Raw genomic sequence first — 143,760 nt, 5'->3', positions numbered from 1 at the left:
AGGACAATTAATTCAGAGCTTTTGGGGCCCCTGTCATAGCTTGGGGCCCCCTTAAATCGTAACCCACTTTCAGGCCACTTATAGAGCCGGCGGTGCCAACGCGAAGTCAAAGCGAAATGATTAATGACGTTATTAAACAGTTTAGAGAGGTTGTGTGTTCTTCTGGCTGGAGCCAATTTAGAGTGATTTGTGAGGTGAAACAATGTAGTGGAATGAAGTGGAGCGTGTGTGTGTGTATGTGTGTGTGGGTGGGTGGATGGGTGGGTGAAAAAGTGGAGTGTCTGAGTGTGTTTTGTTGCTGCATTGTGCTCGGTGAGTGTGCGGCAGTGTGCGTATAGGCAAGAGAGTGTGTGTGAGTTGTGTCTTGAGTGGCGGGGGAAAGATGACTTGAGTGTACCGTATGACTCTGTATGTGTGTGTGTGTGTGTGTGTGTGTGTGTGTATGTAGGTGGGTGGCTAGGTGTGTGTGAGAGAGAGAGAGACATGCAAAGGTCAAACTGGGGACAGGTGGAAATAAGCCAATAAGCCAGAATCTCATTTCCTGTGAACTGAAGGGGAGAAAGAGTGAGTGATGGAGGGAAAAAAAGAGGGAGGGGAAGTAAGAGGGAGAAAAGAAGAATGTCATTGATCGAATTTGGGATGGAGGAAGCAGGAAGGAGAGTAGAAAAGATGGACAAAAAGGCACGTCGAAAGACAGAAAATGTCTAAAATGGATTGGAAGGGGAGAGGAGAGGAAGGAGGAGTGAAGATGAAAGGAGAAGAGAGGGGGGAAGATGCTGTGAGAAAGAGGAAAGATAGGGAAAATAGAGAAGAGGAGACACAAGGAAATGAGACAAAGGGAGAGGAGAGGGCAAACAGTGAGAAAAGAGGAGAGAAAAGGACGTGCGATGACATGAAAAGAGAGAGTAGAGGAGAGAAAGGAGATGAGACTAAAAGAGGAGAAAGTAAACAAGTGAAGAAGAGGAAAGATTACAGTGGAGAGATCATTTGAACCTCTTCATTGCCATTTCTCCTGAAAGATGATCTCTGAAAAGAAAGAAAAAGAGAGAGGAGAGAAGAGGAGAGGAGAAGAGAGGAGAGGAGAGGAGAGGGAAAATGAGGAGACAAGATGAGAGGAGAGAATATGTCTAAATGGATTGGAAAGGGAAAGTAAAGGGAGAGGAGTAAAGATGAAAGGAAAGGAGGGGGAAGGAGATGTAAGAAAGAGAAGAGAAATAGGGAAAGGAGAGGAGATGAGACACAAGGAATTGAGAGAAAAAGGAGAGGAGAGGGGAAAGCAAACAAGGGAGAGGGGAGGACAGAAAAGGACATGCGATGAAATGGAAACAGGAGAGGGGAAACAAGGAGATGGGCGTACACTGAAAGAGACAAAAGGGGAGCAAAGGAGAAAGTAAACAAGTGAAAAAGAGGGAAGATTTCAATGGAGAGATTAATTTGAACCTCTCTATTGTCATTTCTGCTCAAAGATGATCTCTGAAGAGAACAAAAACAGGGATGAGAGGAGAGGAGAGGGGAAACAAGGAAAAGAGAGAAAACATGGAGAGGAGATGAAATCAGAGGAGACAAAAAGAGAGGAGAAAGGAGGAAAGGAAAGGGGAGAAGAGACAAAGGAAGAGAAGAAATGATGAGATGAAAAGAGGAGGGAGGAGGAGATGATACAGAAGGGAGACAATAGAATGGTAGAAACAAGGAGAGGCGGTGAAAGGAGACAAAAAGAGAGGAGAGCAAAATGTGAAAGTGAGAGGCTACTGGGACGGATCGACAGCTGCTCCTGAGATCCTATTAGGGCTCAGCCGGGGGAGAGACTTTCACACACTCTCACACACACACACCTACACATATAAACATCTCCCATAGTTGTTTGTGCACGGTTCAGAAATTCACCTTCACATATGCACAAACCTGCCTCATTGCTCTTGAGCTGTGTGCACGCATAGGCACACACACATTCACACACAGAGAAAGATGATGCTATACACACATTGATATCATGCATGCAAAGATTCAGCTTGAACAGTGAAACCTGACAGGTGAGCTAGAAGAAACTGTGCTCTGTTATCCATTATAGCCATTCAGATACAACCATCACCCACCACCCAAAACCCCTACCCACGCCTCCCGCTGTGGCTCCTCTCACACTCCCAATTCAAAATAGCACCAGCCATGTTCTCTGAGAGGAATAATGGAAATGTATGATTTCCATTCTGGGTGTAATGTGCAGGGAGTGGCTCTCTGTGTTCATCCTCTGCTGCCTGCTCGCTGTCCTCTGTGGGTGTCCGCTGGACTGTGCCAGGCCGACACTGCCCCCTGCTGGGCCACAAGGAAACAACAGCTACAATCTAACATGGAAAACACTGTTTCCAAGTTGCACCAATCTGGCATTTGTGAGCTTCTCCAGGGGTCGGTTTTAAAAGTTTTCCCATCGCATGTTGGCTTAAGGTTTGTTCTGTGGGGGCTGATATTTAACAGAGCCAAGATGATTAACATTCATTTAGCTTTGCTTTGTGTGAGCTACAGCCTTGGGTGTGGGGTCTTGAAAAAAAGTGGGGATTTAGGATGCAGGAAGGATCTAATGAAGATGCAGTTGCATCATAGTATCGAGCATTTTTTGGCAATTAAAAGTACTAGAGACTAAAAGTCAGGATATTTCTTGCTGTTGCTGCATCGATTTTGACCATTCTCTGGCTTTTGTGTGCGCAACAGTTGCATGGAAGTGCGAAACTAAATAACTGCTGTACTTCTAGAGCTTAATAATCTTTGCTGTAATTTGCTTTCCTTTACTTCATTACTGCATCTTCTCCTATGCAATCAATGCAGATTTTGCAAAGGAAATCAATCATAGATAATAATGTTTAGTTGAACGTTATTTTGTGAGCGTCTCCCAGCAGCATGCAGGAAAATTAGGTGCCTCTCAGCTCAAGGACAGCAAACTTCAGAGGGAGAAGAAAGAACTGGAACACACTGATCGATGAACAGCCTCAACAGTGCAAATAGACGTTCCAAAACTACTGTGTCATTCGAGTCAAAAGGCCTAGGCACACCAAACCGACATCAAAGAACTAGTGGCAATGAAGCCAACTGTTGCATCCCTTCACGTCACCTGTGTCTTGGCCAAAAAGTTGCACCTGAACACCATGCGAAGACTACAGCCAATAGCAAACCAGCACATACGTTTCGCACCTGCATGAAAGGAAATAACTCTTCATACCAGCAGGCGATCGTAGTCTGTATTCAGCATTCAAAAAGGGAAACTGGAAGACCAACAGGACAGATTCAAGATGCTAGTTAGCTAGTTAGCACATGTACAACACAACATGATGCTGAAAGATCAAAGGATATTTACCATGCGCTAGAGAACGTACTGTATTTGCGAAAGAGCTAAACGGCTAAAAAAAAAACCCCAAAACCCTGACCTTATTTAAAAAGTTTGTTTCCATCTCACTCTCGCCTCATCAGGTTAGGGGTTCAACATGTTGAATCAGCTGAAAAAAGTCATTATGGGTTACCAGTGCAGGACACAGCCAAAAACTAGGGTAACAGACGTTATCCGATGGCCCGACATCGATCAACGGCCAACCAGTGGCTGTATGTGTCAGGGCCCAAAGAGAGCAAAGGCAAATAGCCAAACACATATGGAGCCAACCTACAACAGGTGAGTACTCCTTATTGGATAATTGGTTGAACAGGATTTCATTAGTATTGGATAGTGAATCCAGAAGTGGGAGTTGCCATCATCGATGCTGCAACCCATGTACCACAATCACACCAGGCACAAAAAGGACTCAGATATCTCTTAAAGTTACAGACATAAAAAATACAAAATATGATGGAAGATAATGAGGTTTCTCTGGATGTAACAAAGTACTAGTTTCAGAACAACATTAAGTGTCCATCATATAGCAGGTCAAATAGTGTGTGTGTAAAATGTTGCAAGAATCACATTGATTTTGATTGATTTCTGAAAAAAAGGTTGTTTTCTGCTCACATCAAGCTTATAATTACCTATGTATAACTGAATTATTAATATCCAGGGACTTGTCCTTTATTGCAGAATATTAGATTCAGATGGATTCAGAGTCAGATGCTGGTGACTTGATGTGAGCTCGTTTCCATCAGAGTAACAGCATCAGATCACCGATATTACATCCAGCCCAGAATCAGGACTGCAGGCTTGTTGCTGCAGAGCACAGATGACAGATAGAGGAAAAAATGACCCCTGTGATTGTGTGTGTGTGTGTGTGTGTGTGTGTGTGTGTGTGTGTGTGTGTGTGTGTGTGTCAGGAAGCTGCAGAATGAGTATGGACAGTTAGTTTTCAGCCCTCTGCTTTCATCTCGCTGTGACCTCTCTCTTTCCCTGCATCAAGGCAAGGTAGAAACGCCTTCATGTATAACTGGTGTGTGTCCTGTATCTGTAACCCATCACATACAACACACACACACACACACACACACACACACACCTCCACTCTCTCTGCCTCAGTTTCAAATGAACAGAAGCAGCTTTTTGCCCTCTCTCTGTCTCAGTCCATGCATCATCAGGGGAAAGAAAGTGCCGGCTGTTATTACAGGACGGAGCTCCGAGGGGTGTCTCACAGCCCCCCCAACTCTTAAAAAAAAGAGAGTGAAATGTTGCTATGGAAACAGTTCGGACAAATGTAATTGTCTCCCTCCACCTTTGCAGGTCAAGGCAGCGGGCATTTCAGCTCCATAATCTCTCTGTCTCCTCGATATCTACCCACTGGTCTATGAGTGTGTAATAGGTTTCCTGGAGTCGTGAGCTGCAATGTGCTGCATGATATATAGGCTGATTTCATAACCTGCGTGTGTCTGTGTGTATGCTCATGCTCACATCTCACTTTGCTTTAAAATGAGATACTGCATCTTTACAACTCTGGAGGAAAATAACAGCCAGACTTAACAACTCAAGGAAAAATATTCTTATTTTAAGCCTCCTTCCTGGGGTTTTGAAATGAAAACCTTTATATTTCACTTTTGTCATTCATCAACAGCAGCACAATGCAAAATACACTCAAGACCCCCTTAACATTTTTCACATTGTGTTAGGAGAAACAAAAAATTAACCCCAAAGCGTTGTTGTACTTGTTTCATTTAAGTGCCTCTTAGTGTCTCTAAGTACTCCAAATATGTAAGTGTTTATATGTATTTTTCAGGATAACCACAGGTGGGTGGGCTGCTTGAAAACCTTTAATGTGAATAACTGCCTTTGAGGTTTATGTTGGATTATACACAGGTAGAATTTAGGTTTGCCAAGTATAAGAGCTCATTACAGAACAGTAATCAAACTGATAAATCAGTGAAATCGTGAAAGTTTTGACGAAACTGACAAACACTATGAGCTAAGAACAGCTTCATAACCAGTAAAAAGTGCGACAAAAAACATTCCCTCAAAGTAACTTTAAACACAGGTTTCACTCAAGTCAAACTATGGCGCAATGCTATTCTCCACTCTAAAGCCTTTAACCCTCACAGACTTAGTTGGTGTCACCTGCTGAGTGCCTGAGTACAAAGACTCCAAGTGGTATAAATAGGAATGAGACAGCACTTTGCAGCAACATATCACGTTATCTTAACGACACCAGAACACGTTACATACAGTTATGGGTTTGGGACTTTTTATTAGGGTCCAGGCAGCTAAGCTGCCAGGACACAATTGTAATCCTGGGTATTCTTCTTCTTCTTCTTCTTCTTCTTCTTCTTCTTCTTCTTCTTCTTCTTCTTCAGAGGAAATCATACTTCCCATGGGTGAAAACTCACCAAACTTTGCACAAAGGTCCAGTCTCATGCCAGATATCCTCAGCTGTAAACTCAAGCCTATAGTCCTGATGGTGGCGCTACAACAAGCATCTAAAGTTCAAAACTTTCATAACAAATCAACCATACGTGCTACAACTTCACAACTTTCATCAAACTGTAGCCCCAGTACTTAAGAAACATTTGTACATTTAAACCTATTAAAATTATGAAGATCATCATTCTGGGTTTTTTTCAGAAACTGTAAAACTTCTTAAACCTATCTCCTCCCACAATTTTTACTCAATTGACACCACACTTGCTACAGAGCATCTTCAGACTGTCCTACAAAAACTATGTTTCTCAGGGCGTCGTTGGCTTAGTGGTAGAGCAGGCGCCCCATGTACAAGGCTGTTGCCGCAGCGGCCAGGGTTCGAGTCCAGCCTGTGGCCCTTTGCTGATTAACTGTCCTGTCCATTAAAGGCAAAAAATATCTTAAAAAAAAAACTATGTTTCTCAGATTTCTGATTTATCAAAAATTGAGCCTACAGTGCATCAAATGACTGTAAACGGTACTGTAAAAATATACATGCAAATTCTTGCTAAATAAATCTTCAATGTTCATGAAAAAAATGACAAAATTTTGGAGTCATGGTAGATGATGTGTGGCAAATTTCAGAATTTTGTCTCAAAAACTGAATTTTTGACAGCATTTTGAATTTTGCTCTAATGTGAACAATTGGAGTCAATGTAACAATGGCAATTTTAAACATCAGTTTTTCACTTGTGGAGCAAATCAATCATAGTTACAAATAAATTACCAACATCTCCATGCTGTCTAGATGCAATATGTGTATTTTCAGATTTTTGTTTTCGATAACTGAATTTTTTACAGTGGTTTGTGGTGAGTTCAAGCCTCAGCTGATACAAAAGGCAGATTGTGTTGCTAAATTCTTAAATGCCTTCCAATTCTTCTGCGTGTTTGGTGTCTGCTTTGGTGTGAGTTCCCGAGTGTTGGAAACATTGCCTTCTCTTGAGTATAATGGAACTAGAGGGCTCTCATAGTTATGTCCTTCTGTTGTTGGTCATTTTTATGATTGTTTTCTCGCTTGTTTTCGCTTAATTTATTTTATCTTTTATTATTACAATTCGACTGATCATCAGTCACTTGCACTGTTACCTACCATTACAGCATCTGACAGCTGTCAGCAAGCTGCCAAGCTGTCTTTTGTCTGTGGTTCAGTCAGTGTGACGTATCTTCTGCTGAGAGTCAGAATAGCCAGAAAAACATGCAGGCTTGCACACTGTAAAATCAGACTGGATGTGGTAAAACATTGTGGTATTTTTGGCATACTGCATTTGGCATATGTATTGGGACATATTAAAACTTTTCTGGCATGCTAAATAGTATGGTAGCATCCTACTCAATGAAACTTTAAGGTTAGGTAGCTCAGTGGTGATAGGTGAGCTAGCAGTAGATGGACACTTGCTTCTGGATGGTGATACAGTTGACGCGTGTAGTTTGGCAGAAAGAAAATAGTTCCTACATGAAACTGCTCACAACAAGCTCTGTGAATTATCTTAAGTAACCGGGTCATGATTTCTGGAAAGAGACACTGCTGTTGAGTTTTTCAAATATATATTTTTGGCTCGTTGAGCTCAACAAGCCGAGTGCCATCTAGTTCCATTATATTTTAGAGAAGGCAGACATCTCTACGGCCGATATCTCTAGCACTCTGCAACTCACACCAAAACAATGTAGACTGATAAATAGCACCACAGGTAAGAGGAAAAATTATGTGTTTTTTATTTTCTGGCAAACTGTCCCTTTAATGTAGTGTTTCTATGTAAATTTAGGAAAACCAGGGCACCCAATATGCCAGGCTGAACACCCTTGTGCCAGTCCTTATTGTTTATGGTTTGTTTTGGGGTTGTTGTTTTTTTTAACACTGGTAACCTGCCATTTAACATCAAAACACTATGAATTGTGGGTTATTCCCACATATTTGACCTTTATAATGAAGATAACACAGCCCATATAGTAGTCTAAATTAGCTTATTAATATTACTCATACTTATTTATATGTTTTTGGCTCCTCTGCAGTGTGCTATTTATGATTATTCGGTACTTTAACTTTGCAGCGATGGTAGTGAAAGCAAATGAATCAGTACACATGCTGTAACATTTCTATTCAGTGTATAGGCTACACATTTTTACCACTGGAGAATGGGATCATTTCTTTAGGCCTACAACAATGATAAATGACAATTTAAAAAAAAAAAAAGACTGTTATTCATTTCCATGTAATTTTTTGTCAAAGTCCCATGAAGCCACTGGAGAGGGGGTAAAGAGCCGTACCTCTGGCTCCAGATGTGCAGGTTGCCCACCCTGACACTAACCTGTCTGACTTAACAGGAGTCAAGGGTCAATACCTCAAATAGTGACAGGTAATTCAATGAAATCCTGTTAGCCTCTTCACCATTAAGGACAATGGGACATGCAGTAACCTGTATTTTACGTACACGTACAGAACACGTACAGAAGTAACAACCAAGCATCATTTTTCTCAGAAGCATCACAGCTATCGACGGGTTGACTGATTACAAGATACACCAATCGGTGTGTGTGCAAGCCTCACTTACATAGAAATGCTGTAAGCAGTAATTCTGTGAAGAAATGCAACTTCATGCATGGAGACCCCAGATAAGACAAATCCATTATGAGGTTAAAAAAAAAGAGAGAGAGAGAGATGGGAGATAATGTGTTTCAATTATGAGGATGTTCTTTTTGCTTGTTGACTCACTCTGCTCTGATCATTTCAAAGAAAACAACAGTGAAAATAATAACTAGATAAATCTCCTCTCTGTCTGGTGGGAAGGTTTTTTTGTTTTGTTTTAAACATGACACAAAGGGACCGGAGGAAAACAAAATGGAAATTTCTAATATCAATGTTTCATCAATGCCGACTTTAGCCAGATGCGTTGAAAGAATCTATAATAAATTAAATGTGTTTTAGATCGCAGCCTCTTTGGATGCAACAGACAAAAGCAGAGCTGTGAAGATAAAAGAGACAGACAATGCAAAGATACATTTTCTGATTATTCTTTATTTCCTCCCTGATATCTTTGATGCTGATGGCATCTCAGAGAATTATGACTATTGGTTTTAATTCTGTACAACCTCGCAAAACCAACAAAGTGTTTCTGCATTTCAATGTGATAATTAAAGTGAAGGCAGTGTGTGTGGAAAAAAAAAAAAAAAAAGAGTCCCGTGAACTCCTGCTTCAGAGCTCAGAGAGAAACTGACTGATGAAAACAAAATCCCTTTGATTAACTCCATTTCTGAACTCATCACTTTGAGTGCTTTCACCTTAGAGTCTTGTGTTTAGGGATTTTAACAGTAAACAGAATAATTAACACAGTGTAAAAATGGCACCGCTCGAGTGTTCTGTACGACAAGCAGATGGCACAAACAAAATACTGAAACAATGAGGCGACCACAACAGTGTAATGATCAAAAGTATTCACCACAAACTTGATTTAATCTGTCAAAGCCTTGAAAGACATTACAAGGAAGCTGTTTGTCTTTGAGGCAATGCAAATGGAAACTATTACAGATCTGCAAAGAGCTGTTTGTGACGTGGTTACCAATATGCAAGGCTAATTTATAAAATGTCAGATAATGGCCACTTATGTGTTCGATTTAGGAACAGTCTCTTAAAGGTCAGTTTGGAAAAATTACCATTACAATTATCCACAGCCAGAGGTGCCGTCTTCAAATCGCCTGTTTGTCCAACATGCAGCCCAGAACCCAACAATATGAAGCTTATGTTGATATGAAAAGAGAAAAGCAGCACATTTTCCAAACTATGAAGTTATAATCTGCATATTTGGGGCTGCATGTTTACTTAATAAATGATTAATCACTTAATCACTCAAAATAGCTTCCAATTATTCTCCTGCAGATTGGTTCATCTATTATTTGACTAATGGTTGCAGCTGCCCTGTCAACTTCATGTTGGTCTCAAGGGAAAACTGTGCATCTGCATTGCCTCAAAAATGTGAGAAGGGTCTAGTGGTGGACAGGCCACATCTCTTTTTAAACCAGAATTAATCTAGGGTTGGCCTGACTTTGACTTTCGCTGGCAAGCTTGTTAACAGATGGTAATTGACAATCCTGCACAGTATACCTTTGACCAATAGCTCTGTGGCTATGCAGTGTATGGCTGTATTATAAGAACAGTGCTGTTGTGGCTCGTTAATGTTTGCTGCCCCACCTTACTCTGCCTCTGATTGGCTTCCCCCTGACATTCTTACCTTTACACTCCTCTTGCCTAAACCTAATCAATGCAACCAACAAAGGCAACAAGTACTAGCCAATCAGAGGGAGAGTAGGGCCGGTCACGTGTTAGATAATGTTGGTTGAAATGGTAGCAGAGATGTGGTATGTTAACCTGAAGTTCACAGTGGCTAGCTAACGTTAGCTGAGATGCTAGCTAGGATAAGCTGGGGGAGGGCTGTGAGTTGTGGCGGGGTCGCCACCAGATATGCTTGGAAAACGTTGACAGGATCAGAATTTTAAGGTGGAAACAGCTGTGAGACACGCTGAATAAGTTTACACTTCTTTGTATGCCACTTTGTCTCCATTTTAACTATCACACAGGTTTTATGCTCCTTTTTCACGGCCGATTCTTCCCCTTCGCCAATTAAAGAGTGTCTCTCCCTCTTAGCGGCTGCACGTTTCAGCACATCTGTAACTGCAGTCTGGTAAAGAGGATCTTTACAACTGTTTGGCACGCCACATGAAAGCAAAAAACAGGTGCGCAATGAGGAGTGCTAACACAGCAACACGACACTGAACGACGAGGAGTGATGCGGTGAAGATGGCACATTTCTTTGAGTGAAGCTTGGAAGACATAAACAGGAGACAAACAGGTATATCAACACTTACATCTTCACTGGCAGATGAAACATAAAAACAGAATACAACTGACTGCAGATCAACAGAAAAAACTGAAAACCCAACTTTTTTTTTTTTTTTTTTTTTACAACTGCTCAACAGGACCAAACAGGTCCTTCAGGTCTGTATTATAGCATTAAGCTAGTATGTTAAGTCCTATATAACTGATTTTGTGTAACTGCTCTGAGGTGCTCACATTCTCAAAAAGTGGGGGTTATTTGTCAAAACCTTAAACTGTCAATAAAGTTATCTTAAGTTGAACTGTAGCCTTTTGACAAGTAACACATTTATTAAGACTATTAAACACAAATTTATGCATCTCACAGAATACTTTTTTTTTTTAATTTTGGGATTTTAAAATGAATATACTGAATTGAAAACCAGATATAAGACGTTTTCTTCTTAACCTTCTGCTTGTTTTGTGACATAATCTTGACAACCAGGGACTGAGAAAATCTGATCCAGCTGTGCTGTGAGTAAAAGTTAAAATATACATCTTTTTTAAACTTTTTTCTTATTTTATTGCTTAGGAATCAAGTTCTATACATTTTCTCTCTCTTTCCCCTCAACTCAAAAACTGCAGGTCTGTCATAGTGGTATGATCAAAGTAAAAATGGGGAGATGCCTTTTTAAACACCAACCCAGAAAAACTATACTTTTGACACTACCATTATCTGAATAGCTTCAAGTCAGAAGTATTATAGAGGTTATAAAAGTGGTGCAGAAGCTCAACTGCTCATAAATGCTGTTTTAAAGACACTGTTTCTGTCTGGGTGAGCCAACCGAAGAAAGAATTTTGAATTAAATAATAGAAAAGGTGCTTTAGAGGAGAATTTGGAGACCTATACTTTGATTTTATTCCAACTCAAACAGCACCTGAGCAATGATATGTGTATATTACTGTTCAGCAGTGGAGAACAGTTTGGTCAGGACAAAAGTGTCCACTTTGGCCCAAGAGTTCAGTAGTGTGAAGAGACTGCTGAAGATGAAGAATGATCCGTAGAGAAAACCTTAAAATCATCTGCGACATCAAGTCTTAACCCAGCAGTCAGAGACGAAGATTTTCTGAATCTGTTTATCCCGTTACATCAGCGGATGATATTTTATGACATTTCACTGGTAATGAGCCCTCCCAAAGCAGCAATGGCCGCACTGTCAGCCTGCACTCAGACGTCTTATAACAGTCCCACTGCACACATTCCCCCCAAAAAATCCAGCAGCTGCTACTACTGAAGTGCCTTGAAATATTTGATTATCCTCCCTCAAGCACCTCTCATCAACAGCTACAATGGAAGTCTGCTGACACATTTGCAGGCATTTAATTGTCTTGAAACATCACACGCCCACTCCCAGACAGCTGCTGCCACCCAGGAAAGCTGCACTGAGATATTTCATCGAGTTTTATTATCACACAGGTGGGAAACACCAGCCCGGCCCTGTTTTCTTTTGGGAGGAAGGGTGGTGAAGCTCCTTGGCCATGCAGACCACATAATGTCTACTGAAGGTCCTATTCTGTCCTGGCCAAGTTGCTGAAATAGTGAAGGTGGCTGCAGCAAGACATCTAAGAGTGTTTAATCGCCCTGTATAGACTCTTGCTGTGGCAGCCTGATCTAAAACATTTCATTAATCTTCCTGAATGCTGCCTGCCCCCTGGTCAGCGACAGCCACAGTGGGAGTGTACTCAGCAACATTTCATCATGTTTTCCCGCCCTGACCGCACCTCTCCAGGCAGTCAAAGTCATAATGAAATCCAACCTGAGACATTTCATTACAATTTTGCCTCCTTCTCCAAAACCTGAGTGCTGAAACTGAGCAGGAAAGGGGGTTTATGAAGCAGCTGTGTGACTGTTGGGTCACAAATCTTTAAACTTGAGCAGATCAGGATGTAAATATTAAAGGAAGCTCTTGTCCTGCCCTCGTCAGCTGTTTTTGAGGTGAGAAAAAAAAGCACTGCATGCTTGAGTGGAGCTACTCAGTGGCCATTAGAAGAGAAGTAGCATCTTCAATGAAAAGTCTGTTGATTCCCACAAGTGTGCCTAAGGGAAATAAACATTTAAGGGGAAAATGTGGCAACTTGAAAGTCTAAACTGGAGCATTTCACTTCATCTCAACAAGCTTGGTTTCTCTCATATCAGCGACATCCGCAGTGGAAGTCTGCGTTGGGGTCCTTCAGGAGCTTTTTGCGGTCGATGTGCAGACAGTCTATGTGGTACCAGGCGTCGCACACATCGCACTGGATCCACTGCACCGTGTCCTGTTGGGGCAGTCGGCAACGTGGCGCTGCGCATGGCTCCACCGCCCCGCCAGTCGCCTCCTCTTCCTCCTCCTCTTCGTCATCATCTTCATCCTCAGAGGAGGAAGAGGAGGAGCCAGAAGAAGAAGAGGCAGAGGAGGTGGAAGAGGAAGATGAGGAGGATGGAGAAGGCAGAGAGGGCCGGGGAGGAAGGGGGTGTTTTCTGGGGCGGCCTCGTCGCTTACTGCGAGGAGAGGAAGAGGAGAGAAGGATGAAGCAGTGAGATCAGGGAGAAAAACTTTAGGACAAGCTACTGCTTTAAGGGATAATTTGCTGGTTTCCTACGAGCTCTGTAAAATAATAATATGGGTAGTATGTGTAAATGAACTGTGGTAACCTTCATCTTGCCAGTGCTGAGAACTCCCTGCTCATTTACCAGCAAAAATGTGGCGGATGACACAAAATGGATTTTCATTGGCTCTCGGGCTCTTGCTCACACTACAGATTATACTTCATTTTTTATGCCTACCGCCACGGACACAAAGACTGCAGAAGCAGGTTGCGAGACAGGGCCACCCCTCTCTCTCAGATCTAACTGTAAAACTTGGCTTTGCTGATCAAACATAAACCCAGATTTAGTTACTGCTTTGCCTATTTCTTTCCTAAAATGTCTTCAAAAAAATATTTTAGTGCACTGTTTGGCTGTAAGACGAGAGTTTGTGAACAGGAAGTGGGCGCCACACTGTTATGTGTATTGTTGTAAATGGAGGCTGAAAAACAATTAGATCAAATGACAGAACTGAGCAGTGCTGATCAAATATTGCCAAGATTCTGCGACTGCCTTCTGTTATTTCTCATTCTTTTTCTCATTCATTTCAATTCTACAGATAAACAGAGGGGTTGGTCAGTTGCATGGAGACAAACTCCTTCCCTTAACTTCTTACCTTGCTGGATGGTGAAATCTGTTGAACTGCATCCTGCCTCTCTCCTCTGTTCGAATCCTCACTGATGGCGAGGCCAGGCTGTAGTTCTCCCCTCCCACCACCAGAGGGGAGAAGACCGGGGAGCTGTTAGCCCTCCGCCTGCCTCTTTGCGCTATCGGAGAACTGTGGGCCGGTTTCTGTTGGCGGAAACCTGCGAGGTTGCCGTGCATCACCGTCTGGACCCGGTGCATCGTCTGCATTTCCTGTTTATGAACGGCAGGGTTGGTGAATTGTGCCTGGATGAGATGGTGGTTGAGTCTGCTGTTTGTCATGGCACCGTGGAAACTGCCGATGGTCCTGATGCCGACGGGAAAGGGCTTAGCCTCTAGTGGCCGCCGGACGTCGTCGTGGCTCTTGGGCTGCACCGGCAGAGGAGGAGGAGAGCTGAAACTCTCAGACTCAGACTTGTAGAGTCGCCGCCGCTTCTTCCCCCTCGATCTCTGTCCGTCCTCCACAACTCCTGCTGGAGCTAAACCACACAAAATGAGAATATTTCAATAGAAGCAGCAATCAAAGCTATCCATCTCCATTTTCCTCTTCTACATATGCCTTCTTTAACTGACCTGGCTTCAGTAATAAAAATATGTTTAAAAGCTGCCAAAAAACTGCCAAAAAAAAGCTTATAAAAAAAACTGCAGCCTCCAATATTTGCAGAAAGGTCAGTACGTCCACAGCGGTTTTTATTTGAACATTATGTTAAGTCTCACCTCCTCGACTTCTGGGCTCGTCTGAGCTGTCGTCCTCAAGGAGGACTGTGTGAGCAGACTTCCTCCTGCTCCTTGAGGTTGGCTGGAGGGACTTTGCAGAAGGCACTGATGCTGCAGAGGAGAATGACGGAGGCGTGGAGGGCGGGAGCAGAGAGGATAAACCCACAGCCAGGGGAGGCGAGGAGGAGGAGCCGGGGTCCGAGGCAGTTCCCTCGTGGCTGTGGCTCCTCTTAAAGGTCCAGGCGCTGCCCTTCATCTTGCTCAGACTGCCGATGGAGTTGAGGATGACGGTGGCCCGGTTGATGGACAGCTTGGACAGGTCCAGGTTGGTGGCCACCTTGCGGTCGAGGTTAGTTCTGATCCGATTCTGTATGTCGGAGGAGAAGGTGCCCGCCTGGGAGATAAGATATATAAATTAGAAAATTATCTAGTAAAGGTCAAATGTAAATATCCATCTGCGTTGCAGATTTACTTTTGAAAGACAGATGGCGAAGTTTAAGATAAAAACATTTGCGTCACTAATATATTTTTGTCCATTTGTGTTTAGTTTCTACACTTCATGAGTGTGCAAGTTTCTAATTAAAGTAAAAATCAGAGAGCCCCTGATTCTATCTTAAAAATGGCACAGAAAGAATTTTGTCCATGATATTTTAAATGTTCACATGCTGCCTGGTGGACACCTTAACCAAAGTGCCTCATAGTCACACTGCCTGCACACTATGGTGATGCATGAGTGGGAGGGAATCTAAGACTGTAGAAGGATGGTATCATTCTACATTATTATCTTCATCACCATTAAATCTCATTAAAACACCAAAACCAACAATGTGTTGGTGCATTTCTGAATTCTTTACCACTTACTACCCAAGCACATGGCCAGTCCATTGGTTTCTGCAGAAGACATAGATCTCTAACTCTGTATATTTTAGGTTACCAACTGATTTACGTCAGGACTACTAAGTACCGATTCATTTTAAATCAAGCGATGCCAAATTGGGTGGCATCTGGGTGCACCATGTTCTGGTTGCAAGGTGGCTACCAGAGGTGCTCTCAGCCACTCCAGGACAGAACAGAACCAGGTCATAGCCAGAATGTGGGGCAGTGGTGCCAGGTGGAAAAACATCCATGCTTGGACCGTAAGCATAGGTCTCTGAGGGCTTTTCACTTGCAAGTCTCAAGCCATGTTCACACTGGGTGCTGAAACGCCCTGATATGTCAATGGTCGTGCAGCCGTCCGTCGACAGTTGCCTGGATGTTTACACCGGAGGCATATTGCTTTGCGCTAGTCAGCAAACTTTCTGCTCCTCTGCTCTTCTCTAATCCCATTTAGAGCTCCATCTCTGTTTGCTCTGTGTGTTTTGTCTGTCTGCTTGTCTCTCTGGCTCTGTTTCAGCAGAAGTGACAAATATGTGTAAGTATGAGGTGCATATTTTAATTATTTATCATAATCAAATTACTTAAATCATATCTAATGTATTCTTTATATCATTCATAATAGATGATCAGTGTGTTTTCCAGCCAGATTTGCTTGCAGCTCGCACAAAAAATAGACCACATGCCGAAACTAACGCTGTAGATCACAAGCTGGCTGGGGAGCACAGGGCCAGAGCGTGTCTTGTATAAACAGCCCAACTGGTTACCATGGGCACCGAATGGCCGTGCGCGGTGCTCCGTGGAAAATCGATGCCCTTCATGGTGCTTCCACCTCCAGTGTGAACCTGGCGTCGTCACGTAACAGATATGCTCTGATTTTTATCGATGCAGCTGTCTGCACCAGCTTTGTGCCAGCTTGCGTCTCAGCTGCATCTCATGGCTTTGAGCGTTTAAGTTGGTTTTATTTTCAACAAAAAGGTGCGTATGCATGGTTGGTGCCCAATAAAAAAGGCACTAAAATCTACATTATGCAGCCAAGGCAGAGCAGAGTGTGCTGTCCCTGGGCAAAGCCGGAGACCAGCATACTCTGGTCAAGAGATTCTCTGTCACTTCTGCCCAGCAGCCAGAGGTTTGGATTTTATATTAGAGTACCAAAAAAAGTACCAGTGAGTCCTGGTGCAGAAGTGCAGGTACCGGTATCATTTTAAATGTCAAATGGCTGTGTTAAAAAAAAAAAAAGAATATCACCAGGGTTGTCTTTTTCCCTATGAGATGTGCCATCACTTAAAGAGTTACTAAAGACTGAACAAAACTCAATTGCACATCATCACCTTGCCAAGAATCTAAGTTTGCCTTGAGGGAAAACATGCCTGCTATTTTCAATATGCATCGAAAGTCATTATCCCAGCTCTTCATACAGCCACTACAGTACAGGCCAAAAGTTTGGACACACCTTCTCATTCAATGCATTTTCTTTATTTTCATGACTATTTACATTGTAGATTCTCACTGAAGGCATCAAAACTATGAATGAACACATGTGGAGTTATGTACTTAACAAAAAAAGGTGAAATAACTGAAAACATGTTTTATATTCTAGTTTCTTCAAAATAGCCACCCTTTGCTCTGATTACTGCTTTGCACACTCTTGGCATTCTCTCCATGAGCTTCAAGAGGTAGTCACCTGAAATGGTTTTCCAACAGTCTTGAAGGAGTTCCCAGAGGTGTTTAGCACTTGTTGGCCCCTTTGCCTTCACTCTGCGGTCCAGCTCACCCCAAACCATCTTGATTGGGTTCAGGTCCGGTGACTGTGGAGGCCAGGTCATCTGCCGCAGCACTCCATCACTCTCCTTCTTGGTCAAATAGCCCTTACACAGCCTGGAGGTGTGTTTGGGGTCATTGTCCTGTTGAAAAATAAATGATCGTCCAACTAAACGCAAACCGGATGGGATGGCATGTCGCTGCAGGATGCTGTGGTAGCCATGCTGGTTCAGTGTGCCTTCAATTTTGAATAAATCCCCAACAGTGTCACCAGCAAAACACCCCCACACCATCACACCTCCTCCTCCATGCTTCACAGTGGGAACCAGGCATGTGGAATCCATCCGTTCACCTTTTCTGCGTCTCACAAAGACACGGCGGTTGGAACCAAAGATCTCAAATTTGGACTCATCAGACCAAAGCACAGATTTCCACTGGTCTAATGTCCATTCCTTGTGTTTCTTGGCCCAAACAAATCTCTTCTGCTTGTTGCCTCTCCTTAGCAGTGGTTTCCTAGCAGCTATTTGACCATGAAGGCCTGATTCGCGCACTCTCCTCTTAACAGTTGTTCTAGAGATGGGTCTGCTGCTAGAACTCTGTGTGGCATTCATCTGGTCTCTGATCTGAGCTGCTGTTAACTTGCGATTTCTGAGGCTGGTGACTCGGATGAACTTATCCTCAGAAGCAGAGATGACTCTTGGTCTTCCTTTCCTGGGTCGGTCCTCATGTGTGCCAGTTTCGTTGTAGCGCTTGATGGTTTTTGCGACTCCACTTGGGGACACATTTAAAGTTTTTGCAATTTTCCGGACTGACTGACCTTCATTTCTTAAAGTAATGATGGCCACTCCTTTTTCTTTAGTTAGCTGATTGGTTCTTGCCATAATATGAATTTTAACAGTTGTCCAATAGGGCTGTCGGCTGTGTATTAACCTGACTTCCGCACAACACAACTGATGGTCCCAACCCCATTGATAAAGCAAGAAATTCCACTAATTAACCCTGATAAGGCACACCTGTGAAGTGGAAACCATTTCAGGTGACTACCTCTTGAAGCTCATGGAGAGAATGCCAAGAGTGTGCAAAGCAGTAATCAGAGCAAAGGGTGGCTATTTTGAAGAAACTAGAATGTAAAACATGTTTTCAGTTATTTCACCTTTTTTTGTTAAGTACATAACTCCACATGTGTTCATTCATAGTTTTGATGCCTTCAGTGAGAATCTACAATGTAAATAGTCATGAAAATAAAAATAAAGAAAACGCATTGAATGAGAAGGTGTGTCCAAACTTTTGGCCTGTACTGTATATTACAATGTATGATCTTAGGCAGACTATGTGACATTGTGGTCATATTGGAAAAACTTACACTGATGAACCTTACTGGCAATAACTTTCAGAAAGCATAGAGAAAAAGCCCAGACTTGTCGTTTAACCTCAAACTTTGTGAGATACACAGGCCCCCAACAGCTTTGTGGAAAAGTGCAATCTATGACTAAATCTGTGCAGTATATGAAGCATCCTTATAAATCTGTACAGTGCACTGAAGGTGCACAGAATATGGACAACAAAGAGATGAGTATCTCTGCTGAATAGGTGCTTAATAATAAAAACAAAAATTACCTTTGGAATTGTGATGGCATCGAAGTCAAGCGGGCGAACTTTAACCTTCTGGAAGAGGAAATAGAATTCGGGGCTCCCTGGAGCGGACTGGCCACCGAAGGTCAGCGTGTCGCCATCTGAGAGCTCCCAGTGGACACCTGGCTGGAGGCGGACCTCATTGACCCAGGTGCCTAGCAACGTGAGAGCAAGAGGAGGTGAGGATTTTATTTTCTAATTGAAAGATATTGCTGACACTGAATCTCGCTCCTTAGAGACTCATCCGGCCACACTGACATAGAAGTGGTGGGACACAAACAAACACAAACAAGCTACAGTTTTGCAGTTGAGGGCAATGTTACCTGGGGCCAGATCATCACACAACTTTTTTTTTAATATATGAACGTCTGACAACCGAGAAAGAATAAATCAAGAGCCTCCAAATAAAGTCATTTGTTGACTATCAATGTGTTTACAGCTTCCAGAGTTGAGGGGAAATGTAAAACTGTCTGTGAAATGGACCTAGAATTGAGGAGCTGGAAGGCTACAAGGCAATCAAATGGCCACGACAGCATGGCACAAAATGAGAAATGCGCAGTGAATACTAAGATGTAATTTTAATAGCAGAAATGAAAAATGTGTGAAACAGACTGTGAAATTACTTGAAAAATTAGGGAGTAAGAGCGCAGTTTAGATTCAGAGCCTGTCAGACACAGTCCAGTGGCCTTAAGCGAAGACCCAGCCTTCACTCTCAGTCTCCTACTTCCTCACCTTGTACTACTTCCTGTGCTCTTCAGGTTTCACTTAAGACCATAAGCAAACTGAGGTAGAAAGACGCAGCGTCTCTGACGTCCCTGTATATATGATGAAAGGCTGTTTCCCTCTTGTGTCAGACACCTATATACTGACATCATATCAGCTGTTAGTGCTCCTTGATCTAGAATTGAACAAGTTGCGCCTCATTACTCCTATTGTTCATTTGCTCCTCTTTAATCCCTCTCGGCACTCACTGAGTACAGATCCATTTTATGCTCTCAGTTGTCAACGACCACTTTAGACTGAATGAACAAGACTTGGCTGATTTTCTTAATACCTACACATTTCAAAGTTACTATATGTCACATGTGTAATTATGTCTTCATCCAAAGCTAAATAAAAACTGTCTTAACTCATGTATCTGCACCATCTGTCTTTTTGTAGATTTTATGGTTTATCGTGTCATCTTTATTCATTTCAAGTGAGGCTGCAATGAACAGTTTTTCTCATTATTAAATAATCTGCGATTATTTTCTGAATAAATCAATCAAGTTGTTTGTTTTGTGTGACCAACAGTCCAAAATTCAAAGAGATTTAAAGGATAACTTTGGTATTTTTCAACCTGGCCCCTATTTTCCAGTGTTTTTTTGTCTAAGTGATTAATGGGAACAACAGTTCTATGAGCACTGAAGCCACTTAATAGGGTGCAATGTAGCCACTCAGGGCATTTGTGCACCGTCAATGTACGTCCACTAAAAGTGCTTGATTTTGGCACTGAGAGGCTCAGATTATTATTCTAAGTGTCTGACAACATTATTGAAAGGATTCCTACAAAGATGGACCTTTTTGGTAAAGAGTAAAATCCCTTTTGTTTAACCAGAAACAGCCCAAAACTCACTATAGGCAAACCCACCAGACTACTTAAATAAACAGTAATTTTAGCATGTATATAGCCAGCATATTTTCACTTCTAACTGGGTGAATTAAAGGATGGAAAGGGTGGATTTAGGGGGATATGTTGGCAGAAATGTAATGTAATATAATATGTACGTGTTCCTTCGTGTATAATCACCAGAAAATAAGACCCATCGTGTTTTACCTTACCTTCAAATGAGCTGTTTATTTCTACATAAGGTGCGGGTCCTTATCTGCAGAGATCGCCATGTTGCCCTGCCATGTTTCTACAGCAGCCCAGGACTGACAAACCAAACTCTGGCTCTAGATGGGGCCATTCGCATTTTTTTTGTTTTGTTTTGTTTTGTTTATATGTGTCATAGTTAGCATCTCATTAAGTACTGGACCAATTTCAAAAAAAATTTCATCCCATTCATCACTTAGACACAAAAAAGGGTTAAAAATGCAGAGTTACGTTTTAATGTACAACTACACCAGTGACACCACTGAACAAAGAAAAGCAGTAAATCTCTGTTGATAAGGCCATTGAACTAGAAAATATTTGAGTGACAAAAATGACTGAAACTTTTTTTTCTAAATAGCTGTAAATTCATTTTCTGTAAATCAGCGAGGGAATTTATCAACAATTGTTTCAGCTCTACTTTTAGGCATCAAGTTTCTTTGATATAGCTGCTGTCCAACTGGTTTTTGAACAATTTAGCCTACTACTCAGTCTCTCACCCTTATGGTTAGGACACTATTTTAATATTAATATTCTATTTATTTTTTCAACATGTTAATAACAAATACAATCATTTTGATCACAAGCATCCTGACAATAACGTAAAGGAAAAAACTAAATGAATGGACCAATGCAGATGCATCAAACAGGATACAAGACTTCACTAAACAGTTAGACAAATACGAAAACAGTGTGAATCATATGCTACAGCCTTCACAGTCACCTGACCTGAAGCTAACTGAATACCAGTGGGAGATTTTGGACAGATGTATGCTCTCAAAAACCATAATCAAAACACCAAATGAGGGAATATGTTTTGGTAGAATGCCGTCTCTATGCCATGGGGCATTGAACCAGCTCTAGAAGCTGGCTGTGGTCCAAAACCTCTCTAATACACTTTGTTGTTTTTTTCAGTTCAGAAAAAACATAAATCAGAGTCAAAGATCAGGAAAAGCTGAGGCTCTTGAGGGTTCAACGCTAATGTTTTTTTTTTTTTTTTTTTTTTACACGTACCCAATTTTTACTTGCAATGATACAAATTGTTTTATTTACTAGCAGTTATAAATAACAACAAATCTAAAGTTAATTTTCGTGTTTACTCTTAACTAAAGTAAAAACTTAAGTTCCAACTGAACTCCTGGTCGCTTGCTCTTCAGCTCATAAACTCTGTTTTTACTAACACCATCTTTCTGCAATTGCCTAATTGGTACTGCGCATGTGCAACTTTCAGCAGAGGTGAAAAGGTAGCAAGATAGCTCAGTGGGTTGCTAGATTTACCAGTCTGACATGGCATATTACTTGCCCCAGGCAGTCAGGTAATCCTCATTGTTGAGCCCTGCTCTTTAATCACTTTATCACAATCAAACTCCAATTTAAGTGATTTTTGTGTAATGAATCAAACTGGGAGGATCAAATGTTTCTCAGTAGGCTGCAGCTCTAAACCACTTCGAGAAAATAAAAGTGCTGGCAGGAGAGATAATTGAAAAGTTTTTAAAATTGAGGTTTCTGAGAAGCATTTAGCTCCTAATGTGTTTGTGTGCATCTGAGGCTTCACCTCATGTGTATGTGTTCAGCTGTGTTTGGGCAGTTAATAGCTGTGTATGTATTGAGGCTCAGCTGCTGTCAGGCTGCAGGTGTTAGTAATTCAGTCGAAAACAGTGTGTGTGTGTTTTTAGAGTCTATTATATTTAGTATCTGTATTCCTGTCAATCCAAATGTGTGTGTGTGGGTCCAGTTTTCTATTAAACCTGCAATTTTATTCCTCTTGCACAAGCAGTGTGTGTGTGTGTGTGTGTGTGTGTGTGTGTGTGTGTGTGTGTGTGTGTACTCTCCATGAATAAACAATAAAAGGAAGTGTATGGTGTCTGTGAAAGTGTGTTTTCCTGTAGAAGCACTGATACTTCTTGTAAGTGGGTGTGTATCTTCGCCTCTTTCTCTCTTCCACAATGACTGTAGAGTGTGTGAGTTTGAGTGTGTGTGTCTCAATCCTTCTCTCACCATGACTGCTTCTGTCCTTGATGTGGACAATCCAGCCCTCCTCCTGCGGCACTGTGTCACCTTCACCCGCCTCCCTCTCTGCGTGCAGCTCAGCGTGGATTCGTGACACCGACGTCGAGTCCAGCGTGACGTCACACAGCTCCGCTGCCCGCCCCAGTCGGAACACAGAGTGGCTCAGCGCCGGCCTGAATGTGTACAGGTCCCGTGCCGAGTCGCCAGCCGACGAACCGATCCGAAGCAACTGGAAGCATGGCTGCACCCCGGAGAGCATGACTGAAGGGTTTGATTGTCTGCCACCTCTAAGCCCTCACCTGCCCCCACCCAGAGGCCACACCCTATCTGTGACAGGCCCTGAGTTACAGAACGCTGCGATCCATTGTGGGATACAACTCGTCACTAGTGGAAAGAAGTTAAATTGAAGGCATTTGACCAAAGAGTGCTGACTGTAAACATGAAGCTAAACTGCAAGATAAAATATTCTAAACAGAGGCTTGAAAGCACTGAGTGTGAAGGTTACAAGCAGGTGCAGCAACAGGTGTTTGCATTAGTATGGAGAGCTGATGACTTGTTGTGACATGTGTGAATACATGAATAAATAATGAGGATATGGAGCACTGTATAAGCTGTTGAAGGGTGGAAATGAGCCTCTGCACTCTGCTATGAGCTCAAACTCAAACAGACTAAATCCCCCGTGGAGTGGAGGCTATAAGAAGATGGATTTGAGAAGAAAGACTTTCAGTAATGTGGACAGCCTGTGTGTTACTGTGCTGCTAAATCGAAAGGTGCGGTAAACATTAAAACTGTGAAAAGGTAAACCTGCCAAAAAACCTGACAGCCGTGACTTTTAGCTGGAGCTCTGATGTTTAATATTTTCAGGTTTGAACAGCTGTCGCCCGAGCCTGTGTGTGTGTGTGTGTGTGTGTGTGTGTGTGTGTGTGTGTGAGAGAGAGAGAAAGAGATTAAAATCCAAGGCTCCTGACATCAACTGACATCAGCAGTCTCACAGGTGGGGAGCCTGACAGGGTGTAACGGCTGAGGTCTGTCTGATCTGCAAGAAAACAAAAAGAAAAATCTTTGAAATTAAAAAAAATCTTAATTGCTGTATTTAGTGTCTGAAAAACAGCTTTATAAATATACTTTACTTGACACTTCAGACAACATGAAGGCACAATGCACGTTTCATCACAAGCTCCCGTTATAAATTAAACTAATGTCACACTGAAGCAGCAACATACAGATGCTACATTTACAACAGAACATTAAAACTGTCATCTTCACTTGATGAGCTTTAGCTAGCTGCAGTGTGCACCGCATGCCGTGCATCAGCTGCACGTAGACAAATCATGGGATCACCACACAAAGCAAGAAACAATAACCAACAGAAATTAGCGGCTTGTCAGGTCAAACCTCGTTTTAAGAACCAAAACTGCATCTACCCTTGTGTAATATATATATTTACTGAAACATGCGTTGGTTAACGTTAAAATAAGAGCAATAATGCTATACTGCAGTCATGGTGTTAAGCCTATCAGTCAGACAGGATTGAGCTAGCTGACGTTAGTTCCTTGTAGGACAGACTGAAAGTCAAAGCTGCCACTTACAACAATGTCACACCGACTTTATGTGAATATATCCTCAACCCGCCGGCGACAGAACGCCGTCGACTGCTCCGCCCGCTTATTAAGCTCCGAAACTTGAAATAATTTGTATTGTTTCTGCAGGGTTTTATCGCCGTATTCGCCAGGTTTCCGTGCGGCTTTTCGCCTTCTTTCCTCCCAGGAGGAAGTCCTTTGAAATTTGGCGCGCCAGTCCCTGGGCTTCCTTGCGCGAGAACTCGCGTCATGTCCTGCTCCGCCCCGATTGGCTGACGGCCAGGGCGCCTTCAGCGGGAGCAGGACGGGCCTCTGTGAGGGAGAAGTGGGACACAAAGGCAAAGGGTGTCACTGGGACTGAATAGTCTAATGCAGGCTAGGAATCATCTTCCTGAATGGAGTTTATGTCGCAGGCTGGTTCACTGAGAGCAGTGTCACATTAATAGTTAAGGTTTAACCTTTTGAAACCTGAGCAAATTGGCTGAATTTACTTTAAAAACATGGGGAGACAGCAATGAGCAATGAAAGAAGAAATGACCCAAAAGAAATGCAAGAAATTTGTAAAATGAGAAAATTATTGGAAAAAAAGAGAGCTCAAAACAAACAAAGGAACTGACCTTAAAGTAGTGCTTAAAACGATATAATAATTCTGCAACATAAAATTTAAATGTAAAATAATAATGATAGTAATAATAATAAACATATTTTTTCACTAGCTTTCTTTCCCCCTATTTTAAAAAAAAAAAATTCTAAATATCTTTTTTTGCAATTTGTGGGACATTTCTTACCAAGTTGCTTATTGCCTTTTCTCCTGTGTTTTTGAAAGAAATCACACCAATTTGCTCAGGGTTCAAAGGTTTAAAGGAGTTTTAAGACAGATTTATTTACTTATTTATCTATTTGATATGGTTATTTTCTATAGTTATGGTTTAACTGATAGGGACAGGAAATATTTGTGATGTCGGGACTATTGTAACAGCACCACTTTCCCCAAGGAGGGATGATCTATGAGTCATGTAATGCATTCACTGTATGACCCCTTCCTTACTTTATGAAAGTGTTACAACTAACCCCAATGACAACAAAACACATTTTCTCTATGTTGTTCCTTTTCTCAGCATGCCATTAGACTTGGTGAAAAAAACCCATAAACATAGGGGTGTAGTTGAGGCAGGGACAAACAGTAAGGTCAGTCCCCAAAGAATACTCTGTCTGCAATGTGACATTTAGAAGATACTGCAATAAATAAATAAATAAATCCAAATAATCAGACAAAGAGGATCAACACAGCTGCCCTATGTGGGCAATCACCGCAGTCAGAAAGTATTCAGTGCAGAGCAAAAGGATGTCTTGACTGGTTATTTAACTGAGGCAGCAGACTTGTATTTTGGACTATCTCCATGTGAGATACTAAGCATCTGACACATACAGGCTAGCACGTTAGACCTTATTAGGAATTGGTTACCATTGTATGTATCAGTTTTTCCTATGTGTAATTTTTTGTAATTGCGTTATTTTTCTTTTTTTTTTATCCTTATTGTTACAACTCACCTCAGGTTGTGGGGCAGGTTTTAACAGTGGAACTTCTTGCATTTGACATTAAATCATGAATCCTGTGCTATAGTTGGAGAGAATTGCTATTTGTAGTTGAGAAATAAGGGTACTTTGGGCCAAACGTTTGAAAATTCCATCAGTTGTAGGTGCTGAGACAAAAAGTGTTACAATTATTTCCCCCTACAGTAGGGTCAAGTCACACAATATGAGACACCTTTTTTAGATTAACAGGAAAACCACCTAAGTAATACTTTTAAAATTTGTTATGGGTCTTTGCTTCATTTCTACAAAGAAAATATTTTGCCAGATAAAATACTTTAAAAACGTTGGACCTCCAAACACATCAAGAACCCCAACCTCACTCCAATGACACGTTCAGATAGATTGGGACAGCTGGGAAGGTAAAGTGGGACAGCTGTGTTTGTTTGTTTTTTAAAATACATTAAATACATTTATCAGTTCAGTCATTAGCCTAATTTATTTAATCATTAATGTAACCTAAATATTCATTCCAACCTTTCTGCCATCCTTTTCCCGTTCTTTTGCTGCCTGTCTCCTTGGTGCCATGTTGTCTACTTTGGGCATGTGTGTGTGTGCTTGCATGTGTGTAACAATGATGGCTAATTCTGGACTATTGTGGCTGACATGGACTCACTATTTTTTCTTTGCTCTGCCCATCAGTTTTCTCAGACCAGTCAAAATGATTGTTTCATGTATAGTGCAGTAGCAACAGTGCAATAACATGTTTGGTGGTTGTCTGCCAATATTTTAAGAAGCCCAGATGTAAAACATCATTTGTCCCATTTTACCTGATGTCTCAATTTCCTCACTTCACCCTATGCATAGACAAACTGAAAACAGCCGTCTGAGGTATCACAGCGTTTATAGCGAATGCTAATTTGCAGCACCCATCCCTAGAAGGCCTTTTATGAAACTAAGAGATTAGAAAAATGAAGTAAAAATAAGTTAAACTGATCACAGCATGGTACAGTAAAGCATGCATTAAAAACATTACATTCATTTACAAATTAACAAGGATTTAGTAGCTTTCTTAAAGGTGGTAAAGTTTGCAGCATATTTTTGAAGGGATCACATAGTAAGCTCCAGGACTTTGCTCCTTTCACAGACAAAGTTGTCTGAGCAAAAGATGTTTTGCAGAATGGAACCTTGCCAGCTGCTGTGGTTGATCTGCTAAAGCTCTATAATCTCTTGATGTAGGCTATTTGCAGAAATGCTGAGGAGCAAATCAACTTAAATATTTAAACACAAGCTAAACACTATGACAATCAATTAAGTTTGCAAAACGTAAAATCATGCATTTACTTAAAATGTGACAGTATGTACACGTGTGCAGTATATAAAATTACTCTGATTCATAATAATAGTTTGTGTTTTGTGTAGTTTAAAATTTCTTAAAATTGCATCAAGGCCTACTATACAAAAAATCCAGAATCCATGAATATGCAAAAGCTTAACTGCTGGTCACAAGATGTGTCCAGGATTGGTGGTTATATCCTGTTACCCCCTGCCCACATGCCAAGGGCAAGACCCTGACTTTCCCGTTCCCGATGGACAGATGAGCATCTTGCATGGTAGCTCAGTCACCATCAGAATTATATGCATTAGTTTGAAAACAGCCTTCTATGGTCAATAATATTCAGAGTCCTTGAAAAGTATTTTTTAAGCATGCAAGTGCATGCCAACCTAAACTAAATTCTCCAAGTCTTTGAATACTATGCATTTTATTTTCTGCTTCACTTTGCTTTTAAAAGTTATTGTATTTTAAATATATCAGACATTGTTTTTTGGACAGTGAATTATGTGCAGAACTAATTACAAAAACAGTAATGGTAACTTGGTATTGGTGTATTTGAGAAGAGAGTCAGGGGGGCATTTATTAGGCTATAATTTCATTGTTTATTGTTAGTTTGAGAGGGAAACCATATATTGATGTTTTTCTGAAAATATGCAGTTTGATAATTGTTCCTATTGGTGTCAGTTTGCCTTCTGTTCATCATTAACTGACAGAGGTGCCCCTTTTTGGGCAAAACATTTGAAAACACCCTCTTCACTTTGCCACCAACTGTCTTATACACTAAAGTAAAATCACTAAGAAAATGTTATGTAAGTAAGCTGCAGCCCTGTGGCTGCAACGCCCACTCTGCCCACAGGCAGAGGGAGTTTACACTGTACAAATCTATTCTCTACTCATCACATCTTCTACCAGTTACTACCTCTGGCTATATTAACGTTGAAGAACTGAAATGTGTCTGAAAAATGGTTGAAAACTATTACGATATTCTCTAGACTCCTCATTTAAAGAAGGTTTTCCTGGCACACTCGCTAATCCACTACTGAAATTCAAATGGAAAATACTATGAATGAAATGTAAAGAAAACCAAAAGCAGACACAAAAATTCAATCTCTGTTGAAAATGTATTTAATTGGAATTATTCATTCATTACAGAAAAAAAGAGAAGCTTTATAAAAGGCTGTGCAGGATGCCAAAAGGTCTTTTATAGTACTGATATATAAATAGTCACTGATTTATTCTTCAAGCAAACAAGGGGGCGTGGCCGCTTGTTCATGGCAGTGCAGTGAAGTATCGTTACAGTCAATGATTACCCAGCTTTGGAAAAACACCAAATGAGATCTGAACTCTTAGATATGAATAATTCAAGTGACTTCTTTCAAAGTGAAAGTGACAAGAAGTAACAGCATGCGGACAAACAGGTGAAGAGAATTTCTAGTATCAAAAGCATACAGGTATAACATGACGTAATATCTCCTTGCAACTTGTCTTTGTTTAACAACCCTTAACTTGCACCATATTGAGGAATACACACTTCAATGTTTTCTTGTATAGTGTAATGTAATAAGACACAGAAGACTTGTTAGTTATGTTGGGCTGAAAAATCAAACACAAAAATGACACATGACCAGACAAGCATGGAAACAAAACCAGACAATCCTAGATGAAGTGTTTCTGTGTCAGCGTCATACATCAGAATGCATTCTACATTTTTTTAACAAAGACATGAAGAGTTTGCTATAGCATCTCTAAACAATGACCTTAAGATCGAATGAAAAGGAAACATGATTTTTCTCATTTACACTTTTTTTTTTTTTTAATTTCAGAAGCAACAGCAGTAATATTGACAGTGACAATACTTCTCCTGCCTGAGCTATGGGCTAAAACAACTAATAAGATGTAGTTTAGCCTCAAGAGCCATCCTGACTTTAGTTTCCCAAAACCATTTTACAGCTGTGAGAGCGTATGTTCTGTGGAGAGAGATTGTGTGAATTGCAAACTGCAATGCAAACTTTAATGCCCCATAGAATGATGAATTGAAACTTTAAAATAAACGTCAGCTTCAAGGTTAAGAATTGGAATTGAAGTATATAATATCTGACGTGATGTTAAAGGAGAGTACCAGTGTCACTTTTTTAATGCATGCTATTTGATTTGATACAGTAAAGGTTAGTTTGTTCAGGCAAAGATGCCTTTGATAAAAACATGAATGACGCAACCATTATTCCTCCTGAAATTAGTGTGCAACATGAAACAGTCAGCTATCAGAGGTGTCAACTTGAGTCACATGACTTGGACTCTTCAAGATTCAAGTCACAAAATTGATGACTTTGGACTTGACTAGAAAAAGTCAAAAAAAGACTTGCAGCTCGACTTGGACTTCAACACGAATGACTTGTCTTTTGACTTGAAAATACTCGATACCTTCCACCAAGGCCAAATACTAAAAAGTATGTTTTTTACAAAGTGTAAACCCATCAAGTAATTTCCCTTCATTTCCTGAAACAACTAACTTCAGTACTTCATTCCCAGCAAGTCGACACTTAATTCCCTAGATCTACTTTGCTTGAACCAGTCCGACAGCATCCGTCAAGTTGCAGGAGAGAACCATGAAGAACTAACATTACATTTCTGAGTGGCAGTTGGAAAAGACTATACAAAAGATAATTCAATTTGCATACAAAAACTACACAGTGATGAACAAAAAATTGAAGTGTGCAAAATGTGCGCATCAAAAATTACGAAGATGCAAAAACTTCCAACAAACCTGTTTTAACACATAAATACACATTTTGAAAAGCATGAATGATTTTGGGAAATTTTGTATTTCATTACTCTGTTGTGAAAATGGCATTATATTTGGTGAGGAGCGCATTATGATTTGTTTGGGACTCGAAACTAAAAGTGTAGGACTTGGGACTTCACTCAGGACTTGTCAGTCTTGACTTAAGACTACAAATTCTGAAGCATAGATGCTTCACACATATCTTCAACCTGGCAGCACAGAAGATCTATACAGTCAGCACAGTTTCAAGATAGACACCCAAGATTGAATTCTTGAGTTGGGGCCAAAAACATGCTTTTGAGGTCACAGTGACCTTGACCCTTGACCACCAAATTTGAATCAGTTCATTCTGAAGTCCAAGTGAACGTTTGTGCTAAATTTGAGGAAATTTCCTCAAGGCCTTCTTGATATATCACGTTCATGAGAATGAGATGGAGGCAAGGTCACAGTATCCTTGACCTTTGATCACCAAAATCTGATCAGGTCATCGTTAAGTCCAAGTGTGTGTTTGAGCCAAAATGGAGGAAATTTCCTCAAGGAATTATTGAGACATCATGTTCTCAAGAATGAAACAAACGTAAGTAACAGTGACCTGGAACTTCAACCACCAAAATCTAATGAGTTCATTGCTGAGTCCAAATGGACATTTTTGCCAAATCTGAAAAAAAGAAGAGTTTTCTTAAACTGTGGTGGCACCATCAGAGATAAGAAACACTGTATGATTGACAGCAACCTTTAAAAGAAAACACAGTATTCTCCTTTAACTATCAGTCTCTGCTGAATGCCTGCAATGAATATTAAGAGTCACAAGATGATGGGAAACCAGAACCAGACCTCAGCGACAAGATCAGGATGGACTCAGGAGGTACACTGTACAGAAAAGTGCAATTCATAGTATTACTATATCATTATTAGCTATCAGCATCACAACTGCTGTCCCACAAGCAATCAACAGGTCAGCATGCTGCAGTTACACTAACTCTTAGGTATACACTGGGACAGCAGATATAGGCTATAATATCAGAGTATGGACAAATAGTAAGCACATTAGTTGCAAGAGTCGTCTTTTTGGTGCTAAATGTGATGCTACAAAAAGTTCTGACAATGACATGTATTCAAGCATTTTCATTCATTCAAAAGAGGTGCGATTTGTTCAGTGTTTGGGATGAAGTTTGTTTGTCCTGAAGTAAACACACTGATTATATGAAAATTATTTTTTAGGAATTTCATTTTTTTGTATAAAAAACATTCTCAGGTGCTGGGAGTATCACGGTGGGGACAGACCTGTGACTACAAAACAATATTCAAGCAGACCGAGTACAACGCATTTCTGAATAATTCTCAATGTAGCCCAGACTATGAGTGCTGCTGATCTGAGATCAGTTTGTCCAATTGTGCGTTCCTTACTGTGTATCAGCTTAGAGTAACAAATCCCAGTGGTTTTTATTTATTTCTCCAATTATCTGTCATGAATCAAAGATAAGACTAAATTCAATCACAGTAAGAGCCACTGAGTTGCAGTGGAGTGAATTAAAATTAATTGATCTCAGGGTCAGAAACTGCTGTTGACAGTTCTTCTGATATCTTGTGCTAAACCAAATTTCTATTATGATCAGAGGTACTAACAAACTGCAACATTGCAGACATCATTTCATGGTTTTTCATTACATTCTTTAGAATTACAGAGAATAGTAGATTAACAGAAGATTGAATCTACCAGAACTGAAAGAATATTTTATTAAATTTCACTCTACCCACACACGGATCAGCACTTCTGTTCTGACAGGCTTTGTGAATAGCGGCTCTGATGTGTAATGAAACAGAAAACATCAGACGGGGTTGAATGACGGGAAGTGAAATCCTTTCATAAAGCCTCCATCAGCTGTGATTGCCTGAACTTTAGTATTATTATTCCATCAGGCGCATGCTGAAATCCAAAAGAGAGGCTCACCTTGCAGAACACTTAAGTGCCCTCTGACAGAGGCTTTGTAATGTTTGTGAAGAATTAAACATTTCATCTTCATCCAAAACAGCTCGATATAATCACAAGAGATCTTGTACAAGCCATCCTACCACCTCCTAAAATGTAGTGTCAGTGTATTCAAATGTGAAAACTTTACTTTTCACTGAAATCATCTTTTCTAAGCAGGTTAAATCCACTGCCCTGTCGCTAAAAGAAAATATCCGTATTGTATGTTTCTGCAAACCACAAATATGTTACATTTGTACATTTAATATATATCAAATCAACGATGCTAAAGTGACATAGTAAATTAGCTGACTTTGTCATTGGGAGATGGAGGGGATGGTGGATGGCGTGACAACTAAGCTAGATGCTTGCCAAGCTGCAGACCACTGTTCAAGCCCAACAAACAACAAACTATTTAATACGCTTATTTGAATATCTGTTTCTTTTTTTCCATACACAGTTTGAGACTTTGAACAGGGTTCGGCGTGACATTCAGGGTGACAGCAATGTTAATGTAATATACTAAACAAGTTAGCCCTCCTGGCTAATATGCACTAAGTAAGCTAATGACAGTTTTGAGATATGCAACATTTTTTTACCAAAACTAGATAATCAAACAAAAGCATCAGACTAACTCAGAAACTAAAGTGACTTTAAGCTGTAATTTCATAAGCAAAAGTCAGAAGACAATGCTACCTAGGAGTCTGACCAGGCAAAACCTTTCTTTCTGCCTCCGTCTGCAGCTGCCTCCATCACCCTAGGTCTGCCTTTACCAGACAGCAAGTGTGTAAACGAGGAGCGCTCACTCTAAATCTGGAGACCGAGACATTCCCAGACATACAACACACCCTGCCTGACCGACCAAAATAAATAAATAAATAAAACAAAAAAAGACTGCTTGACTTAAAGAATCTCAGCCGACTGAGGGGTTTCCGACTGATGATTCGAATAAACCATTAAAGGAAAATGAAATGTGACATATCAGTGGTTTGCAGAAACGTATGATGGCAACATGTCTTTTTCTGGCGACTGGGTTGTAAATTCAACATTGTATTGTTTGCAAATCTTATCTGAATTCTGGGTGATATCTGGTCCTCTACGAAGGCCTGAATTTATTGAATTTCCTGGTTGGTCCATGTATCTCAATGACTTTAACCCACTGCGCTGAAATGGAGGTAGAAAGGAAGGAATTCTGGGTTATATGCAGTTTTTCTTCCTTATACTGCATTTAAGCGATGTTGGGAGAATGGGAAGAATAGGAAAACCTCCTGTTATTCCACCTCAACAAACTCTGACATCATTGTACAACAGGTCGGTTTTCTGCACTTTTCTCTGTCCTTGTCCTACTTTGAGTCTAAACAAGACAATCTGGTTAAATACAACAACAACACTGTTGCCGTGTCAAACAGTGCACCCCTGAGGCGACTACAGATACTCCAACACTGCTGACGCATATGTCGATGAAAGGATTTCACACAGCGTCACTGTGGCCCCAACATGTAGACATGACATGAGACTGGAGAGTCTTCCCAGCTGAAGGCGTCTCCAGCACTACGTGTTAGTTTTCTACCTGCTGTGGACATGTAGTTAAAGGATAAATGCAGCGTTTTGATAGTATAAAATCTTGCATAAGCCTTGCAGTAAGAAACATAGTAGTATTTTCACACTATACACATGCAGATCACATATCTCTTTATATTTACAACAGTGGAAAAAAAGATGATAAAGAGTGATGCTGAGATGTTGAACTGGATGTTTTGAGATGTCTCAGTGCCATTATCATGTGTATTGCTTTAGATTTAATTGTAAGTCAGTCAATCCTTTGACCATCAGTTTGTCATTAGTCCACCTAACCCTCTAATCAGAGCTTATTTGAATCAATCTGATATTTACATCAAACACAAAGTTTTGGGAGCCTTACTGTTGCCTCATTGTGTTAATATGTACCTGATCAAGTCAAAAAGTCCCTGCACGAGCAAATGTGCTGCCCTTCAAAACAGCCATTCAGAATCAGTAATTCCATATGAAGTAGAGTATACAAGTCATTTTACACACTCATGATTCATATATTTACCATTTTACCTCTGCAGCAAATAAAGACTACATTTTTCCTGAATAAGAAGGGAACTAGTTTCTCATTTTTTGCAAATCCATATAATGTATTTACAATAGCTGCTACTTTTTTTTACCCTCTTTAATTACAATGTGAACCTCTTCCTTGTCTCAAAAGGATCACCTGTTTAATTTTGTGCTTCTCTTGTCCAGACACCAAACACCTGTGTCTGTCTGACTGCTATTAGTATACCTCAGGCGTATACGGTCATAATCTTGCAGACTTTCCTGGTTGACATCGATTCCGTTACAGCATGAGGTAGCCATACTGCAAACAGCTGTCAATGGGAACAATAACAGGAGCATCTAAATGGGATCCTTGGGATAGTGCTGCCCTGTGATAATGAAGCTCACTGTGTTTTGATGTTTTTCAGTCGGTTAAGTGTGTGACTGATGCTGCTATGGATACTGCTTTGATTCCCAAAGGTATAAAAGCGCTGCACTCTTAGTGTGCCGGGGCTCTATGCAAGTATCACAGACTGTTTGGCCCTGTGGAGGGCAGGACATGCTTGGACAGAGTAGCGTGAGATGTCTCGCTCTCATTCTGTGAAACGTCTTTGGTGTAAATCAGTTTCCTGTGACCTGAATTAGCCCACAGGCTTCTTCTACAGCAAAGAAAGGGAACTAATTAGTCAAAAGCAATCGTTATGGCTGCGAGAGCTCAATTTAATTGACACTGTTTGAGCTTCTCTTTAAATATGTTTGAACTTGTGCCACTGTTTCCACTTGCTTGTCTATATTTCTGTGCTCCATTGCTTCTGTCTTTTATTTCTCAATTCTCCCACAAAATGTGTTATTATTGTTAAGTGTGTAATTAAAGTCAAAAAAGCAGATTTTTATCCATGGATGTCATTAAGAAGCTAGTACGAACTATCGGTTATTAGGAATTGAATGCCCTTGACTCAATAAAATGCGTGACCTGGCCACAGAGTAGCTGAGTACATTAAAACTAGAGTGGTTGTAAACATTTGACCTTTCTGCACTATAAATACTACAAACTATTACTGGTACAGGCATTAGTCAGTCCAGTCGCCGGAAGAAAATGCTGGCATTGTATGTTTCTGCAAACCAAGAATACATTTTCCAACCTACCATGTCAACATTTCTAGTGTGATGTGATATGTATGGATATGTATGTCACCAGACGTGGGTGTTTTTCACTGACACATTACAGCGTTTCCTAACAGCATTTGTGACACAGAGCCTGGGTGTTTTAAGTGGCACATTGCAGCTTTTCCCAGCAGTGTTTGATTTTGATTTAGGGAGTCACTGCTGTGTTTCAAGCAGCTGTTTAAGCACCAAATGTGTGTTTTGTGACGACCCATTGCTGTTTTGCAAGCGGGGATGGTGACGTGAAAACTGGTTGTTTTTTTATCGAGCTATCACTGCTTTTCCAGCCAGGATTGTGCCCCTAAAACTGCCCCTGATATTTTCCTAACCATAACCAAGTGGGGGTTTTTTTTGCCTACACCTAACCACACCTTCACCATAGCGTTATGAAAAAACTTTTCAATGCCAACATTTTTTTTGCCGACTGGGTTGCAGCATCACTGAATTGTATGTAACACAATTAATGGGTTTAAATTCACAGAGCACAATTAGCAAATGTAAGGACATTTTTGAGTTAGTGATTTTACTCTAACCATTAATTCAGGATTTTTATATTCTGTGACTACCTTGATTTTTTTCATTTTCTATTTTACACAAGCTGAAAAGAATCATGTCTCCGTGCTGAGCACTGAATGTCTAATATTGTTGGTTGCTTTGTCTGAACCCCACACACACACACACACACGCACACCTACCTCTCATAATCACTGTTATACAGCCTCACTCCGTTGGGGCTGTAGGCTGCATCGTTATCTCAGATTGATCCAACTGCTTTCCAGTCATTTCATTTTGGCAAACAACTGGGCTACAATAATCAGAGCTCCGTCCGATGGATGGGAGCTGAGATGAAAATAGGGGGCTTTAAATCATGCAAGCCATTTATCTGTTCCCCGAATAGTACCCTGTTCCATCTTTGTCGTCTCTTTTATCACCACTTCTCACTCTACGGTGTCCGTGAATCGGTCCTCCTGCAAAGAGACCAAGAATCCAATTATGTTCTCGGGAGCTGTTCCAAAAGTCCCAGAAGTGTTGCGCAGTGTTCTCCTAATTTTATTTTGCTCTGACAGGGCTCGTGTCAACTCCAGATGAAGTCAGTTTCTACAGTAAACTGTCGTTCTTGTGGGTGTTTTCTGCGGAATTCATCATTAGCGTGAGTGAGATGAGGTGGACGTTTCGACAGGTTTCTTCAGATGACACCTTCAAATGTGGCACATTTGACAGCAAAGATATGAGAGAAAGGAAAACAACCACCAGCGTTCACATAGGAGTGGTGGTATTCAATCTACAGGGCTTGTTTCAGTTTGCAGGGTTTTCAGAAAGGATATCGGTGAACGAGTGCTGAGACAAGCACTTCTGTCTGAGAGGAGGAGACACTTTCTGACACACTTATATTGTTAATAATAGAGTCTGTGTATAGGGTGGGATGAAATGCAATCATCATGGTGCTTGTCTGATGCCGTGAGAGCAGACAAAAGTGCTGTCAGAGGCAACACACTGTGATTCGCCTCAGTTCAGGAGACGCTCTTTGCTGTTGTTGTTAGTAGCCTTGGTCTTAGAAAATAAAGTCTGGTTCGTTGGAGCCGTGCTGACTCCACCTATCAAAACTGTCAAACTCCCAATTTTTTTTTTATTTATTTTTTTTTTTTTGACAACCTTTCGGCAGGAGGTGAAATTATTTGATCCCATTTCAGTGTTTTCCTGAAAGTGCTGAGAGTGTTTTACCCTTTTCACATTACTGTAACTTCTTTTTGAGTCTGTGTGTCCTCGGCCCATTGAAGCTCGCATGCAGTCAGTCTACTCTAATGTCAGCATTTTCCTGTAGAGCTGAACTATAATATCTACTTTAATGTTTCATTTAAATGCATGCATTTTCCATATGCACAGATTTGGCTTTGTTCTTTTGATACAGCTTGGGGTTTCTCTTTTGCATCTAATTTTTCCAGTGCTCAGTGCATTAAATGTTGTATTGTGCATTTTGTGTAACTGCCATTTTATTATTCTCTTCTAGGCAAACTGACATCTGATTCCAAGCATGAGTATTTTGTCTGTGATGTTGTTTCAATGAAGGACTTGGTGGTGTTTGGATATGATCAACAGAGCCAGATTGTTGTGGATGTCATTACTGTATTAGGACTGTGAGCTAAAAAAAAAATACACCCTGGCGGATCTGCTCAGGTGCTCAGAGCTGATTCCTCCGTCTGCCCAGCTTCCTCACTCTGAGCCCCTCCCTCTGTCTTGGCTGAATCCGACCCAGCGGTGCCCCTGGAGGCCGCTCCTGGCGATGCAGCACCATGCAGGCTGCCGTCAGGGGTGGCGGCTGCAAGTGAGCGAGGATTAGAGGCAGGGCTGGCGCTCATGGCGGAATCAGGGGTCCGGCTGGCGCTGAGGTCGCCTTGGGGAACCGCTGTGGCCTCCTGGCTGTCGGAGTGAACTTCTTCAGTCACGGCTGTAGGAGAGACGGCATTCAGGAGGGGCTTGTGGGAGGCGTAGGTCATCGCAGCATCAGTGTCGCTGTCCAGTGGAATGCCAGAGCTAGTGAACTCTACCCCAGAGTCGCTCATCTCCAGGAAATTGTCTGAGGAGAGAGTATGGTAGCGACCTGGTTTGGAGACCTCAAGGCCCTATAGAGAAAGACGGTGGGAGCACAGGAGGGGAGGGATGAAAGGTGATATGACAGGGGGAGGGGTGAGGGGCAAAGGAGATGAAAGGCACATGGAATATGAGATCATGAAAATCAAGAATGTGAGGAAGAAAAGGTCAAAGAAGAAATAAGGTGATAGAAGAGGAGGTACAAAGAAGACAATAATAAAAAAAGGGGAAGGAAAAGCACAAAAAGGAGGCAGAAAGTGAGGGGAGCCACAAAAAAACAGAGGGATGGGACAAGACAATTAAAAAACAGACTCCCCCAACAGAGAGGAAGAGATGGAAGTGGTGTAGAATGGAGGAAGGGCAGGAAAAGAGGTAAAATTGAGGTCAGGAAAAAAAAACCCAACTTGAATAATTCATGTACATGTTTCTGGGACCATATTTATATTTATCTTCCACTGCCATGTATGCAACACATCTTATTTTACTTGTTACATGGAGACAAGATGCACCGCATCTGTGAATCTTTTATGGAACTATTCTGTTGTGCTGATCTTCTTTTGCACATTACCACACCATTACCTTTGCACTAGCCTCATTTTAAACTCGTTTGTGCTATAACTCACATAATACATTGATACTGCACACATTTTACACATTTTCTATGCTTATATATGTAACTGCATGTCTTCCTTGTAAACATCATTTTAGTTTTCCTTTTAATTTCTTCCTTTAGTGCCACTCCTACATACTTTGTTTTATTTAATCTTATTGATTTATTCCATACTAATCTAAATATTTGAATTACCTATTCTGAATACCTGGACCTGTGGCAGCTTGGTCAGGGACCATCGGCATGTGATTCTGATGCACAAGAAACCCTTTTAGCATCTGTATAAGATGTACTGGGCTTTCAACTAACTCCACTGTAAAGCCATCTGTGGCAATACTGAGTATAGAGACAGAGAAAGTAGGAGTAGGGTGGGAGAGAGGGGTGGTGGATGGGTCAAACAAACACAGGACTTTCACCCAGATGTTTGTATCCCATTTGTAATGTTAAGGATTTTTCACATGATAACAGAAATCCGAAATACTTGATTGACCCCCACGGGGGCATTGTGCAGGCTGCCCCTCACAAGTCATCTGAATAGTCAGTCAGAGACCCTCAGTTGACTGAGATTGCTTCAAGTTGAGCAGTCGTTGTCCCGCTGAGCCCTGGTTAAACTTTAAAACTTTGTATGACAAAAACAAAAAAACAAAAAAACAAATTGCCAAATATGCGTATTAAACTGCCAAATCTGATTCGACTGACAGAATTCTGAGTCAGGTACAGCCCTAGAATTGTGATATCATACAGTCACTCTGATGTGATATCATACAGTCACTCTGATGTACTTTCTATAAGACAAAATGATTTTTTTTTTACCTCTACTACAATATTTATCACTACTATGTAAAATGTTCAGATATATAAAAATATGTGTATTATATAAATTATGTAAAAATATGGCAATTATATGTGCATTATTCTATATTATAATGAATAAACATAGAATATTATATACATACATACTGACTGTAAAATGTAGGTTATGAATGAGAGGATACACCTGACTTCTCAATTTCATATAGAGACCACATTTCATCATTAAGACAGAATGGTCATTTAAAACCTGCTAAAATATGTAAAACAAATAAAGTCTAGCCCAATAATAGCCTAGATGCTTAGATAATGTTAGAAATTCAAATCAACAAATCTGGAAAAGCTGCAGATTCATTCTGATCTTTCATGTCAGAGTGCACATGATGCCTACAGAAGCTCTAATCAAACAGCTCAAAGAACTCCCTGAACCTTGACCACTTTACTTTCTTTTTTTTTCAGTTTCACAAAAGCTCCTGCCTATAAAGTTTAATCTAATCTGTTCCACTACTGAGTGTAGAGTCGAAGGTTGATCGCCTATTAATTACACTTGGCAGGAGGTAGTTTTTGCTAAGCAATCTAAAACACAGGGTTAATGATCTCTGTTTTTAAATCTGTTGTTTTCATCAATGTAAAACTTCCATGATGGTATAAAGGTGTTTCGTAATCAGGTTAAAGACTTTAATCCAGATCAAGACTTTTATTATTGCTGGAACGATTCTTGTCTCCTGTACGTTATCAAAATAGTCACGCAACCTAAAAACCCTGCTTGTTTTGTTGACCTATTAGCCTGATTTCCACTCTGAGACCAAACAATCTCATACAGTGATGAATAGTTAAAATATGGGTTGTTGACTGATCTGTGTTGAAGTGAAACTCATGCAGATTTTGCTGCCTTTGTCATCAGGTGGCATTTTGACAATTAGTTATCATTTTTATTCCCATACTTGTTTCAATATGTTGATAACATATATGAATGTCATTTCATGCTTCTCTGTGAGTAAAAACAGTTTCTTGGTTCCACCACTGACCTTTATGGTGACCTCTGTGCTCTCTGATGGCTTCTCACACACAGACTGCATCAGAGATTCCTCAGTGAACCTGGTGTAAGCCTCATGGACCACCTGCAGACCCCCCCACGCACACACACAAACACACAGGAGACATGTTAAAATGTGGCCACAAGAATGTAACGTCCCAGCAGCTGAGCTTTTGCACACAACAAGTCATCAAATATACATGTACATGGACACTGCAAGAGAGGACATATACACACATACACACACACACACACAGAGCACACGTTACTGCACAGAAAGCTTTTAAATACATATATAAGATATTGAAGAGGAAGCTTGTGTGACATGACTGAGAGACTGCTTTATTTGTCCTCATGGTGAGGCTGGAGGTTGAGAGGAAACGGAGCCGAAGAGGATGTGATCTTTCGGAAATGTTGGTTCCATTCAACTGCAAGAAAGACCGGTTGAGGGAAGGCAAAAGATAGATGGTGGAAAGGTGCACTTGGTTAGAAGGGTAAAACAGAAGAAGAGAGGAGGGAAGACTGAGATGGATAAACTGAAAAAGAGCTACAGCAAGAATACAGATGGGTTTGGGAGAATGACAGTAAAAGATAGCATGAGGTAGCTGGAGAGAAAGTGGATAAATGGATATTCACACACATATCAAAAATACATATTCTTCCTCTTACCTGTACTATTTATCAGTCTAGATTATTTTGGTGTGAGTTGCAGAGTGTTGGAGATATTGGTCATCGAGATGTCTACCTGCTCTCTCATATAATGGAACTGGATGACTTGTGGTGCTCAAAGTGCCAACAACAAAAAAAAAAAAACATTTGAAAAACTCAACAGCAATGTCTCTTTCCAGAAATCATGACCTGGTTACTCAAGATAATCCATAGATCTTGTTGTGAGCAGTTTTATGTAGGAACTATTTTCTGTCTGCCGAACTACACCCACCAATCACAAGGCAGGAAGAAGAGAGTATTTACTCATGTATAAGAGGCTCCTGCTTGTGACAGCATGAGATGTAAACACTAATGGTGACCTCCTCAGCTGAGCTGTAACGTTAGTTAGCTCAGAGATGCTAGGTGAGCTAGCAGTAGATGACACAGTTGGCAGGTGTGGCTCGGTAGACGATTTTCGGTAGAAAATAGTTGCTACATGAAACTGCTCGCAACAAGGTCTGTGGATTATCTAATACATTGCTTTTAATTTTTTCAAATATACTTTTTCAGACTGATTATATCGAAGAGAATGCATGCATCTCTACAGCCAATATCTCCAACACTCTGCAACCAAAACAATCTTGATTGATAAATAGCAATACAGGTAAGAGGAAAAATGTATATTTATGATTTTGAAGTGAAGTGTCCCTTTAATACTCAAATAGGAGGAGGAAGTGGCCTTTAGTCAGCCTGGCCAAGCTGTAGACACCAGATCCTGTGTGTCCTTGGTAGATCATTCAGCCTGGTGCTTAGGGTTGGGTCGGTATGAGAAAAAAAAAAAAAAACGGTCCGGTTTTTGTAAAAAAAACGCATCAAGTTGGTAATACCGGATTTTCGCCACTTGGGGCGCAATTGACCAAAATAAAAAATGACCTTAGGACAACAGAGTAACAGTAACAAGTTGTTTCTTTTATTCCTTACAAATAAATTTTGCAGTTTACTCAATCAGTGCAAACAAGGGTTGCCTCCTTCGTCTGGCTCAAAGCCAAAGTGTTGCCATAGTGGCGCATTCCTTGATTTCGTCGAGACTAAATTGTCCACCATTATCGACTCCCTGTCACTATTAAACAAACTCCAGGCTACAGTAGAGGCGCATTCGCACTCGCACCTCCTAGCTCAGTCCCCGCACCACCCCCCTCTCTCTCCTGCTTGCTGTGCGCTTGGTGAAGAGGCAGACACAGGTGCTCACAGACTCAGGCTTACTATAAGCGGAGCGGACTACGTGTAAAAATGTCCATGAAAAATCCCCGCGATGTGAAAAATACATGCTGAACAGTCTTTTGTGTGACACTGGTGCTGGAGCGGCGCCGGGGCAGCGTGCTGGCCAGCTATGTCCACTTTTACCAGGCGGACCTCCGCGGCGTCCGCTCCACGTACGTTCTGCCCGAGTATGTGGTCCGGTCGGTCTCAAAAAATAAAACCCGGCCCAAGATGGAGTACCGGACCAAATTGGTATTACCGAGAACCGACCCAACCCTACTGGTGCTCCATGCTAATACTTTAGCATATCATGTTTTCATTTTTCTTAGGGCCGAGGCCAATCCCATTCAGGCCTGCCCATAGAGATGGGTGGGCCCTTGAAAAAGTCCAGTGAATGAGCCCTCCCTAAATCTGCTTTACATATATATCAATGCATGCTTGTGCTCTCTCTCTCTCTCTCCCTCCTACCATCTCCACTCATACCATTTTCAGAAGAGGGGGTTTTGATTATGAAGCAGGCTACATTTTACTAAAGCAATCATGTTTGTTGTTTTAATAAGTAATTGTGAATATTTTGATTCAAAATTAAATTTGGTCATCATTACTCATGTCTAAAAATGGTTATTGCTGGCATTCATGGGGCCCAGAAAGCTTTCCTGTATACCCCCTTTATGGGCAGCCCTGTGCCAGCTGCCATTGGGTGACAGGTGGGGTATACTGTGGAGACAGGGCGATATGTTCTCCCCAGGTGGGGAGACTCGGCACAGAAACCACCACCTCAGCTGGCTGGTGGGTTTGAAACCAGAACTCTCCTGCTATCCTGAAAGTGAAAAAATGCAGGTGTGTAGCTGCTCGATAAATTGAATTGTAAGCTGTTTTTTCCAATCCTTGTGAGCTAGCAGGAAGCATCAGATTGGATCATCTATTGGTTGGAGAAAGATGGTACAAATCAGATGAGAAAGCAAGAGGGAAAGTAAGAGGAAGAGAGGGAGGCAAGAGATGTAAGAGTGAAGAGTAATAAGCGGAAATTGAGAGACAGAGAGTGTAAGTGCGATAAAAGTCTTAAAGTGAAACACTAGAGACTTAAAGTGAATGAATGAGAGAGGTAGAGGAAATAAAATAGATAAGGAGCAAGACAGATAATACACAGAGAAAAGAGGGGCTAGTAATGGAGAGGGGGATGGAAAGTAAGATAAACATAAGAAAATAAGTAGGATGGAAAAACCAGTGAAGTAGAGAGCATGGAGAAAGAGAGAGGGACAGAGGGAATGAGGAGAAAGGGTATGATTGATTTGAGTTTCATGTTGGTCTCTTGGGTTGAGTCCCGAAAGGTCGCTGACAACCTCTCACACATGTTATCTGTGTTCTCAGATCCATGTGGAAATCCATAACATGTCAGAGTGACCTACGTCAAGGACGACTGCTGTCGTCTCAACCTCCACTGTTCTCAATACAAGTCCCCATATGCACATTAAAATTTAAAGGCAATTATAAGCATTTGCACACACACACACACACACACACACTTTATGTCACACAAACACACAAAAAAACACACGAATACACACTCAAACAATACATGTACACATACAGTGAATGAGACATATATGAGGTGTGTGACCTGCTGATTTTACATTTATTGTACAGTGTTCAATAACACTTATTTACAGTGACTCCAGTTCTTTTAACATTTTCACTTTTTAAGAAGCACTAATACTTATGATATGTAATCTTCTTTAAATGTTATTTTTATTAATATATTGTGTTATATCAAAACTACCACTTACCTTGGTGTGGAATACAAATTCGATTTTATTAAAATACTATGTGTCACTATTTATTAACCCCTAGTTATAGTAAAATAGTGAAAGGAAAAAATAAAATCATTACATAATGGTCTGTTGTGTTAAATAACAACTAAATGTGAGTACTGAAAAGCTAATGACTAAAAAGTGTTGGCCTATTGTACATTTTCAACAAATGAAATTCCTAACAGAGATTTACAGTCTCAAGAGGATGACTTTAGTGATCCCCTGACTTTTCCTCTAGCGCCACCAGCAGCTCAAAGTTCTTACCTATCCAGTGAAATATCTCCACATCGACACAATGGATTAATTTTGCCTGTAGCACCTCCATGAAGTTCAAATTTGTCATTTTGGCAAAAATGTCTCCATAACTATATAATTTGGTACAGACATTTATGTTTCGAGATCGAGATGAAAGCCTTTGGTGATTCGTCAAAGGTTCTATATAATAACATTTTAAACATTAATATGTCGGCAAACAAGCATCTGTTATGTTAAGATATTGGGGAGTAATGATGTCCTCAGAACAAAATAAAAAGTCAGGCTCTGTTTGTGTGTGTTGTAATCCGAGCTTCTGTGTTCTTTGCTTTGGTAGCTGGGCCAGGTCACAACCCATCGGCTATGGGAAGCTTGACAATAAGCCTCTGGGGGCAGCGGCTCTTTTCATTTTGACTAATCTCTAACCTCTGTAAACAGATATCTGCATATGATTGCAGATACATTTTTCAACTAGCTAATATAAAGCTAAATCATCATCGGACAATTGCTGATTGCATTTCAGCTAATGTGTTCTTCCTCTCCATTAACCCCTTAGCCTGTCATTCAAACACGATTGGTTAATACTACTTGGACTACAAACAGACTACAACCAGAGCTCTTCCAACACCAAAATCTTGTCCTGTTGCCTACAAATTCTGCACACTATGAAGATATCACTTTATAGAGATTAGTGCATGTCCTTCCCTTCATGTCTCACTGGCTTGCTAATCGCTGCCACATTGCATTGTGCTCATACAGTGGTTCCTGCTGATAGCACCGTCCCAACCAACAGTGGCAGGACGGCGTCATTGTGGAACCCACCAAGGTTAACTATGGGTGCATTCGTAAATCCAATCTGACGCTCTACTCTAAAGTGAGAGCACTGTTGTTCAAAGAAACAGAGCGCTCTATGTCTACATGAATTAATGAACTACACCGTGAAGTTAATCACACATTGACTCCCAGAGCCCAGTGTACACTCTGCTGCTCGGAAACTGTGGTGTTCTGAATAAACTAAAAATAATAATAAACTTTATATTCCAACAGCACTCTAAATGTATAAACAGTCCAATTTGCGCTAGAGTGCACTCTGGCACTGGGAGTGAGTTTTTCCAAATGCACCCACTGTTAGCTCTAATAGCGCCATAAGCACTGCTAGCCACCTCCATGTATGCTTGTGACATTAGCGGTGAGAGCCATGTGCAGGCAATCCAGACTCCTAATGTTGAGTAATACGTTTAACTTAAAGCAACTAATAACTTGAAGAATGATGATTAGTCACTAAAATGTAACTAATTATGTCTCTGGTGACTAGTGACATTTGGGAATAAATCTAAAAACAGCAGGTCCCAGGGGAAGTGTCTCAATGTCATGTCACATATTAATCTATTGCTTTGCATCACTTGAAAACTCAAATATGAGCACATGACATCTAATGCACAGAAACTAGACAAACACAGACAGACACTGACAGCAACACCAACACATTTTCTGGGCAAGTAGTTGATTATGCAGTAATAATTCTCCAAAAGAATAAAACTACTGTACCTCATGAAAGGTTTAGTCAAGCCGACTCATACAGGTTAATCACTACTGCCCTTAACACCACACAGATACCCACACATACACATCGGATATATACCTTTTAATTCACCCAACACAATAAAACAACACCCAAGTTAGAAATATGTGCATGTGTGTGCGCGTCACTAAAGCTCGCTCAATCACCACATACTGTATGTTAAATACAGCAGTGAAGCTACAGGACGGCACTTATCAGAACTAGATTGTTTATGAGGAGCTGCAGGTAACGTCTGAGCCGTTAATCAGCGGAGAGAAAAAGGAAAGAAAGAAACAAGGGAGAAAAGCAAGAAAGCCAAAGCTGAGGCATGGGTGGCACACATGACATTTGTGTGAGTTCCTTTAATGTCATCAGTAATATAGAGGAGGTCTAAACCCTTTCAACAAGTCATTTAGTCTCTATACTTAAGTTTAAAATCTCATTTTCTGAAAGCAAGTGAAAACCTCTGGGCTCCCTTCTCTTGCTTCACAAACTGACCTGGAGCCAAGCACATTTTCAATTGTTTCAGAAAAATAAGATTTTTTGGAGTCAATATTTAATTGAATTACTTTTTATAATGGACATTTTTGCAGTGTGCACCCCAACCTGGGTCAAAACTGTATCTAAAATCCTGGAAGACAGATCACATGTTTGACCGAGCTTGTCAAACCAGCACGGTGTATAGAATTAGAGACTGACAGAACTGGCCTCTACTCTTACCCATTGATATTGATCTTTACATCTAACCCCCAATAAAGGTCCAGTGTGTAAGATTTAGGGGACATCTAGGTAAAAATGGAATATAATATAATAAGTATGCTTTCTTTATATGTATAATCACCTAAAATAAAAATTGTGTTTTCGTTACCTCAGAATGAGCTGTTTATATCTATGTATATAGAGCAGGTCCTTGCCTACAGTGTACACCAATTTCCTACGGTAGCCCAGAACAGACAAAAAAATAAAAAACAGGCTCTGGATTTTGTGTGTTTCCCCTGCGTTTTCATATTTTCGTATCGGCAGCCATAGTAAGCAGCCCCTCTGCAATGTGAGCATTTGAAAAACACAGATTTTTTAAACATAAAACTGCTTTATTCAGCTGTATTAGGCCTACTGTTTTAAATCACCTGGCCTGTTTGTTTCAGAGAGGAGGAGACCTCTGTGAATACTTCAGCTCCTGGTAAAAACCTCCTGAACACTGAAGGAATCCTAAATGTAAAATTTCATCTGGCTGCAATATGCATTCCTCACCACTAGATGCCACTGAATCCCCCTAAATCTTACACACTAATCATTTAAGAGAGCAAACCAGAGTATTTCTGAAAATGGGTTTTAATATTTATTTTATTTTTTCTTTCTTTTTTCTTCAGACCCTGGTGTTAATTATGTTTTAGCACATTAACTGCAAAACACATACACTACTGCCATGTATTTTTTGATTAATTTCTGGGCTGCAGTTGGTTTCTCGTCCTGCATTGTTAACATGAACGACACATAAACAAATATATATTAAATAATCTACATAAAAAGGGATACTTGTGCTCAGCTCAGTCCTTGAATATTGAAAAGTCTGTAAGGATCGCAGAGACAGTTTGTCCCAAGTTGTGGTGCCAGATCCACTTAAGGTAATTCATTGACTTTTTGTCAAATTAGCTCTTTGATCAACTTCTGCCTGTTCATTAGGATTGACAGCAGTTTCTCTTTAGTGTCCAGGATTTATTTAGTGTGCTAGTGCTCCATTTCATTAATGAATTTGTATAATTTCAAAAGCCCCACAACTTACAAAATACTGAACACACATTTCTGAAACTGTCACCAATAATCTTCTCACACAACAGCATGTTGATCAAGGAACTTGCTTGCCAAACGAGCAAAGTACATTTCTCTAGACACCAAAGGAGAGCAGAAAAAAGAGGCCAGAACACATTTCTCTCACCAAGAAGAGGCTCCGTTTGACGCTCCTTAAAGTAAGAGGGAGAAACGCAATGCAAAGGCAACAGCGTTAGCTGGGCCGCCAGTCAGAGACATTCAGCTGTGAGCATTAAGGCCTCATTTCCACAGCTGTATTTTCACTCAGTACTTGTGAAACTGAACCAAGATGCACATGATTAAAACATCATAAACATATTAAATGTGACATTAAAAACAAATACAAACAAACATACATAGACACAGGGTATATTGTTGAATGGAAGTTAAAGGGACAGTTCACCACAAAATCAAAAATACATATTTTTCCTTTTACCTGTAGAGCTACTTATCTGTCGAGACTGTTTTGGTGTAAGTTGTTGAGTGTCCGGATATCAGCCGTAGAACTGTCTGCCTTCTCTCAAAAATAATGGAGCTGGATGCCGCCCAAAAAAAGCATTTACTTTCCAGAAATAATGACCCACTTCCACTTACTCAAAATAAACCACAGAGTGTGTTGTGAGCAGTTACTGTAGGAAGAACACTCAACATCTCACACCACAATAATCTAGATTGATTTAGGCTATAGGACTACAAGTAAGAGGACAAATATTTGTGGGTGAACTGCCCCTTTAAATTAAAAAAAATAATAGTAACGCTTAAATGTAGCCTATTGTGGAAATCTGCCAGCATTTATCTTACAAATCCAGCTGGTTCCTAGGTGTTACGTTTTGCAGCAAACTCAAAATGGCAACTCTGAGAAAAAGAAATATGTGTCTAATGGCAGAGTGTCAGCTGTATCCTGTGTGTCTGTAACACAGTAGGTAATCAAAAGGAAATTACAGATACACTGCAACACACATACAGTGACAGAGAAAAGAGAGAACAGAGACAAACACAGTAACATTAATGTAACATCACACACAAATATTCAGTTGTTGAAAAACTAACAATAACAGTTAATAGGTTTTGACCTGATGCACCTGCCCATTTTTTTCATTTGTTCAGTTTTAGATTTTGTCTTAACTGTTGGCCACTTACTGTTAGCTTTGTAAAACTCAACTCAAAAGTCGTTGTCCTGATTGGTTCAAATAGCTTACTTTAAATTTCTGACCTGACAACACCACATCCACCACAAATAACAGTTTAGAAAAGTAAGATCTTTGGAGCAAAGTCAGCAATGGCATTAACTAGCTTACAGCTACAGCTTACAGTGTGTTGCAGCAGTACAACAGCTTGATGTTTCTATGGTAAGAAAAACTGCAAGAGTAATGATGCAGGTTATTGTTCATAACAATAATAATAATACTAATAAGCTGATTTTAAAATGTTATTATTTTCATTTTATCAATAATTCAAACTGCAATAATTAGCCTGTATCACAATAATAAGCCAATGCAACAAAAAAACTGGACTGTGAGTAACAAACCAAACAAGTCTCCACTATAACTCTGTGTTTTATCTCACATTTTTAACGGCCACACTCAGACCAGCCATGTCTCCTAGAAATCACATTTATATATCTAATAAGAGAATTCATGAAAACAACTAATTTGAAACACCAAAGACATTTCAAAGGAAGCGTAATGCCATGCAAATTAGGTTTTCCAAAGAGAAAATGTTGCTAATTAATGTAACTGGCAAGTCGCAAAAATTGATAGTGAACATATCAGCAAAATGTTCACCAACAATGGTTGTTTTCAACCAAGATAGGCGATGTTGCAATAAACTATCCACTCTAAGTGACAGAATTATTTTTAATTCCCTTTTTGATTAATATTTCACTAAAATCATTAACTGTCTAACCTTAACCAAAGTGCCTTAAGCCAAGGTCCTGAACCTTGTACGCCCACTGTCCTCCCAAGCCACATTGCTGTAGGCTTCCTCCTGAAACCTACCACGTAGGCTTCAGAAGGAAGTGGCCATTAATCAATAATTTATCAGCAATTATTTTTCCACATCAGCGTGATTCAGAAAGCAGTTTACTAACATACAAACGTCATTTCTAGGAGACAGGGTTGCTCAGACAACTTCTGTTATGACATTTATGAACACATAATAAAACACAAACACCAGCACAATGTGACCGGTTACCATGATTAATATAACAGAAACATGAGTAGAGAACTGAACCTCCACTTCTTGTGTAGACATGATGTTAAATGACAAAATCTGCCTGAGCACTTCCTTGTCGCATTCAGTCAATAGTGTAAAGTGACTTTGGAAATAAAAAGTTATCATTTGAAAAACTGACTGCTTTATATCTGTTATATATATATATTTTCCAAGAGAGCTGGATATGCAGGTTTTAGTCTGTAGATTTTAAAACATTTATAATTCTGTATCTCAGCACAACTCTGAATTGAAATGCAGCTAGTTAGTAAGATGACATATTATCTAAACACTTTATCTCGATGCCTCCGCCGTGCAATCAGTCTTCGGGTTGTTTACAATGAGTGAGTCATCTGTCTGCAGCAGGTTTTTAATTGAACCATAAATTAAATCTGTTTTAACGATCGTTTACTGTGGATGCTGGAGAGAGAAAGGGGGTTATCTTTCAACTATTTGAAAGGAACCGGTAATTTGGTGCATCATTCATTCGGGAAAACAATGCTCTGATTATTAGTTTAGCAAAAGCAATATAAAGATCATTTCGTTTGTCTGACTTTTTTTCAGATTAAAGAAATATAAAATAAATCAGTCCCACCTGTTTTTAGTTGCAGCAAAGTGATCTTTAGTGTTACACAATACAAGATATTTTTAAATCTGGTACATGAGGTATTCAGTGTGTTTATTAAAGCCCTGTGCAATTGATCTGGACATATTTTTTTCACCATAAGATGCTTGTATTGAACCACTGTCCCTCTGTGGAGCGATCAATTTCTGAGTCGAAGGTTACAGGTGAGTCATCTATTTGTAATGAGTTTTTAATTGGTCCATAAATTGAGTTGGCTAGCTAATCCTCAACTGGGGAATCAGAGCGAATGGTTTTGGTGACAGAGGGGTTAACTGTCAACTCCTTTAAATCATCCAATCAGTCAGTTAATCAGCCAGTATTGAGCAAGTGAAGAGAAGGTAGAGCAAAGATTTGAAAATGCAGATTGCAAAACAATCACTGGTTTTCTTTTTCATTCAGAACAACCTTTGAGGGCCCTCACAATGAATTCCTAATTGGAGAGTTTTATTAAAAACTGACATCTAAAGAATAAGAAACACGGTAATGACGGCACCTCAAAAGGCTTTTTGTAGTAAATCAACCATTAAAAAAAGATCCCCCCCACTCTAAAAACTGGCTCAGCATTACAATAAATCATGAGTACAATAAATTGAGTCTTTGTGTGACAACACAGGGTGCTCTATAGTCTAGAAACATTGAGTGATTTGTATTACAAAAATTAATGAGAAGCATATTCGTTTGACAACCACCCATGAGCTGTGCAAAGACACACTGCAATTTTATGTACAAAAATATCTGGTGCCAAAATCTTGTTATTGCCTGTGAAAGCACCCCTCGCTGCCGGGCTGGAGACTGTAACTTGTGCTTGTACTTCATTAAAAATGAAAAATGTGACATGTTAGAATACTAAATGTGTGAAAATGGCTTTGTGTAGCTCAAAGCTTCAACAATTGCAGACTTATATGGAGTATGTGTCAGGCTTATGTCTCCAACACAAAGTTAATCACCAGTGGTGGAGGAGGGTCTTTTACTGAAAGGCATACTATGCAGGATTTGTCGCTGACTGTTTGTTAACACAACATTCAAACCTGGCTCCTCCTCCTCGGCTAAATGAGGATGAAAGAGCCGCGAAGGTCAAGCGAGAGGGAGCGGCGTTCACAAGAACAAAGTAGTGAATTAGACAAATAAATGTTAAATTCTGATTGTTTTACAGTGGTTATGTTGTGTTGCTCAAATAAACACACCAACACCTCTGCACACAGCTGTTTTTTGTGTGATTTCGGCTGAAGCGCATGTTTCATTCTGTCCACCTGGCTTCTCTGCTGTGTGTGTGGCCCAAACTGCCTTCTTCTAAACAGACACACGGACCTGCTGCATGCATCCACAGAGCAGAGACGAGAGATGGAGACAGCAGTCTAACCTGGTCACTGCATTTTTACAGATTGGCTGGAAGCTACACACCGCCATAATTAAAATATCTGCCCCCACTTTTAGATTTCCATTTTTTGGATCTGGAACGTTCATTAGGCGTGCTTTTGGAATATATGTGCTGTTCCGTTATTATTTGTTTCACAGTTGGAGGGCACAGACAAAGCAGCAGAACAGGAGCGAAGCTTCACCTTCATTGCACTGCGTCTAAAGTTTGCTTTCACTCACAAACAGTTACTCCTCTTATCCATCAATCTGATCTGATCAGCTCTGACTGCAACAACTGATCAGTTCATACCCTACAACTCAAAAAAGGAGAGTTATCCCTGTGCTGTGTTCACACAACCTCAGAATTTACAATAGGGCACAGACTGATACAAGCACAAACAGCTGCCATAGTAATTCTGTGGGAAACACCGTGATGATTGACAGGGATCACTTCCGTGTTGTTATTCTAAGAAAATCCTGTATAGTGTGCCTTTAAGTAAATATAAATAGCAATACCACAGTGTAAATGCAGCGTAATACGCTATTAGAGGTAGCCTAAAGGGCCTGCATTCAAAATTTTAAATAAGTAAAAGAACAACAGTGTCAGCATTAAAAATGTACCAAAAGTGAAAGGACTTATTTTGCAGATTAGCCCATTTCAGAGTACATTATATTGTTGGATTATAGTTATTGAAGTATTTATGTGTTCATCCCTACTGCAACTGGTAAATGTGGGGACAGCTTAATTTTTCATATATATTACGTTTTATTTCTGCTGCATAGCTTTTGATTTTCTCCCTGAGAATTAGTAACATAATTTCGTTGATTATAATTTGTATTCATAATCTGAATCTGGAAAGGAGCTACTTACTAAAGTTATCAAATAAATGTAGTGCCTTACAAAATATAATATTTGCCTCTGAATTGATGAGGAGAGGTATAAAGCAGCATAAAATGAAAATACTTGGATACTTTCCAGAGTGTCAGAGTTGTAGCAGTTTACGTTAATATAACATACATGACTTTCTTCCATGCAAAAATATTTAATATTTATTTTCAGGTATTTAGTTACTGCTTCTATTTAATGTGATCTACACTGACTTAAGCAGGAGGACTATCACTGACAATAGCACCTAATAATGGCAGACATACGTGTGTCTCTGGCATGTTCATCTACAACACATAAGTGTGAGAGAAGAGAAAAGAGACTCAGTGAGCAGTATTAGAAGTGCTATGTTTCCGTGAGTTGTCCTCTGCCGTGTTGATGTCTTTCATTTGGCTGTAACTGTGTGTGTCAGGTCCAGCTCTGTAGGGGAGGAAGTGGACCAGCTGACCATCTTGACTCCCACAGCAGGAACAGAACCCTCCTCTACCTTTAAATCCTCTCCCAGCCAACACACACACAGGCACACAAACACACACAAACACGGACTTCACTCTTACAACATGACAAGCGCTACTTATTTTGCCTGCAGGCCCTTCATTCCTCTGGAGCCTTTTCATGTTCCTGTTGCAGTGACCCTACAACATTCCTCCATCACAGAGGAAAAAAGAATGATGGTAATGCACTAGGTGGATGTTACCTGTCTGAAAGCCTCGCCGTCTCCCTTGCCGGCCTGCTGAGCAAGGAGCGTCAGCTTCTTGTTCTTCTCGTTCCTCTTGTGCACTCTATAGAGGCAGGACAGCAGGCACACCAGCAGCATGAAGGCGATCACGCTCAGCAGGGAGAGGATGGCTACAGTCAGGGGAGGCAGCCTGTAGGCTGAGAGGGAGACAAACAAGAACAAACACAGATTCAAATTAAAACCCTTCTGTGACTGCAGAAATGTTGTTTCAGACTTGATGTGTAGTTACCCACCCTTCATCTCTGTTTCATGATAGAACTGAATCTTATAATAACCATGTTAACTTGCATTAAAATGTTACATAGCAATTTCAGTTTCTATTTTTCTATTGGCAGCCTGATGCTGCCACCTTAAAATGTTGAGCAGAACTGTGGCTAGTGCTTGTAGGTATTCTGAGGTCAGGTATTTACATTTAATCAAAGGGACAGTTCAACTTTGCTTGTCGTGCTTTTTTGGACACGATAAGCCAAGTGACATCCATTCAAGAGAAGGCAGACATCTCTACGACCGATATTGCCAACACTCAGCAACTCACACCAAAATAATCTCAACATAAACAGCACCACAAGTAAGAGGAAAAATATGTATTTTTGATTTGAGGGTAACCTGTCTCTGCTATATTTTAAGGATTTCTATTCTTGTATTTATCTTTTTTTCCACAGCACAGGTAAAAATAGATACAGATCTATGTCACACAGCAGATAAGTGTCAACATTTTCTTCTTCAGTGTGTTATTGCTATCATGACACAGTTCCACTATTTCCATTTATGACTATGCTAAAGCTCAGCTGCAAAGTTCAAGTTAAAGCTGATTAAAGCCTTTGGCAGGGTGCGGAACCAAAAGTTAAAAGATGATATCTCTGGTTCTGCTCCATGGAGTGCTATTTTAGGAGATGTTTCTTTTCACTGACACCCGTGATCTCATTTGCTTCAGAAAGGCTCTAAATGTACAAAAGCTTTGCTGGACACACACACATTTATACACATTTATATGTTTTATTACAGTTGCACTACTCTGACGTTAATCATGTAAATTCTTTCAATAAACATAATGTATAATTGATAAGAGGCTATTTATTTTTATTACAAACTAACTAACTAAATACAGTATGCTAATAATTTAAATGTCTTCTTCTCTTACCATCAACCTCTAAGTAGACATGAGCCACAGGAAACCCAGCCCGGTCTGTCACAATGAAGACGCCCATGTCGGACAGGTGGACCTTTTTCATGATGAGCTCTGATCCCTCCACACTCAACCTGCCCTCCAGCTGAGGGTCCAGCGGTGTCACCAGGACCCCCTGGTTCAGGACGACCCGGTCCTGATTATCTGATTTGGGCCTGTAGACAATGTTAAGATTGGAATGGTCCACATAGAGTTTCATCTTCAGATTTTCTCTGTTGGAGAGGTGGATGAAGTTCTGGTGCTCTGTGGAGAACCAAAGAGAGAAATATAAAAAGATGTGCAGCATATAGCTAGCCTAGCAATGTGCATATGTTACCATGTCTTGGGTTTCCTTTCAGTGAAGCCGTCACCACCCTCTTTATATATATGACACCACAATGGGGTCTAATTGCCAAAAGACTATTTGCATTTGTCATACTTACACGCACATGTTGGTTGTACTGAACCTTGCATTTAGCTTAAACCACCACTGTGTCAAAGGACAGCCTCAAAGAGCCACTAGCAAAGCTGTAGACTGTCTTATTTAAAGCCAACTTCTGTTTTAGCACACAGAAGCCACTGTATCTCATTCATCAGTTGTAATATTGTGTTCCCTAACCTTCATTAAAGTAAATGTGTTCTTGATATATTTTTATCTATATCCTATTCTTTACTGGTGCAGCCGGGCAGTATCCCTGCAGGCAGGTTAACCTCATTTTAAATACATTAAATAAAGGCTTACGACCTTTTCGGAGATTAAGGCATTAGGATTTTTTTTAAAGGTAATACACTCTAGAATTAGATAATGCATACAGTGACTCTAGGCCAAGATGAAAATTTGCAATGTGAGAAAGACAAAAGGCAAAACGCTGGTGGCATTTTGATGACAAAGCTATACAGTACTAACACTTAGTGAAATCTGTGCAGGCTAATACAAAGACTGCAGCACTTCATTTTGGCGTCATTGGATAAAGTCTCATAATAAACTTTAAACATAATGTAATTCAAGTGGACTGTGAGAACACTAGACTTCTGCACCTCCTCTTTGCTTAAAAAATCCAACCAGTGGCGGGAGACTTTGGCCACTCACAGGTCATTTCAGAGAGAGGACATTCCTTTTGGCTGTTCTACAAATGCACATGCACATCCCTTTGGTGAAAGCCTAATTTTAATTTTAATGACGGCGAGTCCTGCAGGAGAAAGTTGCTATTCTAGCAACAACTGCAAAGCAACCCAAAAAAAGGAAAATGGACTTATCAAAAAGATAAGAAGAGAGTCTAAGAAAAAACAAAATAAAACACCTTTCAAAATCACCGAAACGTTTCAGAGACGGGGAGAGAACGTTGCTGATAGTTAAGCCTTTCGCTAACCGAGGCTCACGGCTGTGACTTTAAGTTCACATTTATGTTGCTGCCGTTAACTAGAACTTCACGGTGTGTCCTCCGCCTCACTCCCCGCTGCTATAGACCACCTCTCTGGGAGGAGAGCAGGCAGCAGCTATGGAGACAGACCCCCAGTCAGCGGTCGCAGCACCACGAATCCTGCCAGTGCAAACCCCAGCCCCCAGGTACTGGACAAACCCAACTCCCTGCTGGATCAACAAACTCTCTGTTGTTGCCGTTACACAGATTGGACCCTGTGCTGCTGCTGGCAACCACTCAGTGCTAGGGGGCAAAAGGGCTGGGTGAATGTGCAACTCTACAATGAATAAAATCAAATAAAGCAATGTATGGGAAACCCTGAGTTATGGTATGAAGCATGTGCATATGCCCGTGGCCGTCTGCTGGGAAGTGCTTAGGACAGAGAAGGGAGGGCTGTATTTTTCAGATTCTCCTGGTTGTTTTTTTTTTGCCTTTTCCAGATTTCTGCCTACCCCAGCTTTGACATCAGAATATCGACACATGCACATGGGACTGATAAATGAATCAATTAAAGCTAAGAGGACGCAGTGAAGCACAAATCTCTCCTCACCTCTGACATTCAGACAGTTCCTCCTCCTGATTTTGCCCTCACGGTCCAGCACTGTAAAGCTCCCCTCGTCCGTCATCCTGACCGAGTGCAGAGTCACCCGTTTTTCTGACACGCTGAGACGCCCCACATATTCTTCTGCCAGAACTTCTGTCTTGTTATACAGCATCACAGGTGGAGGCTCTGTTGCATGATGTATCTCAGTCTGATTGGGCTGAACCAGACTAGGCCTTAGAATAGAACATGAGAGAATAAATGTTACCTAAAGTAACACATGAGCAATTAGGGTGGCCCAATCCCAATCTCCACCCTGAGGCCTATGCCTTGAACCCTCATGGACTTAATTGTTTGAATCTGGTCACTTCTGGCTCCAAAAGCTAAGATGGCAACAGCCAAAATGCCAAACATGAAGCCTCAAAACGGTAGTCTGCAAACCAATGAGGGACGTCACATTGGCTATGTCCCCTTCTCTTAGACTATAAACAGATACACATAAATGAATGCAGAAACTCAATCCAAGATTACTGAATCAGACGTGATCTGGTTTCTGTTTGTAGTCCATTTGTAGTCTGAATAGTATTGACCAAACCCGTTTGAGCAGCAGGTAAACAGTGCATGTGGAGAGAAGAAGAGGCGGAATGCATTGGCCGAAATGTGGTTTCAGAACCCACTGGCTATCATCTCATGGCAATTTAGCTTTCCATTTGCTTTATTTTTTTAATCATATGCAGATATCTGTTTATAGAGATAAGCTGAAATGACGCTGTTGCCCCAAGAGGCTTATCATCGTCAGACTGATAGCTGATGGGTTCTGAGATTGGGCAAAGTCTGCAGAAATACTAACTTATGGGAAGAGTGGCTTATTTGCCTGCAAAGAACCCTTATGCGCTTGATGATTTGACAGTGGGACAGTCCTAAACCCTTGCAGATTTACCAGGAACGCACCTCAAACTCCAGCTATTTAACAGGTACCACACAGACAAACACAGTTACATTACAATGCTACACATGACATGATGTATATAGGATGACTTGGCTGTGAGATTTAGATCAAAACAACTACAAAATCTGTAATAACCATGCCTCCATGTTGAATATGAGTACTTTTTCTGTTGTGCTTCTTACTGACCGTCCTTACCTGAACTCCAGGGTGATGGGGCCCTCCACATGATTGAGATGGATGTAGTAAGTTTCTCCGTACTTCACCACTTGCTCCAAAGCGCAGTCTGATTGACAAGACCAGAGAAAATAAAGGTCAAAGCAGGATCTTTGTGACATACGTAATGAAAGTCAGTGAATACAAGTCATCTCTGTGACTGACCAGAACGTCAATTGTGGAATTAGTTTTATGGTTGTATGTATGATTCCTAAACTTAATCTACTTCAGACCTTAAAGGAATTTTATCTATCCTGAAGTTTTTGTGTTATAGGCCTACAAATAAGGCTCTGTGATTTTAAACAACACAGGATTTGTTCAGTTTCCAGTGGCTGATCTTCTTGTAGGCTACCACCTATGTCTTCTATATATATTTTTTTTTATTTCAAAAAATCAAACATAGGGTAAAAATGATCCAAAGATCCAATTCTAACAGTCAGTCGGTAGTAGAGGTACCACTTCTAGTCCTGGCAATGCACTTCACCTTAATGTCTTCATCAGTGAGTGATCACCCAAGTCAGATGGGTATGGTAGAGTGGAGTGTATGTGAAGAGCATCAGAGTAAGAGACAATGAAAAGGCAAAAGCCATCCGGGGCGCAGTACAAAAAAAAAGAAGTGGAGGAAATTTACACGTGCAGGCCTCGGATGCCAAATGTGTTAGGTGTGGCACTGCCAATTTTACATGGTCTTTTGTGATATAGCAAATAGTGACATCTTTTTCTGATTGTATGACACTATATTTAGCATTCTTGTAATCCTAAGTGTGTCCTAAATATTACATAAGCTACACTGATACAGCATGTTTAAAGTTGTTCGTTTAGGTAAGTAGCTTACCAACTAGCATGCTGTATTTTCCACAGCAGAGATTAGGCCAAATATTCCAGATTGTATATATTTAGTTTCTGTTGTTCTCAAAAAATCTTACTATCCACTGCCAAAACTGTGACTTCAGGTAGACAATCTCAAGTTGGCAAACACTTTCTGACACTGAACAATCTTTGTGCAGCGAGCAGCTTACCCCTGACAATGAGGCTGAGGTGCTTGGCTGTGTTGGGATGGTTGATGTTCCTGGTGATATACACCCCCTCGTCCTCCTCCTGCACGTCCTCCACCACCAGGTGGCCCAGAGTGGTAAGACGGCCGCGTGGACTCACCACCTGGCCTGCTCGCAGCAGAACCACCTCAGCGGAGTGATTGGTTCTGGGTTTGAACACAACCTCACTAACGTTCCCAGGCAGGATGTCGATGTGAATGTCCTCCCCAAAGAAGGCTGTCCTGTGTTCCTCTTTGACTGGTTGAAACAAGATGTTTTATTAGATAGGATAGGCAGCCTGCTATTTGTTATATACTTTCTCTGTATCTTTCCTCATCTGTATATTACAGTGGCCCTGAGGGTCAAAACACAACAACATTTCAGATACACAACAAAATATTTCCCAAAAAATATCATTTCAAAAAATAAAATTAGCCAAAACAAAATAATTACAACTCCACAACATGAAATGTTTAGTGATTTGTGAAATGTTGTTTTATTTTCTGAAATGTTGTAATGTTGTGTTTTGATGCTCAGGGCTACCGTAGTTAGTTCTCTTAAAGCACTACTAGACATGCACTGAAAACCAAACAAGCGTGCAATTTTACCTTTCAAAGATGCTGACACAACTGAAAAAGAAAAGAAAGGAGTTAATTTTAAAATGTATCTTTTTTTTAGTTGTCTGCTGTTTTGTACAAAGATCTTTAAATAGGTCCTTTGTTCTTAATTGAAAAACCACTTCCCAAAAAAGTATTAAGTCTTTGAAATGTAAATGCCTCACTTAATGACAGCTAAAAAAAGACTGGATGTAAATACTATCTGACTTTCTCATAAGGAACAAAAGGCAAGTAAATTAGTGGAAATTAAACATATCACAAAATAACTCTAAAAGCTTCCTTTTGTGTGGTTCTCATAAAAATCTACACAAATCATTCGCTTAAAACAAATTCAGCTTTGCAGGAAGTCTGTTTCAGTCATTCATTTATCCAAACCCACTCCCAAGTGACTGATTATATTTGTGCTTACTGGTGCAGAACAGGGCGCCAAGAGCTGCAGCGCTGATTACTTTCATCCTGAATGGTCGGTCTCTGGGAAAAAAACAGAAACACAACAAATTAAAAAAGAGCTTTTTATAGCATGTTTATGGCTCCAAAGGATCAAATCACAACATTCTGCAAAGAGATGTCTGCCATAATCATATCAAGACGGAATTTTATTTGACATGAAAATATGTTAACTTACTTAAGGTAAAGATGTGTGGCTAATGTGGTTCAGCATTTAATTGAAAAACACCTCTGCAAAGCAGAGGCATGCCAACATCAATCTGTGTCCTCAAGCTGAACAGAGATTCCCTCCCCCTCCTGCTCTGCACCACCCTGCTACACTAAACGGCATTTCGCAAATTAGCTCTTCAAATACCTAAGGGAGAGCACTGCCAAAATTGCTTGACAAGAAAATCTATAGCGCTGCTGTAAAGTAAGATATACTATTAAGCCAGGTCTTATAGATAAAGTGTCTTCAAATCAGAGAGTGATAGAGAGAGAGACAGTGTGTGAGTGAAAGACATGGCGCTGTTTTGTGAACTGTGTGTCTCCTGCGGTGTGACGAGTCAATCAGCTCTCCACTCACGACACATAACCACAAACCAGAGAGAGACATGAAGACGGAAGAAAAGCGATAAAGAGAGAAAGGAAGAAAAGAGAAACAGTGAAGGAAGAGAGGGTATGCTAGAGAGGACAGGAGATGGTGGGAGTGATATTACGCATTCAAGAGTACATGGTCATCCCATTGGGATGATGTGATGGACAGCAGCCAGCTGGCATGAGGTGATTCTGACCTTTCACGACTACTGCACTGGATTAGACCAAGCAGCAGTAGCACAGAGTTATTAAGGTGGGATAATTAGCTGGATATATATAGTGGGAGAGACATAAGGAAACAGCTGGGAAGAGGAGGTTTGAATGGAAAACAGCACTACTAACAACTCTTCTTTCAGCACTTTCTCTTTCACAAGAGAACAGTAACTATGGATCATGGAAAACAACAACAAGACGCAAACACAATGACTATTTGCCATAGGCGACATTCAAAGCACTTAAGGACACCTTACAAGAGAGTTAAAACCAAGCAGCATTGTATCAATAGATGGCAAAGTCAAAGAAATCAGCAATATACAGTAATAAGTTAATAAAATAACTTGACAAAAATCATAATAAAACTAGGTATAAAAGAGTCATTATGAAGTCTTTAGTGCAAATCTCGATGTGTGTGTGTGTGTCACCATTAAATCAGACCGAATGTTGGCCCAGGCAGAAGTTACTATTGCCCTTGTTTCCTCGTCAAAAAGCCTATGGAATTGTTGCATTGGATTTTGGATTATTGCAGAAAACAATCTTTGTGGCAAACAAATGTTTATGATACTTACACGTTTTGTCCAGCAAGATAATCTTCACAACAGACCACCACTTCTATGATACGTAGTAAAGCATAAATGCAATTGCCAGATGTAAAAAACTAACAATAGGCTATAAACGAGCAACACTAAAGTAGCAGGTCATGTGTCTCAACATCAGCACCACAATGAGGCTGTAAAGCCGTGTTCAGCGTGATGATTTTTTTGTAGTCTCATTTAGCAACTTGTTAGCAACTGCCATTTTAAGACACATAAAGCTTCAAAATTTGCGAGTGGGGCATCTACTTATGTATTTTATATTGTAGAAATTCTCTTAAGCTTGCGTTAACCACAGACCTTATTTCAGGTACAAAGATACAAACAGGCTTGGTTAAGAAGGGCCCTGAAAGTGAGAAGGAGAATAAATCAAAATTATATTTAATAGGAAGCCACTAAAGTTGCTGAAGGACAGGAGTGACAGGATCTATGGATCTATCTACTCATAGTAGTAGTTTCCTCTATTTCGTATTTTCCAAATAGTATTTGCTTATCTCTGCCAAAAAAAACAACTTGTTTTCATGTACACCTAAATACTCACATGCACTATATCTTTTATTGTTGGAATTTCACTTAATGTGCTTCCACTGATGCATTTTCCTTACCAAACCACAACAAGAAATAGAAAGAGAGAGAGAAAGATACCTACTTGATCTGGCTTACGCAAGACCGTGAGACATGGGCACCGCGTTCATGTGTGTTCACGTGCTTTCACTGCCTCTCTGTGTACCGTGCACACGTGAACGCAGTGCACAGAGAGGCAGTTAGAGCTGCAGACTACAATGAGGCTGAAAACAGAGTTCAAATGACGTTTTTCCAAACAACTTTTTATGCCGGGGCTTCAGGACACTTGGATAACTATGGACGAGCAGTATGGAGATATTTTGTGGTTTCAATTATATGTTTTTGGACATTTGAATCTGGGGCGCTGTAAGCCTTCATTAGGTGGAGTTGTGTTGCTACCCACTCTCCCCTGGGATCTCCGCAAGTGTTGTGAGGACTCTAAAACTTCACCTGGGCCTCCATTGGCATGAGGGTGAGTAGATAATGGGTGAATTTTCATTTTTGGATGCACTATCCCTTTAAGGCCCCAAATGTAGCTGCAGAGTAAATCTGAGTGAGACAGAGGCAGCTGTCCAGAGGAGGAGAGGCTTTGTGGACTATGCTCAAACCTACAAGTTGGCTATGGCTCAAATGCTCAAACTCTGTTTGGAACAAATAGTCAGATAATCATATTGCACGGCCCAAGTTGATTTGACTGACATAATTCTGAGTTGGAAACAGCCCTAATGTAGATTTTGACCGGTATCCTTGGCCTGTCATGATACCTGCTTTTGTTGGATGATTTATGCCCCAGAAATAATTGCAATAAACAATATTATTGTTATTTTAAGACATTTTTGCCACTAACATAATGATGATATAATGGCATAATAATGCAAGTACACCCTTTCAATGAGCACTGAACTTTTAATTTAACCAGAAATGACAGCATACTGTGTCTCAGCATTGTTATTTCCTGTTCATTAGTCTTAGGCGCTGTTTACCCTGCTAAACCCTGCTGTTTATTCATGGCGTCTTATATAAACACAACAGGCAATATTGCACAATGGCCAGACATAACTTTGATAATTTTTGCTGACCTTGATCAGTTAATAACATATGTTTCATCACAGGCCTGTTGCCCTTACAATGGAAGTTAGAGAGGAGCCATTTCAAGGCCGGTATGTGGAGCAGGAAGGATTGCAACAACCAGTAAATCTTTCAATGTGCATTAGGGCATGTGAGTTTAATATTAGACTGAATGAGAAAGTCTTACTGTGTGAGATTGTTAGGATAATCACAGATGCTGCTTTCATATCAAATCTATGGTTTCTTTCAAAATTTAAGAGACTTGCATTCATTTGCAGTACAGCTACACTGTCTCAACACTACACCTATAGTTAGGCTGACACTTGGACGATAACTGGCAAACAGGGGAGTGACTGAGCGATATACCCTCTTCATGTGCAGACTCTCTGAAGCATCCATATGTACACCAAAGGCTTGTTGATTACACGTTTTCACAAAAATTAGATTACCTCCATCATAACATGTGCTATATTGCAGATTTTATCCTGCAAACAGTAATCAAATGTAAAGCAGATTTCAGAATTCTGCAGCAAATTGGAAGTATGACTTATTTTCCTGTTTGTATCCTGTGCAGCATTATGAAATAGAGTGAATCACTGCATCTTTAGACTCTGAAAGAGGGAACAATAAAACGTCATTGAATTTCTGCCAGCTTCTTCAGATGAGGGATTAGAGTGCTATTTAAAGGGGAAAAGAAGAAGAAAGCCCATCCACTCTCACTGCGCACATCAACAAACGCAAAGTCACTTCCAAATGACGGCCTAGCTTTAAAGTGGGCCGAAAAACTGCTCAAGAGGCTTTCAGTCCCTCAGCAGAACACAGTAATCATAGCATATTTTCCAATCTGAGCCCTGTGAAACAGGTTTGAATCATCTTCTACAGAGCCATTAGCTTATTGCAGAGCTCACGCCAGGATGCTATACAGAGACATAAATCACAGGTTTGATTCATTCAAGGAGAGAGAACATTACATCTGACAAGAAAATTAGAGGTTGCTGCTGGCTGTATAAAGGTAATACCGAATGCCACTGACAAGACACACACGAACATACATTTCAAAACTGACATATTAACAACGTATTGATTGAAGTGCAGTCAGAGTAGTGGTTATAAATTTAAAAAAGAAGCTTTAGTGGCATCTAGTGGTGAGGATTGCAGATTGCAACAAGCTGAAACCTCTCCTGAGTGCCAAGCTTTGAACTCTCGCTTAGGATTCCTTCAAAATTCATGTTCAGGAGGTTCTACCAGGATCCGAATCATCCACAGAGGTCTCCTCCTCTGCAAAATAAATGGCCCTGGTGATTTAAACTGGAACAAAAACAATGAATAACCAATTTCATGTTAAAAAAGCAGTGTTTTTCCAATGCTGGCTGCTTGTCGCGGAGGGGCTACTTACTACGGTGGCTGACGTGAAAATGAAAGTAGCCCTATCTACAGTCATGGTTTGTCTGTTCTGGGCTACTGTAGAAATATGGCAGTGCAACATGACAGACTCCTTGGAAGAAGGCCCGCTCCGTATTTAGATATAAATAGCTCAGGGTAAGGTAAAGAAAACACAAATATTCTTATTTTAGGATGATTATACATAAAAGAAAACACACTACACACTCGATCTTTAAACCATGGCTCCACAGGTTTGAATTTGATCAAAACTGGATGGATGGTGATGCATTTGCCAGTGTTTTTGCATGTTTAAACATGACATAGACTGCCTCAGAGGGAGGTGCTGTAATTAAAGGTGAACATTGTGAAACCCCACTGTTTCGCCACTGGGTGTCCTGGATAAAAGCATCAGCCGAGAAGCCTGAGATAAGGATGTAACCACTGTCCTTTGGCTGAGGGCGTGATGTCCATTTGAAAAGTCTGTCTCTAAATGGGGTCACTGCTCTCCTGTCTCCTGTTATGACCAGTTAGATCAATCCAAACCGAACTGCGCGTGACACATCCAGCAGCCTCCCCGTGGTGAGAGGCGTGGAGGTTACATCTTTCAGGCCGATCTCATCAATCTGACATCCATCCTGACTGACGAACTTAAGAGCCTTTCCCCCCCAATCATCTCTGCTCTCCCACACAAGCCAGGAGGGCGGTAGAATTATACCTCCATCCTGCTTGTGTTACAGTGTTGTCTTTATCATCTTTGTGCTTGTCTCTGTCTCTCGACTTTTATGTTCCTCTGAAACATGTCCATGTTGTGCTGCCTTGTCTTTCCTTTGTTACTCTCCTTAATTATCCCTCAAGCTAATTCCTATTGGGGTCAGTCAGACTACTGGTTTGTGATATACTGGGCTGATATTGCCCTTATATTAGAAATGTCACCCACACATCATGTTGGTTTTGAGTGACATTTTGCAAGTGAATGCCAGGAGGGGCCCCCAACACTTTGGGCTCTGATAGACCCATTTAATAATCCACCATGACTGCAGAGGATCTAATGTGTGTCTACCTATACATTTTAACATGAAAATAGTTAGATGAAGTTAATACTAAGAACCTTCAGTCTAAATACACTGAGATCAATGCCACCTCAAAAGTCCCCTCTCAAGACCTGCTTGTCCCCTGCACTTTCCTCCTCCGCACATCCACCTCCACCCCCATTCCCCCTCCTCATCCTTTACGCAGCCAATAAAGCCAGGAGCAGCTGCTGGTGCAGCCAAGGGTGTGTCAGGAGTGGTATGAACGGGGGCTGTCCCGTTGTCGGGATGTCCGAATGGAAGATGGAGGAAATGAGAGGGAAGGGATGAAGAATGAAAGAGGAGTTGTGGTTCACTTAGTCACCACAGTCAAAGACTCTAATGCCACAGTCTCAGCTTAACATATGAAGTATTTCAGGAATAAAGCAGGCATCCTCTCTCTCTCTCTCTCTTTGTCTCTGTTGTTTCATTCCTTCACATCTGGGTGATGGTTTGGACATTTTGCCATACCATCTGTGAGCCTACAATACGCAGTTTTAGCTGGAGAAGCAGCAGGAATCAGTAGATAGATGGACCAGATTTGTTGCAAAACATCTTCTCTTCTCTATCCTTCCCTCAAAGATGGCCTGGCTGAGAAATTGATCTTAACATATTAGTAGCCTAACTGTCCTCATTGCACACTGCACTCATTCAACACTCTCTAATGATTCATCTATGTGACAAATACTTAGTCAGCGGCTCTAATGTGTGCCATAGCGCCAAGGAACATTGCGTAACCATTTCCACCGGGATGGACCAGAAAATACCCCTCAATTCAGACGGGTATACCCCGCACACAGGACAAGATTATGCGACACAGCCTCAATTTATTGATGAAATGATTTCTATGTGATACAATCATCAGAGTATCGGTAATATGGTTTGAATATATCTAGTCCCCTAGATAGCAGCAGATAGATTGGTGGATTTATAGAACTGACACATCAGGAGGAGGAAGGAGAGCACCCAGTGCACAAATACCTTATGAAATAATGTCTCCTCTGAGCAATGCTTTGATACTTATCTGAATACTGTGAATTGTATCATATTTGCCGGGCATTAAAGAAAAGTTAACCCTTCTGTTATACATCTGGAAGCCGTTAATTGTTCTGTTCTTGTGTGAAGATGCCCGTAATTACAGCCACCCTGCACGCCTTCGCTGCGTATCTGTTGGTCACACGCCCTAAATCAACCGTATGGGACCGCTCAACACAAGCAAACAGTCAAAACAGCAAATCTGCAGAATTTAACCCACTACCTCCCTGTTTGAACGAAATATTGTGGGTTAACAAAAAAGACCAAGTGCTGTAACATACAATTATAATTGGATGGCGGTAATTACCTTTGTCAAGCCTTGAATCCGCAAATCATGGACTGGGAGGGGCTCAGGAGTGATGGTTTCTGGATGTCGCCTTTTTTCTTTATTTCATTAATCTCGTCCACCCCATCGCCCCCAACCCGACGACAACAGACTTCAATGGGGGCGGTTCGGGAGTAGCTGAGGAGTTTCGGTTAATGTCGGGTATGTGGACGATCTGAGATCGGCGGTGCTCGGGAAAGTCCGGGAAGAATCGACGCGTCCTGGCTCGGAGCCACGAGCAGCCGCTCTGCAGTGTGAAGTCAGGCGAGAGTTACACATGCAGGGATTCTCCAATGTGATGTTCATTCATCTGGTCAAGCAGACCGTAGTGTGAAGAGGGGGATCCTTCCTCTTGACTACAGACATTATCAGTTTGTGCTGTTCAGTCAGTAATCCCGTTATTTCATACTGTTTAAGTTATTTCATGATTACAACATGCAACATGTGGAAGTGAATACTGAATTGAACTGAAACTGAATACCAACGAAGTGCAAAAGAAACAAAACAGTGCCATGAGTATGATACACTACAAAATAGTAGAAGTTTAAGAGATCTAACAAACCTATGCCTAGGGGATGAAGGCAGGTGGATTGCATAGTCACTATGTTATTCTAGTGTTGTGAGTGCACTGGCAGTGTCAGCAGCAGTAAACTATTTGCATAACTTACCTCTGTCTGAGGTCCTTACCTTTGCTCTTTAGATGGCATCAAACGTCTGTGCCTTCCTGAAAAGTTCCACATTATTAAGCCAAGAATAGAGTTGCTACCTTAGAGTAAGCTATTTATATCTACATACAGAGTGAGTCCTCTTTCACAGAGTACGCTATGTTGTTCCTGTAGGCTACTGTAGCCCAGAACAGACAAATCAAACACTGGCTCTAGATAAGGCCATTTACTTTTGTGTGTTTTTACATCAGTCACTGTAGTTCTTCTGCACACTGGGCATATGGGAGAGGTTTCAGTTGGTTGATATCTACAACCTCGCAGCTAGGTGCCACCAAATTCTACACCAACTCTACCACCTCTGGTCTGTTTTTGATCAACCTTTAAAGGTTCAGATTTAGGGGATTTAGTGGCATCTAGTGGTGAGGACTGCATATTGCAACCAGATGAAACTTCTCCCGGTTAGAATACCTTCAGTGTTCATTGTTCAGGAGGTTTTTACCGGAAGCCGAATTATCCACAGAGTTCTCTTCCTCATAACAAACAGACCAGATGGTTAACACCATTAAAAACACTGAATAAAACAGTTTCAAGTTTAAAAAATTTTTGTTGTTGTTCTGTTTTTGCTGATGTGAAAACCGGATTGAACCATATACAGTAGAGTCAGTGTTTGGTTTGTCCTTTCTGGACTACTGTAGAAACATGGCAGTGCAACATGGTGATTTCTGTGAATGAGGATCTGCTTCCTATGTAGACAAGCAGCTCATTCCAGGGTAACAAAAACACAGTTCTTATTTTCAGATGATCATACACTATATTCCATTTCTGTCAATATATCCCTCTCAATCCTACACACTGGACCTTTATTTTTTTTTGTTCGTAGAGCCTAGGAGACATTCAGCTAGTAGCACACAGAGTTCAACCCAGACATAATGCAGGACATCAGGTTTCCCATGGCCACACAGGTGCCTCAGTTTTCAGCACTGTAGCATTGCAGCAAAAAAGTGAAGCTTCACCTCTGGGCCTTGATCCCCTTGCTGTGAGGAGCACACACTGTGTTGGGTTTACTTTGAGCGCTTCTGTTTCCCCCCACATTTTATGTCATCTTAATGATTATAAGTAATAAATAAATAATGATGAAATAAAATTCAATTATTTCCGTTTAAAATTCTTTATTTTCTTATTATTTGCTGTGTAGGTGCATAGCTATAGACTCAGACTGATGTCCTGCTGGTCAAAGCATAACTCCAGTATGTCATAACTATGTTAATGATGTTGGCTTTCTATAAATAAACAAAATCCCTCTCTGCCCTTTTTCAGTTTTAGGTCCATTTAAGGAGTCTTATAGAATCTCTGTCATTTTACATTTAAGTGTATGTAATGAATGACTAATGATGTCTCCTTGAACAGAATTAAAACTGAAAAAAGGAAATGTTGGTGTTAAACATAATAAATAAATGAAATAATCATGAAAATAATCATTTTACAACCAAGTGAACTGATAAGTCATCACTAGAACATAACCATGACTTTGATATGAGAAAGATGTCCAATATTTGTTGGATGCTTGCCTTGTCACAGCCGCTCTCATTACATTTGATCTCATCATAAGTGGCATAATGACTTCCTGGAAGCTCAGACTGAAAAATTATTACAAACAAACATTCTAAAAGCTGTTTGTCAATAACAACAGTACAAGTGCTTTTTTTCTCCTACAAATGCCTTTTTATTTCTCGCAAACATTTCACAGTCACAGGGACCCCGAGTCAAACCTCGCCACAGGGATTAATAAAGGTACTAACAGACAATGACGCACACACAGACACAGAGACAGCATGGCTGAGGATCACATACTGAACACAAGTGACTTCTGATTGATTTGAGTGAATACTGCGGTGACTCAGAGTGTAAACGTTTATCAGAATGTTAAATTGTGCACTTGTTCACAGGATGTTACAGGATGAAATACAAAACTACAAAATGATCTTTTTCCCTTTAAAAAGGGGCCTTTTTATTTTTCAAATGTGTTTCAAGAAGCCTTAAAAAATAACATGTTAAAATGACTTAATGTGATGATTAAATGGAACATATTCTTCAACCTCTCGACATTTTAACTTAACAAAATACTGGAAAATCCATGTCACTGCATAGTCATTGCAGTCCATTTGCCCTGTCAAAGCTGGGGTTTCATAGTCTGATTAGTTGTTGTTGTTTTTTTTAACTTAGAATGGTGATATAACTGCTTAACAGTTAAAACTACTGATATTTTCCTTTTCAGTCCTTCTCATCTAAGTCCACTGACCACTGGGCCCCTAAAGTCTATAAAATGTGCATTAAAAAACACATGAAGGTCACAGACAAAATATTTTTTATTACTGTCTTTGAATATAATACTTAACTGATACGTGGTTCTAATCCAACAACAGCAAAGACCAACCAAGGTTAGCTCAGGCCCTTTTGAGTCTAACATATCAGGGAATAAAGGGAATGGAAAACAGATCAGGTAAAGTCTATTATGCTTTTCACAACCTGATATGGGTTAAGGACATCCGCAGTGTGTGATTCTCCTCATGACGTTGGCTGGCGTCTGAGAGTAATCCTGCAGCCGCTGCTGTTATTGCATTAAAACTGTGAAAATGTATCTTAGTGCAGTCAATTTGTTTAGTAAAGTCATCTTTGTTCTGACTGACAACATTGCAGAATTTTAAATTACTGTTATGTAATATGTTGAAATTGCTGCAGGTTCTGCTCCAACAAACCTTGGTAAAATATGTCTAACTTTATTAAAATTATGACACCTATTTCTGTGCTTTCTTAATTAAATAAAAGTTCCAATTCAGATGAGAAAAAGACAACTTAATTATGTAAATTTGCTACTTGAAGTTGAAATTGACGGGTGCCTTCAGCTGAGACTTTTCCATAAAAGTTAATCTCACCTACTGTGAGAAACAAAGAATTCTCTTTGCTTGTGTCTAACAGGAATGGAGAGGTCTTCCCATAGATACTGACCTGAAACTCTGATCTCTCTCTGACTTAAATTACTGGGCCAGCAAAAATCCCACCTGGATGTCTTTTTCTACCCACAGTCTTAAGAGGGACGCAACAACAACAGTCAAAATGTTAATATTTCCAATCAATTTACGCAGAGTACAGGCCCCAGTAAGGAACAAATACTGACAGTCCCACCTACTCCTCAAATTCACATTTATCTCTGAGAGTGGATCTTCAAAGCTGATAAATAATGGCAGTAATGAACACTTATAAAAGCGATAAACACTGATAATGGCATGATTTCACATTTGTGGAGCTCAATTTCAAGGTCACAGGTCTGGTTTTACCAAAATAACCTAAGCTATAAGATTTTTCACACTTGACATTCTTTGACTTCACCTCTTTTAAATGCTTAAGCATTGAAATAAACAAACTGATCGAACTGCTAACTCTGTGCTTCAAATCAGTGAACAAGCACATTGATTTGATTGTTCCAATGGCTGCAAAATACGGTTTCTCGTGCAACAGGTAATGTCATGTCAGTAATATTTGGCAAACGTTCACAGCTTGTTTGCATTGAGTGTGAATGTGTGTAGTGTCATATTGCATTTTAAATCAGTGATTTAACCACATTCGTTCAAGGTGGAATTAACTTTACTATGTAGAGTCGCCACGATTACTTTGTTTTAATTTTTGTTTTCCAGAAAACAGTCAAATATGATCCTATGCAATTAAAGTGAAGTGTAAGAAGTGCTTCGTTTGCTGCAAGATAAGATCACAGCGTTAAAAAAGAGGTTGCAAAGCTAGTCTTGGTAAAACTGAACAAAGAACATGGCGTCACAATAAACTGTAAACCATGGCACATTAATTTGGTCACGTGATTTTCACCCTATTTCTCATCCCGCTTCTCTTTTACTTTCCTTCCAACATTTATCTTTCATTCTTATTCCTTCACATAGTTTCCTTTCCTCCATTAACCAACTGAGACTCCCATACTTCTCTAACCAGCCTTCCTTATCCGTTCTGCTGCATTCCTTCATTTCATCTCACAATATTTTTCTTTTCTCTTTTCTTCTGGATGTTTTTATTTATCTATTTATTTTGGTTATTAAAGGGATAGTTCGGATCTTTAGAAGTGGGGCTGAATGAGGTACTTATGTACAGTCAGTGTATTAGGAACAGTAGACGTATGCCTGAGGACAGAGGAAGCATCAATATTTTAGCCACTAAAGAAAAATCAATAACAGTTTCAGAGTACATTATATTTATAATACTTTCACTGCTTTACCTTATTGTCAGACAGTGATTTCTGATGGGGATATGAAAATGTTAAATCTTCAAAGCCAGACTCCATTGAAAAAAAACAGCAATTTAGGATTGCTGAACACAGGAGCTGCTGGTCAACTGCTGCCTCTATTGGTAGTTAGTTTGTGTTATTGTGTGACTTTGGCGTTTAAAAGGGTTGGTTCGGGTTAACCAAAGTCACAAAATAACAAAAATAAACTGACGGTTTGAGGCAGCGGTGGACCAGCAGCTCCCTTGTTCACTGAGCTAAAATTCTAGTTTTTCCCTTATTGATTTTTTAGGTGGCGGTTTGCTGCCGCCCCCCTCCACAGCAGTACATCGCTTAGCTTCCGTGGTGGCACTCCTGTCTGCTTCTCTAAACTGGGGGCGTGCCGACTGACATCTACAGTCTGTAATACACCAACTATGGAGATGTACCTCAGACACACCCAAAAGATCCGAACTATCCCTTTAAACTCATCTCTTTCATCATTTGCTGTTACTTTTTTAGGCATCCTCTTCCACCTCTTCCTCAAACTCTCCCTCCTCCTCGGCAGTGGCGTCCTGGTACTGCTGGTACTCGGAGACCAGGTCATTCATGTTGCTCTCTGCCTCGGTGAACTCCATCTCATCCATGCCCTCACCGGTGTACCAGTGGAGGAAGGCCTTGCGGCGGAACATGGCAGTGAACTGCTCAGAGATGCGCTTGAACAGCTCCTGGATGGCTGTGCTGTTGCCGATGAAGGTGACGGCCATCTTGAGGCCACGTGGTGGGATGTCACAGACGGCTGTCTTGACATTGTTGGGGATCCACTCCACAAAGTAGCTGCTGTTCTTGTTTTGGACGTTCAGCATCTGCTCATCCACCTCCTTCATGGACATGCGGCCACGGAACACGGCAGCCACCGTCAGGTAGCGACCATGGCGAGGGTCGCAGGCAGCCATCATGTTTTTGGCGTCAAACACCTGCTGGGTGAGCTCGGGCACGGTCAGGGCGCGGTACTGCTGGCTCCCCCTGCTGGTCAGAGGGGCAAAGCCAGGCATGAAGAAGTGGAGACGGGGGAAGGGCACCATGTTGACAGCCAGTTTCCTCAGATCGGCGTTAAGTTGGCCTGGGAAACGCAGGCAGGTGGTCACACCGCTCATGGTGGCTGAGACAAGGTGGTTCAGGTCGCCGTAGGTGGGTGTAGTGAGTTTGAGAGTGCGGAAGCAAATATCATAAAGGGCTTCGTTGTCAATGCAGTAGGTCTCATCTGTGTTTTCTACCAGCTGGTGGACTGACAGCGTGGCGTTGTACGGCTCAACCACTGTGTCCGACACCTGAAGACAAAGCAACAAGAACATCAACTGTTATAGTGATATAGATCGACACAGACTGCAAATTTTTCAAGCGCAGTTTACTTCTTTGTTTTCATCATACTTTATGGTGACCTCATGATCTGCAACCAGTGGTGGTGCCAAGGGGTGGCCAAAGGGGGCCACGACCACCTACTCACTGCCTGCCCCTAGACAAAATAATTGAAAATATTTGAAGGCCTCTGTGTGGTGTTTTTTTAAACTTGAATAGGCTTGTTCCCGGAAATGTTTTGTGAAATTGCTGTGTCAAATTAAAGCAATATATTTGTCTTTTTGAAGAGTAACTAAACCCCAGAGTTTTGGCTGCGGTGCCTCTCAACCCTGAAGTTAAAAATGTCCCTAGAATGTGAAAAAAATATCAGCACAGGCAGGGCTAGGAGGGGGGTGCTAAGATATGGCCTGTCACTCCTTTGTGCTGCGAAAGGGGGGGGGGGGGGCTGGGTGGTTACAAAAAGCTACCATATAGGTCACCTGCCTGATCAGCCAATAACTAAATTCAATTGCAATAGCCAAGTTTTAACCAGTAGAGGGCAGTCACTATCAACATGTAGAATTGAAATATTTTGCATTAAAATCTCAAGATTTGGACCTGATAACATCATCAACACTACTAAATACCAGAACAGCAATTAAGGATGGTATTGATATATTTTTTTGATGACCTAAAAGGAAACACAGTGTAGACTAATGTCTAATATGCAACAGTAAATAAACATTTTTTACTGTATACATTGGTACAATATTTTATGTGTTACCTTAGGAGAGGGCACCACACTGAAGGTATTCATGATGCGGTCAGGGTACTCCTCTCTGATCTTGCTGATGAGCAGGGTGCCCATGCCAGAGCCGGTACCACCTCCCAGAGAGTGAGTGAGCTGGAAACCCTGCAGACACTCACAGCTTTCTGCCTCTTTCCTCACCACATCCAGGACCGAATCCACCAGCTCTGCCCCCTCCGTGTAGTGACCTTTAGCCCAGTTGTTTCCAGCTCCACTTTGACCTGAAGAGTAAAAAAAAGAAGCTAGTGTCTTTTCTCAACACCCAAAACAAAATTCAACACAAAACTTGTCAAAGTCAGTGAGTGATGTGCTTTATTACTGGGATTCCATGGCAGGAGTGACCTCGTCTATGCCATCTAGGACAGTCAGTTGAGCTAGATTAGTCAAATGGACAGGATGTGACTAAAACCACAAAATAGGGCAAAAGGGACACCCGGAGTTCATCCTTTAACTGGAGACCAATCCCCTGTGGCAGCATGCTTCCAAGTGTACCTGGGCAAGATGTTAAACGTTACAAGCTCCACGACTGCTGCTTCGTATCTCACCTGGACCTCTGACCTCCTGTGGAAAAGAAGTCTGCATTACAAACTCTTCTCTGGTTGGGTGTGTCCTTACCAAAGACAAAGTTGTCCGGCCTGAAAATTTGTCCAAAAGGTCCAGAGCGGACTGAGTCCATGGTGCCTGGTTCAAGGTCAACAAGGATGGCTCTAGGCACATATTTCCCACCTGGACACACACAGAGAGACAGCAACAATATATCAGTTTAATGCATCTTGTATTTCTTAACCTTTAACGGTATCACAGCTACAGAACCACCAAAACTACAGACAAATTTAAGAAATAGCGTTTATTTACACACAGGAGTAATACTGAAAACTACTGGAAGCCAGATTCTATTCACATGATGCTACAATGTAGGCCACTTTCTCCATATCATGTCCGTCAACCCATGATCAACAGTGGTTTTTGACAAAAAAAAGATCATATTATTTACAGGAAAGAATGATGTGAAGGACTCATTCAGTTGGTGTTGTAAATTATGTTTAAAAAGAAATAAAACACATTATTTCAGTTTAATGTATCACTTTGCAGTACCTTATGTGGCCACTGAGTGGAGTTATACATTTAAAAACAATGAGAAGCTTTAGAAGGAGTTTAAAGTCCATTATTACTATTATTACTATTATTATTATTATTATTATTATTACTATTATTAACATTACTGTATCCTTGTTTCCCAGTGGCTGTACTGTATATGTCTCAATGTCCTCCTCCTTGCAGCTGCAGTGAGCCAGTCTCTCCACAGGAGGACAGTCTCCCCTCACTTTATCAAACACAGACCTCAGTGTATGACAGGATGCTCTTACCAGTGGCTTCATTGTAGTACACACTGATCCTGTCCAGCTGCAAGTCGCTGTCTCCGTGGTAGGTTCCTGTTGGGTCGATGCCGTGTTCATCGCTGATCACCTCCCAGAACTAAATACACAAAAACATAAGCGAACACAGCATCAGAAAAGCAGCTGTGCACTGTAATGAAGGCAGTATTCGCTGTGAATAAATGTGCAACTGTGTGTTGAAATCAAGTCGTGCAAAATGCAGTCACACACACAGGTAAATGTCCATTTGTCGGACACTCAATTTTTGTATATCTACATCTAATTATACTAAAAACTTAACATCCATCTTCTTCTAGACACTTAAAAACAACAACATGAAATGTTGTGCGCTCAGTGGAGTTATTCAGTCTCAGTTCTGGACACATGCCATCAAGAGAGGTGTCTGTGTGTACTGATTAAGGCCATGACTGCAACTTACTAAGCGGAAAGAAGAGAGAGGTCTACAATCACCCCTCTGTTTTCTGTGCTTCAACTCAGGACCCTGTCATCTGATCACTTTTTGTGGTCACAAGATCGCCTAAAAACAGCAGCATGACCTAAAGAAAGGTTGTTTCTTTCTTTGAATCTGGTTAAAGAAGATTTTCTGCAATCGACAGTCCCCTTTCAGAACACTGCAGTCTCTCAGAGAGTATTCTCCTATTGTCATGCTGATTTAAAGCTGCATTTCATGGATATATATACTCACTGTATCATGGTGAGCACATGTGTTTGAATAAACAACTTTGCAGCAACCTGTCACAACTCCAATTTGTTCTTTCTGACCCACAGGCTGTTTGTAAGAGACTGTAGCTTTGATCCCGATCACAAGAGCTCGGAGAAAACTCTCGGCAATGCTCTGCTAGATGCACACATTAACCACAGCTGTGTAAAATCTGTGTGGAAAATACAGACATGACACAGACTGATCACAAAGGAGCAAAACAAACAGAATTTCAAAGGATTGAAACAAGGACAAGACAAGAAAAGGAGGAAGTTCTGGAGGCAGAATGTAAACAGGAACAAATGTGTAACAAAAGAAGCAAATGTTGGGCATTTTGGCCTGAAAAGGACATGAATGGTAAATCGATTAATCTTCTTCTGAACAACTAACTAATTGTTTCAGCTTCAGAGTGTAAAAAAATAGCATAATAGCAAATTTTTAAAAATGGTCAGATGTTTTGTAGCCTTGGTAATGCAACATAAAAAAGATAAAAGACATCTAGTAGTTGTATTTTTCATTCTGAAAATGTCAGAGGGTTAAACTCACGCATCTTTGGTCCTGTTTATACTTGGTATTAGAATGAGTTTTGGGAGATCTGACCATAAGTAGACAGCTTTAAATACAAGTGTAAACGACCACCAAGACCCTTTGTGATCCGATCATTCGAACCACTTGCCCAGTTGATCTAGGACGCATTTGACATTTCACATATCTTTTGTACTGTGTCATCAATGCAGGACGTGGTGGTGGTTTTGGTGACCGCGTGCTGGTGCCCTACAACTTATCCATTCTATGTCAAGCTGGATAAAGCGATGCACGACCATCCATTGTTTTGCCCTATGGATGGTGTGTTGAATTCTGCTGACAGCGATATCTCCAGCTGTACTGAAACAACCACTAACATGACTAGTAAGCATACAGAGCAGCTGGCAGAAGTGTTGATATAATAACTATGTGCAGGGCACTAATAAAATCTGAATACAAGCCGAGACACATGACAAGCACCGGTGTGAACACTGATGTGTCTCTGCTGTCCACTTGTGCCAAAATGTACGTTAATACCAGGAGAGAGGGGGCAGGTCTCTCTCTCTGGATCTGCTTCCATACTCTTTGTGTCCATGGCAGTGGGTATACGAAAATGAGGAATTTGTACTTGGAGCCCTGGAGCGAGCAAAAATCCGCACGAAGATGTGAAACTTGCTTTTTTTGGCTTCAGGCATCACTGATCAACTTTCCTAAGAATAATCAATGCCTGCCTCAAATGCTGCATCCAGTTCTCCTTATAGATACATGATTTACACATTCTATCCACACTGTTATGACACAAAGCTCGTTGAAGAGCAGCATGTATCACTAAGTTTCAATGTGCCACTTCATGTGGGCAGAAAAGTATCTTAACCAACAGCAGAAAATCATTTAGACAATCAAGGCTAATCTGGTTTCTTACAGTAATTAAAGGTCACAAGATGTTCTTATCTTTAACACATCCTTTGGTCACAACACCACCTCTGTAGCTTCTACACTGTAGCCTAGAAGACTCCTTGTTCCAGGCGTAGTCAGAGGGTCAGTAAGAGCAGTGCTTTCTCAGTGGATTCACTCGGCCCTGTTTCTACAGGCCGAGACAGTAATGCCAAACTCAGTTAAGATACAAGCACAGACTGTCACACCAGCTCAGTCAACTGACCCTAATCTGTGCCATGGACTGTGTGTGTGTGTGTGTGTGTGTGTGTGTGTGTGTGTGTGTGTGTTTAAGAGGAAACAGAGGAGATAAGCAGAGGGAGGTTGGCACGTCTATGTGGCTGTATGTGTGTATGTGTGAGAGGCTCATTTTTTAATCTTCACTACTGTCACCTCTCCATCTTCAGCTGTTACTGACTTCACCAACCCCTGTGATCACCATGGCAACTAGTTGATAAATTTATTCAAGCAGATTTGAAACAGAAAAACATCTTGTTGAGCATTTAATTGGGCCGGGGTAAAAGCTAAAAGGATTCTGAACAATGATATAATATGATAAACTCATCACTTGGATTTACACAATCTGGCTAAATATAAATCGCGATGTGCACTGGGGTTAAAAATAGAACAAAATTCAAACGAACTGTGTCACAGACTTCATATGCAACAAATAATGAACAGAAAAGGGGGAGAGTGAACACATTGTGACGAGTCTGTCACTGTCTAATCTTTTATCCTATCTATAAGAGGTTATCCAGCAACCATCCAGCACAGACCTGAGCAGATTTTGCTTGGAACTATATTGGGTAAGTGAGTGAATTCAAGCAGAGGTAATCTGTAGTGAAATGAGGATGACCTCAGCCTCACTAAGTCCTCTGTAAATACACTTGTCTTCACTGATCAGAGCCATTGAGCAGTGGACTTTGAGTCACCCCATATGCTGCTGCCACGCCTTTTGTTTCCCCGCCAAACCCCCCCCACTAGGGCAACTCTGCTGGATGAGTGTGTAATGGACCACATACCGTCAATGTTTTTTACTTCAAACAATGATGCTAGCCTATATACTTTCAGATTTTTTAATTTACAACACTTTCTGTTTGTTTTGCAGTTGCAAAGCAGTCAATGTTCAAGTCCTGTTTCAGTTTGGATTGTATCTGAACTCCATTTAGAGGCATGGTTGTTAAGATGACTAAAACTAAACTAAAAACTAAATGTAGCTGTGAGAAAACATTCAGGGAGTATATTTATAGAGATTGAATATAATGTACAAGTATGTTTTCTTTCATGTATGATCACCTGAAACTAAGAATTGTGTTTTTGTAACCTTGGAATGAGCTGTTTTAAGTTACACAGCGAATGGGTCCTCATCTATGGATAAAGCCATGATGCACCACCAGGTTTCTAAAACGGACAAATCAAATACTGGCTCAAGACAGGGCCATTCATGTTCTTGCATTGGCCAATGTAGTTAGCAGCCCCTCTGTGATGAGCAGCGGAAAAACAGTGATTTTTTAACCGTCAACATTTGTACTGGTTTAAATTGCCTGGTCCATTTGTTTTTGAGAAGATCTGCAACCCTAAGCACAAGATGCCACAAATTACCCCATAATCTTACACACTGTTACTCTAACTGAAATTAAAACAATATGACAAAAAAATGAAGACTAACTGAAACGATATTACGTATATACAAAACTAACTGAAGTTAAATAAAAATATACAGGAAATGTAGCTGTCGCCTTTGTCAATATGGTCAAATCTCTCAACACAACAAGTGTGAGGAGGCGCCAGTGCATATTTTTATTGAAACTGGGATCTCTACATGACTGTGTGTCAATGGTCTTCACAAAGTGTTGTGTTTGTGTTGTAATAGCTATTCTGAACTTCTTATATCTTGCCCCTGACACATATCCACTATATTATAATTTCAAAAAATCTAAAACTAATACTGAAACTAATATATTACGCTTGGTTGGAATCAAGGTTTTACAGTATATCAGGGTATTTAAAAATCCTGAAAGTATATTTTCAATACTGTCAAATATAAAGATGCTCCTCTCTCTATTAAACTCATATGAAGATGCTGTATTGAAGTGAAGTTTTGTAGAAAGAGTAAAAAAGGAAAAAAGTCTCTGCCCCTGTCGAGTCTTGCAACTTTATCTTGAGATGACTTCTTCCAACTACAAAGGCAGCTACGTGATTTTATTCAACTGCCAGCCTCCATCCGCACATAATATACATTCAGCCCACTGATGTGTCAGTGTCTGTCACAGCAGGAAGTGTCGTCGGGTCTTGCAGGAAGAATCTATGAAAGACAACTGGCCATGCGTATTTAAACCAAGCAAGACTTGCCTAAGTAGGTTAACTGCATAATACACTGCATATTAGGGCTGGACAATGACATACATGCTACAATGACTTCTGTTACCACCTTACTTGACATACTTTTACTTACTTTTTATATTACACAAATCAGTGTAACCACGATACTGGAATGTCTAACTTTGATACAATATCTTGAAAAAAAATGGGGAAAAAAGGTCAAGACGGTATGACGGTATGAAAAAATAGATACCGCTAAAACCATTTTATTTTTGAGCTGCAAGTACCAATAATTTGCATAATAAGTTCACTTATTCTTTCATTCATTTTCCATAACTGCTTATCCTGTTAGAGGCTGCAGGTTTGCTGGAGCCTATCCCAGCTGACATTGGGCAAGAGGCAGGGTGTACAGGTCGCCAGACTATCACAGCACTGACACATAGAGACAAACAATCATTTACGCCCACATTCACACCTACGGACAACTTAGAGTCACCAACTAACCTGCATGTCTTTGGACTGTGGGAGGAAGCTGGAGTACCCGGAGAAAACCCACAGAGAACATGAAGGCTCCACACAGAGGGGATCCCCCACCCTGGGTTCAAACCAGGAACCCTCTCGCTGTGATGCAAAAACGCTAACCACTGCATCACTGTGCTGCCTATCAAAGATTATTTTCTTGATTAATTGATTAATCTATATGGCATTTAAAGAATACTAAAAAATGGCCAATCATAAATTCCCGGAGCCTTGGTGACGTCTTCAAATTGTTTGTTTGACCCAGCCAACAGTTCAAAACTTCTACTTCAAAAGACATTTGAATTAATTATCTTATATGCTTAAAAAGATATAAACTATTCACAACTGAGAAGCTGAAACAAGCGAGCACCTGAAATTGATTATCTGCTGAAGCTCTGTTTGCCTCACAGTGGATCTCTGGGAACTTTAAATCATAGAAACACCACAGGATCCTTTAAGTGCTGTAGCAAAAATGCTGATAAAACAGCTTACATGGCAGATAATCACTTTATAAATATGTCCATGTGTAAACAAGGTTAGACTTGCTGGTTGCTCGGGTGTGCATGTGATACACTAACTGGAAAACCAGCCCTTTAAGCCAACTCATCTGTGCTCTCAGAGCAGACACTGAGCCACTTGTTATCTTCCTCCTTCCCCCCCTGCACCCCCCTCCTGCTGCGTTCCTATGCTCTGCCTCAGCAAATTTCTCCTTTCTTTTCACCCTCTTGTTTTCTTCTTTGCTCTTTTCTCAGTGACAAAGAGTCCGGCTCACCAGGCGGCCAAGACAGCAGCTGGTCCTGCGCGTCTGCTCCAGTCTGGTCGGCTTCATTAATCACGGATCAATGACTTGAGTCCCTGTTTTGTCAACAGTTCCCAATGTGTGAATTGTTACTCTCTATATCACAGAAATACAGCATCACCACATATTTAATATGGGCTGCTTTGACGTATTAGGAGTGTATTTGTTGAGACCTTACTGTACTCTGTGGTACTTTAATGACCCATCACATCACTGAGATATTCCAGCAGTGATTCATTGTGTCTAGTAATCTGTGTCAGTCTTACGGTGCTTAGCTGTATTTATCATCAGCTTTTATAATAAAATCAGGTTCGGTTTCCTATTCTGTTACTATTCTGACTGTGAGTTAGATGTTATATCACAGTTTTACTGATAAATGTGAGCAGTAGTCTTGTGAAATGTATTTAATAGTACAAAAAGTATACATCTCCTTGGATAACAGGTAGCTTGTAATGAAAACAAACTGAAAACTGACTTTATATCCATGATGTATCAGATCACTTACTTTGTCTGAAACTCAGAACAAGATATCTAAACATGTAATCAAATCTAAGGTGTAGTCAGAAACTGGTGAAAGGTGAACACTTTAAATGGTTGCCTGAGTCTATGGCACAGGATGGAGTGCGAACAATAGGGCTGCATAGTGTGGTCCCATCACAGCTTTAGTAATGGTATCTTTTGTGTGTTTTTTTTAAAGGCATCTTTGAAAAGTTGTTAAGAATTAAACACTTTACATATCTGGCAAACAAAAGTTAGAATAAACTGCTAATTAAAAAAAAAAGTCCTTTTGTTCTCACTACTTCTTCTTACCTTTGCACCAATCTGGTTCCCGCACTGGCCGGCTTGGATGTGCACGATCTCCCTCATGATGGATGGTAGTTTGTGATGAAAGTAGAGTGTTTGTGGTGATGAAGAGTTGCAGTGGACCTACTGACTGGGTACAGAGAAAGAGTGCACTGCTCTGAGTCCTGCAGGCGGGGCTACAATCTTGGGATGCGGCCATCACGGCGTTCACGTTCATGATTGGCTGCTGTGGCCGAAGCTCCGACGCTCATTGGCTGAAAAGGGCAGATTTTTTTTTTCAACGGGGTTTCCTTGTCTCAAGTGCAAGGACCGGAAAAGAAGAAGGAGTGCCGGGTTTTGTCATCACTGCCCCGTTGGAGCCTGAGCCCCACTAACCTACATGGAGCAATGCAGAGCAGACTAGAATAGAATAGAATAGAATAGGCAGATCATATTTAATTTTATTCAACTTTATAATGAGGCAATAAAATGAACATGGCAGTTTGATTTTAGTAATGAATATTATAGTAGCATAGGTTATGCATTTTGGATTTGTACCTTATTTGCACCTCATTGCTGTTGTTAAAGACTTTTCCTTTGCACTCTTTATATTTGCATTATTCCCACTTTGTTTATCGTACAATAACAGGCCTACTTCTGTTTCAATGTGTGGGCCAGCACTGGGCATACAATAGAAGAGAATATAGTTAAACACAATAGAGCAGAGTAGAAGTAGTTGCTTATTGTGTTACCTGAAGAAGGCTAATATCAATAAGCACTAGACCACATTTGGATTTCATTGATAAAAGTATTTTACAAGTACATTCACTCATGTAATGTGCTCATAAGTACAAGCACTTTTTTTTTTTACTTTACTTGAGTATTTCCTTTTTCTGCTCGTTACACTTCTATTCTAAAACAATTCAGAGTCTAATATTGTACTTTTTACTCCACTGCAACTAATTCTAACTTAAATTACGCTGCAGAATCACATTAATAGGCTACTACAAAATATATTCATCAAATTAAAGTATGATGAGATTAGAAAAAAAAATATAATTAAAATGAGCTCCACCTTTACCAGCTGCAACAGTACTGTGCTGGTCACAATAATTTATCAAAAATTATAATCCAATACTATAATGTATATTAGGATGGAATTAGACCTATGCACCTGCAATGTTGTACGCATATGCAGATTCAGATTAATAACACATAACACATTTAACAAGTTAAAATATGATGAAAAGTTAAGTTAATATAAGATGAGATAAGATTTTTTAAAAAGTAATCAAATTTATCTTAACCTTTACCAGCTGCAACAGTAACGCAATCTTCACATTAATGCATCAATAATTATAATCCAATAACATAACATAGTATTAATATGAAATGGGACATCAGTATACCTGCAGTGTTATTTGCCAAATATCTTTGTTGTTTTGTATCTTGTCTCTGGTGCTTTGGGTCCAGAAAAGCACTTTATAAATGCAATTTATTTGTCATTACTTTATTATTCTGCATGGTGAGCAGCCTCATTTTACTTTGGTAATTTGGTATATTTTTTTAAAGCGTATACTTCTGGACTTTCATTTAATTAGAATTTTGAATGCAGGAGTTTTACTTGTAACAGAGTATTTCTGTGATGTTGTATAAAAGGTCTATGTATTTCATTTACCACTGCTATGAGCAGGGAGACAAATTAGTTGAGGACTACAATGAACACTGATTCCCAGTACTATGAACTTTTGCACATCCCCTCACCAATATTTTTGCACAGCCTGCACAAAACTGTACAGCTCTCTCATTCTAAAATATATTAATTATATTTTTTATTGTCTATGTATGATCTTGATTTTTTGCAGTACTTTGCCTTGTTTTTTATGTCCTCTTAATATATTTATTAAATGCACCAAACACCAAGACAAATTCCTTGTAAGTGAAAATCTACTTGGTAATAAACCTTATTCTGCTGCATTCACGTGTTCCTTAGTTGGTCCAACATCCTGAGTTGGTAAGTCTTTTTCCAGACTTCGGGTGTGTTTATAAACTTTAAACCGTAATGTGGAAACAGAATAGACGCCACAAAGATGATTTCTGGTATTTCATTGTTTAGAACATTTAAACAATACTTTAATAACAGCTTGAAGCTTAATATTACCAAGTAATTTTGGACCAGGACAGGACACCCCCTATAAGTACTCAAATATTGCTTTACTTGACTTGTTATTAGAACTAATGCCAATAAATAACTTTCTATCTAATCTAGGTCACTCTGTGAGGACAGCAACTTCCCGTCACAACCGTATTACAAATTAGGCTAAATGTCAGCAAAACAGTTGCAATATGCAACATGTAGCCTAAGACAATAAAATGATTATTACAAACAATCGAACATTTTTTTTTCCGACCGCCGTGTTTCTGCATATATAAGGTCAACTTGACAAGTCGTGTTTTAAACCTTTCGCCGGTTTTCCGAGTTGTTATTTCGGTTCGGGGCGCGCTCACGTGAATGCTCCCAGTGGAGATCTAATATTTCCGATTATTCCGACAGCACTTGAACGCAGGGACACTTGTTGCAGTTACCCACCGCGCCACTAGATGGCAGACGCACACAGTGTGAATGATGGGTGTGCTCTATAAAAGCCGCTGAGCTGCAGTGTCTGTGTTGTACTGCATCAGCTGGTGTCTGACGAGAATAACCGTCACCGGGGACGAAATTAAATTAATTTTAACCGAGACATACCGCTACTTTTTGCCCCAAATTTAGCCTGCTCTACCTAAGCCACATCGCTCATATACTAACCGGTAAGTGTGCCACCATATTACGCCTATATCCATAGTGATTCTCGACTGTAAACGCAAATGTGGGAGCCAAATCGATAGGTAAATTACTGGATAGACAGCTAGCCGCTATTAAAATACACAGAGTGATTCAAGACAGAAAGCGTTTTAAGCGTTACTGTCCCTCAGTGAGTGGCTCTAATGTGTGGGGTTTTCTGTTATTCATTTCTCACGGCTTTTCTTGAGGATTTTAGTGCGCATTATTTGTGAAGGCTAAATTAGATATTAGCCCTTGTGGTCTGCCTGGTAGCCTCCCATCATACCCCCCTGCTTTAATTTTATTAATGGCAGTCCTAGAGTTACAGCATAAACTGTAAGTCATTTTTGAGGCTTTATTTAAAATAAGATAATAAAATTAATGTGCACATATAGTGGAAGTCCAAACAAGGTGGGACTCTGTGGCTCACTGTATTATTCCAGTACTTTCTTTGGCTTCCAGGTTGAAGGAGGATCAGCAAGCATGTTCTACACCTGTGGTCCCAACGAGGCTATGGTGGTGTCAGGTAAAATTGTTTTTTCATCTTATGTATATAATACCATTACAAGGAGCGTATCATTTGTTAAATAAATTCCCATTAATGCAAAAGGTTGTCATTCCAAAGTGGACAAAATGTACCAAATGTCAAAATATTTCAAAGCATCAAGATCATAACATGTTTAAAAGGTCACAATTTTTGCAACAAAGGCTATAACATAAGAATTACTCCTTACTACTGAACCAATTTTTGGATGAGTATCTACTTCTGAAATATTGCCAAACCAAAACACTTGGAAAAACACGATGTTGCAATATTATGTTCATATCACTCAACCTTAGTCATGAATGGAGTCTGATTTGAGGCTTTGCTCGGTGTCTCATCTCTCCCAGGGCTGTGTCGTTCTCCCCCACTGATGATACCTGGAGGCCGAGTGTTCGTCATCCCGTGCATCCAGAAGTTACAGAGGTTGGCAAACTGTCTGCCGATCTTTAATTTAATGCATGATGTTGCTGCTTTTTTAACAGATAACTGAGTAACTTGACACCAAAGGATATTTTAATAAGAAGATCATAAATCATACAATAGCAGATGTGCAATTATAGAGCCAGGATGACTGATGAACGCAGATTTAAATCAATGCCCACCTGCCTTGTCTTCACTAAATGAAAATGATTAGTAACATCTATATATTGCCTAATAATGGTTGTGTCTCCTGGAAATAAACTATCCCTTACTTAGTAGTCAACAACCATGTCACAAGAGCAGTTTGTTTTCTATCCTCCTGTCAACTCAAACATACACTAAAGAAAATTGAAAATGCAACATGTTCTCTAAATTCATAAATTTGTTTAAATCCGTGTTAGTGAGCACTTCTGCTTGTCCATCTACCTGGCAGGTGTTGCATATCAAGATGCTGATTAAACAGCGTGATTATTACATGGCTGTGCCTTGTGATAGTCATAATAATAGGAATAGGATAGGAATATCCACCAGAGCTGATGTCTGTAAACTGAAGTACATCCAACTGATCTAGTGAGCCAGCCCAGCATCTTTATCTGCAAGATGGTCTGAGATCAGCCATTGCTGCTGTTTGATCAGCATCTTGAGACACCACACCTGTCAGGCTGATGGATTATGTTGGCAAAGTGCTCACTTTTACCAACATTTAAAAGTCCCGAATCTGTCATTTCAACTCATGAAAGATAGGAGTGGAACAAAAGTGTTGCATTTACATTCTTGCCCGGTGTATGCAGCCTACAGGCGGGGCTGTCCAGGACACATTTGGATCTGCCAGGACACATGCTGCTCCTCCCACCTTAATTTCAGCTCATCATATGGCACCAGATTTAATGTTTTATTTGTCTGAGTGTAGCTGGCCCTAATCCTGTACCTGTAAAATCCTCAAGTGCACACAACTCAATACAAGGACAAAACGGAAATGACTGCACTTTAATGTACCATTATAGCAGCTGATAATCCATCCATTATCATTCTTTCCTTTTTTATATGTCTCACCCTGCCTCTCTCCAGGATTTCCCTGAACACTCTGACTCTGAATGTGAAGAGCGATAAAGTGTACACCCGCCATGGGGTGCCCATCTCTGTCACTGGGATAGCCCAGGTCAGTGAGCATCACATGTCAGAGGGACCAGCGGGCTACCCTACCAGTGAAGCAGGAGGAGGTTTCAGGGGGACAGGTCTAAAGTACTTAACAAATAGTTAATGTAGGTCATCAGAAGGAAAAAAAACATCAGTTATTATCTTGACTAAACTGTATAATAAAGATGGAGCTGTAAGCTTTGTGTATCTGTTCAGTCAGGATACCCAACATGGCTCCTCCACATCTGAGTGTGACATCTACCCAGTGGTGGGAGAAGGACTCAGATCTTTTACTTAAATAAAAGAAGCACTACCACAGTGTACAAATACTTTGTTACAAGTAAATAAAAGTCATGCATTCACATTTTTAATTGAGGAGAGGTACAAAACTATTAGCATCAAAATATAAAGTACCAATAGTAAAGGTGCGTTTTTTCAGAATGGCCCATTTCATAGATACTATGTTAGATAGATGGATAGATATCTAGAAAATGATTCTTGGTTTGCATAAAACACCAGCTGCTGTTTTGTTGGACATGGGGAATGAAACGAGTCGCTGTTTCCCACAGATGAAGATCCAGGGTCAGAATAAACAGATGCTGGCCGCAGCATGCCAAATGTTCATGGGGAAGTCAGAGGCCGAGATCGCTCAGATCGCCTTGGAGACGCTGGAGGGCCACCAGCGGGCCATCATCGCCCACCTGACCGTCGAGGTAAAGATCTGATAGCTGTTTGTTTCCAGCAGTGGATATAGTGGAATTTAAATTCAGGGTTTAAAGTCCCAGTCAGTGATTAAACCTTGTCGTCTTGAAACAGTTTCACCATGATACATTTACATTACAAATATTAATTCAGTGAGTATTTGACAGACAGATTGCTACTAACAGAGCTATAAATCTTATCTGCCTGTAACTTTGAGAGACAGTAAACATGTTCCTCTTACAGGAGATCTACAAGGACAGAAAGAAGTTCTCAGAGCAGGTTTTTAAGGTGGCTTCCTCTGACCTGGTCAACATGGGTATCAGCGTGGTCAGCTACACGCTCAAAGATGTTCATGATGACCAGGTAACCCCTATATCTTCAAACAAGTATTTTTAAGTCATTTTCAAAAGTTAAACATTTTATAACCCGGTTAAAATGTGTAATTAATGTTTGATTTGATGTGTATTTGGTGGGTTCACTGGTATTTCAACAAATTGATGACCATCTTAACTCCTGATTTTACAAAAACATCAAAACTGTACACAACAGAATCATGAGATGAACATTTCTCACTTTGGCTTTTTTTTATTTTTCTGTTGATAACAGAAAGAGCTGCCATAGCTACAGCATGTTACCATAAGATGAATTTTCTGTATCTTGTATCAATTCTGTCTTGAGTGACAAATGCTCATCTCACTTTAACATCTCTTTCTCGTCCTCAGGATTATCTGCATTCACTGGGGAAAGCTCGAACTGCCCAGGTTCAGAAAGACGCTCGCATTGGAGAGGCCAAGAACAAGAGAGATGCTGTGATCAGGGTGAAATATATTTCATTGTCTCCATCCTCCAGGATATAGTTACTGCTATGAAAGTGTCTCATTTCAAAATCACCACCAGGCAGTAGTAGAGGTCGGATTATAGAGTAGTCAATCACTCTGTTTTGCGCAATTACCAGTGATATTCGTCTAAACTTCTGTCTTTATTTTTAGCATCTTCATCCTGTTTAACCAGTTTTCAAGAGTTATTCCCATTGATCCCTATTTCCGTCATCTTTCTCTGTTTCTCTCTCTCTGCAGGAGGCCCATGCAATGCAGGAGAAAGTCTCGGCTCAGTACAAGAATGAGATCGACATGGCAAAGGCCCAGAGGGACTACGAGCTGAAGAAGGCAGCCTATGACATCGAGGTCAACACAAAGAAGGCGGAGTCAGAGATGGCCTATCAGCTGCAGGTACACAGGAGCGAACAAGAACTGTGTGATTACAATCAGTAACACATTAACTGGCTGCATCTAATTTGTTATAACACTGAATGACAAAAGATTATGTATATATGTACTGTATTTTCCAGGTAGCAAAGACGAAGCAGCGTATCGAGGAGGAGAGGATGCAGGTCCAGGTGGTCGAGCGGACGCAGCAAATCACACTGCAGGAGCAGGAGATCACCCGCAGGGAGAAGGAGCTGGAGGCCAAGGTGAAGAAACCTGCAGAGGCTGAGAGGTACCGCCTGGAGAAACTGGCTGAGGCTCAGCGGTGAGTTGCAAGGCTCGATGTCTTCTGTCTGCTCTTCCCTAACTACAGTGTGGTGTTGTGAATAGGCAGACGGTTTTTCAGTTTTATTACCAGAGTTTAAGCCCCTGTCTTTGCAGTGCAGTGTCTCTGTTGATGTGACCTGAGGCAAGATACTGAATCCCTGTTTTATAGCTGACCTTTGTGGAGGATTGCAGGAGCTTTTATATTATAGCAATCTTCTATCTGTCACCTGCAAACCCCTTTTTTATGTTAGTATGAAGGCTTTCTACAACTATAGATGAGGCATTTCATGGTTTGGTAAGGTTAATTAACACCACAAGTGGAAGAAGTACTCTGTAATCTTTTACTCAAGTAAAAATAACAATACAACAGTCTACTTGTAACAGAAATGCTTTTATTAGTGAAAGTCCTGCATTCAGAATTCAACTTGAAAGATAAAAAAGTGCCAGCATAAAAAAAATACTTAGTACCAAACGTAAAAGTACTCATGATGCAGAATAACTAATTTCAGAATAATAATACTGTATTATTTGATTATACAACCCGAATTCCAAAAAGGTTTGGATCCTTATTGACCTATATTTGATTGAATACAGTACAACGACAAGATATTTAATGTTCAGACTGATGAACTCTATCGTTTTGTTTTGGATTTTTTTTTGTAAACATACACTCATTCTGAATTTGATGCCTGAAACATGTTCCAAAAAAGTTGGGGCAGGAGCAACAAAAGACTGTCAAATATTTGGAACGCTCAAAAAGCACCTGTGTGGAACATTCCACGGGTAGACAGGTTTATTGGTAACAGATTAAAGTATTGTAACTGGGTATGAAAGCGGCATCCTCGTAAGGCTCAGCTAAGGATTGTCACTTTGTGAAAAACCTTGTGGGCAAACAGTCCCAACAGTTTAAGAGCAACCTTTCTCAAAGCACTATTGCAAGAAATGTAGGGCTTTTAACATCTATGGTGATGTAACACAGCACTAAACATGTCCCTGTCCCAACTTTTTTTGGAACATGTTGCAGGCATCAAATTCAAAATGAGTGTATGTTTACAAAAAACAATAAGGGTTAACAATCTGAACATTAAATATCATATCTTTGTCCTGTATTCAATCAAAAATAGGTCAAAAAAGATTTGCAAATCATTGCATTCTGCTTTTATGTACAGTTGAAACAGTGTCCCAACATTTTTGGAACTGGGGTTGTAATCACTGATGCATTAATGTTTACATCACTTTGATGTTGCGGAAGGTGGGTATAATTCATGATACTTAATACTGTCAGGTAGCTTGTTAATTCACCCCTGGGGACAAATTAAAGTTTTACTTAATCTTAACCAATACAAATACGTAGTAACTAAAACAATCAATTAAATGAAGTGAAGTAAAACAAATTGCCTCCTGAAATGTGAGTAGTAGCAGTAGTAGAGGAGAGGTAAAAATTAGTGGAAAATGGAAAGAGTAAAGTACCTCAAAATTTTACTTTCATACAGTACTTAAGTAAATGTACTTAGACAGTCACAACTTTTCACAGCCACTGACAAACTGATTTAAAGTGAACAAACCCAGTGTATTGCAGTGACAGTGTGTGAAGTCATGAAACAAAATACTGCTGAGGAAAGTACAGTATCTCGTGTTGTGCTGATTTTCTCAAAATTTGGTTACAATTTGCATCACATCTGGATGGAAATCCAGCGTGAAGTCATTAAACATAATACTGTACTACTTTTGATGATTAGGTGAAAACAAAGATCAGACACAAGCCCTCCCTCATGTTGTAATGTTCATGATACAGAAATATGGTCCACTGTTGGCTCAGTCATCTACAGTTATTCTGTCTGCTCCCTGTCTGACTCTGCTATTCTCTCTCTCTCTCTGTCCAGTCTTAAGTTGATCATGGAGGCTGAGGCCGAAGCTGAGTCCATCAGGGTGAGTCGCAAAACACTACAGCTGCTTCCCAACTCAGAAGTCTTTAAATGGTTTAAAATGGAGATCATGCTGAATGTTGTGAAATACTGGTCTCATGCCCACAAGCGTTCTTGTTTTGTGTGAGTCTAATTCACAAAGTATCTCAGGAGTTGTGGGGCGGTGTTTTCTGGTAGAGTAACCCATCCTCCTAACCTGTCTCCTTCAGATTAAAGGTGAGGCTGAGGCGTTTGCAGTGGAGGCCAAGGGTCGAGCTGAGGCGGAGCAGATGGCGAAGAAAGCGGAGGCCTTCCAGCAGTACAAGGATGGAGCCATGGTGGACATGCTGCTGGAGAAACTGCCTCTGGTAAACAGCTATTTATACCTGCAGCCCACTGTTATTGTATGCATCACTGCTGCATGGGGGTAGTTTGTTTTGGTTACAAATCCATCCCTGGGCTCCACATATTGTCCTAATTTACAGCTCATTGTGTTTTCATTTTAGTGCGCCTTTTACAAAAACTGGCGTGCATAAACTAAAATATAATCAAGCTGAAAAAAAACGGTGCCTAGTCACCGTATACCTTTTCAGACACTTTGGATTTGACAAAATTTATTGAATAATTCACATTTTGTTATTCAAGAAGAAAGCATCACCTCAGAAAATATCAGGAAAATATAACATGTATGGCTCCTGGCTAATTTAATTTAGTTTGGTTAATTTCATTCATTCAGTTCATTCAGTTTAACTGCTTGCCTTGCACGCTGTCATGTCTGGGTTTGTCAGAGTCACTTATTTGCTTCATGTTTCATCAGCCCATGAATGAGTTTGTAAAGGTTTCAACATTTTGGTCATATCTTTCTTCCACCAGATGGCAGAAGAGATTAGCAAGCCTCTGTGTGGGGCCAACAAGGTGACCATGGTGTCCAGTGGAGGAGGCGAGGTGGGTGCAGCCAAACTGTCAGGAGAGGTGCTGGACATCATGCTCCGCCTCCCCGAGGCCGTGGAGAAACTGACTGGAGTCAGCATCTCCCAGGTAACACATCCATATTAAATTCCGGTTTTCACTGGACTTGCTGTCTGTGGTCTGCTGATGCATGTCAAACGCATCATGGAGGATGCAAGAATATTTATCAAAGATGCACAGATTTTTTTGTTTTTGCCAGTATGTAGCCGGCAGAAGAGGTTGCAGTCAAGTAGTAAAAAAAAAAAAAAACACTTGCTATGTGTTTTCCTAACCCTAAACCATGACCTCAATAGAAAACGTCATGATTCAGGGACACAAATTGTACCGTACAATAACGTGATTGCATGAAAATACTTGTTAAACTCATGCAAGATAGGCATATGGTTTTCATCAATGGCTAAATGGTGCATCACTTTAAATGTTACTACCACAAGGAATTGTGGGACACCTAAAGGATGTTCCAGTGTTTCCTATGCTAAAGGAAATAGGAAAGGAGGCACTGAAGCACCTTTGAGCGTTTGTTACTGTTTATTATTGTAAATGATATATAATAAAAAAAATATCTCTCTCTCTCTCTCTCTCTCTCTCTCTCTCTCTCTCTCTCTCTCTCCCTCCATTCTGCAGGTGACCTCTAACACAGAGTGAAGCGAATCAACCAGTCTGGTTACCAGGCAGATCCATTCTTCTTTGCATGAGTCTGCTAACACTAATAACCTTTCTCCTCTGCTCTAATTTCTGTCTTACATCATCTGTATAGCCGTTTCCCTTCCTGTAGCTCTGTCGACATCTTACTGTGATGTTTCTGTGTTGTAACGTACACTTTTTTAATGTTTGTCTGTTTATGTTTTTCGGTCACTGATACTGAGGTCTGTCTGGGCTAAAGTAGTGCTCTTCTGGCTACAGTTACAGTTGCTATTTCAGTTTTTTGTTTTCATATAGTCCACTGATACTGCATTATAATCAGCATTAACAAAAAGCATTCAAATTACAAAACTTGCCACGTGTTTTCTTTTCAAGATTTAGGCCTTTGATTTAATTTACATTGGCTTGACTACATTTTAAAATGCAGCATAACAAGCAACAAATGTAACTGTAGCCTCTGTGTAACCCATAAGTTGTAAATGTTCACTTTGTCTTAACAGTCTTCTGTCTTTTCCTACCTTCTTCTTTCTGCACTGTCAAGTTTTGTGTGTCTGTGTCACACTAATGAGAAAGTCTGTGTCTGTGTCTATCCTAAATGTCTCCTCCATAACTGCCTGTTCACTGCCTTGCTGCCAAACCTTAAGTGCATCTTAACAAGAACGTTTAACATGCATTCAAAAACTTAATTTACTAAAGCTACTAACATTACGAGACTGGACATTATTAGACCAACACCACAGCCTGTGGTTTTAGCATCACCCATTTCTCACCATGTGATTCTGACTGAACTCATCAAGGAAGAGTTATCATATCATCAATCCTTTAAAAGTCTTTAAACAGGGTTTCCACGGTTACGGAGAAGCTGAAAAAGTTACAGAACTCCAATATCTTGTTTTTCAGGCCTGGAAAAGTCGTGAAATTAGTAAAATCGCTTAAAGTTTTTGAAGAGTCATGGAGTTAGTAAAATCATGGATAGTTTTGGAAAAGTCATGGAAAATAAAATCAAATAAAAATTCATTGTTACAGTAATCTTTTGCGGATAACCTTCCACATAATGTAGCATAATGGCGAATGAAGGAAGAAGCTTCTTGGATGAGAGGCGAGACATCTTCAAGAAACGCAAGCAAGTCCAGTTGCTTACGATATAGCACTTACGATTACATGACCTGAATGACTGAGAATCTTCACCGACATAATGGCGAATGTTTTTTCTGTAGCTGTTGATGTAACGAAGCCCTTATATGCGCCGTTGCATGACATTTTGCTCGCCCTCCATGTTTGCCAGCTAGCAGGAATTTTTTTTGAATAGAATAATGTGGTGCCAGTGTGATCTGACATAGCAGGTAATGAATCCCAAAGTTTTCATACCAATGCCCTACTTATACTTTTTAAATTATACCGCATTTTTGAAATTGCATGGGCAGCCAAGGGCGTTCAATTGTCACGTGCCAGTGCACACTTTGCTTTCATGTTTACTGCTCTGAAAATAGAGCGTGGTAGTTCGAAGGTGCAGAGCATTCTTTTTTCCGAACAAATTAACCAATGGGCCAACCAAACTGTCGGCTGTCACTCCCCCACTCTGGGAGCTCTACTGCTCCCTGTCCACAGAATTATAGTAATAATAATATAATTAACATTTGGAGTAAAGTGTACTATACAGAACTGTTCATGTTATATGTTGTGAATGGCCATGAAAATGTGTGGGAACCCTGTTTAAAGTTGTCATGGATGGTTGCAAACTAACAGGTAATCCAAACTGTAATCTGTAAATCTGATGCCTTTCTCAATCAACACTAACATCTTCTGATCTTGTCCTGCTTAATCAGGGTTAACATTTTGAGGATTCTGGAAAAATAAATAACTTAAGGACCCTTTGCTTAAGGCATACCACTATAAAACAACATCAAATATTTAAAACCTGTGCAGGAGCCCCATACCACAATTATCTCAATTACTGTATGCAAAACTATTAGCAAATGTTGTGCAGGTCCACTAACCCATCTTTAGCTCACTAACTTACGCTTACTAACCATTTCCGCAACAAACATGTCGGGTTCTCTAACTGATAGTTTGATATCTATCATCAAAGCAATGCAATGATCACTTCAGACCTCACGGCCCTTTCTACTGGATGCTTACAGTGTTGGCAATTCAGGAAATTCGGCTCAATTTACTCTGAACCTCAGTGTATGTCTATCTAGACAACAGAATATAGTACGTACAATTTTTGAATATAAAAATGTATGTTACAAGAGAATGTGAAAGCTTTTGATTTAAAGTTCATGATCGAGCAAAATAAGAATTTATAATTTCTTGTCATACTCTGATGCTGTAATGACCACCGTGGTTAAAGTCCCTTATCTCTGTCCATCATTAACACTAGGTCCACAGGTCAGGACACTTGAACAAAACAGATGTAGGCTAAAACAAGAGCTTGACCGTGGATCTTTTGGTTCAGGTTCACTTGAGATTTTGCCACCTTGCTGACCAGTAATACACACACTCTACTAGATGTATACCTAAAGTAAAACGGTACTGTTTGTGTTATTATGACAAGCCATGTAGCAGCTCTCATAAAAGTGTAGCTTGTGGAAGTAAAGGGAAATGTGGTGTGAAGTATAGCTTTAACCTTCTATTGTAGCAATGGGAATACTACAGTGTCATTTTGAGATAACTGTATTGAAATGCTGAACTATGTATCATTATTATTATTTTTTTTTATGAGAGCCTAACATGAAGAGGTATGCAGATGCTGAACAGTCAGTGAGATTACTTATTGTCAGATGATGCCAGCGTTTACTGCAGGGAAAGGGAAAGGCTTTTATCAGATTGGTGGTCAGAAATGGACAAATTAAGACGTTGGATCATTTATTTATTTTCTTCACCTCACTCTAGTCAATCTTGCTGTATTGTGTACTTATTTAACTTATTTATTATTATGATAAAGTTAATACCAAACAAGCCATTGTAAGGAATTGAAAATCTCTCGCACAGTAATTTCTCATCTTGGAGTCAGTGCACCCAGAATGATAAGCCAGTGAAGGTTTAGGAGCTAACTTTGAGTATTGGTTCCTAAAAATAGTTCCAGCTTGCCTTATACCATAACCCTATCCTACTGTCACCCTCCACCTATAACCTCTGGGGCTGGGTATTCAAAACATGTTTTATCTTTTGTTGTATTAGCATAAAAAGAAAACATTAAAGGGACCCCCCACACACAACACACACACACACACACACACACACACACACACACACAAAAACATAAAAATACATACTTTTCGTCTTACCTGTAGTGCTACTTATTTATCTAGACATTTTAGTGAGTTGCCAATTGTTGGAGATATTGGCTGTAAAGATGCCAGCCTTCTCTCCAATATAACGGACCTAGATGGCACTCAGCTTGTGGTGCTCAAAGCGCCAGAAAAAGGGTTAGAAAACTCAACACCCGTGTCTCTTACCAGAGATCATGACCCGCTCACTCAAGATAATCCACAGACCTTTTTGTGAGCAGTTTCATGTAGGAACTATATTGTCTCTTTCTATTACCATGCAGAAGGAAGTGTGCATCTACTCATTAGCCCTTTTTAGATAGGAATTGTGCAAATTTGCAGGAAAGCCCAATCAGTCTTTTTTCAGCATTGACAGTTTAAAAACAAATTGGGGAGTGCAGCAAAATCCCGCCTACCTACTTTTGTTTAAATACAGAATGTGCCTTTTTTAGGGCAATGGGGGCGTGAGCAAGTAACAAAATGTGTAGCTCAGCGTGTGACGTAAACAGTGACGTGGGAGGGAAGCCGCGGCTAGTCAGTCTGTCTGCAATTCTCTCGTAAATCGGCCCATTCTTCACCGTTCCCGTCATCTGACGGTTAATGGCCTCTTAATTTGCAAGTGCAAGGAGGGCGCGCAATTCCTTGTCTCCTCAGTTGCTCATCTTTACAGTGTCTGTCAGGTTTGCGTTTCCCTCTTGCTACTAGCTGCTCGCTAATTCCTGCTATCAGCGTTTCCTGTTTATCCACCGCCAGTGGCTCGCACGTGCGGCGTCATCAACAGCTCCTCCCACAAGTCTTCAACAGCCCCTCCCATTGCAGGAAGGCTGCCTCGGTCTGTTTAAACCAAAAAGGTTCCACCAATATGACTACACTATGAGGCGGAAAATTGGGCACCTCGGATCAGCTAATCTGGCCCTGTGTGTCTAAACACTCGCAGCTTGCCGGCAAAACGGCCCAACATTCGCGGAAAATCTGGCAGTGTAAAAGGGGCTATTGAAAAGAGGCTCCTGCTCTTGACAGTGCAGTGCATGAGAATGTTAATGGTGCCCTCCTCGGTTGAGGTGTAACGTTAGCTATCTAAATGGTACTGGTTGAGCTAGCAGTAGATGCACACTTCTTTCGGCGTGATGATACAGTTGGTGTAGTTGGATAGAAATAAAATAGTTACTATAGATTGCACTACACGAAACAGGAAAGATACGTATTTTGGTATTTTTTAAGAATCTTACAATAAAAACATTGATTGCTTTTCTTTAAAATTAGAAAATTAATTGCACGTTTGGTTTTGTTTGTCTGAGCTGTATGACAGCAATGACTTTAGCCAACAATGGTCATCTCTTTTCCCTCAATGGTACCCAACCTGAACACCTCATTATATGTCTGTTTGTGACTTTGTTCTCTGCACTGTTGATTACAGTACAGCCAAATGTATTAAAATGGCTTTCTGAAGGTACGTTTATTTATTTGAAGGTTAGTACTACTGTTTAAATGCATGCATCTACCTGTCACACTTTAACTGCAATTTAATCTTGGAAAACACATTTTCAGTCAGGATGCTATATGCTACTTTACTGTGGAATCACCAAAGTAGGAGGAGATGGATCGGATAGTTATAGAAAAGGAAATGTATCTTGGTACCTCTGTGATATTTAAAGTGTAATGATGTAATGATACTCAAAGTTACACTACGTATGGATATAGATGTATTTCTATAGTATATACTGTATATTTGATATTTACAGGATCAGTGTAGCACTGTTGGTTTCCCAAGTCACCATGAAGAACTCTACTAACTCACTAACAGCAGTGTTTCATTATAAACGTATTCAAGCTACAATCAGTATAGTAGAGTTTTCTGTATTATTTCAACTCACTGGTGAAGTTCTGCCAAGGAAGATACCACTCTGTTGCTTTTTAATTAGTGTCTGTGCACTTTAAGAAATTCGTGTCTGTAGGAAAATGTTATTCTGCAAACCTGTACACAATAAAGTTGTCATTAAATTGCAAAAGGGAAACCATGTATATCCTTTACTGTTTTTCCTGTATTTTACTGCTATGTGTTACTTATAAATCTTTACTCCTGTATTATTTCTGTTTACACATCTTATTTGTGCATGTTTTTTGACTGATTTGCTCCACTTTTTATTTGTTTTGCATCACTGGATAAGTTGTCTTGCTTTTGAATAGTCAATTAGTCAACAACAAAAAAGGACCCTGCATGAGGAAGTCCTAATAAACTTTGTTTCTTCTCAATACTTTAAAGGTTTTCCTTTTATTGATCTGTCATAATATATCGATGTTGATTTTAGGTATCTGGTTTACACTTTGACATCACTGGGAGCTGCATTTTTCTCCTGTTTGCACTAAGCTACTGTGCCTTACCTAACAAATGACTTGCTGGTGTAGTTGTACCTGTTGCATCTCAATTTATTTGTATTTCAAACTAGCAACCATCTTAACCCTGGTGCTCACCTTGATGCTTAAACCATGATAAATGTTTGTTGATAGATGTTTGCTGACATTTTCTGTGACAAACTCCAGCTGATGTGGAGTAGGCCTAAGTTAAATACTAGGGCCCGACCGATACGGATTTTTTGGGGGCCGATGTCGATTCCGATATTATGGAATAAAAAAATCCGATAGCAGATATATCGGCCAATTAAATTTTTACGTTTTTCAATTTAAAAAACCCTGAAATACCTGTTTTTGATGGCTTATATATAGTTCAAACACTTGTTATAAAGATATAAATTGAAGGAAGAACATTTTACTATTTTCAAATACTTTTATTATCAGAAATTGTGTGGAACAAGCAGCATATGAACAATTTGAACACAAAATGAATCAAAAACATGATGTGCAAAAAGGCAGTAAACCTCTGGGAAATAAAATAATCATGCAACTTTTGGCCGATTGCCGATTATTCTCTAATGGCTATAATCGGCCGATAAATCGGTCAGGCCCTATTAAATACAAATGGAATACAGTGTTTTGGAGTAACTAGTTACATGTACATTAAATAGCAAAATAAATGTAAATGTTATCAGTTACAGTGATGGGAAAATACGGAATTACAGTTACTAATCAAAATGTCGGTGGTGCAGATGGGTTAATTCTGAATATATTATTTTTTGGTAAAAAGTTTATATACAGAATATAACATTACTTCTGCTGCTTCATATATTTTTGCCCTGCAGTAATGCCTTCTTTTGGCATAGCTTATTTTAATATATTTGTCACCTTTATTGCCCAGTTTAAACATTTGTTAGAAAAGTAATCAAAAAGTAATCAAATGTAATTAGTAATATTACTCTGATAAAATAGTTAAAACAATTACATTACTTTTACTGATGGAAAAGAATAACAGTAATTGAATATTGTTGATGCAACAACAGTGCAGCCATGGTGACTTTTTAAATGTGATTTATGGCTATTGAAATTAATTTGAGAAGTGTATTATGCTGACTTATTTGGCAAAAGCTAGGACCAACTGTACATGGAAACTGATAATCATATTGATGCACTCAGCTCCACACACTGACTGGATAATTAATACACCGGAAGGCACTGGATGGACATTGGCGGCTGTGTCAAGTTAGCTAGAAATAGCCAAACTAGTACAGGAAGTACGATACACCTGTCTTCAAAGACAAAGTACATAAACCGCATAAGAGAAAACAGGCATTACTATGTGTATAGAACAAAACTGAAAATACTCGATGAAACTATCACATTACATTTAGAGAACAGTGCTTACTGCTAAATAGACAATATGTTATTTTAATAATATATTCTTAGGTAAAACAGAACTGGCAGTTGTTATATTTTATTACAAGTCCCGCTATTCTTGTTTAAACATGTTCAAATTTGACATTGGTATTTTTGATTATTATTAAAAAGTAACATATTTATTAATACGTATTTTATTTTCTAAAGCGGTGACCGGAAACGCGTGTGTTTACCTCTGTGTGACTTGACTCTGCTGAGGAGAGCTGGAGGGAAAAAAAGGAAAAAAAAACCCGAAGAAAAAAAAGGCATATCTGAGGGGTTTGAGGGGCGGATTTGGACAAAGTTTCCCAACTGTCCCGACCCGAGGAGGCTCCGGGGGGGTTGACGGGGAATCGATTTCACCGGTAATTAACACTGGAGTTATTAGTCGGTTGTTAATTAACTGTTATTTTCAGTGTGTCTGAGAGCACCGTCGTCCCAACCGCCGGAAGTCTGCATGAAGCTGCGTCTCCTACAGAGGCGACGGCGTCGACGTTTTTTTTCTGTCTTCGTTTTTTTTTTTTTTTTTTTTTATTCGAGACTTTTTTTCTCTTTTTTTTATTTTCTCTCAGCGAGATGAGCAGGGAGTGAGGAATGGAGGCGTAGGGAGCAAGCCTGTTTGTGTTTACCAAGCGGCAAGCTAGTTAAGCATATGAATATACAGGCCTCCTTGTAGCTAGAGCAAGCCAGCGAACAAAAGGAGAAAATTAATGGAGGCAAGTTAGCTAGCTCCCCTTGTCTTGTTGCGTTAACCAGCTAACGTTAGCCATGTTTGTTTATAACCCAGAGATCTCATTAAGCTCCTGGCAGCTGGTCAGGTGCAGCGTGACACATCTATGCTACGTGCTTTGCAAGAGGCTCCCTGATTTAAACGATTTATGACAAATGCGTATTTAGAAGATGTCATCAGTCACTGCTAACGTCAGCCCGCAGCTAGCAGTGCCACAGTTTTGGAGCCAGCTAGTGCACCTCGTTTAACATGGCTCTCAGAGCACTGAAACATTGACTTTGTATTGCACTAATAACGACCCCTGAATTGCCAGATAGCTGCAGCCTGTGGGAAATTAATTAATTTGCAATAAAAGCTCGCCCCATTATTTATTTATAGCTTGTGCAACTGCAGAGGGGAGAGCAGGTTCATGAAAACGTAAAACATGCCTTGAGTTATGCATTGCGAATGTTATGCATGAAATATATCATTGCCATAGTTGTTTCAGAATTGATTTTTATCAGTGTAACACGTTGTTATGTTGACGCAAATGTTTCATGGGCCTATCCTCCCCTGACGGATTAAACAGCTATTAGTTACATTAAATGCCAGTTCAGCTTTTCTAACGAAATTACGTGCTTGCTTTTCTTGGTATGTGAGCAATATCGCTATGCATGGCATTCACAGTCTTCACATGCTTACAGAAAAACAAACCTCGAAACTTCTTTTACTATTGGTGTGTAACAGTAGCAAAGTATGTGGAAATAAAGTGCAAATGCATGGCAAAATAGAACAATGAAACTATGAAACTTCCTTCTTTGTGCTACAGAAAACATGTTGCCTATGTGTCAGTGGGAGATGATCGGGAAACAGAAGATCAGAGGTTTGATAATGAAAAGATAGACAGTTGTCTTGTAAACAGTGAGTGTTGGCCTTAATAAACCATGTGCACTATTAGAAAGGATGTTATTTTCAACACTTATTGTACCAGCATATAGTTTGGAAGAACACACCTTTGTGTTACTTTTCCAGGCAATAAATAGTTACAACATTTGGACACAGCATTTGGTTGCACCCTAAAACTAGACTCATTAACACTGATAAAGCAGCCACTCTAAGATTGTGTAATTTGTTCGCAGCAATGCAAACTGTGTAAGAGATTAGTGAGGAAGTGCATGGGCTGTGTTACCATTATCAAAGGCCTCAAAGACTGATTGTCAGTAGTGTTTTCTCAACTCTTGCCTCTTCTATCCTCCTGCAGATTTTTTTTTAATATCCATCCCCCCCGGGATTGAGCATCTTTGCCTGATTCCTTTCACATCCTCCTCTCTGTAACTGTGATCAAATATTATTTTTAAAAACAACAAAGTGCATAAACCTAAAAGCATTTCCCTTCAACCAGTCAGCTGTGGGATCCCTCTAATTAGTGGTTGTTCGTCTATTAAAGTGGCTGATATAGTACACATGTTAACCAGCCACAAAGCAAATTTAGCAGCAAAGGCTGCTAGAGTGCTAAAGTACTCCACACTGATTCTGAAACTTGTTCAGTGTGTCAGCCAATGGAGGAGAGGATCATGGAAAGGAAACAAACCAAGATGATTGAAACGCAGCCTTGCATGGTCCTGTTTCACATGTAAATTTAAATTAAAGCATAGTAAGAAGGAGGAAGAGGAGGAGGACAGGTTTTTTTCTAAGTGTGTTGCTTTTTAATTACAGAAATAATGGACGATTCCCATTTCAACTCATCATACTTTTGGTCTCCCGTCCCCACTGTACAAGGACAGGTAGAGGCAACCTTATTGTTGGAATTGTCTTTAAATACACATGGTATAGTGGTATGTGCTGTAAAAAGATAACCGGAAATGATTGTCACATTGAGTATTAATGGAAATACTGAAAACATTACAAACAGACAATGATTTGACCCTGAACTTGTAGTTAATAACACCACCGAACAATGCTCGCTTAGTCGGTGAAGTTGGCTTAATCTCACATAAAAGTTATTTGAATATGAGTTCTTGACATGGGGAGGGTTCACTTGATCATATGGTCACTCCTCTCCCTCTCCTCTCTCATCTCTTCAACCCTTCTTTGTTCCTTTTTTCATTTACTTTTTTGCATCTCACCATGCCTTCGTTCTTTTCTCTTCTCTCCCATTGCCACCTTCTCCGCTTTCTTCTTCCTACATGGATCTAACTCATTATTAACTCTCAACCTTCACTCTACCCCTCCTGCTTGCTAATTTAAACTTCTTTTACTACCAATGTCTTCCCTCATTTTCCCCCTCATTTGTCTCCTTCCCCTTTCTCATCTTACTTTCTTTGTCCCTTCATCACACATTTTCTGTGTAACCCTTATTGCCTCACCTATTGTCCTTGCTGCCTGTATCACCTCTGTATGCTCCTTTTCTCTCCATGTAAACTTAATCCATCCTTGACTCCTCTTCTTGTTAATCATCATACCATTCCTTCTTTTCCTCACTGCTCTTCACTTACCACGTGTCACATTCATGGTCTCCATCCTCGTGCTTTCATCCTTCATCTTCCGTCCCTGTTCTCGCTTCCTCTGATCCTACATCTCCTAATGTTTTACCCCTTACCCATCCCGCACTCCATTCCTTCCTCTTACCACCAACCCGCCCCTCTACTCATCCCTATCTAGATCGAGAACGCCATGTTCCTGAACAAGGCAAAGGAGCAGCTGGGTCCAGAGAAGGCCAACACGCCCTCCTTCCCTCACTCCTCTGCATCTTCCACCTCCTCTCCCCACTACCCCACGGCTGTGCTCGCCATCCCCAGCTCAGTGGATGCGGGTTCCGGGGTGCGGTTGGTCCCAAAACAGGAGGGAGGTGGGGGAACAGGAGGAGGTGGTGGTGGCATGAGTGCGCTCGGGGGACACCTGCATCAGTCGCACACCACTCAGAACATCACCGTTGTGCCTGTTCCCTCTACAGGTATCATGACTGCAGGTGAGTGGGCTGCTGTGTGTTACTTCCTTTGTGAAACATGACATCCCCCACTCTGTTTGACATTTCTGTATCACCTTATATTTGTTTGTTGGTATGACTTAAAGATGCAAGTCAGGAACACTGTAAATATTCAACTTCAACTGCTACATATATAAACTGTTTTCTTTGTATTCTATATTATTGTTAGCAGATTGTGTGCAGCAGATGTAAGATATAGGTTGTTAAAGTATATTGAACTGAATCAATGTAAAATATTTGTTTTGGCCAACAGCCAGATGACAGATTCTCTTTTCCTCTTAGCGGGGTTAGTGATCACCACCCCTCAAGGCACACTGGTCCCCACTGCCTCCACGCAGTCATTTGTAGCTGGACACCCTACTGCTACCACCATGATAGTGTCTGCAGTACACCCTTCAAATGCAGGTAAAAGACAAGCACAGTGCACCATCACTTCAGTCATTTCAACATGTTAAATCAAACTGCAGTTTGTTGAAGAAAGATAGAAGTCAAACATATAATCATTTTCTAACATGTATTTGTTTGATGCAGTGTCTTATGAGGGATTGAAGTTACATAAATGAATTGATAAAAATAGTGGTGATTAAAAAAACATTTGAATTGAAAAATGGAGCAGTAAAAATTGGTGTGAAATGAAAAATAAAAGTGATAAATTATCAAGTGAGTTGATAAATGTGTACCATTTCATCATTCATTAACATCCACTTTAGGGTCAACCCAAATGCTTCAAAGCTTTGATAATTTTCATGGTAATTGACTTCCGAATCAGTATTTGAATGCTCCGTTAAGATCTATATTATTTTTAGCCGTGCTCAGAAAAGGACATTTAAACTTAGTGTTAGTTTTGTGACTTCAACTTGCTCACATCTAACGTTGGTCACTAGCAGTCCAGCACTGCTGAAACAGCGACAGTTTGACTGCACGCCAAAAAGTCGAGTGCCAGTTATGCCAAAAAAAAAAAAAAAGGAATATCTCAAATTTGCCAAGTCACAAAAGTAACAGCTTAGCTGTCTTGCAGTATTATTTTTTCTAGCTGTTATGGCTAATGTCCCTGCTATGTGCATGCTGACAAAGTGGCTAATTGCCCTATTATTTTAGGAGCAAAAAGGTCTGTCTCACTCAACATGGAGGAAAGCCAAACACTGATCATCTGCACACACTGTGTTGACACAGAGCTGCTTATAAAATTGACAAAGTTTCCACGTTCACAACCAAAAACTTGATCATTTAGTAAGTGGGCATTTTTTTAATTAACATTTTGTGCACCCCTCTTAGTGTCTTGCATTACAATCCACACAGTGAAACTCAAAGCTATAAACATTAGTGGTCCTTGAACAGTTCTAGTGGAGCAGGTGGGACTGAGCACTTCACTCAAATGCTGATAGAAGAACTGATAGAAAAGGATTTGATACTAGTTTGATGTAATAAGAACCCTTTTTTCTCAGTATTTTGCTTTCTTTAAACATTTCGTCTTCTTAGATGAGATCAAAGTGAAATAACGGCTGACACACAAATCTCATTTCATTTGATCAAAAGATTCCTTCTCTTGACCTGCCATTTTCCTATTCCTGGCTTTTTTGCGTTGTGGTATCTATACGCATGCATGCAAACACACACTTGTGTAACTATGTTCATACTCTGCCTCTGACCAAGGCAACCCCCCACCTACATAACAGCCCATGTATGCGATGTGTGGGACCGATTGCCTCAGATCTTTCAATGTAATAGTTGCTGTCTTCTCTCCTTTTATTCCCCCTTCTTTCCCTTCCTTTCTTTTTTCCTTTCTCTTGTTTACAGACAAGAAAGAGGACATTGCTGTCCCTCCTGCAGTTGTAATGCCGACACCATCAAAGCGAGGCAGGAAGAGCAAGCAGATGATGGGCAGAGTGGCTGGAGTGGGTGGAGTCCTCCCTCCAGGAAGTGATGCATTAATATTGGCTCACCTGGCTGCTGGTGGACAGGTCAGGGTCTCTTGTAGTCTTTGCCTATAGTCTTTTGTTTTTTGCTGTTACTGATTTTCTACATAGCATGGATTGTTAGCGCTTGTGTCTTTCATCATAAGTAATATGTTGTCATTGTGTTAAAGCACCACAGTGCTGACCCATATGACCTGTCAAATGATGAGGATGATCACACCAACAAAGATGGCCCCAAATCCTACAGGTAGTGAAAATATGTTTAAAGAGAGAGATTATTATTACCTGCCAAAACAAACATTATAGCCTACATTTAACTCTACATTAAATCCCCATAAATGTTTCATTCTCTGTCTCATTCCTGACTTGCCAAGGTGTCGGATGTGTGCAGTGACGTTCTTCAGCAAGTCAGACATGCAGATCCACGCAAAGTCCCACACAGAGGCCAAGCCCCACAAGTGCCCCCACTGTTCCAAGTCGTTTGCCAACTCCAGCTACCTGTCCCAGCACATCCGCATCCACAGCGGGGCCAAGCCCTACACCTGCACCTACTGCCAGAAAACGTTCAGGCAGCTCAGTCACCTACAGCAGCACACACGGTACTGGACTGAGTGGTTTGTGAGGTTCTGTGTGTGTGTGTGTGTGTGTGTGTGTGTGTGTGCGCGCGCGCCTGCTTGTGCATGTGGTTTCAGTTGTTAAAGCACATAAAGCACATGTGTGTGTGGGCCTGTGTGTGGTGACTGATGAAGGGAGGAAGGGGTGGTGAGTGGGGGATGTGCCGGGGTCTTTTGGGAGAGTGTTGATAGTTCAGAAAACTCTTTTCATACAGTTGAAGCATCACCTCTGAGGGTGCAACACGTGTGCCAAACTTAGATCATGGTTCTAAGCTTATTATTTATATGGAGATTGTTTTTTTTACGGTAACTGATTAATTATCAGGTCAGGAATCCATCTTCATCATTAAATATAACAGTTGCTTCAATCACTTGCAAGGTGCATGCTACAGTGTTTGGTAGAGGTCGTCAATTTGCCATACCAGTTGCCACCAAAAGATACCTTCATTTAACAGATGGTTGGAGTTAAGTTTCTCATCCTGCTGGTGACACTATCACAAGCTTGGCTTGGTACTACATGCATGTCGCCCTATCTTATGCCTCATTTCCACTGCACGGTATGGCGTGACATGACCAACTCGCTTTTGGTCCCAGTTGCTTTTCTCTATTTCGCTTCCCACTGTGAATAATCCTCCCCTTAAGTGTAGGCTGGATTCTCAGCTGATCGTCATAGCAACGCCGCGTGAAACTACCGTGGCCACGGTTGGGTACCAAACTCTGTACTTTTAAGGGTACTTATTGAATTACATTGGTACTACAGAGTGCTGATTCTTGTTAAATCCATTTTTGCTAAATTTTGGGACCTAAGAGCACATTTCGGTGAGAAAGCCAGATTTAGATGAGAAGTGGAAGTGTTTGCGAAGCACCTTGAAGCCTGAAAGCCAGACACAGAGCCCCATGGCTGGCAGCGGAGCTCCACGGAGCCACAGGGTTCAACCTCAGACAGGAGGCGGAAGCACACTGAAGCTGGGGAAGCCAACTCTGCCAGTAGACAAACGGACAGGGGCAGACAGGAACAAAGACAAAACAATAGCTCTGTGTGAGAAAAGCAAAGAGAAGAGGGGCAGAATTGCGTTTCGGTCTACTATGTCTCCCTTGAAGCTTGTTCAAAAATCAAATTTTTGTTATAAAATAGAGAAAGTGAAGTACCAGAAAAACGTACCGTTAGGTACAAGAACAGAATCAACAGTCACTGGAACTGGTTCAAATGTAAATGGTATCCAACCCTAGTCATAGCATCATCTTCAGTGCAACATTTGCTGAATCTTTTATCGGCAATCAAACAGAAAAGTCAGCACTACATGAATTTTACAGCTGCCATTTTTCAAAAATCTGGGTCAAATGAAGAATTGCGGGTGCTATTGACGGTAGTTAAGCTATTTAAAAATGGCCGGTTTGTGCAGGATGTCCCATGTTGCTCAAGTGAGGATTCTTTCCGACCAATCAGCTGTCTGCAGTGTTTTAACTCTACCTTGTAGTATCGCCTCAGCTTGCTCGGAACTTCGACTTAGATGGTACCAAAAAAAGTATTAGGTACAAGGTTATAACCACAGCTTCTGCTGGTGGAAAACCAAAAAGAGTGAGTCGAGTTGAGTCGAGGCATATCCTACCATGCAGTGGAAATGCAGCTTCATTTCTTGTATTTTCTCTGGATCCACCTCTGCTCTCACACAACTCCTTCAAACATCCCCTCTTTTGTTTGAGGCACCTTCTGGAAACCTTTCACTGTCGTTGTCATTACTTGAGATGTTAAAACACCCCCACTAAAAAAGCAGTGAAAACAGAATTTTGGCCAAGACCACAATGAATAGATAACAACACTGATAACATTTACAGATGACAAAGTTGATTATCAGTTAGTGAAAATGTCAGCTGGAAAATCAGCTTGTTATTTTAATAACGCAAGAATGAAGACACTTTGCATACTAACTGTGTATGATAATTTGCCTTCTTGAAACAATACATGTTCCATATTGCCTCTGCAATTCTCTACTGCACTGAGTAAGCCTACATGTTTTACACAACCTTGTGATCATGTTTCCAAAACAGATAGAAAAAAAGCTAATCCAACAAATAGAATGATTGTAACTCGTATTACATATAACTATGTGTGACAGTGTAAGTGATGAAAGCACCTGTCTCCCATTCATACCGTCATGACTCTGATCAATGTTTTAATTTTACATTTGACCTTGTCATTCACCTTCTTCATGTTTTCATTTCCCTTATTGCCATGCACTGGGTTTTCTTTGTGGGTTTCAGGCCATTAATGTTAAACAGGAAGATGCGCTCCACTGGCCTACCCCTCGTCTTGAATTTACATTTCAATTTGGCTGCAGTAGAGCCAGACATTCATAGACACACTCACACTCCACTTAAAGCAGGGCACACCAATGGAGAGAGAGACTGCGAGAGAGAGAGAGAGAGAGAGCGAGAAAGAGAAAAGCGTGACTGTGCTTGCTGTATGTTTTTGTTCTGTGTTTTCACAACTCAGACGCAGCACAAAGAGCACACTGTCAAACTTAATGATCTATGATCAACAGCAGTTGATTGCAGATCCTGTTAACTTTAACGCATGATTTGGTCTTCAGTTCATCGTGAAGTTTGGTCATGCTGTAGCTTAAAAATCTCTCGCTGTTTCTCTCTCTGTTTCTCTCTCTCCACCTCCTCACCCCTCCAATCCCGGTTTCCCCGTGTTAGAAACCACACGGAGGCCAAGCCCCACAAGTGCCCCCACTGCTCCAAGTCGTTTGCCAACTCCAGCTACCTGTCCCAGCACATCCGCATCCACACCGGGGCCAAGCCCTACGCCTGCTCCTACTGCCAGAAAACATTCAGGCAGCTCAGTCACCTACAGCAGCACACACGGTACTGGTCCGGGCGGGGCTGGGTGGGTTTGAATGGCCAGTTGTGTTCTTATGTGTGCATGTATGGGAGCAGGTCTGTGGAGAGTTATGGCACTGTGATTGTTTGTATCTTCTTTTCTGTGTTTGTAACATCTTTAAAATTTGGGAGGCATGTTGTGTTGTGAGGAAGGTTTATCACAATATTAGTTTTTTATAAATAAAGACATTTTCAGTTATTACACAGAGTGGCCTTAACATTGATTGTACTTCACATCAAAAACAGTTAGAGGCTTGTGGTATTTTCCTGCCTTGGGTGGCTTAATACTGTAGATTTTTTATTGATGATAATATTCACCAGCCCAAAGCCGTGTTACACAGCTTCCTGCCAAATCATTCAATGGACTAAAGGCATGGTTAAGTGTATCTAAAGCCTTTAAAGGTGTACAAATAATCACAAAACTTTTCATCATTCAAATCATTAGACATAAATGTTAATAAAATCACATACCAAAAGTAAAAGTAGACATCGAGTAAAATGAAATATGAGAAAGTAAGGGGTTGAGCCATTAAAATACCTTTAACATGTTCACTTTTATTTGTTAATGATGGTAAGTGATAGATGTTTAAGGAGGAATGAGCGCACTGCGTTAGAGTTGGCCTAACACTGCTGCATGTACAATATGTTACTTTGGTTATAGAAAACATGCTGAATACCCGCAATAATGCACATTACTTTTTTATTTTATTTGTGGAAATGCAGCAGTATAGTATAATTTACATTGTAATTCACTCATGGTGTGTCTAACTGTGATTTTTCAGGATTCACACTGGTGACCGACCGTACAAGTGTAACCATCCTGGTTGTGAAAAAGCTTTCACTCAGTTGTCCAACCTACAGGTAAATGATAATCTCTCTTTTGTTGGCCCAAACATAAATGCAACCTTTGTATTTAAATCACATGAAAGCAAAAAAAAAAACAGACCCATTTGGAATTAAATCATTTTGCCTTGTCAGTGTATTTAAGATCAAGTTAAATATTCTATTGAAGTATACAACTTTGCAAAAAATATGATCTATTGAAGATCGATGTTGTTTAAAAATGGTGTGAAATTCTCTAGACTAAGGTCCAGAGGGACAGAAATGTTAGTATAACTAATAAATTGTGAGGCTGAGTAACAGCAGTGTACGTGATCATCTTTTCAAGACAAAAGAATACTAAGTCAAATGGCTTAAGTAAAATGACATTTTTGTGCCACATACAGTCAGGCCCGTAATTATTTGGACAATGATACAGTTGTCATCATTTTGGCTCTGTACACCACCACAGTGGGTTTTAAATGAAACAATGAATACCTGCTTAAAGTGCAGACTCTCAGCTTTCATTTAAGGCTTTTTTCAAAAATGTAGTATGAACCGTGTAGGAATGACAACCATTTCTTCACACAGTCCCCCAACTTTAAGGGCTCATAAGTATTTGGACAAACTAACATAATCATCAATTAAACAGTCAGTTTTAATACTTGGTTGCAAATCCTTTACAGTCAATGACTGCCTGAAGTGTTGGACACATAGGCATCATCAGATGCTGGGTTTCTTCCCTGGTGATGCTCTGCCAGCCCTTTATTGCAGCCGTCTGCACTTCCTGCTTGTGTTTTGGGTGTTTTGCCCTCAGTTTTGGCTTCAGCAAGAGAAACGCATGCTCAGTTGGATTCAGGTCAGATGATATGACTTGGCCATTGCAGAACATTCCACTTCTTTGCCTTAAAAATGTCTTTGGTTGCTTTTGCAGTATGCTTCAGGTCATTGTCCATCTGCACTGTGAAGCATTGGCCAATGAGTTTTGAAGCATTTAGTTGAATCTGAGCAGATAATGGTGCCCCAAACACTTCAGCTTTCATCCTGCTGCAGTGTAAAGGATTTGCAACCAAGTATTAAAACTGACTGTTTAATTGATGATTATGTTAGTTTGTCCAAATACTTATGAGCCCTTAAAGTTGGGGGACTGTGTGAAGAAATGGTTGTAATTCCTACACGGTTCATACTCCATTTTTGAAAAAATGCCTTAAATGAAAGCTGAGAGTCTGCACTTTAAGCAGGTATTCATTGTTTCATTTAAAACCCATTGTGTTGGTGTACAGAGCCAAAATGACAACAACTGTATCATTGTCCAAATAATTATGGACCCGACTGTAAATGTACAGTGTGGCGTTTATTTGTTTCCTGTCGCTCTCTTGTTTCATTGCTGGTATGTTTTAATAAACATCACAGGCACCTACGTTAATAGACAGCAGTTATCAGGTTACTAGTATGTTTCATGTATACGGAGAATATGAATATCCTGATTTCTCTGTGCTCGTGTAAACACTGTATCTAGAATATGATCATATTCGCACTCATTGATTTGTTTATTCCAACTCTCATCTGTGTCTCTCTTCGTCTCCCCACAGTCTCACCGTCGGCAGCATAACAAAGATAAGCCGTACAAGTGCCACAACTGTAACCGTGGTTATACAGATGCTGCCAGCCTGGAGGTGCACCTGTCCACACACACCGTCAAGCATGCCAAGCTGTTCTCCTGTGGCCTCTGTAACCGATCCTATACCTCGGTAAGCTGTCAGACTCTCGAACACATGACGTAGTATTCATACAGTGCACAGACATTGGTCTTACTATGACAAAGAGGATACAGTTGGAAGAGAGTTGACAGGAACTACAGGTTTGGAAAATGTAGTTCTGTTTGTAGCAGTTCTGCCATCACGACTTTAACTTCCGTCTTTCCCCTAACTGTAGGAGACGTATCTAATGAAACACATGAGGAAGCACAACCCCGACCCGCTAACGGTGGCAGCAACAGTAGCTGCTCAGCAAGCCCAGGGCCTTACGCCAGGCGGAGGCAGGGGCCGAGGCCGTGGCCGGGGGAGAGGAGCTGGTGGAGGAGGTGGGGGCAGAGCAGGCCAGCTCCAAAGCCAGAACAACCCCAACAACACCCAAAATCCTAACCCTGGACCACCAGGCAGCTACCAACCAACCCAGCAGCCCACAGAAGCTGTGGTCCCATGCCCGTTTGACCTGCACCAGTACAAGACAGTGTCGGCCAGCGAGATCCAGTACAAACCAGTCACTGTGGCGGACCTGCCAGTGGCGCACAAAGACCTCTGCCTCACCGTCTCCACATCAGCCATTCAGGTGGAGCACATGAACTCATAGGCTGCGTCTTCCCACTCTGTTTGAGCAATTACTAATTGTGTCTGCAGTGTATAAAGGTCCATATGAATAAGTAATTAACTGTATTCAGTTTTATAGTCTTCTTTAGTAAGAAAAAAATGGCTCATAGGGTGGACAGTTTTACCAATGAAATGTTCAAAGATACAAGTAAAATTTATTTCACCCATTGCCAGTTTTTTCTTCATTTTAAAGAGGCTATCACTGAGTACCACAATAAATTACTTATTAGAACACAGATATTTTACAGTGTGCTTCTCGATTCCTCAGCCCACTTGTGCCAAGTATCTCTCAGTAGAAATGCTGGTCTAGAACCCTGATATAATTAGTTTATTCTTTATTCCCAGACCTGAATTTCTAAAAAGCAGATTTAGTCTAATTTCATCTTTAATCAACTATTCAAGAGTCAGTAGACCAATAACACTGATCCAAAACCAGCAGTCCTTCTCTGAGAATCTTGATAAATGGAGGCTCACTGGTGTTCCCTCTCACCATCGGAGGATGAAGATGTAAAATATCTGTAAAATAAAAAATTACATTACTCTCTGCACATTTATGATTCGCAGAGAATGATGTAAGTTTTGAACACATACAGATCACATTAATCTGAACAATCTCCATTATTAATTTCAAGCCAAAACAAGGGAGAGAAATAAGACAATGAATCAGTGATGAAAGACTGCAGTGAAGGACTAAGTAAATAATTTTAAATGGCTTTTAAATGACACTTCTGGACAACTGAGGTCGGATCAGAACGGCCGAAACTGGAGGCTGAGAAAAGACTACAAAAGAAGAGCAAAAAGAAAATAAAGCGGTGTATTATTGGATCAGGCCAAAACCTGGGGCTGAATCTCAAAGTGATCACAAGTCATGATGTCCTTTTTTTACTCTCATGTCCCCTCACACAGCGAGGAGCTGCGGAACCATTTCTTCATCTGAGCCCAAAGTATTGAACAAAGGAGACAGACCGGATCAAGAGTGCACTAAATAAGAGGAATCTGCAGCAGATCGAGATGGAAGCACGAGAGAGAAAAGGGGGTTGGTGGGGTGGGAGGGGTCTCTAAAGAAAGCACTTGATGAAGCTTGTACTTCACGTCGATGTTTGTCATTATTGTACTTTTTTTTAATATATCATATGTATGTATTTTTCTACCAACAGAGGAACGTGTGAACAAACTCAAAGAGAAAGCAAAGTGATGCATGAATGTGAAGGGAACAGAGAGAAAAGTCCTAACAGAGTGTTTGTCCCCTTTTTTTTGTTACTATTAAAAGAAAGACAGTTTACTATCCTCCAATGAGTAAAGGCAGCCCAACTCGTTGTAGTCAGTTGTTGGGAAAATAATGATTGTGTGATAAAAATGGCTGACAGGTACTGTTATCAATCTTTGTTTAAAGAACTTTTCATACATATTATTACTACTTTCATTATACCTGTATTGCAAATGTTATCCACATTATTATCAATCTGAGGCATTATTGTATTGCAGTATGCTGTACATAAAATAGATAGAAAAGACTTTTTCATCTGTAAAAGGGAAGTATGTCCTGTGTAAAGCATATATGGAAACTAAAGGAACTCAAATTAACAAGTACCAAATCATTGGCTGTGTCCCAGGTCACCTTTAGTGCTGATGGACTTTTAACTTCCAAGCTCAGCAAAGTCTGCAAAAGAATTGCCCAAAAAGTTTGTTAAACTGCAGGAAGATTTTTTTTTCTGCAATGTATGACTTATTTGGCCAAGTTAATTTTATGTTTAATTTGTAGGAATTGTTAATGGGGACTGCTTTTCGTCTTATTGGACAAGATAAGGTGAACTACCACAACCTGGAAACCAATTTCTGACATTGCTCAGCCATGAGAATCCCCTCATTAACACTTAAGCAAATGATCTGAGAGTATATTTTAATTATTATAACATAAAACATCAAGCGAGGCTCTGTGACCTGGGACAATGCCGCCATGTTTTTGTGCGCAAGCTATCTCTACCCAATCAAAATGTGCAAGCAGCCTGTAACAACTGGTTGATTGTCTTCATGTATACTCCTCCTTGTATTTCATTGTGTCTTTTTAATGAAAAATAACAGATTCTCAATATTCTTGTTAATGTTACTACCGATGCTCCTGATAAATAGTACAGTTATTAACTGCCCTCTTATGCTACACTCTTGCATACTGTATGCACAGTTACACCTCTTGCTCATCTGAACAGACTGTTTCTTCCCTTAAGGAGAATAAAGTTTGAAAACAGTTTATGATGAAAAAAAAGGTTAACTGACTGATTTATTTTATTAAGATCCAGACTGTTAGGTATGGATAAGAATGTATAATTATTGAATGACCGATTTGAACATATCTGAGGCTCAAGTTCTGTCTGACTTTTTGTTAAATTGTAAAAGCCTTTTGGAATTGACACACAAGGTGAGACAGATGTAGAGATGTTAAGTTTTTTCGACTCAGGTGAAAGCCTTGTGATTGGTAAGTGCAACAGCCAGTGGGTCAGTGGAGTATGTTTGTCCTTCAGTAGTTCACAGCTGTTTGAAAAGCAGTCAACCATGTGTAAAAGCTTCCACAATTAAAGTGTGTGTTTGGACAAGTTAAATACAACTGTAAAAGATAAAGAAATATATATTTTGAGTAGGCACCATTACAATGAACCACCAGGTTGTCAGGCAAGAAATGATGCATTAAATGTGTCTAGGTATAGCAGAGACGTTTGGGTTTTATGGTTTGTTATTTATCAACAGTATTGTCAGTAATCTGCTGTGACATTACACTCAAACATCTGAACATCATCAACCATCCAAGCAACTAATATGTGCAAAAAGATGCAGTGATAATGGTTTGTGTCATTGCAGGTCAAGCCCAATTTGTCACACTTTATTTTTTTTTAAATGCAAAGCAAAATAACTGAGCATCGTATTTAGTGGCCCAGGGGAAAGTAAAGAGCTGGCATAAACACACTACATGTATGCAGGTAATGTAAAACAAAACGTGTAAGCACACTTTAACATCAAACACCTATTCAAAATGAAAAAAACAAAACAGAACTAGCCAATCATATATGGAAATTGTAAATTAGACAATCGTGGAAAAATTACGACTCATAAAACTACTTAAAAAGATCATTTATATATTTTTAAAAAATAAATCAAATTTCATAGTGACGTAGGTACAATGTAGCAGTGTGTTTTGGACATGTATCAAGTCGTCGACTAGACTTTGCCTAATATTACAGCGACTGGTGCGCACCATACAGCCTATGGTGACAGTGTATAACCCGCCCAAGCGGGACACTCCGTACAATATACCAAGCATATATAAAGTCAGAGGCGGGGTTTACTTTGGCTCAACCAATCACGACAGGTTATCCGAAGCGCCCACCAAACCAGTTCGATTTCAAATTCAAACGGTCGGAGACGGTGGATCGCAGGACCCGGAGAAGAAGAATATACCGAGGAAGACGTTGAATTGACAGCCTTCTGCGGAAACTTGCCTTTAGTTAAGGTTTGTCTTTCAAGAATTTAAAGCGTATTACTTCGCCCATCTCGTCTTGAAGAGGGGTTGCAAAGCTCTGCTCAGAAACGATGCAAAAACGACAATTGCTGTGCTTTAACGTAGCTATTTACCTTCTGTGCTCAAGCTAACGGCAGCAACTATTGGTGATACGTTAACGTTAGTAATGACATAAACGTTTGTCGGTTGTAGATGGCTAACGGTATTAGTCCAGTCAAAGCTAACTTTATAGGTAATACATTCCTATATGACTCATTCCACGTTTGTAGTCGACAGAGATTTAATTTGGTTTACGTTATATTTCAGCAGTGTCGACGGCTCTGAATGTAATGTTACCTTAAAATAAGCCTCTCTTCGAGGGCTGATGTTGTGGGTGGGTCCCCATGCCGTCACCTGAACACGGGCCATATATCGCATTTATGTGCGGTTATTGTCGTTTAAAGAAAGTTTATCTTTTGTTTATCTAGGCTGTTAAGTTATTCGAGCGTACGCAACACCTTATGAGGCTTAACGCTACAGTATAACTCATACAGTGAATGCTACACTGAGATTTGGATCCTCTTTACCAGTGTAATGTTAGTTAACTTTGCATTGACCCCCTTTGTGTATAACCATTACATTTGAGTCATAGAGCTGAGCAACTGCTTCACCTAAAAATAAATACTTTTTTTATTTCGTAATGCAGCGGGAAGGATTTTTTTCACCCAGATGGTTTGAAGAGTCTCAGGGGGTTTGGAAGTGTCGAAATTGCAGTAAATTATGTAAATGGACCTTTTTGAAACATAGCTGGCATTTATTTATTTCTCAGAGACACAGATGCTTAACGCTACCTCTGTAACTCAACTGTAAGGGTAATACAAGAAAACGGGATGACTGTGCTCGTGACTATGATTAGTGTGACAGAGGTGTTCATGCCCGATATTTTTCTGTGATTTTCTGCTTTGATCATACTTTACCTCTTATCTCCCAACAGAACATGTCCCGCTTGCCAGTCAGTACACACAAGAGGGTCCTTACAAGCAGCAACAGCAGCACAGAGAACACTGACTTTGCGCCTGCTCAGGTTTGTACTACAATCATCTCCATCCTTTATTGTCTTCACCTCTAATAGCTGTTCTCTGTCAGCTTTACTCTGCTGCTCCACCTCAAGCTGCTCTGCATGTAGCACTGTAGTGTAACCTGTTATCTAGCTCATAAATTCCAGCATCCAGATGTTGGCCTACTATTTTTCCACAGAAGAGCTTCGGAGTGAAACTGACCCCTTGCTTGGCCTTGTAGCAGATTGTAATGTTGTTTACTGTTAAGGGCTGTTACACAATTACACGAACATGTACAATGTAATGTAACACGAAAGGTTAAAATCTTGTTGTTGCTGTAACAACAAGGTGTCGATTAAAACTCTACGGTATAATTTTTGAAGGTGCTGTATTGGATTGCATTCCGTTTTCAAGTGTTCATCGAGCCCATATGATAGACTTCATTTATGTGTCCGTAAAATGGTCATGCATGATGGGTGTGCTAGGAAAAAGTAGATTTAATGGCTCCAGAAGTTGAAACATTGCTCTTGCTTTATGGTGTTTGTGTGTTTGCAGAAGAAGATTCGTAAGGACTCAGACCCTGTCCACATTAAACCACATGCAGCCGCTACAATCATCGGTGGCAAGAGGCCTGCTGTTCCAGCAAGCAGGGCACCAATTTGTAAGCCACTAAGTCAAACCTCACTCTCAGAATCTTCGTTTAGTATGTATTTATTTCCTCTGTCTTATTATCTTGTTTTTATTTAGAGAAATGCATACCCTTCTGTCTCACTTTGTCCACACAGCTAGGCCAGTCAGACCTGGGGGAGCTGCCACTGTGGCTGTTGGTCCTTCCAGAGGTAAGATTAGCTGTCTGCTCAGAGGAAAAGTGCTCGTGTTCACAAGACTTTACTCAAGCAGGGATTGGGCATTACAGTGTGTAATACATTGATATAGACAATATTTACAAGTTGTATAGTTTACCAACTGATGGCCTGAAAATGCAGAAGTGCTTTGGATCCATCATAAATGCAGGGTATTAATATTAAAGTAATAGATTTGGTCATTACATAATTGATGATTTTGACATGGCTTCTCATGCATTGTTTTTTACTATTGTTTTTCCACTAGGTGTCCTGAAACCATCAATAGCTTCAACTGCAGCAAAGGGAGGCAACATAAAACAAACGGTTGCACCCACTGTTGCAAAAGCAGGTGAGAAGTATATTTCACCTTGTTCTTGTTCCTTAGTTAATTATGTCAAATTAAGTGAAATAACGTTTGGTGCTTAGTTAATGGTCGGATTCATGAAAAGGGAGAAATTGAGGTACAAGCTTTTCTGACAGATGACAAACCATGATTTGAAGCTTAGTGTTAATAGTGTTTATGAAATGTTAACAGCTGTGAATGACTATGATAAGAATTTTTAACCAACCTGCACAAGGGGAGAAGTGTATTTATCATATTTTTAAGACATTATCTTGGATATAGAGTGAGATGTTCTCTAAGTGATCTTATTTAGAATAGGTCTTTTTCACGTAAGACATTCAGACTTGTTATAGAAGGAAAAGCATAGGTGTAACTATGAACTATGAACAATGGCTCTGTTCTTGCCAAGTGTCCCTGTGAACCAGCGTGCACAACTCCAGGACTCTTAATATTTAATTCCAACTGTGCTTTTCCCACTGTGTCATTTCAAGATGCCTTTTGCGAATAAAAGGTGTATGTAGAAAAGGTTTGTACTGTAATGGCCTAAATGGAGAACTGGGGAAGACTCTGAAGTCTGAATGGAATTATCACACCTGTTGATGCTGTTGTCTACAGGTGGGGGTGGGGCCACCAAGCGGAAAGCATGGGACCTGAAGGGCAAGGTCAGCGACATGGAGGGTAAGCTACGTGACTACCAGACCAAGGTCAAATCTGTCCACCAGGAAAATGAGGTTCTTAAAGGCACGATGGTCCAGAGCAAAACAAGAGTGGCTGAAATGGAGAAAAATCTTGAGAGGCAGAAGAGTCAGATCAGGTACAAGGACGATTTCATTTGGAAAAGTGGAAAAGTATTTCACTGTCATTATGTTGTAGTGCCACTAATTTGTCTGTTTAGATAACATCAAATCATCAAATGCCCTTTCTTTTCTGTGATTTTAGTGAGTATGAGGAGAAGCTACAGGCACTGTCGGGAGTCTGCGATGAGTTGGAGAGAGTGTCGAGTGATAAGAACACTCTTGAAAAGGAGCTCTCCAACCTGGAAGGAAAATATAAGGTCATGGAGACTCTCTGCGACAGCCAAGAGACGGAGCTGCAAACTCTCAAGGTGAAGTCTGATGCTAGAATAGCAGCTAATACTAGTTATATTGGCCGAGTGACATCTACATAAATATACCATTTGTGCAGACTTGCCCTGCCTAATGTGCCTAACCCTAATGAAATTAATGCCATACTCTACCTGTAGATTTATACAGGACTATTTTTCTAGCAAGCAACTGGATATTGACCAGAAAGGACCTGTTACTTTCCTGAAATCTTATAATAATATTTAATATTATTATAATAATTTTAAAAATATGATGGTCAGAACTTGGAAAATATAAAATTTAGTTGTATGTTTTTTTTCTTCTGTCCTCTCCAGGTGAAGCTATCAGTGCAGGAATCAACTCTGGCCCGCCTGCAAGTGACCCTCAGAGACACGGAGGAAGAGGTGCGGTCTCTCAAAGACACTGTGGTCCAGCAGAAAGATGAGCTGCATGCAGGGGAGATGGAGCGCAGACGGCTCCACAATACGATCCAGGAGCTCAAGGTAAGTTAAATGTGACCTAACAGCTCAACAAAGCCCAGTGGCAGCACCCTCAAAGGCCTTTCAGCTAATCCATCGACTAGGTTGCTTTGCCTGCTGCCTAATCTGCTGAAGAAAAACACTGGTGAAAATTTGGTTCTTTTCTTTATTTCTTTGTGATTTATTTATACTTTGTTGTGCTGTTAGCACTTGACAAATTATGAAGAACAATGAAAATGTCACTTTTTTCTCTGACTTTTCTTTACACTTATTTGCCCATCATCCTTGTCTTGTAGGGCAATATCCGGGTATTTTGCAGGGTACGCCCACTGTTGGAGGGGGGCCTCAGCAAACACATCCAGCTCTCAGCCAGTGACAACAAGTCAATGACACTTGCCAAAACAGAGGAGGTGAGAATCCTGACATCATACCATATATATGAAATTAATAAATAAAGGCATGTTTGAAGAGAAGGAAGCCATAACAAACAGTAACAAATATAATCCAGAGTGTCTGTGATATTTTAACTGTCTAACCAGCCAGTTACATTATAGAAGAGAAACTCAAACTCACTTTAAAGGTACACTCTGCAGGATTTTCCTTTTTATAATTTAAAAAAAAAAAAAAAAAAGACTCTTATAGACTCATACCAAAGAAACCCCTGTCAGTCAACTACAACACCACTAGAAGTGTGTGACAGTATACTAATTTGCGAAGACCCAGCTCTTTGCCTGTATTTTCTTATTTTCTAATTATACAGTGTGCAGGTGAGGTCAGGACATTATGAAAAAGCAGTGGTGCCAGACTGTAAGCAGTACATGTCCAAGAAAAAGCCACAAAAATCCAGACACAGCACCAAAAAAATTTTAAATATTGCAAGTCTGGGGTTGGCAATCACTTTCCCTGGTGATACATTCCACCGTGAGCTGTGTATGCATATCTTAAACAACAAAGCTTAATTCTGCCCTTTTTCTCCTTTTAGTCTCACACAGGCAAAACTGCTGACACTCAGAAGAATTATAACTTCAGTTTTGACCGGGTGTTTGGCCCCCAGGCTTCGCAACAGGAGGTAAACAATTTCTATCACATGCCTGTGGATATTCTCATTCATCCAGGTCATAGTTATCTCAAGGCAATTGAATCGAATGCAACTGGACTTGGTTTTGTCTTAGAAGATGTTTCACCTCTTATTCAAGAGGCTTCATCAGTTCATGCTTGTCTGACTAGGCTGGAACTAGTCTGTCAGACTAGAGGTGAAATGTCTTCTAAGACAAAACCAAGTCCAGTTGTATTCGATTCAATTGCCTTGAGAGAATTTCTATCACAATTCATAGAATATAAGAGTGTTCAAGTTATCCTGAAAGAAGACTGTTTTAAGATGCAAAACACACTAATGTCTTGTGGCTGTTTCCCGCCAGAGCAGGAAATTGATGATGATCTTGTTTTTAGGTCTTTGAAGAGATCTCACTGCTGGTGCAGTCAGCATTGGATGGCTATAACGTCTGCTGCTTTGCCTACGGCCAGACAGGAAGTGGAAAAACCTACACCATGGAGGGAAATGAGTTTGATGAGACCAGAGGTGTCATTCCCAGAGCTGTGAAGCAAATTTTTAAAGCAGCAGAGAAACTGGGAGCACAAGGCTGGGAGGTTAGTGTGTAATCTCATACATGTGAATCTGTACAGGGAAGGAGGTTGTAGTATTTAACATGAGCTCTGACCACCAAGTCCTGAGAAAAGTCTTAAATTAGAAACAATATTTTTACTTAGTTAAAGGGATTTGAACCTGTAATAACCGATGTTTTGGCCACTTAGGGGCAGCAGAAACAAGTTGTTAACGCAACATTGGCATGTCATCTTTTAAGTTGATATGGCAAACCTGTCAGTTCAGATGCTGATTTACACATCCAGTCGTTACATAGAAAACACTATCATTCATTCTGTGGTGTATATCTGGCCACCAGACAAGTGTAAGTGCAACATTCCTTCCCAAATCCTGAGGTAAGTATCTGTCTAATTAGCTGCTAAATGCTCCTCTGTGTTTACCACCACCTACTCTCTAACTGTGTCTGTTTAGTGCTGATCAGGTAATAACTGTAGGGTTTTAGAGCTTTTTCTCTGAAAACAGCTGCCTGTTGTGCCTCAAAACAACACTATGAGAGCAGTGAGAGTCAACCAGAACAGTAAAGTGTTGGGTTGATGGCTAAACAAAGAGCTAAAATGCACTATAAAGCTCGGTAAAGCAGAAGGGAGCTGCAGATTCAGATTATAGTTTGCTGTAGGTTTATCACTATGCGCAACCTCTTTCACGTCGTCATTTGATACATTGTGTGAAGTTCCCCCATTGTGCCCAGGGGATGATGGGAGTAACAGTAAACTGAAACCAGAGAAAGGAGCAAGACAAATGCAAGTGTGAACAAACCAAAAATTGGGATCTTATTTACATGAAAAAAAAGGCATACAAAAGTCTTCAACAAGATGAACTGAAATCTTTAATCAAAAAAGGAAGCGGTTTTAAAAAAGCAAAGAAGTAGCTAAATCAAATGTAGGGATTAAACGCAACACTAATAACACACACTCCCTATAGAAGGCAGTAAAGACTACCAACTCCAATACACCACAACTCAAGTATCCACTGTTAAATAACCCTCAACAGTGAAGCTGCCACACTGGCCCAAGGGCACTATCTCTTTGTTTCTCCAATCATTTTAACTAACATGTCCCTAAGGAGCAGATTGTACACCGATCTGTTCAACCATTCTCTGATCAGAAAGAGGGACGGGGGTGGAACCTGTGGGAAAAGATGAGGCGACAAAGACAGAGGACACAGACAAGGCCGGCGTACCCTACCTTCACCCGTAACACATTATAGTAAAAATATGAATTATATCTGCTTTATGTCTTGATTTCAGGTTTATAGGTCTTTACTATGTTAGTTACTTGATCATTTTTGCCTTGTTTGCTGTTGAGATATGTTTATAGCCAGATACAAGACTTATTCACCCACACGAAATGCTCAGGACTTAAATTTTGCACTCATTCAGATACGTCTGGTTGCTTAATGAAGTAAGAAAGTACATTTAGACCCATTTTTTAAGGGCAACACAGTGTCATAATACAGTGCAAGACAGTGCAGCTCCTAGAGAGCAATCCAGGCATCCAGTTGCATTGGGAGAATTTTCACACTAGTGTGATTTCTCCCTGAGCAATGCAAAAAAAGCTGCTTTTTTTCTTTTGGCACCCACGTCAGTGCAGATTCATGCTGTGTGCCACTTTTGATACCAACCAGCCATCGAAACCAAGGGCAGACCATACATTTTACACCACAAATGTATTTCTCCTACTTGCACTCAGGAACTGTGGAGGAGATGTCGTATATGATGGTGGAAAAGAAATATATTTGTTAAAAGTTAGGACCATTTCTGTTTTCAGTTCTCCTTCACTGCAAGTTTTGTTGAAATCTACAATGAGACCCTTCGAGACCTACTCTACACAGGCAAGGCCAGCAAGAGGCCCGAGCACGAGATCCGAAAGTCGACTAATAATGAGATCACAATCACCAATCTGACCTACGAAAAGGTCTCCAACGAAGATCAGGTATGGTAGACATTTGGGTTACTGTACTGCTCAGTAACATAGCTTCCTTATTAAAGACAAACTAATATTAAAGCTTGCAGTCATTCACAGCGGATTTGAGGTCATTCATTTTTAAATAGGTAAACAAAGTGCACAAGTATTGGTTAACTGTGTACATGTCATGCTATTTATACATTTGTTACTGCACAGTAAATAATCTGTATGATCCCCTCTGCCTGCCAGGTTCTCGGCCTGATTATGTTGGCCGGTCAGAATCGCTCCACGGCTCAGACAGCCCAGAATGACCGCTCTTCTCGCTCCCATTCAGTCTTCCAGCTGGATATCGAGGGAGTGAATGTTGGCAGGGACGTCAAATGCAAGTGTGAGTATAATCCCACTGATTATGCCAGTATCAGAAATGTGCTTTCACTTGTGTATTGAGAACATCAAAACTCTGTGGCGAAGATAAACATCTTGTTCAGTTGTCTATAACTGCTTTAGTTGCTGCATATGTGATATGTGCCCTGTTTTTATGTGCACAGCCACTCTATGCATGGTGGACTTGGCGGGCAGTGAGCGAATGCTGAAGAGTCAGTCTCAGGGCGAGCGTTTCAAAGAGATGACGGCCATCAACGGCTCCCTGTCCAACCTGGGCATTGTCATCGCTGCACTTGCCAACAAGGTTTGTAAGCAGGAGCCTGGCTGAAAACAACAGCGCTGAGCTCAGAAAGGCTGCAGAGTCTACGAAGCCTTAGATATATGGTTTAAGAATCAAAATTCTGTTTATTTTCCAGTATTCATTTTGTTTGTGACATAAACTGATTGTGTGTGTGTGTTTCAGGAGAGCTACATCCCATACAGGAACTCCAAGCTTACCTACCTTCTGCAGGGCTGCTTGGGAGGAAACAGCAAAACGTGAGTTCAAACAAATGATTAATTATGAGTTCAATTTTTACAGGGGGAGATTATTTTTGAAAGCGGAGTATTTTGACTCTCTTTTTTTTTTTTTTTGTTTTTTTCCCTTAAATGTTCATTTATGTCTCATTCCAGCCTGATGTTTGTGAACATCGCCCCAGAGCCAGACAGCTTTGGGGAAACCCTCAATTCCTTAAGGTTCGCCAGTAAGGTCAGTGGCATCTATGGTTGTTTAATGTCCTGTCTGTCTTGATGAAACAGCTGGAATAAGATGACATGAGTACGCTAACTTCATTGAATTTTAATTTGATTTATTACCAAGGAAAGTACAAGAGAAAGCATTCTAAGAATAAGTACTGATTCCAGTTCAAAAGTGCTCCATCTAGCAATGTTAAACAAAGGTTTTTTAAGTCTTCATCATTGAATTAGCTATTTCCTTGACTAATAGCTTTATCTTCCAATCTGTTATCTAGCTTTAACAAATTGGCTCCTGGAATGCTTTTAACCTTCTGGTTATGTTACAGTGTGAAATGATCTGAAGCATTTCACTGTAAATTTTTTTTATTTGACTTTGCTTTTGATGTAATATTTTGTGTTTTCTCTCTTTACAGGTAAATGACTGTGTCATCGGGACTGCAAGTGCCAACAAGAAGTAACGGAGCACTCAAATGTTAAGTCAGCGATTCTAATCCAATAAACTTTCTGTCAAACTCGGCGAATATCTCCTCACAGTCCACCAGCTGTCTGTTCTGTGTGTGCTCCTTCAACGTCCTCACCCATGGAATAGAGCTATGCCATGATTGTAATGGTTTTTTAACAATGGCGATATTACCTGAGCTTCTGAAGGAGCACAAATGGGAGGGGTGTATTTGTGTGGGTATTGAGTTCATATATCAACAGTCTTTCTCCTGGTTTTAAACGCTGCATTAGAATAAAGTGTAATTTTCTAAATTTACCACACTGATCCAGCTGTTCTGTTGTATCCCCTTTCCCACTTAATCATAATATCCACATTACTGATTATTTATCAAAAATACCATTGTGTAAATATTTGTTTAAGGCACAGATAGTCAACCCGACTATCATCACAGTCTTGATATCTTGTTACTTACCAAGGCTCTTTTTAAATTTCATATTGTGCTGTTTGGCTTTAGCGCCAATCAGGAAGAACCAAAAACTATAAGTCTTGTATATTCTCAGGGCTTTGACTAGTGATCACTAATACTGGCTTTTAAAAATGTTCATGCTTCTATGTAAATCAAGTTGACGTGTACATATGCATGTTTTTAGATAGACTTTCAGATTTCTTTTTTAAATGCATACATTGCTCTCAAGGGTTCGTGATCGATTTTCCTAAGACGAGTTGAGCCTTTTAATCTCCATTGGACATGTCACATGTTAAGTTTTTTTTTCCTGAATATCTTGTGTAATGTATAATTTGCACAATAATTGCAAATAAATGTAGTGTAGTTTAACTGACACTGTTATTTTTGTTTTTCTTGACTTATGGTGGAAAGTGATTATTGTTAGTTTTATACTTTCTGGCCCAACTTGATCTAGTAATAATGAAGTCATTTTGTAGTTGGGCTACATATATTTCCTGTGCTGATGTTTATTTCAAACCAGGTGTTGCAAAGCATGTCATAAACATAAGCATGATCTGAAAAATTGTGTATACTGAGCAAGCAGCTATGATTTGAAAATCAGCTCAGTCACTGTAAACACCTAGGTGCCTTTATTTTTGTCTTACAAACTTTATTGCAGTTTTGAGAGTTGTTTACACATCAGCCCTGGAGGATAAACAAGATCAGGAGAGGTCTGTTAAGTAGCATGACAGTCACATTAGTCAGTGTTGGCGTCAGTCTGAGGTAAATATATTTCTTGTTAGTTTTTCTTTATAGAAATTCATTTGTTTGTATTATATAATTATCACATGAAATCTGATTTTTGGAAGGGAAAAAAAGATGGAAGTGAAATGTTGCGTATTATTCATCATATATATTTACGGTATATATATGTTAATGAATATCTAAAGCATGGTTTGGAATAAATATAGGAACAAGACATTGATTTATTAGTATTTTAAATCAACCATTGTTGTTAATATTGTACACATTAACGCTGTATTTAAATATGTTTATCCCATTGTTTATTTTATGTATTTTTTGTCGGCCAAAGTCTGGCTCGTCTGTCTGGAATTCTTTTAAAGGCGACGCGTCGCTGTCTGCCGCTGCAGAAGAGATCAGATGGGGAGAACATTTTCAAAAAATGGTCCCCAAACTTCAGGGCCTGGGTAAACTGGCAGGACACACTGCCGTCAGCTCGGACAGAGACTGTACTTGTGAAGGCTGCAGTGTCAACTAATAACGGTGAGTTTAATGTCCGCAGCGGCTCGCGGTTTTCTGTAGCCAGCCGTCGGAGCTAGCTAGCAGGCTAACGTCACATCTGTAACGGTATGATCAGAGTCTGAAGCTCTGTCGGTTTGTTTCACTGTGTGCTGTCTGAAAGCAGAACACAACCATCAGACTAACATTTCCACAACAATGCCTGCGTCAATTTACAAGCAACAGATTTGCCTTCGTAGCTTGTCAACTAAAAGTGTGTTTGTTGTCCAGCTGTTGATTTTCTCGTGCACTAAGAACACAGCAACAATAAGTGGTGTGGTCGTGTGTGTGTGTGTGTGGTGTGGGCATTTTCTGTTTATTAATTAATTACGTGATGTGGTTCTGCTTTCTGTAAAGTACAAAATAATACTGTTGATGTGAGCCTTTTGCAACTATCATGTTGTCAAAGTGCAATCAAATTTGCCATGGTGAGTGCAGGGACGGTGTGCATAACACACAAAAATGCATACAACCAGTGGTGGAATAAGTACTCAGATCCCTTACTTAAGTAAAAGTGACAATATTACAGTGTAAAAACATTCACAGTCCTGCATTCAAACATTCAAACTATTACTGAAGTAAAACACAGAAGCAATAGCATCACAATACACTTAAAGTACCAAAAATAAAACTACTCATGGTGCAGAATATATATTATTGGAATATAGTTTTTGATGCAATAATGTGTTTTTCAATAACTGTTGCAGCTGGTAAAGGTGGAGCTAATTTCAATGACTTTATATATTGCTGGGTAGCATAACCTATAATAATGTTATAGTTTATTTGTTTTTTGTATTTCTTATTATCAAGAAAAATCTGCAAGGCACCTAAAGCTGTCAAATTAATGTAGTTGAGTAAGGGACTGTTCGTTACTTATCAAAGGAAAGGGGTGGCTGGGTTGTGTGTGTTTTTTGTTTGTTTGTTTGTTTTACCCCCTCCAAAAAATGGTATGGTACATCAGGATATTTAGAAATCCCCACAGCATGTTTTTCATTATCATCAAAAATACAGACCCTCATCTTTTTATGGACTTCATGCTGGAGAGGTTGGAATTAGGATGTTTTGCATGTAGTGCACATGATGCACCACCGGAGTTCAGTCTGGTGCAACGGACAGCTGAGAGCACATGGGAGAAGTTTGCCTGGTAGCCTTTCTCCAAGGAAGCGCTTTCTGACAGAAATCTATTTATTTTAACCCAAACCATGATTTTTATTTTTTTTTTTTTTCTGCCAACTTTAACCAAGAGATCCCTGCTGGTAGAAAGTGCTCGAGTAAAATTGTGTTGTGTAGAAAGTGGTGAAAAGATCATTTCAAGACTGTAAACAGCTGAGCCTGCAACATAAGAGAGATTTCAGGGTTATTTTCACAACTTAAGCGGTGAATCAAGGGTTCATTGCAACCAAACAAGAGGTGGTGACTTTTGGAGCAGTGGAATAACTAACTAAACAACTAACAAGACTAAACAAAATGGTTTTGGTGAAGTTTGATTTTGTTTCAGTCGAATTTGAATGAAGTGTGTTTTATGCCGAGTTAAGGCAATTAAGCTAGTCTTACTTTGGTAAAAGAGAGAAACATGAATTAAGAGGGTGTATGGTTGTGTTTCTCTCTGTGTTTAATAAGAAAAATAGGTTTAACAATGTTACCTGTTGGGGGTGTTTCGCCACACCATAATTCCGTTGTATACCATGAACCTCTAGGAAGGATGCGAATGTATAAAAAAAAAATAGATACCGCCCAAGCGAAGTTATTAGATTTTAAAAACTTAACCTTTGATTTTTGAAAATTAAAAGATGACGACAAAATTCTAGAGTTGATAAAAGCCTCGGTTTTTCTTTCTTGTCATGCATGCTGGTAAGTCAGTGCATATGGTTTATTTTTGGCAAAAATGTTAAATGTAGAATGAACTGATTTAGATTAAATATAATTTTAAGCTCAGATTTGTCATGTTTTTCCCGAGAGACGGGTTTGTCCCACATAATGTCCCTTAACAGTGATTAAAAAATCATTTGACATGCCTCCCCTTTTTTTGCACCACCCCCTCCCCTCTAATTAATAACAAACAGTCCCTAAATCATATAATAGTTACTTCTGAGATGTAGTGGAATTATAAAGTAGCATAAAGTGGAGTTACTCAAGTACAAGTACTTAAGTACAGCACTTGAGTAAATGTACTTAGTTACATTCCACCACAGCATATAAAAGGCTGTAAATAAACATAAAGTGCAGTTTGTGAGTGACATGCAGCGGGAGCTGGCTGCACAAAGACACACTTTGACTGAGATCTAACAAAGACACTTCAGATAGGCACTTAAGGTTGTCAGTTGCAAGGGGCTGTCTTAACTGACTCGAGTAGAACTAATTTGCAGTGTTTTCTGGGTAAATTAAGAGTCTTTTCTAAGTTACAACATGGCTGATCAAGTCAGCAGCTTCCTTGATTTGGCCACTGTTCTCTCTGCATCGTCAACCTAATGTTACATGTTCTGTGATAAAGGATAAAGATGTGATTACACACTTAATCCAGAATTTCGTCCTAGGAGTTTTACTGTTTGAGAATTTGAGAAATAACCTTCACTAATAATAATAATCCAAATTATTATTATTATTATTATTATTATTATTATTATTTGCACCTGACTGTCTGATTTTATATCACTTTTAAATGAACAATATGTGTGACAGACTCTGATAAGTGTTGGCAGACTAATCCATGCGTGAACTGAGAAATCTGATGGGGTGTCCCGTGCCTTGCAAAAGGGCACCTCGGCAGTGCCCAGGAAGTGAACTGGCACCTCTCCAGCTACCAGCTACCATATTTGGTCCGGACGGTGACTTGAACAGGCGACCCTCCGATTCCCAACCCAACTCCCTATGGACTGAGCTACTATTGAAAATAATAATGATAATAAGTGGACTGACAGAGAATTAATCAGCAGTGGGCAGATGGTGTAGTGGTGTGGAGTTTGCATGTTCTCCCTGTGTCAGCATGGGTTTTCCCAGGGTACTCCAGGTTCCTCCCACAGTCCAAAGACATGCAGTTTAGGTAAACTGGTGAATTCTCATTGCCTGTAGGTGTGAATGTGAGCATGAATGGTTGTCTGTCTCTATGTGGCAGCCCTGTGATAGTCTGGTGACCTGTGTAGGGTGTGATAAGCGCAACCCCAGCGTGACCCTCAATAGGATAAGCGGTTACAGATAATTAATGAATAATCAGCAGGTATTTTTGATGATTGATTAATGGTTAGTTTTTAGTTCCTTTTAAGGGGAAGGGGACATATTCTCTGAAGCAGCTCTTCCAGTGTGAGCATTTGCTGCTTTGCTCTGTAATATATCATTTTAAATGCAGTTAGTTTTGGAATGTTGGTCTGATTAAAGAAGACATTTGAAGATGTCAACTTGTCCAAACTAGTTGAGAATGGCAATAATGTGATTTTTCCATACTCATACTATATGTACTATATTTGGATATCAGATCAAGGTCTTCTGGTTGTTGTCTCACATTACTACATAAAAACTCACACTGCGGTCTGGACATATTCAGCATGAACAAACCTGGAAGCAGTCAAATTTAAAGATTATAATTTAACTGCCAAAACTGGGAGTCACAAAAGTTTTTTTTTATTACCACCCAGATGCAGTCCCTGCCCATGGAAGTGGGAAGCAGCAGCAGCAGCTCGGCTCCCAGCGACACATCAGACTCAGTGGTGCAGGTGTGCTTCCCCAGCGCTCAGGCCTCGGTGCTGGACAGCCTGAACCGGCAGAGAGAAGACGGCAGGCTCTGTGACCTCTCCATCCACGTCCAGGGACAAGTGTTCAAAGCCCACCGCTGCGTCCTGGCTGCCTCCTCACCCTACTTCCATGACCAGGTGGGAGACTTATGCTGCTAGGAAACAACTCCAACATGTGAAAAATGAAATCATTATGGAGTCGTATTCATCTATGTCTGATTTTGACCAAGTAGAATATATATGTATATATATATATATATATATATAGCTATATTATAAATTTGAGTTTTCACATAAGGTCCTACTTCTACAAGACTGAAGTTACATTTGTCAAAAGAAGATTTGATTTACTGTAAATTATGGTCACCAGTGTTGTTTTGAATGTGCCGAGACATAAAGTCTGTGTAGTTTAAACTGATCTGCTTCTTATTATTTCTTGGTAAGGAAACTGGTAAAACCCCAAAACGATGAGCATGACAGAAGAGATCTGATTTAGCACAAATTTAGAGCTGAGCCTCACACAGAGATTTGAATTATGTGTCTGCACATCTTGGTTTTTGTGCTGTAAGTATTTTATTTCCACAATCGCTTACTCATCCCAAGTGTTATCAGTATCCGTATCTTAACAAAGTGACTGATGGGTTTTAAACCACAGACAGACACTGGGCTGATCTAATGTGTTTAAGTGTGTTGTAATTACTTTATGTTCTTGTCTAACTGACTATTTGTCTGCTTTTTACAGTTTTGTCTTTTGTGTTTGGAGAGCAGAAGACAAATTTCCACCCATGGTGGACAATAAAGATCAATTCTATTTTATCTGCCAAAGACTGGTTTTACTGACACTTGATGCAGATTCAAACATCTTTGTGTCATAACTATGTGGGCAGTATGTGTAACCAAGATTCTGTGGTTGCGTTGCATACTCCTCATCTAAAATGTTTTCAGAAACATGCTTTAGATTACCGTTTAACTAAAATACAAGATTGTTTGCTACCAGCTGGCCGCCATATTGTTTTCAGAAGGGCAACCCACCAGCAGGAGTGTTTATTGGTCTGATGCTGCACAGTGCACTTATGTAATTTTAGGTTCTCTACCTCTTAAGCCAAAGCAAATGCTGCAGCCCTTTTTTGCTGCTTTTTCTGTTCAGCGCCAATTTCAAAAGTATTTCCATCTTTCTACTGCACAGACAGCCTGTTTTTTTGAAAAGACCATCTTTCCGGCAGTAAGATACTTTAACTGTCTGAGAGACAGGCAGACAGATTGACCATCCAAAGGTGGCATAAATCAATCAGGATTTGGACTGTGAATCAGCAGGTTTCCACCATGATAAATTGGTGTGAGAAATAAGAAACAGGCATGGGGAGATCAAGGGGGAGGCAGGACAAATCATTCATAAATGTATAAATGTATCATTGTGACCATTTTCCACCCACTCCCAGGTACTACTGAAGAACATGTCTACAGTCTCCATCCCAGCAGTAATGGACCCGCTGGCGTTTGAGAGCGTGCTGAGCTGCGCTTACACCGGTCAGCTCCGGATGCTGCGTGAAGACATCGTCAACTACCTCACGGTGGGCAGCGTCCTGCAGATGTGGCACATCGTGGACAAATGCACAGAGCTGCTGAAGGAGGGCCGGGCTGCAGCGGGAGGAGGGAGCAGTGCAGGAGGTGGCGTGCAGGAGGGAGCCAGTGCCGGAGGAGGTGGAGGGTCGGCTAACCTCGGGTGCAGCAGCAGCAATGGTGACGGTGCTGCAGGCGGTGGTAATGGAGCTGGTAGTGATGGGGCTGTTGGTGGAGGTCAAGCCCAGGTGGTGGGGTCCATTGAGCCCCAACCTGCCTCCCAACCTCCCAGCCGCCCATCAGTGAGTGAGAGCCAGTCTCCCAGCAGCACCAACTACTTCAGCCCCAGGGATGGGAGCAGCTTCGGAGGAAGCGGTGCGGCTGCAGCTGGGGCTTCGGCAGATGGAGGTGGGGCGAGCAACACCCCCAGCTATTGCACCCCATCGGGAGGAGAGGAAGCCTTCCTTATTGAAGAAGAGGAGGAGGAAGTAGAGGAGGAAGAGGAGGAGGTGTTGTACCACCAAAGGAAGAGAGGAAGAGGAGGAGGCAGCGGGAGGAGGAAGAAAATGAGCTCAGTGTCAGAGCAGGAAGTTGGAGTCAGCGACAGCTTTGGTGTGTCTTCCTATCAGGTGAGGCTCCATCAGTGTGAGCAACTGACACTATTAAATCAATCTGAAAGCATATTTTTTTTTAAGTTTTACTCACACAAAGCCTCTCAGTAACTTTGTTTTTACATTATTGTCTGTCAATAATTGATATACAGAATTTTCATCATTGTTGAATAGATGTAATGTGATTGTCATGAGCAGAACATGGTTTCCTCTGGTCCCACAGTCATGAAGCAACTTATATGAACATTAGGAAGATTCTGCATGCTAAACATCCAAATGTAGTGGGAGTATTTAAATTTTTTTCCTTGTCATTTTGTTTGGTTTTAACGCAGCTTTTCTTTTAATGTTTTCGGTCCATGTTAGTCAAGCTGCTTTTCCTTGATCCTTAAAAAGATGATATTCTGAAAATACAAAGGTTTTGCTGACGACAACTAGATATCCACCATTTACTGTATTATAACGTAAAATATCTGAATTGAAAGGATGGGGAGGACTCAGCGATGCCGCTGCAGAAGCGTCCTACCTACAGCCAGCCCAGCATTATGCCCCGTAAACAGTGGGTGGTGGTGAAAACCGAGCGCATGGAGGATGACGACCTCATCGTAGTGTCTGGGGAGGAGGGAGGAGAAGATGAAGAGGACGAGGATGAGCGGGAGATGGAGTTGGCCAGAGAGAGGGAGAGAAGTGACTTCAACATCTCCAACGTTAGGAGCCTATCAGCTGATCTGGGAGGCAGAGCGGAGAATGACATGGACTCACAGGTAAGACGAAACTCACATTAAATACACAGCGTGTAGATTTTTCATTTTGTCAGCATCTTTTAAATTAAGTTTTTTTGGTTAAAAAAATGAGACAGACCTGGTGGAAACTGGTGCTGGGTGTTTTTGTACCAACACCAGGGGGCGGCAACATTGCAAAATATTTAGTTGTAACCAATGACTGTACTATATAAAAATGGACGACGCGTCTGCCTTCTCTCACTGTACAATAATGAAGGCAAAACACTGCCATCTTGCACTGGTTATGTCATTTTGAGACAGATTGTGCAAAGTAGCGATCTCCGTAGTATCAAGTTCTCACCCATAGCCCTGTCCGACCAATCGCAAACAGTTCCATAAATCGCGAGCACACTGATTGGCACACAGCTGTCGATTGACATGTCACACCCCCTTTATATTTCTGTCACTAGGAAAATATTTCCTGGTGCAGCAAAATCTGAGCATTTTGCATCCATCACAGATTTATGTTCACTTTAATCCATTGCTCACTTTTTATCCTCTGCTCATTATTATTATTGTTATTATTTATTGCTGTTTTCTGTATTTTTGTACTTTTTTTGCATGCCTAGTGTTTTTAAGTTTTTTAAGTTTTTAAATATTGACATCTTTAATCTGACTCTTTCTCCTGACTGCTGTAACACTGGAATTTCTCAATTATGGGATCAATAAAGGTGTATCTTATCTTATCTTATCTTATCTTAAACCCTCTCTTCTTTGTCTGTCTCCAGGTGGACTACTGCCAGTCTTCAGAAGACTACCTCAAGTTTGAAGGCAGTTTAATGGACCAGACTTTAGCTCAGCACCTTCATGACAGTGCAGCAAGTCAGAGCCAGAGTGCTAACCGTGCCGTTTCAGCACTGCTGGGCCAGGTTCAGTCTGCCGCCTCGGCCCGGGCCCAGCTTTTCCCCCTGGACATGCAGGGGAACCAGATCCTCCTCTATAGCCAGGCCTCCGGGCTCTCTCTGGACACTGCCGCCCCTCCACTGGGGATGGCAGGTGGTATGATAGGAGGAGCCCCTTTCAAAGGTCCCAGTCTGGAGCACGGTGCAGTCCACCTGTCGGTGCAGGGCGGTTTGGGAGTTGATGGCATAGACAGTGGGGGGATTGGAGGGGGAAGTGGGAGTGGTGGCAGCAACAGCAGCACTGGGGGTTCAGGTAAAGTGTTTATGTGCCACTGTGGTAAGACCTTCACCCACAAGAGCATGAGGGACCGCCACATTAACATGCACCTGGACCTGAGGCCCTTCCACTGCCCCGTCTGTGCCAAGAAGTTCAAGATGAAGCATCACCTCACAGAGCACATGAAGACGCACACGGGCCTCAAGCCGTACGACTGCCTCGGCTGCGGCAAGAAGTTCATGTGGCGCGACAGCTTCATGAGGCACCGCTCGCACTGCGAGAGGCGCAGTGGCCTGGGAGAGAGCGGGGAAGGTGGGAGCAACGGCGAGGGAGGGAGAAGAGGAGGAGGTGGAGGTGAGGATGGATCAGATTTGATTTCCTCCCCTCACCTCCTCCTTTCTGCAGGTGAAGGAGGACAGGGCGCTATCCTGGGAGGAGGGAGAGGAGGAATGTCTGTTTCTTCTCCACATCTTTCCGGCACTGTTTTGTCGCCACAGCACACCGGCGTCTCAGCAACAGGAAGTAGCAGTAGTAACAACAGTGTAAGTAACAGCAGCAGTGCTGCTGTGAGCAACAACATGGCCTCCGCAGGGGCGCTTCTAGGGGTCGTCTCCCAGAGTCCTGGTCAGGGATCAGGGATGTTTGCTGGTCTAGGATTGGGTCGAAGTGTGTGTGATGAAGACGTGTGTGAAGTCAGTGCCAATGATAGTAGCGTGACTTAAACCGCAAGTGTATGTTAGGTCCAACGGGTGCCTCTTTGTGAGCAAACAGTCAGGCTTCTCGTTCCTGCTGCTGTTTTTACAATATAATAAACTTCGAAGAAGCTCTTCTGAAATACTTTTAACTGCCAACACTCAGCATTTCAAGCAGGAGGTGTATACTTTGTCAAGAGTGGGGAGAATAGGAGAGGCTCCCGTTGGACACACAACCTGAAGAAGCTGTAAGTGTTTATTAAAAAATGGGCTTTGAGATTCCAGTCGACTGTTGTGCTGCAAGGTTTCTGAAACAGACTTGTGGTCGCGCTGATGCCATCTTAAATTATACGCGATCCTCACACCACAAAGGCTGTTGGAAACTTGCCTCCGAAAAGTGGCCTCATTAGAAATGGACCTTTTGTCTCAGTAAGTAAGCTATTGTTTTCAATATCCCAGATGTTATCAAAGTTTATTTTTTGGTTTTGTGGAAGAATGCTTTGCGTGTCGAGAGGAAACCAAAAACGAAGAGACAGTGCTTCACTAACTGTTACTTTCTGTGGCAACATTATAGTGTCAGTAGAGTTAAAAAAAATGGCTGTTCAAATAGCTGTGATTTTTTGCGGTGTTGTATTATAAAATATCACTGTCATATGGTTTAAAAAAAAAAAAAAAAACACAAATCTGCAGGAGAAAAACTTACTCAACACATAATTCTACAAAGAAAAGAAGAAGCTACAATTGCAGATTTGTGTTTTTTTTCCCCTCACAGCAGCAGTGGTACATATTTTCCTCAGTGTCCCATGTGACAGACTAAATGTCAGCACTGCCATGTTGTTTTAGATGATACTTCGGTGCTGCTTTGCTTGAAGCCCAAGCTGGAATACAGTGAAAGGCACAATCATTTATCCTCACCACAAGGGAACTCTGATTGATCCCAGACGTGCGTACAGGGAGATATTTACCAGACAGGAACAAGTTTGTCTTGTTGAAGTAGCTAAAGATGAAATCTCTTTTCCAATATGGCCGAGCCCGACATAAACACAAACACTACCTGTAACTGATAAGCTCAGAACTTCCTCTGTGGACCTTTAAAAGCAGGGGGCGATTGATCTGCTCGGCAGTAGAAGCCCCCGATGCTTTTATTTTTGCTGCTGTTACCTGCTTTCACTTTCTTGTTGTTCACAGAGTTCTCGTGCTTTGAGAAGTATATTATTACTGTAAATATATAGAAATATATGTCGTTTACTCATCAGACCTGGAACAATACTAACTTGTAATACTGATCCATCGGTTTGCCGCCGTTTGATCTGCTCTGGAAGAAGTTTATCAGTCGTAGAGAAAGTGTTCTGCATCCCTAAAGTCATCTGAGTCTGCAGATATCTGATAATTCAGTGAAGGGTATTAAAATCTAGCAATGATGGTGGTTTTATCTAAGCTATACAGTGTATGGTGTCTTTACAAGCATACCTCCTCTAAAGGGTTGACACAATAGAAGTTATGGACCCAAATGAAAAGTAAACCTCATTTTTGCAGTAGCTGTTATGCACACAGAGAAGTCACATATTTGTTTTAATCTTTTTATATGACGATATTTTGTTATGAAGAGTGCTACACATTTCATTTATCTTCTGTCTTTGGATTCCCACTGGTGGATTTTCTTCCTGCAAACATGTTAACATCATAGAGTCATGTAGGTCCTGACCTCCCAAAAGGTTGTATCTATTGATATTATCTGCAGGAGTTTTGGTCTCACATCTGCTCCTGTTTTGGCCTTGGATGCGAATGTGTTAAAAGGCTTAAGATTTCAGAGTGAAGGTCAGCAATGTTTTGATTTTTTGGAACCGCCTCAAGAAAACTTCAACTCTAATGGAAAAAGGAAATTCAATATTGGACTTGTCAAGTGTCCTGAATATTCTGTTTCCTCTTTGGATTTTCTAAATTTTGAGTAACAGTGGTATTGAAAACTACAAGTTGATAGACAAAATATTCAGTAACAACTTTAACACTTTTTTTTTTTATCTTGTGGGAAAAAGTTAATCATTTTGTTTGCACAAGATAATTAACTTGTTCCCACAAGATAGTAATTTCTGTGCATAAGATAAAATAATATCACAGGACTTTCGAGGCTCCATAGAAAATAAAATTTGATAAGTAGAGCTTTCTCCATCACGTGTTGGCTCTGTGCATCTGTAGTCGTTAGAGACGCGTGTGAATTTGTAGTAGATTATCTTGTGCACACAAGATTAAAAAATATCACTTAACAGAACTTGAAAGCCTCCATAGATTTGCATTCCTTTCTATAATCAAACTGTTGTACATTTAACACCTGCTGAATCAATATTTGGGGGAAGGCTGGATTGCAGATAATTCACTTCTGGGAACTCAGGACTTGGAGTTCATCATTGTCTACTCACCATGAAACAAAAAAGAACTTGCTCTCAAGATGCCTAATTGAAATGCAGGTCGGTTTGTTTACCTTGAACCTCATAGAAACGTAACCTCAAAGTTTCTCTTTCTCATTTCTCCACTGAACACAAGGATCATGTTCTCTGGGCCCTGCTGTGGTTTAAATACTATTAGTTCTGTGCTGTATTTACACTGGCAGCATTCTGAACATTTAGCAGTTCAACTACTGATAAGACTCATTGACAGTACACACCACAGTATAGATACTTGTAGCCTTTGCTTTTCCATTAAAGCACTAAGTCATGTATGTGTCGCCATGCCAACATTTTTGCCAAGTGGGTTCAGGTGCCTTACAAGCACTTTCACTTCCTCAGCACTATTTTTGTCTGTGTAATATTCTAATCTTACAATGGAAACATAACATGTAGTAGTTACATGATTTAAAACAAATGTATGTATATAGAAAAACATTGTGTGGTAAAGTATGTTTACACCATTGAGTTCATTAGTACTTTGTATTGGGACATTAGCGTACAAGATATATTAAATCAAAGGTAACCATAGCAACAGTACTGATGTTTTACGATACATCACCAGATAGCTCTCACTGGTGAACCTTAAAAATACGATACATTCCTATGTGTCCTTTTATAGAAAGTTACAGACTTGTTATAAGAAAGCAAACACTTTCTTCACATCGCTTGTTATCTTATGTTGTCGACTCACCTCACGGAGCTGCTCGTAACACTTTCAGAAACTCACAAACTTATCCACATTTAGCAGGCTGCAGATTCTCCACAAGGGGGGGCCGTTCACACATCATCAGAGCAGGAAATGTTGTCAACATCAGGACTCCACCTGCAATATTGCAAACTTAAATACTTTTTACTGTAGCATGAGTTTTAACAATGACCAGTGTGTCTCATTTAGATAAAACTTCAAGGGTGAGTTCAGTATCTTTCAACTCAGACCATACATTAACATGTTTGTTTCTATGTGACTAGTGGGATTGACAGTTGTTAAAACTGGTCCAGTGCTGAGCGGGAGGGCTGCAGCCAGCAGCTGTTTAACAGGTTGCAATGTCACCAATATTGGTCATGTTCCCTACTCAGATTATGTCCATTAAAAGTGCTTGTTTTTGCCACTGACAGGCTTAGATTACTATTAGAAGTGTCCAACAAATTTATTTAAAGGATTCCGGCAGAAACACCTTTTTTAAAAAAAAAAAAAAAAAAAGGAGTAAGAACCTTTTTATTTTAACCAGAAACAGCCTTGAAGTCACCATCACCTAACCGACCAAACTTAATTTGAATAAACATTAATTTTAGTGTATGAAGTTAAATGGTTAGTTGGCTTTGGTTATAAATCTTTTGGGGCAGTTTCTGATTAAACAAAAAGGATCTCACTCTTTAACAAAAAGATCTATCTCTGTAGGGATCCTTTCCATAATGTCAGAAACTTTAAACAATAATCTGAGCTGGTCAGTGGCAAAAACAAGCACTTTTAGCCAGCTGAAATTGACAGTGCACAATTGCCCCTTATTGTTGCATTGCAGCCTGTTTCAGGCTGGTTGCAGCTGTCTTGCTTAACACTGGACCGGTTTTAAAAGTTGTTGCCCCCATTAGTCATGTAGACAAAAGATAAGAAGATAGGGCCCAGGTTTAAAACATACCAAACGTACCCTTTAATTGTAAGCAAGTGGCCCCTTTTGAAAGAACAAACTATGTAATCTAAAATTTGGAAAAATGTGGTTTTATAGAAAAGAGAAGTGCATCATTATTTTTGATGAAGTAATATTCATTTTCAAAGAAGTGTGCCTCCTTGTGGCCACAGCTGTTACTTTGATTATGAGGTTATGATAATGTAAAGCTGCAGCGGTGTGATAACTGTGTTTATTTATGAAGCTGAATTATCTGTGTCCAACACACTTTAACCAAATCGTACTTCAGTGTGCCAGTGTAGCTACAGCACAGCACAGGACAGTTGGTGGTGGAAGAAATATCACACATGACCTCTTAAATATTTCACATGCCTTCGGAGATGCAGTTACATAGAGAAAAGTGATAAAGGATATGAATGTTTTACCTTCTATGAAGGCTGAGGTTGAATATTTTTATATGCAGGTTTGGGGCTAAATGAAAGGACTGTTGGCTTTTGTATGTGTTCAGTGATCTGTGATGTGTGACCTCCAGTGTTTCCTCTATGACTTCACTTGTGTTTGTAGGTCAGTTGGGTTTCAAATTTGTTCCTGTTTGTTTACTCCTCTACTGAACACCTACAGAGAAAACAGTGGATGGTTGTAAACGCAGAATGTGTGAGTGACGTGTATAATGGTGATCTAATGCTTATCCTAAGTGTGGAGTTAAACATGTGCATATAGATAACTACACAGAGTGAATGTAGGTAAACAAGATGAGCACATTTATTTGTATGTATGTCTACAAACACAACGTGAAGATTCTGAGGTGTTTTGTGTTCAGAGAAGGCTCAGTCAGAAATATGTGAACTCTTGGGAAACCAGTTTTACTGATTTTTAAGCGATGGGTGACAAAATAATCTCTACTTTTTACTTCCAGTGATTGAGGATAGTCTGAGGTTTAGTCAGTAACAATCCTGATGTTAGATTCTGTAACACTCAGTCTGTCATGTAAACTAACACAGGAAGTTGCGGATTTAAAGGCACAGTCAGCAACTTTAATCTAATACACTTTTTGTTGAATTCAGCAGATATGTCCTCATGGTCTGCTTCCTGTCTGATCTGTGTGTGTGTGTGTGTGTGTGTGTGTGTTCATACACAGCCCTAGCTCTGTAAATGGCAAACAAACAAAGTTGCTCAGACCCAGCTACACATCACTATTGCAGCCAATCAGTAACAGGGGGCGTTTGTGCTTGTGCACAGGACAGGAGAAAGGCCATGGATGCATTCGGGTATATCGGGTGGTACGCAGGGGACACATCCCCCTCAATATGTGTGTACACTTGTCTCCCCTGCTCCCCATAAAACAGTGGAGTAGCAGAGGACTTTAGTGTTGACAAAATTAAAGACATTTATACCTTAAAATGAAGAAGAAAAGGGACAAATTGATGCATAAAAAATCACCAGGATGCAGGAAATTAAGTGTTTGATGCTCAGTTATCTGGCAGAGGACCTTCTGAGGGAGTGCTGAGGTGGAGGGGTGTATTTATTTTCATGTTTACTTCAAATAATATTCTTTCTCCAGAATTACTGACTCCAACTTTACGTGCAGTTAGCAGTTTACATCTGATAGCATGTGGTCTGGACATATGCTAAATGCAACTATACAGAAACAATTTTTTTTAAAAGAAGACTGACATAATTTGATCTCACTATATCACCTCTACATCTCTAAATTTAGCATCCTCTTATTTGTAAATGTGCTGAATCAGAAAGTGCATATTAAAATACTTACTTTATGACACAAAAAAATAAACAAAATAGACCCCAAACCACAGAGTTCACAGTTTTTATGTGTTCAAGGGCCCCGTGGTGACTGAGGGACCCTATAAGCACCCTGTTATTTCGCAATGCCTTTTGGTGTCCTCGTAAATAATGGAATATGATGCAGTTTATTGTTGTGTCTCCAGAAGCTCTGCAGCTTCATCTGCTGCAGCGCTAACACACTGAACAGTTTCTGAACTACAACAGACATCATCTATTGTTATTCTTATCCATGGCCCATTTGTTTTTCTTGCCCTTTCATTAACATGCTTTCATAACATTGCATTGTATGCACTCGTGCCAATAAAGCCACCTTAATTAAAACAAAGGAATCAATCAAAAACTCCAAACTAGGACCACATGGTTTCCCTTGCACCCCATCTAATATGAATGAGCTGAACATTCTTTTATCAAGAGAAAGAAAAGATGGAAGGATCCACGTAGAGAGCTCAGAGTTGCTGCTGAAAACTAGACTGAGGTAATTTAATTATTTTTGTACATTCCACAAACTGTGTAACTTCTTACGTCTTCTGATTGACCAGTTGATTGTTGAACTGAAAATGACAGTTGTCAATAGACATTTTTATGTAAATCCTGAGTGGTACTAATAATGTAATAACCTACAGTACATCAGTATTCACCTCTGCCCTGTATCAAAATAATGGATTAATAAATTATTTGGTGCGAATAAAGGACATTGTCTGTCTTTAATGTCTGTTCAAGTCTTGAAAAATATAAATAAAACATAAATAAATCTTGGAATGGTTCATATCAGCAGAAGCTACGCAGGTTTAGGCTTCATTGTTAACTGCAAATGCCTCAATATTCAGAGAAATTTGCAGTAAGTTAATACTGTAATGCAACAAAGAAGCTACAGCGACAGATGCAACAATCCAACTTTTTCTCTTGGATTGTTGCACATCTGTGCTGGTGGCATCTCTGCATTGTCATTGTGTCATCAGGGAATAACTAGAATGGCACTGTAGCAGCAGTTTCAACCTTTATATAGTACAACTGTGACATCACAACTTCACAGAAGTCCTGACGGCTCGTTCAAAGGCACAGTTTTTAAACACTGACTGTGTAAATTTCACTGTGGATTGAGCGTTTTGATACTTTCACAGTATTTATATAGCACCTATTCCTGCCTTATGAGAAAAAAAACTTGTGCTGTATCTTAAATTGAATACTGTGTACTTACACCATTCTCACTGTGTTCACACTCAGAGCCCTTGAATAGGTTTATTCTACAGCTCTGTTCACACCCAGAACTACAACAAAATGCAGTGCACTGGGAGTACCCAGGTGGTGCACTGATGATAAGGGTCAAAAAGCTGAGTGTGCAGTGTTCAGCCACATGTTGCCTAGTTTGCTAGCTAACAGTGGCACTTTTTATTATCAGGCACTGACGTTACATGTTGTGGCGTAAGCTATATGGTCTTTGTAAGTTACGTTTGGTGTTTATGCATGCTTGGTCTGATGCTTGACAAGATGTAAATATTCAGAAAATGTGGCAGCTATTATCAACTCTGTAGATCAGCTGGCGATGGAGCCAGCCATCATCAGCCATGGACATCTAAAGATATGGTGATGTGCTGTAACAGCTTCTTAATTTTTTTTAATACAATAAGTAAATAAATAAATATAGAAGCTAAGCACACAAACACACACAGCAAGCATGTATTTTAGCAAGTAACACATTTGATGATTGTTGCACATATGCCCTGCCTGGTTGCAATTCGCCGAGCAGAGAAAAAAAAGCTGCCAGATCTTGCGATTGTCATTCCCGAAAAGTGTGCATTGGCTGTGTTTGATTTGAGACACCATCATTCTGTTAAAATGAGCATAGAATGCAAGTAGACAGTGTACACAGTGCACTACATGTGAGTGTGGAAAAGTATCTGATTTGAGACGTAGCAATGGAAAACTGACTTTTTACAATATTTGGCATTTAACTAAAATAACCTGCAGCCTTTGCAGAATTCTTTTCATACAATAAAAATGTTTGCCATATATTTAGTTAAAGAACAAGTAAAAATCAGCAACACAGAGGCTGTACATATAAAATGTATAATTTATTTATCAAAAATGAAAAAGAAAAAATTCACAGTGAATGATGGATCACTCCTCTGCATACATAAGGCCTGGCAGATCTTACCTACTGTAACTACATTCCAGGTCTGCACTCTGAAAAGACTATTACCCCAAAGTATAATTTCAACCTGTGGGGTAAAATGAAATAAAAATTCAGGGGATTCAGGAAGAAAAGACAAAAATGGGGGTTGTTGTCAGGATAAAAGTCGAGAGATTTCACCAACACTCTTCCATCAATATTCTAATGCTTGTTTTACACAGGGACCAGCCAGACAGCTAGTTATAATAATGAACGCAATACATACTACTCACAAAAAAACTTTACTTATCAAATGCTAGAGATCTGAAGTGCATCACTGTATTCAAAAAGACAGCAGAGATGCAGAAATTTCCTTTCTGATGGCTTAATGTATCTGAGTACCCAGTGTATTGACAGGAGAGAACAAAAAGCTATTAGCTGCACCAACAACTGTTTAAAATAATGATTATTAAAGTGAATCATTGTTTGTGTCAGAATAAAACTTAATTTCTTTCTTGTCATAATGCTCAGGTGTTTAGGATCCTTGACTGGGCCGGGACTGGCTTCAGTAAAAAAGGCATTCATGGTTTGATCGTTGTTTGAATTTAGCCTAATAGCTACTGCGCTGAGTTTTGATTTAGTGTTAAACTGCGAGGATCAAATGAATAAATGTAGTTATCAGGGCTGGGCAGAGGCAAAGGTAGAAATGGTCAATGTTACAGAGAGATTCTGTTTGAGATGCATCTCTTTCAGACCTGTCAGAATCATGAGGAAACATTTTTGTGCTATAGCTACATAAAGGATAAGGCTTAATGTCAACAATTCTATGCAAAGACCAAAACCAATAATGTTGTAGTCCATCTCCTGCTACTGTCTCACTGTGTTACCCTGCTCTCCGCAGCAAGCCCACTGGTTCCTACTGAAGACTTAAATCTTTAAAAAATAGGTCAAAAATGTAGTTTTTTAACATTTTTAATACACAGAGAAGCTTCAACATTTATAAGTGGAGTATTTACTGACGTATTTTATGTCATAGAACAAAACACTTAGGCTTGTGTTAATCACAGACCTTATTGCAGGCATCTAATCAAAAATGTATTCAAATTAAAAAAAACCACTGATTTTAAGATGAGGGAACCGGGAGTGTAAAAATGCTGACTCATTTCCACATTTTAGGATCATTCCTGCAGCACTCTCTGTGGCACAGAGGAATGACATTTATCAGGCTTTGATTACAGAGTCAGGTAACAATCCATCAATGGTTTTGGTCTTTTGATGGGATGTTGACTATAAGAAAAATATAGAATATTGTCAACCTTATCCGTCAAACACTTGTGTATTAGCTTTGTCAGCATTCAATCAATATCTATCTAGAAACTCTTCAGTGATCCAGCGGCAGACATAAATAAAAATAGTCACTTTCTTTATTATAAACCTGAAAATAGAAATAGGTTTGGAGGGA

General features: G+C 40.3%; 7 protein-coding genes across 18 annotated transcripts; 4 read left to right on the top strand and 3 right to left on the bottom strand.

The window, feature by feature from the left end:
* Positions 1-10,679: 10,679 nt before the first annotated feature.
* tcf19l (transcription factor 19 (SC1), like) lies at positions 10,680-24,517 on the bottom strand. 2 transcript variants are annotated; one of them, XM_049603244.1, is made up of 7 exons: positions 24,352-24,517; positions 23,741-23,798; positions 22,751-23,146; positions 18,886-19,055; positions 14,635-15,028; positions 13,889-14,396; positions 10,680-13,188 (listed from the first exon to the last, which is right to left on the bottom strand). In XM_049603244.1, exons 3-7 carry the CDS (start codon positions 23,019-23,021, stop codon positions 12,843-12,845), a joined length of 1,689 nt encoding a protein of 562 aa, XP_049459201.1. In that variant the 5' UTR covers positions 23,022-23,146; positions 23,741-23,798; positions 24,352-24,517; the 3' UTR covers positions 10,680-12,842. The 2 variants fall into 2 exon arrangements, with proteins under 2 accessions (XP_049459201.1, XP_049459200.1); XM_049603243.1 differs by having other exon boundaries at positions 22,751-23,798.
* Positions 24,518-35,856: 11,339 nt separating this feature from the next.
* On the bottom strand, positions 35,857-66,748 carry LOC125904398 (uncharacterized). The gene is made up of 10 exons (XM_049601756.1): positions 66,584-66,748; positions 59,737-59,798; positions 59,319-59,339; positions 58,696-58,968; positions 57,659-57,746; positions 56,524-56,750; positions 54,529-54,816; positions 53,346-53,524; positions 40,222-40,314; positions 35,857-37,805 (listed from the first exon to the last, which is right to left on the bottom strand). The coding sequence occupies exons 2-10, from the start codon at positions 59,780-59,782 to the stop codon at positions 37,356-37,358; spliced, it is 1,665 nt and encodes a 554-aa protein (XP_049457713.1). The 5' UTR covers positions 59,783-59,798; positions 66,584-66,748; the 3' UTR covers positions 35,857-37,355.
* A 2,429-nt stretch (positions 66,749-69,177) lies between these two features.
* LOC125904400 (tubulin beta chain-like) lies at positions 69,178-81,814 on the bottom strand. Its single transcript, XM_049601757.1, has 5 exons — positions 81,679-81,814; positions 75,041-75,149; positions 74,289-74,399; positions 73,650-73,894; positions 69,178-72,858 (listed from the first exon to the last, which is right to left on the bottom strand). The coding sequence occupies exons 1-5, from the start codon at positions 81,733-81,735 to the stop codon at positions 72,046-72,048; spliced, it is 1,335 nt and encodes a 444-aa protein (XP_049457714.1). The 5' UTR covers positions 81,736-81,814; the 3' UTR covers positions 69,178-72,045.
* Positions 81,815-84,324: 2,510 nt separating this feature from the next.
* On the top strand, positions 84,325-97,847 carry flot1a (flotillin 1a). Of its 2 annotated transcripts, none has more exons than XM_049602497.1 (13): positions 84,325-84,459; positions 84,935-84,998; positions 85,364-85,439; positions 86,505-86,595; positions 87,143-87,286; positions 87,519-87,638; positions 87,998-88,093; positions 88,352-88,504; positions 88,624-88,805; positions 90,691-90,736; positions 90,942-91,079; positions 91,585-91,749; positions 92,305-97,847. In XM_049602497.1, the coding sequence occupies exons 2-13, from the start codon at positions 84,956-84,958 to the stop codon at positions 92,323-92,325; spliced, it is 1,275 nt and encodes a 424-aa protein (XP_049458454.1). In that variant the 5' UTR covers positions 84,325-84,459; positions 84,935-84,955; the 3' UTR covers positions 92,326-97,847. The 2 variants fall into 2 exon arrangements, with proteins under 2 accessions (XP_049458454.1, XP_049458455.1); XM_049602498.1 differs by having other exon boundaries at positions 84,916-84,998.
* Positions 97,848-99,568: 1,721 nt separating this feature from the next.
* znf384a (zinc finger protein 384 a) lies at positions 99,569-113,921 on the top strand. Of its 10 annotated transcripts, none has more exons than XM_049602412.1 (13): positions 99,577-99,727; positions 100,901-100,954; positions 101,788-101,855; positions 102,733-103,039; positions 103,340-103,462; positions 104,855-105,018; positions 105,144-105,220; positions 105,348-105,572; positions 108,288-108,455; positions 109,253-109,331; positions 110,882-111,040; positions 111,225-111,620; positions 112,565-113,921. In XM_049602412.1, the coding sequence occupies exons 2-13, from the start codon at positions 100,906-100,908 to the stop codon at positions 112,607-112,609; spliced, it is 1,860 nt and encodes a 619-aa protein (XP_049458369.1). In that variant the 5' UTR covers positions 99,577-99,727; positions 100,901-100,905; the 3' UTR covers positions 112,610-113,921. The 10 variants fall into 10 exon arrangements, with proteins under 10 accessions (XP_049458372.1, XP_049458376.1, XP_049458369.1 ...); XM_049602413.1 differs by lacking the exon at positions 99,577-99,727 and adding an exon at positions 99,745-100,078; XM_049602415.1 differs by lacking the exon at positions 100,901-100,954 and having other exon boundaries at positions 99,569-99,727.
* Positions 113,922-115,056: 1,135 nt separating this feature from the next.
* On the top strand, positions 115,057-124,919 carry kifc1 (kinesin family member C1). Its single transcript, XM_049602214.1, has 17 exons — positions 115,057-115,160; positions 116,143-116,232; positions 116,762-116,867; positions 116,992-117,045; positions 117,317-117,400; positions 118,010-118,208; positions 118,334-118,499; positions 118,815-118,982; positions 119,255-119,368; positions 119,941-120,027; positions 120,408-120,605; positions 122,388-122,552; positions 122,775-122,913; positions 123,074-123,213; positions 123,373-123,446; positions 123,582-123,657; positions 124,058-124,919. Exons 2-17 carry the CDS (start codon positions 116,146-116,148, stop codon positions 124,100-124,102), a joined length of 1,902 nt encoding a protein of 633 aa, XP_049458171.1. The 5' UTR covers positions 115,057-115,160; positions 116,143-116,145; the 3' UTR covers positions 124,103-124,919.
* Positions 124,920-125,653: 734 nt separating this feature from the next.
* zbtb22b (zinc finger and BTB domain containing 22b) lies at positions 125,654-140,826 on the top strand. Its single transcript, XM_049603040.1, has 5 exons — positions 125,654-125,815; positions 129,460-129,693; positions 130,995-131,744; positions 132,209-132,487; positions 133,234-140,826. Exons 2-5 carry the CDS (start codon positions 129,460-129,462, stop codon positions 134,344-134,346), a joined length of 2,376 nt encoding a protein of 791 aa, XP_049458997.1. The 5' UTR covers positions 125,654-125,815; the 3' UTR covers positions 134,347-140,826.
* The last annotated feature ends 2,934 nt before the right edge of the window (positions 140,827-143,760 follow it).

The sequence above is a fragment of the Epinephelus fuscoguttatus genome, linkage group LG17, assembly GCF_011397635.1.
Source record: "Epinephelus fuscoguttatus linkage group LG17, E.fuscoguttatus.final_Chr_v1".
Taxonomy (NCBI): domain Eukaryota; kingdom Metazoa; phylum Chordata; class Actinopteri; order Perciformes; family Serranidae; genus Epinephelus; species Epinephelus fuscoguttatus.
The sequence above is the reverse complement of the archived record's forward strand: the minus strand, read 5'-3'. Positions and strand labels throughout refer to the sequence as shown.

Coding starts and splice junctions, on each gene's coding strand:
- znf384a (XM_049602410.1), top strand. CDS start 100,875: ATGAAACTTCCTTCTTTGTGCTACAGAAAACATGTTGCCTATGTGTCA. Junction 105,019..105,143: donor ACCTGGCTGCTGGTGGACAG/GTCAGGGTCTCT, acceptor ATTGTGTTAAAG/CACCACAGTGCTGACCCATA. Junction 108,456..109,252: donor CACCTACAGCAGCACACACG/GTACTGGTCCGG, acceptor GTGATTTTTCAG/GATTCACACTGGTGACCGAC.
- flot1a (XM_049602497.1), top strand. CDS start 84,956: ATGTTCTACACCTGTGGTCCCAACGAGGCTATGGTGGTGTCAG. Junction 86,596..87,142: donor CTGTCACTGGGATAGCCCAG/GTCAGTGAGCAT, acceptor TGTTTCCCACAG/ATGAAGATCCAGGGTCAGAA. Junction 88,806..90,690: donor AAACTGGCTGAGGCTCAGCG/GTGAGTTGCAAG, acceptor CTCTCTGTCCAG/TCTTAAGTTGATCATGGAGG.
- tcf19l (XM_049603243.1), bottom strand. CDS start 23,021: ATGCTCTCCGGGGTGCAGCCATGCTTCCAGTTGCTTCGGATCGGTTCG. Junction 14,397..14,634: donor CGAGCCCAGAAGTCGAGGAG/GTGAGACTTAAC, acceptor TGTGTGGTTTAG/CTCCAGCAGGAGTTGTGGAG. Junction 13,189..13,888: donor AGATTTCACCATCCAGCAAG/GTAAGAAGTTAA, acceptor CTCTCCTCGCAG/TAAGCGACGAGGCCGCCCCA.
- LOC125904398 (XM_049601756.1), bottom strand. CDS start 59,782: ATGAAAGTAATCAGCGCTGCAGCTCTTGGCGCCCTGTTCTGCACCA. Junction 56,751..57,658: donor CCCATCACCCTGGAGTTCAG/GTAAGGACGGTC, acceptor TTCTATTCTAAG/GCCTAGTCTGGTTCAGCCCA. Junction 53,525..54,528: donor TGTCTACTTAGAGGTTGATG/GTAAGAGAAGAA, acceptor TCTCCCTCTCAG/CCTACAGGCTGCCTCCCCTG.
- kifc1 (XM_049602214.1), top strand. CDS start 116,146: ATGTCCCGCTTGCCAGTCAGTACACACAAGAGGGTCCTTACAAGCAGC. Junction 116,233..116,761: donor CTGACTTTGCGCCTGCTCAG/GTTTGTACTACA, acceptor GTGTGTTTGCAG/AAGAAGATTCGTAAGGACTC. Junction 118,500..118,814: donor CGGAGCTGCAAACTCTCAAG/GTGAAGTCTGAT, acceptor TGTCCTCTCCAG/GTGAAGCTATCAGTGCAGGA.
- LOC125904400 (XM_049601757.1), bottom strand. CDS start 81,735: ATGAGGGAGATCGTGCACATCCAAGCCGGCCAGTGCGGGAACCAGATT. Junction 73,895..74,288: donor GCCGGACAACTTTGTCTTTG/GTAAGGACACAC, acceptor TTTACTCTTCAG/GTCAAAGTGGAGCTGGAAAC. Junction 72,859..73,649: donor GTGTGGTGCCCTCTCCTAAG/GTAACACATAAA, acceptor CTTTGTCTTCAG/GTGTCGGACACAGTGGTTGA.
- zbtb22b (XM_049603040.1), top strand. CDS start 129,460: ATGCAGTCCCTGCCCATGGAAGTGGGAAGCAGCAGCAGCAGCTCGGCT. Junction 129,694..130,994: donor CACCCTACTTCCATGACCAG/GTGGGAGACTTA, acceptor ACCCACTCCCAG/GTACTACTGAAGAACATGTC. Junction 132,488..133,233: donor AGAATGACATGGACTCACAG/GTAAGACGAAAC, acceptor GTCTGTCTCCAG/GTGGACTACTGCCAGTCTTC.